General features: G+C 36.8%; 4 protein-coding genes, 3 long non-coding RNA genes and 1 pseudogene across 17 annotated transcripts; 5 read left to right on the top strand and 3 right to left on the bottom strand.

Moving 5' to 3' along the window:
• The first annotated feature begins 17,514 nt into the window (after positions 1–17,514).
• LOC118480492 lies at positions 17,515–18,964 on the top strand. The gene is made up of 3 exons (XR_004862988.1): positions 17,515–17,899; positions 18,133–18,180; positions 18,840–18,964. It is a non-coding gene; the product is annotated as an uncharacterized LOC118480492 (long non-coding RNA).
• Positions 18,965–26,519: 7,555 nt separating this feature from the next.
• LOC110869010 lies at positions 26,520–37,396 on the bottom strand (annotated as a pseudogene).
• An 8,791-nt stretch (positions 37,397–46,187) lies between these two features.
• LOC110867106 lies at positions 46,188–46,900 on the bottom strand. Its single transcript, XM_035975075.1, has 2 exons — positions 46,879–46,900; positions 46,188–46,795 (listed from the first exon to the last, which is right to left on the bottom strand). Exons 1-2 carry the CDS (start codon positions 46,898–46,900, stop codon positions 46,188–46,190), a joined length of 630 nt encoding a protein of 209 aa, XP_035830968.1.
• Positions 46,901–49,046: 2,146 nt separating this feature from the next.
• Positions 49,047–51,753, top strand: LOC110867443. Its single transcript, XR_002551601.2, has 3 exons — positions 49,047–49,169; positions 50,305–50,377; positions 51,637–51,753. It is a non-coding gene; the product is annotated as an uncharacterized LOC110867443 (long non-coding RNA).
• Positions 51,754–54,614: 2,861 nt separating this feature from the next.
• On the top strand, positions 54,615–65,978 carry LOC110867444. Its single transcript, XR_002551602.2, has 3 exons — positions 54,615–54,737; positions 55,873–55,945; positions 65,862–65,978. It is a non-coding gene; the product is annotated as an uncharacterized LOC110867444 (long non-coding RNA).
• A 14,680-nt stretch (positions 65,979–80,658) lies between these two features.
• Positions 80,659–81,491, bottom strand: LOC110867107. Its single transcript, XM_035975395.1, has 2 exons — positions 81,045–81,491; positions 80,659–80,936 (listed from the first exon to the last, which is right to left on the bottom strand). The coding sequence occupies exons 1-2, from the start codon at positions 81,234–81,236 to the stop codon at positions 80,763–80,765; spliced, it is 366 nt and encodes a 121-aa protein (XP_035831288.1). The 5' UTR covers positions 81,237–81,491; the 3' UTR covers positions 80,659–80,762.
• Positions 81,492–82,014: 523 nt separating this feature from the next.
• LOC110869011 lies at positions 82,015–87,821 on the top strand. 11 transcript variants are annotated; one of them, XR_002552905.2, is made up of 10 exons: positions 82,015–83,298; positions 83,378–83,520; positions 83,945–84,187; positions 84,338–84,410; positions 85,088–85,174; positions 86,509–86,622; positions 86,860–86,979; positions 87,049–87,178; positions 87,309–87,489; positions 87,560–87,821. XR_002552905.2 is itself a non-coding variant. In XM_035975393.1 (10 exons), the coding sequence occupies exons 4-9, from the start codon at positions 84,101–84,103 to the stop codon at positions 87,453–87,455; spliced, it is 633 nt and encodes a 210-aa protein (XP_035831286.1). In that variant the 5' UTR covers positions 82,015–82,528; positions 83,104–83,298; positions 83,394–83,520; positions 83,945–84,100; the 3' UTR covers positions 87,456–87,489; positions 87,560–87,821. The 11 variants fall into 11 exon arrangements, 7 of the variants coding, with proteins under 7 accessions (XP_035831286.1, XP_021973990.1, XP_021973993.1 ...); XR_004862983.1 differs by having other exon boundaries at positions 84,338–84,415; XM_035975393.1 differs by lacking the exon at positions 87,049–87,178 and having other exon boundaries at positions 82,015–82,528; positions 83,104–83,298; positions 83,394–83,520; positions 84,338–84,415.
• A 2,870-nt stretch (positions 87,822–90,691) lies between these two features.
• Positions 90,692–91,688, top strand: LOC110869013 (abscisic acid receptor PYL4). Its single transcript, XM_022118303.2, has one exon. The coding sequence runs from the start codon at positions 90,853–90,855 to the stop codon at positions 91,480–91,482; it is 630 nt and encodes a 209-aa protein (XP_021973995.1). The 5' UTR covers positions 90,692–90,852; the 3' UTR covers positions 91,483–91,688.
• The last annotated feature ends 52,491 nt before the right edge of the window (positions 91,689–144,179 follow it).

Here is a 144,179-nt window from a genome sequence, read left to right as displayed (position 1 = left end):
GGAACACGCATTTGTAATAGTAATAACAAACAATAATGTATAAAATTGCTTATTTATTTATTTGCAAATAGCCTGCGGCCCGATAGGTTACATAGAGAAATGTAAGAACGTGGCTTACATGTAACAGCGTCGAAGCTGTTGTGCATTCCATGTTCGTGCGATAGGTTCGCCTTCTAGCGTTTGTAATTTGTACGCGCCTTTTCCTAAGACCTCTTTGATGAGGTAGGGTCCTTCCCACTTGGGGGCAAGTTTGCCTGGGCGCTCGGCATTAGATGCCTCATTGTTGCGTAGGACGTAGTCTCCTGGGTTGAAAGTACAAACGCGGACGCGCGTGTTGTAGTACTTTTCAAGTTTGGATTTATATTTGGCCTCATTGATGGCAGCGTTTTCGCGCCTTTCTTCCAAGAGGTCCAAATCGATTCTGCGTTCCATGTTGTTGTCTAGTTTTTCAATAGCCAACATTCTAGGAGAGGGGAGACCTACTTCCGCGGGGATCACCGCTTCTGAACCGTAGACTAGGCTGAAGGGTGTTTCCCCATTGCTTGTTTTTGGGCTTGTACGGTGAGCCCATAAGATACTTGGGAGTTCATCGACCCAGCCACGCCTGGCCGTTCCCAACCGCGCCTTGATCCCTTCGACTAGGCTTTTATTGATACTCTCAACTTGGCCGTTCCCTTGCGGGTGTGCGACTGATGAGAATATGTGCTCAATATGTAGTTCTTTTAGCCATTTCTGAAATTCGTCGGCAGCGAAGTTGGTGCCGTTATCGGTGACAATGCACATTGGTAAACCGAAACGACAGATGATGTGTTCCCAAATGAACTTTCTTGTTATCATAGCGGTGGTTGAGGCGAGTGGTTTCGCTTCTACCCATTTTGTGAAGTAATCAACCGCTACTATGATAAATTTGACCGCACCCGGAGCGTCAGGGAATGGTCCCACAACGTCAATTGCCCATTTCTGAAAGGGCCATGCGGTTGTCACGGGGACTAAGTTGTTCTTTGGCCGCAAGGTTTTTGGAGCATGAAGTTGACAGTCGAGGCACTTGCGTAACTCTCTGACGGCGTCCAGGTGCATGCCAGGCCAGTAATACCCGGCATTCATGATTTTGGCCACTACCATGCGTGGTCCAGCATGTATGCCACATATGCCCTCGTGTATCTCTCGGATGAGGTATGTGGCATCCTGGGGGTTGACGCATCGTAGTAGTGCCCGAGGTATGATTTGCGGTACAAAATACCGTCTCCCATTTGATAATGGCACGCTTTGTATTGTGGCTTGCGTGCTTCTGATTTGCTTTCGGGAGTCACGCCTGATTGTAGATATGCGATAATAGGTGTCATCCATGATGTTGAACCGTATTGAATGACGTTGACTTGGCGCAGGGGTACCGAAGGATTTTGCAGGATTTCGATGCGTATCTCCTTTGCCAAGTGTTGGAAGCTGGTAGATGCAAGTTTTGATAGTGCATCTGCGGACTTGTTTTCGCTTCGATTAATATGGCGAATATTGAACGAAGCGAATTTGGATATTAGTTGCAGGGCTTGCTCGAGGTAGAGGATCATGATATCCCCTTTTGCGGCATAGTCGCCGCGTATTTGGCCTGCAACTAACAAAGAGTCGACGTGTGCTTCCAGATGTTGCACGCCGATTTTGACTGCTAAACGTAGCCCTGCTAACAGGGCTTCATATTCTGCCTCATTGTTTGTGCTTTTGAAATCGAGGCGGATTGCATATGTAAGCTCTTGGCCGTCAGGGCTGACGAGTCGCAGACCTACACCCGCACCTTCCTCGTTGGAGGCACCATCTGTGAATAGTGCCCATGTCTCTGAGGAGGATGGCGTTAGTGCAGGAGTTTGTGCTTCTTCGCATTCTTGGATGCGATTCACCGGTACTTCGGCGGCGAAATCAGCTAAGATCTGGCCTTTAATCGCGGGGCGCGGTTTATAGTGTATCGTGTGCGCGCCCAGCTCGATTGCCCATTTTGCTAATCTCCCAGAAATGTCAGGTTTGGATAGGATCGGGCCGATCCTGTAATTGGTGAGCAATGTGATGACGTGGTTTACGAAGTAGCGTCGCAACCGTCTTGAAGCGTGCACTAATGCTAGCACCAATTTCTCCATTATTGAGTATCTCGTCTCTGGGTCGTTGAGCATCTTGTTGATGTAATAGATGGGTGTTTGAACCCCCTTTCGCTCCACTATCAATACCGCACCCACCGCGTTATCCGCGGCGGATAGGTATAATATGAGTGGCTCATCTTTGCGTGGTGCGGTTAGAGTTGGGAGTTGTATCAAACACTCCTTCATTTCCCGGAAGGCCTGCTCAGGCTCTGCGGTCCACTGGAATTGTTCTTTCTTTGAACAGCTCCGCAGGGTCTTGATGAACGGATAAGACTTAGCTGCATGGTTGGCTAAGAATCTGTTGAGTGCCGCTAGCCTGCCGGCTAGCCGTTGCATATCCTTCATCGATGAAGGCGATGGCATGCGCTCGATCGCCTGGACTTTCTCCGGGTTTACCTTGAATCCATCTTTAGTCACGATGAACCCAAGGAATTTGCCTTCTTCCATTCCAAACGAGCATTTCCCGGGATTGAGCTTTATGTTAACGCTGCGCAGAGTTTGGAATGTTCTTTCAATATCTGTGAGCATGGTATCCTCTTCCATGCTCATGACGACCAGGTCGTCCATGTAGATTTCGACACTTTTGCTTATTTGGCCGCGGAAAGTGTCGTTCATCAACTTTTGGTAGGTTGAGCCCGCGTTGCGCAACCCGAACGGCATCTTTGTGTAGCAGTAATTTCCGGTGGGAGTCCGGAATGCCGTTTTGTCTTCATCCTCGATTGCCATTTGTACTTGATGGTACCCTTTGTAGCAATCGAGGAAACACTTCCACCTGAATGGTGCGAGATTATCGACTTTTTCGTCGATTTCTGGAACCGCGTAACAATCCTTGGGGCAGGCTTTGTTAAGGTCTTTGTAATCGACGCACATGCGCCAGCCCCCGGACGGTTTTTCTACCATGACTGGGTTGGATAACCAAGTCTGGTATTTGACTTCCCGCAGGATGCCTGCGGAGAGCAGTTCTTCGATCTGCTCCTGCATCGCCTGATTTTTAGCTGACCCAAGGTGGCGTTGGCCTTGGATCACTGGCTTAATACCTGGCAAGGTATTCAAGTGATGTTGCGCAATATCACGTGGGACCCCAGTCATGTCCGCGGGTGTCCACGCGAAGATGTCTTGGTTCCTGAAGAGAAGTTGCTTCAGGTACGCTTTGGTGGTCGGGGATAAGGCGTGACCCAATGTGACCTTTTGTTCTGGGTATCTCGCGTTGAGAACCCATTTTTCTGGTTGGTCGTTGGGAGTGGGCCTTGCGACCTTGGTCGGACGTACTTCGTCCGACATCATGACGTCCCTGCGGGCGTAGATTATCGCGACCCCCGATTCGGTTGGGAAACCAACCGCAGAGTGGGGGACGGACGTGATCATATTGAAATCTCCTTGGGATTCTCTCCCGAGGAGTACGTCATATCTGGAGATGTGAGGTAAAACCATGAAGTTTACCTCTTCTGTCCTTGTGCGATTTCCGCTGGAAAGACGCACAGGGAAAGTAATCTGGCCCAGGGGAAAGACGGTTTCCCCTGCGAACCCGGTTAACGGGTAATCTACTGCTTGCAACCGATCTTTGTCCTCCTGGTCGAACTGGTTGAAGCATTGTTCGTAGATTATGTCAGATGTACTGCCCGGGTCGATGAATAGACGCTCGTTGCAGTAGTGTGCCAGTTGGCCTGAAATAACGACGGCGCGCCTATCGCGCGGTCCGTCTCTGACTTTTGGAAAGACGACTTGCTCGTCTTTCCAGTCACATTCCGGCCTTCTCGCCGCTTTGCGTGGTCTGCCCTTGCCACCGTGGATCATGTGGGTGGAAGCCACGTGCATGGTTCTCTTCCCGGAGGAGGTACCTTCGCCATGAGGGGTGATGCGTTTGGTGGGTTTTTGCCCACCTGGCAAAAGGTGTTGCAGTTTCCCCTCCTTTAAGGCGCGCTCAATCTCCAGTCGGAGACTGATGCAGTTGTTGGTGGTGTGGCCCGAGTCCTTGTGGTACTCACAGTAGAGTGTGAGGTCCTGATTTTTCTTGGACTTCATTGGTTGGGCCGGTCGCAAGAACTGTGGGTCCGCAAGGAGGACCTCACTTGGCGACATGGTGATCTCGGTCCAGTTGCGGTCCCGAGAATCCTTTTTTGATGCCCGACTGTCTCGGGCGGGGTTGTAGTTCCTTGAGTCGAACGTGTTGGTTCGCGGGAAATACGGTTTGGAAATGTCACGATTTCCAACGTCCCGGTTGCGTTTATTGTTACGCTTGGACCCTTGGTGGGACGTTTCAGCTTGGGGCTTTGCCTTTGCTACGTGCGGTTCGAGTGACCGCTGCGTATGGGCGTATGTCTTGACCGCGGTCATGACATCCTCCCATTTTTTGGGCAAGCCCTCCTTGCCAGAGATGGTCATGATCATCTCTCTGTCTTTGACGGCCCGGATGAAGTGGTTTCGTGCCATCTGGTCTGCCACGTCACCTATCTCCAGGCACTCTTTATTGTAACGGACGACGAATGCCTCGAGGGACTCGTCGTCTCTTCGCCAGATGTTCATGACGTCCAACGAATCACGTTCGTGGCGTCGCTGCTGGCTAAAATGAGCGAGGAACTTGGTACGCAAGTCCTCGAATGAATCCAGTGATCCCACTGGCAAAGAATCGAACCATGCACTGGCCAGGCCCGTAAGGGTCTGGGGGAAAAAATTACACCAGGTGGGTTCATCCCACTGGCCGTTGATGCCCGCGCCCATGAAGATGTTCATGTGGTCGTCCGGGTCGGTCGAACCACTGTATTTCCCAACGTTGAATGGGAACTTTGTCATGGTGACATGGGCGATGGCAATCCGCGTGCCGAACTTGGAATTTTCGGCCGCTGCCTTTGGCCTGTATGGCTCGTTCGCAGGGCGCTTTGCCGCCCTGAGGTATGTGTTGCGGGGGTGACTGGGAGGAACATAGTTGCGTCCTCCCGGTCTGCTGCTGGTAACATGTGAATCCCCGCGGTAGGTACAGTCGTCAGGGTCGGTATGACCGTACCCTTCGGTGTATGGTTGTGGGCCCAATCGGCTCTGAATGCCTGGGCCGCGTCGGGAGGTTGACCGCCTCCTGTCCTCGCCATGGGGGCCAAGGCGCGTATGTACTGGTCCTCTGGTATGGGACCCGTATGAGGAATCGTCCTCGTTGAGGGTGTGGACCGAACAGTAAGACGATCCGCGGTCATCACGTCGGCTTCTTGAAGCCAGGCGTGAATGTATCCTGTCGTCGTATTGTAAAATACGCTCAGCAGGGGTGTGCGGTGCTGGGGTAGGCCCAACTTGTATATTCGCTTTCGTACAAGCGCGGTTGTATGCTGCGGTCAGCAGGGCTGCCTGCTGCTCGTACCAGGTATGAACGGTCATGCCTGGTGGGATCACAGATGCGAACTGTGATAAGTCATGTCCAAACATAAAGGAGGGACTCCTTTGTGTGGACGTGCCGATGTGTCCGGGTTGGGAGGTCGAGGCATTGACCCCTACCGGAGGTGGGAATGGAGGATTTTGGTTATCCGCAGTGTTGTTTTGGTGATCAGTCATGATCGTGAGAGAGGGAAAAGGATGGTTTAGAAAATGCTAAGAGTAGCGGTGGGCGCCAATGATGAAACAATGGTTAACCGGGCAGGGTTAACACACTGGTCTCGTCAAGAAGGGTTAATCCCTTCCTCTCGAGGATCGCTGGCTGGATCACCGGTGGTTGATCTCCTGCACAAGGAAACAAGCCGTGACTCGTAACAAGGAGGATGGGGTGGGGGGTGCTCCTTGTTACCACTCTCCGGCGTGAGAATCAGTAGTTTGCTTGGGAAGCAAAGTAAGATAGTAGTAGTAGTGAGAGAGTTGTGAAGAGATACCTCAAACCTGGTTTGGGGTTGGTATTTATAGCCGAGGAGTGAAGGAGGATGATGATGGATGGACTGACGACGTGCTGCACCGTTGCAGGTGTGTCAGGCTTGTCGGTTGTGGAGGTTACGCCACGTCAGTCCATTGCTTACGTAGCTCTGACAGGTAACTGCCATTGGTGCCACTTGCACTGTGGTGTCAGTCCCACTTGTTGAATGCATAGGATGCGGTGCAAGCCGCATCGCTACGTGCGGTAACATCTGAAGTTACCGCGTCTCCTACTTGTGATCAAGGAATACGCGAGATGCGGTGCTAGCCGCATCGTCGTCCGCGGAGACTATTTGCCTGCATCCCTTGTCGTGACGAAAATGCCCATATGGTGCGGTGTCAGCCGCACCGTTACGTTCATCTTCTTCTATGCCTAAGGTAAGGCTTTCTTGTATTGATAGAAGTGTTCACTGGATGCGGTGCGATGCCGCATCGCTGTGAATACTTCCGTTTTCATACACCAGATGTGATGCTATGTCGCATCACTCTACCGTTCTCATGTTCCATGTAAGTCCTCCTTCGTTACTAGATAGATTGGATTCAACCCTTGTGCCGACGCGTTCTCGCATGGGCACAAGTAGGTTGTTAGCTAGTGGGGGTTTTGATAAGGGTAATGGTCACTCGCGGTCGATGCTGACGCGAGATCTGGGACCATACCCCTTCAGTACCTAAGCAGGGAGAGTTAAGAAATAAGATTTTAGAAGAATCTCATAAATCTAGGTATACCGTACATCCAGGAAACAATAAGATGTATCAAGATTTAAGAAACAATTTCTGATGGATAGGTATGAAAAAGGATATAGCCGAATACGTATCTAAGTGTTTAACCTGTTCACAAGTAAAAGTTGAACATCAGAAACCTTCAGGACTACTACAACAATTAGAAATGCCTGTATGGAAATGGGAACTCATAACAATGGATTTTGTTACAAAGTTACCCAAAACCCAAAAAGGTAATGATGCGATTTGGGTAATTGTGGACCGATTAACCAAATCAGCTCATTTCTTACCCATGAAAGAAACCTTTAGCATGGAAAGGTTGGCCAAGTTGTACATAGACGAAGTGGTATCCTTACATGGAGTTCCACTCTCCATTGTATCAGCTAGAGATAGTCGTTTCACTTCCCATTTTTAGACTAGTTTCCAGAAAGCAATGGGAACCCGACTAAATCTGAGTACTGCATATCATCCACAAATAGACGGACAAAGTGAAAGGACGATACAAACTTTGGAAGACATGCTCCGAGCATGTGCAATAGATTTTGGTGGAAATTGGGATAACCACCTACCTTTAATTGAATTCTCCTATAACAATAGTTATCATTCAAGCATTGAAACTGCTCCATTTGAGGCTCTGTATGGACGTAAGTGCAGAACCCCAGTTTGTTGGGCAGAGATAGGAGAAAATCAATTATCAGGTCCAGAAATCGTACAAGAAACTACTGACAAGATAACTCAGATCAAGGAAAGACTGAAAACGGCTCGAGATCGTCAGAAGAGCTATGCAGACAATCGTCGCAGACCATTAGAATTTCAAGTCTGAGACAAAGTACTATTGAAAGTTTCTCCTTGGAAAGGAGTAGTACGATTTGGTAAATAAGGAAAACTGAGTCCAAGATATGTAGGACCATTTCCAGTAATCCAACGAATAGGACCAGTTGCTTATCGTCTACAACTACCAGAAGAACTAGCTGGAGTACATGATGTATTTCATATATCCAATCTCAAGAAATGTTTATCCGACGAATCCCTAGTAGTACCTCTTCAAGATGTAGAGGTAAACGAAAAGCTGAAATTCGTAGAAAAACCACTACAGATCGAAGATAGAAAAGTCAAGTTTCTCAAACATAAACGACTAGTGCTGGTTAAAGTCAAATGGAATTCAAAGAGAGGACCAGAATACACTTGGGAGCTGGAATCAGAAATGAAGCGAAAATACCCTCATCTATTCCAGTAAATCTCGAGGACGAGATTTTTTTCTTAAGGTGGGGAAGATGTAACAACTCTCACTAAAATCAATAATTAGGATAATAATTTTCTATTAAGGAAACCCTAAATGAGACACTCAAGTAATCCTGCATAAACCCTAAAATTTTCAGAACAATCGAAATCAGGATCAGGGCCCCTAAAACTCAAGGGGGTAAACCCTAGCTAACGATTATCAACATAAAACATTGTTTAATTCTTATTTGTCAAAATCATCAAGTCAGCAAGGCTGGTCCCGAACCCAGCTAGCCTATAAATAGACTGCTTCCCTTACGGACCGTAAGGGATATGGCTTACGGTCCGTAAGCATGTCCAAATTCGTGTATAAATATGAGACATTGGCACTTGATTTCTGTCTTTGAAACGACGTAAAATCTCACTGTGTACGTCGAGTTATAGCAAGAACAGCACAATTAACACACACGATTTACGAAACGCTGCCGTAATCAGGGTAATAACTCGATCACTATTACGATTCAACGTCCGATCGATTATAACTATCCAACGATTGTCCGAGTGGTGCTCAAATTGAGCTTGTACTTTGTTATTCATCGTGATTTCGACTTGAATATTTGAGTGCTGTTCGAATTCGGACTATGCTCTGTTATTCGTTGTGAATCCGTTGAATTGTTAAGTATTGCACCGTACTAATCGTTGTGAGGGTTTAATCTCGTGAATTGTCGTAACTGTTGTATTAGTTACTAACCCGTTTGTGTGTGCATTATTGTTTAAATTAGGTTAAACCAAAGGCTAATCAGTAGGCTTATACTCTGCTCGTTAAATCTGCAATGTGAGTCATTCTCCTTTTATCGACTGTTTTACAATACTCCAAATTATTTTCAGAATTATAATTACAAGGATTAAGTTTATGTAATCACCAAATTACAGCCGGTATGTGGGGTATTGTGCACATTACTACTGTTGTTATCACTTTAGGTGGGCGAACCTAAATTAAGTGATATTCGTCATTCATTGGGGCAGCCAATGGTGATATGACCACAGTCACCGAAATGAGTCGAGTGACAAATACTGTGGGTAGTTGGTTTGATATCAGAAACATTGTAATCTCTCTTAATACTGTAAATTATAACAAACGAGTCGTTTTAGTAAACTGAATGATTCACTCGGTATTTCCCCGCTGACAAAATCTTTTTCAAACATGTTTCAGGTAATCTGTTGTGAGCTAAGCACTACCAGCTTAGAGAAGTGACTCAATGTAAATAAATAAAGAAACATGTTTTGAAAAATAAAGATTTCCCAGTGAAATCACCAGATTGTAAATAACAGGGTTTATACCTAATTTTATATAAACGAGCAGTTTTAATATAAAAGATCCTGTTTTAAAAAGACTTCCGCTGTCGCCTAAATTAGATACCACGGGATTCCTGCCTCGCGGCTCTTGAACCGGGTCAAACCGGGGCCGAGGGCCGTGACACCTACGTAAACCTTGTACGTACTACTGTTCTCAGGTTAAGAAGAACACTTATGGTTACAAATAGTCTAGTGTATATACAAATATGGGAAGCCCCCACTAATTGAACATACTATCGGCCTAGTAGAGCCACATGTGACGAAAGGAACTTACTATTACAAACTTACTTACTGTGAACTCGCTTAACTAGTTGTTGACTCTCTGTTACATGCCTTGCAGGTCGTTAGGTATACATGGAGCTTGCACAGGGAGGCGCGGTCGTTGTGGACAAGGATCGTGAATGCTTTGATTAAACCTTAAGACATTACATACTTTATTTATGTTGGGCTTTTACTCATATGCTTCCGCTAAACGTTGAATTTATACTTATGTTTTGAACACCTTTCATATGGATTGGTTTGGTTGAATTACACGTACTTTTACTATTTACATTGTTCTATATGATTGGTGGCTTGATCCTGGTCAGTCACGCTCCCAAGCGGTGATACTCCGCAGGTGGATTTTGGGGGTGTGACAGCACCTGTATCACCGGTCCAGTCTGGGTAGTCATCAGTGACATGACCCTGAGCATGGAAAGCTTCGACCAAGTTGGCATCAAGAGGAGCGACTTGTTTAGCAAAAGAAGCCAAATTGGGACACGTATTTGCATAGTGACCATCTTTCCTGCATAATTGACAATGAGGGGGTCGCTTGCCACGACCGCGACCAGAATTTCGACCACGGCCACGACCCCGATTAGTATAAGAGGATCCTGAAGAGGAACGAGATGTGTTACCAGAACGGGACTGCTGAGCAACAAAGGCAACCTGAGGAGTATTCTGTCCGTGAAGGGATGTCATGAAGGTTTTTTGATTTTCTGCTTTCCCAAGCAATTCACGAAAGGATGACGTGCCTAAGGCCTGGTGGGTTGTGGAAAAGTGTTCAAAAGTGGTTCCAAGACCACATAGAAACCAATGACATTTATCAGTTTCATCGACTGGGTGACCTATAGCAGCAAGTTGATTACATATGGTTTTAAATTTTCGGCCAAACTCAGCCACAGAGGAAGAACCTTTTTGCAACATGCGCAAATTATCACGTAAGATATGCATACGGTCAGTGGAACGGTGACTATACGCTGTTTCCAAAGCCAGCCAGATCTGACGAGCATTAGAGATGCCGATAATTTCGGACATGGCTTCCTCGGAGATAGAGGACTGAAGAAGGAGACATACCGATTGATCCTTGGTTAACCATTCAGTACGAGCTGGGTTTGGGAGAGGTTTATCGGCCTCAAGAACGGTTTCGGGTGGTTTGGAAGAGGTGCCATCAACATGTCCAATCAAGTTCTGAAGAGTGAGAACGAGAGAGACTTGCTGGGACCATGCTAGGTAGTTTGTGGAGTTTAGTTTGAGAGGTATGAAGTGAAGAAGGGAATGGAGAGGAGTTTCGATGGTAGTGGGTGTCGATGTGGCCATGGAATCTGTAACTCAATCTCTCAATTATAAAAACATAATACGTTTACAATATATAGAGATACAAATCTATATATATTAATAAAGGAGATGATTTGGGCTATTTGTCCTTGAATGGTGAAGCCAAATTGATGATGTGGCAACCATTGCTTGAGTAGAATGTGATTTTGGGAGGGAAACAACTCTAAATACTCCCTTTTTCTTTTGCACGCGGGATCCGTTTCTTTTTTCGGGTCAGAATCTGGATTTGAGTCACCCGAATATATAGTCTCTTTTCCTTTGCCATTCCTAACCCTAATTTCCTCCTCCAACAATTGATGCCACTGCTCTGCCGACATCATCTCCTATTTCATATTCTTCATCAAGAAATTTGAGGATTCTTCTTCGTGACACCATCTCTATTGAAACCCTAACTTCACCTTCTTCATCAAGAAATTTTTGGTTCATTGTTTTGCATGTTGCTTGCTATGTTATAGAATTGATGAGTATATCAATCGCTATTTGTAATTGAAACCCTAACTATCAAAAAGCGATTCTGATTCCATCAATCTTGCCTAAAATCTGGTGTGTTCTTCGATCTAAACAGGTATCTACTTAATCATTCTCTCTTGGTTTCTTAAACGTTGGTTGTTCTTTCAAACGAAAGCTTGAATTGCCAGAAAGAGCTGGATTGTTTCCTGATATTGAATGAAATGTCAGCAGTACGTTATAAGGAACAAGCACAGTTAGGTTTAGTTAAATTTGTAGTTATATATTTCTTTTAGAAAATTGTAAATTTGTTCAAAGGAAAATGAGAAAACCACCACATGTTGACATGATTGCCTATTTGTCAAACTTAAACTTGAATTGCCAGAAAGAGCATAGTTATGTTTTGTTAAATTAGTAATAAAAAAACTTAGGACATTGTGGATTTGTTCATGAATCAAGTAGAAGGGAAAAGGAAAATAGGGAAATCTACCAGATGTGTTGAGATGATTGCTTATTTGTGAAATTAGAAGTTAAATGGTAAGAAAGAGGTGGATTGTCAGGTCTGAATTTTCGTTTTCTGTTTTGTTTTCATGAAAAATTGTGTACACAAAGTGGCGAAGCACAACATGTTGAATGGAGTAAGATCCAAACACCTACTGACAAGATTGTTGTGCCCTATGATACCCTATCAAATGTGCCAGAAGGTAATAGTTTGATCTTTTAATTGGTGCTATTGATACTTTGTCACCTGTATTTAAACTAATGGCTTAATCTATGATTGGTTCTAAATGTACATTACGATTTGGCATAACTTAGTATCATTATGTAACAAGATAAGAGCGTATGCTTGATCTATTTTTTGTGAATTTGTTGTGATTATTGCAGATGCTGGTGAAACCAAGAGTCTGTTGGATAAGCTTGTGGTGCTAAAGCTTAACGGTGGTCTGGGGACAACAATGGGATGCACCGGTCCAAAGTAAGTTGCTATCGAGTTTACACAGTTGTGAATTAACACATTATTGCATAACTAATTTCGTGATTCCGTTAACAGCTTCAAATTTATGTCTTTGGTTGCCTAATGATCTTAATTGCTCAATTAAAGATTAAGATGCAGCTGATAGAGCTGAAAATGGTACATTACCACCACTGACTGTTGTTGAAGATTGTTCATCTGAAAAGTTGAAAATAAAGCAAGTTTCTGATAATCAAGAACCCTGCCGTAGCTCAAATCATCAGTTAGTAGTAAAGTCGAGCAAATCAACAGTTATTGGTAAAGTTGAGCAATTGACCTTTTATGCCTTTTTTTCCATACTAATGGAAAATGGATAATCCTTTCTTGACACATGATGGTATTCTTTACTCGAATAAATTTATATATGGTATTTCGTTTTTTTTTTTTTTTGTATTGCAATAATCATTTAGTAGTCTTTACGAGAACTAATTTTGATTAGGAACTTCATGATAGTTAGGGGTAAATTAACAGTTTTGGATAGCCAAATTTGAATCGTTCACTTTGAATTGGAACCCTTATTTATATTTTTGGGTGATAGTATTTTTTGTTTGATTTTATAGTTCATTTTTAGTTTGTAAATCATGAAGAATAAGAGCCTTTTAACAGCTGATTAATAACCCATTTTCTCAGGCGTTGCTGGTGCTGGTATATTTGCTTTAGGAAGTGTTGGTTGGAAATTAGAAGGATATTTTCTCGGTTTTGAAAGACACTGTCAAAGCTGGAGTAGGTAGGGCAGAAAAGTTGGGGGTCAATGCGCGGATGGAGAGGGAAAAAATTTCTCAGTCACTCAGTTTAGAGATGAGGTGACAAATCAGATCTGGAACAAAGTGGCGGCTGAAGGTTTTAGATGCAACATATGGGTTCCAAAAAAGGTCATTTTCTTTATCTGGAAGCTCGTGCAGGGCTGCATCGCTGAAAAAATTGCGCTTCTGCAGCCTGGGATTTATATTATGTAAGTTACATTGATCTAAAAGTATTAAATCCCTTCTATTTTTTTGAGATGCCATAATCATGTATTAGTTTTTCAGGTTAATGAGAGTTTTGCCTATTGAGGAGAGACTTGGAACTTTGGAAATGATGGGTTCAAAAGCATCTCAACTCATATTACAGATATTACATCCAGTTAGGAAGCAGGTAAGTTATCCAATGTTTTTTCAAAACCCTACACACAGCCTTCATCTGTATTTTCCCTCATCTCCATCCTCCATTCTGGTTTAAGCCATTCGAACGATTCAACATCAGGTATGATCAATCTTCCTAATTCCGGATCTTCTTTCAATTCAATTCATTCTTTCTAATAGTTCTCTACTTTGTTGTTGTGGTGCGTTTCTTGGTTCCGATTTGGTGGCCACGGTGATTGGAACTGATGGTGGTAGTGGTCGCCTAAAAATCGGATACGATGCCATGGAGGTTGCACACCACCGTATCATCGCCACTTCTTCGATGTGAACTATCGGATATGATGTTATCTTAGAAGCCGTAGCGACTTCAAGTTTGTTAAAGCTTGGTGTTCTGTTACAAAAGAAACCCCCTAATTTCTTCCTACAAAACCCTATTCGCACTCCTCTCCTCTGGATATTTTTATTAACGTCTCTTTTGATTTTTTTTATTGCCAACCAAAGGAATGTTGTTTTATGTTTCTTTAATTGTACATGATGCATATAAATATTTAATACCTGAAAAGTAGAAGTGCCTACATATATTATTTGCTATTTTCTTGAAAAATTGAGAAGTTTTACATCAATTTTCCTTGATTGTAGGCAAGATGTTGCTGGTAATGCTACCATCCAGTCATTTTACCATGATGTTGTCCATCTTTAGGTTTGTCATTTTATTAAATAAGATGATATAAGTTCTCGCATTAATGTCGGTAATTATAAGTTATCAATAGGTATATCAATGCCTATCAGACAATTTGAAATTTTGTGCTAATTAAGTGGTATTATATTAAATATTAAGTTGATTCTTATTATTTTTTAATATGTAGGTTTTTTTGAGCAAACATTTGTTTGCATCTGTGGATGCTAAAGTGCCACCATCACCAATGGCTGATGTTAGGGCACCAAAAAGTGACAATGAAATCAGACGAAAATTTGTGGGTCAAGTTCCTACTGATGCCCAATTTGATTCTTCGGTGATATGGACAATCTATTCATGGGTTGCAAGTATCTCTTCTGTTTTTTGTTTTCATTACTATAACATTGATATATTATTTGTTAACTCATAACACTCACTCATTTATTTCATATCAGTATTATAAGAGGTTACTCGGTGTCAGGAAAATCATGCAGCTCTTCAACCATGGCTGGACAGGTTAGTGTACCCGAACTTTTATGCCTTTTTTCCATACTAATGGATCATATTTTTTTGACACATGATGGTATTCTTTACTGGAATCTATATATCTATATATATTAATAAATGAGATGATTTGGGCCATGTAAAGAAACTATGCACCAAATGACACAAATTGTTTAATAAGAGTGGTAAACATCTAATATTCTAATAACAGGTGGGCCAGTTAAGGTTTTTCGTGTGCCACCTTAAACGCTATTTCATTTGAAGTTGACCCATTTCATATTTATTTTGTTTGTTTGGTAGAACGATATCTATATATGGCTCTTATCAACATTTATTTTGTGGGTTGCTCTGCCAATGTGCTTTAATAATATAATAATTTCCCAACTCAATGGGTGTAAGAAAACCAACTTTTTATTTTCTGAACCCTACCTGGATACTGGTTAGGGAAAGGTGGAATATAAGATTAGCAATGGTTAAGATGTTGGCATGAAATTTGATGTCCAGTTCTAATATAATTTGGTGTTATTAGTTTACATTTGATTAAGACTTGAGTTATATTAGAGCTTGCCCTATGATGTTGGCTTGAAATTTGATGTCCGGTTTCTAATATAATTTGATTTTATTAGTTTACATCTGATTAATACTTGAGTTTGATTAGAGCTTGCACTATTATCGTATATAGTTTATGTAATTTGGTTATATTAGTTTACATTTGATTAAAACTTGAGCTTGATTAGTTTTGACCCGTTTCGGCCCAAACTAAGTTGTTATTTAGTTTAGAATTTTTTAATACTTTGTTTCATCTTAGGCTTTAATGCAATATTGATTACAATTATGTTTAAGAGAAACAAGAAGATGGCTTATGCAACACTAAAAGTATTGATTCACTTTCATTGTTAGGGCATCCAATCTTTTGTTTCGCGTTTTTAGCGTAATTTAACAAAGTATTTGTTTTACCATACGTGAAGCTCTCACATTTGCGCTTCGGCAATTGGAACGAAAACGCTTAGGAGCACCCTCAAGCTTTTTTAAACCACGAATCCAACGCAAGGGATGAAATTGACAAACATACATCACAAAAGGTATTAGTCATCATATTCATGTTTGAAAAAGTAGTTTAAATTTATATTTTTTGTTTGACTAATTCTTTTTCTACTCTTTGATCCTCAATGATTTGGTTACATCTTACTTTAATCACTATCAATAAAGCCTGACTACTACTACAATTAGAAGTTTCTGCAAAGAAAATTGTAGCCTTGGGGCTGAGTAGGTGCCTGTACCATGTAGGTAAAAGCTAGGCTTGACGTTATTGATTTTCCTTAAAATTTAAGTGATTATAAGTATACAAATATTTTATTTTTTGCTGAAGTTAACTAATGGTGGCTAGAAGCAATCCAGGTGCATGGGTGCATGATACAATTTTATTTTTGTGGAAGAATTGCCTATTAAACTATACGTAAAATCATAACTCCTACGATCTTTGGATTACAAAACTTTTAGACAACATACGTAGTGAAAATATTTAAGGAGAATGTGGGAGTCTACAGTGACTTAAAAAGAAGCAGGAATAAAACATAAACTGAAGTTGCATTTTGATCACTAATTTCTATTTAGGGACTAAATTAGTGACTCATATTCAATGTAATCATTAACTTTTTTTAAACTAAATTTCTTAGGTAGGCATTAACTATTTAGGGACTGAATTGATGTTGTTAAAACTCATTTTTGGTGAAGAATATTGTGATCTGCACACTACTGTTGAACCAAGACCGAGGGTAGCATAAGGAGGATTTTTGTACAACAGTTAAGAGGTTGGAATAGTGGATGTTTTTCCAAGGTAAACAGTGTTTGTATAATATATGGGCATGTAACTTTTATGGTGATCTGCACACCACATGGGCACGTAACTTTTAAGGAAACTATTTGGACCAACTAGCAAACTGAGCGGGTGGGGCAAGTGCGGGTCACCGATTAAAATGACTTTGGGTCAGAATGGGTTCGGGTCAATATGGATTATGATTAAAATGACTTCAGTTTAAGACGGGTTTAGAGCAAAATGAGTTTGGCTCATTTAAGAAATTCTTAATTAAGTTCTGGTCAATATGGGTTTGGAGCAAAATTAGTTTGGTCAAATGAATAGTTTAAAAGAAAACTTTTAATTTTTGGAATCTCTTGAAAAAAGTAACTACAGGAAAATCGGGTTGGGTACTGGTGAAACGGGTAGTTTTAGATACAGGCTAAAAAGGTTCATATCTAATCAACTAATTTTGTAGAGGTGATTTTGTAAACCTATATCTAATCAACTAATTGATGAGGTTACTTTTTAAGTAACGGAACGCTTCTTTCATTTCAAAGTTTATTTAAACACTGTTAAATAATATAATTTACTTTGGGTAATCCGTGTAACACACGGATACTTAAACTATTAGTAAAACCTAAAAGACGAAAACAAAAGATCCCATTGTGAAAACTATACTTTTCATTTCTTTTATTTAATATACTTCCACAGTTGACGTCACCTAAACGACCACATAACCAAGTAAGCCTACATGTCAAACATAAATACATGCTATGATTCTTTCCAAAATAATGTGTTATAGTTTAGTGTATCATCTTAACTATCATCATGTAGCTCCGTACACAAACGTTATATGAGTTAACTTGAGTATCGTAGATGTGGGAAACCAAAACAAAAACAAAATGCCTTTGATTCAGCCCTACAACCTTTTCTAGAATTCCAGGTATGATGACATATTTACACCTATAGTTGTGAAATAATTGAATTACAATGCTTTTTGAAAGACATGGTGCAGATCTCTATAGCTTCACTCATTCACTCGATATTTCAATTTGTTGCATCCTACTATAAGCCTGAATTGTTATGACATAGACACCATCTTTTTATGTGTAATCTGTTATGTATTGTATACTTTAACTGATGTATATTACAATTTTTCAAGGCTCTAATCTTTTTTCTTCTAATTTGATTATATAAGCAGCCAACCAACAATGACTTTTGCAATTACTATTGGTTTATGCTCACTCCCTTACTTTTATAGATGATTATGAATGGATCTAATAATTATTTATGAAATCGTTTTAATCTCAGCTCACTTTCATCTTATTTTAGGTTTAAGCACTTTAGTTGTTTACTGACTCGGAAGGAGGGAGGGAGGGTTGATTCAAGAAAAAGGCTGAGGTTTAAAAATTGGAAGTTTTCTGCAACAGGGTTGTTTAGGTATGCAGTAACTTATTTATTTGTTAATTATTTCAGACATTCTCTCTTTCAATTTGTAAGGTATGGATTTGACATTATTCCTCCCTAAAATCATTGTTTTAGTTGATCAGGACCACATGATTAGTCTTATTCATGTAAAAAGAAAAATTATAAGAACAATGCTTAATATGTTGGAACAAAAAGAAAGTTGGTGATACAATCTTGGCTAAACTCACTCCTTTTTTTTTTTTAAGTTGTAGGTGGTAGGCTGAGCAATTGGAGTGCACTAAAGAGGAATTCTGGTAATGGTTCAATTTGCGCATTTAGATACTAATCTAAATTTACCTACTTAATCTTCATGTAAAAATTAAAAATATAAATTATATTTTTAATTTACAAGAGTTAAAAAGAAATTAGCTGAGAACACATGCAATGCTATTTTTAGTAAGGTACATCATCGATTAATATCATATTCATGTTCCAGATTTTATTAAAGATTGTCCTTTAAACCTCCTAAGAACACCTTTTTGGTGCCGCCGGTGATCCAAATGTTTCTTGCTATCTCTTATATTCATGCCTATTTATTATGAATGTAAATGTAAATTTGATATGAAGTTTTTAATAAAAATTTGATAAATATGATATATATTTATTTTATATGACTTTCATTTAAATTTTTTTATTAACCCAAAGAAGTGTATCACACGGGTTCGGTTTGCTGACAAAAGATTGAGATGTATTAGCTTTTGGAAGGCATGTGAATATGGATCAATGAACTTTTGTCGTCAAAAGACCATCTTGACTTTTTCACCCTATTGTGCATAATACAAAATTTTTATGAACATTATTTTTAGGAACTTTCTTAAGATAGAGGTTCTTAAATGGAGCATGATTTAGCAAAGAGCACAATTGTTTTTTATAACCTATTAAAGCTTTTAGTTGACTTCAAACTTGGTTTTAGAATTTGATGCCCTATTAGTGAGGCGAGCGAAGCTCTTGTGAAAACGCATTAAGTAGGTGGTGATGCTTCATGTGAGATGCAACTTCTAGAATCAAGGACCGAGATGGATGGAGATGATGGAAAAGGTTGGGAGACTGTTGATTTTGTTAGAACGAAACTTTTAAAACTACTTTGTTCATGTAATCTTTATTTTAAAAGTTATTCCATTAGTAATTCTTTTTAAACTGTTGCGTTGTAAGTTGGTACCTTATAGATGAATTATTATGCTTTCATAATATTTAGAGTTAGGCTTAACTAGAGCTTTGTTTGTATTTATTTTGATATATTATTACCTATAGTGTTCAGAAATTAATATATTAAACGTATTTTTGATATATTATTACGTATAATTATAATAATATAATATTAAACTTTCAATAATTAATATTTCTTTAATCAATTAATATACTTATTCCCCAACACATCGTACATTAATAAAATTTCACATTTGTTTATTCAAAAATTTAAATATCAGAATCCGTAAGTATTCACACATTTTTTAACGTTTAGTTAATATACCTTATTCTTCACACAATTTTCATTTGTTAGTATATATGTACTTTTAAGTTTAAAAAAATTTAAATTTTCCAACCCGTGAGTATTCACGGGTGATAACCTAGTGACCTATACTAGGAAACCGAATAATACACATTTAATACAATTAATACACATAATCGTAGAGACGATTTCGTAAATCATGCTAATGATTTACGTTATGCTTTTAACGCTCGTTCGGATATTGCTCGGAAAATGCTTGTTCGATTTGACGCTCGGTTGTAAATAAGCCGCTCTGCTCGGTTCGGTTTGTAAACGAGCCAAGCATGAGCAAAGGTCCGCTCGGCTCAGCTCGGCTCGAATTATTATTTTAATTAGTATATATATACATATACATATACATATACATATACATATACATATACACATACACATACATCTACAAACATGTATATACACAAATATAAATTATACATATATATACACACATACACCTATATATATACACACACTTACACATACATATATACTTAAATATAAATTAAATTTATAGTTTTATATGTACCGATCTATTAGATTTTAGTCAACTATATATAAATTTACAACTATATCTATACGTACTAGCCCAATCACGCCAATAAAAAATTAAAATCAAAACTAAGAGTTAAACCCTAAAGCAATAAACCACAATCTGTTCATCGCCTCAATGTTTCATGTCGTTACCCTAAATCGATCATCTCCTGCTCTCAACGTAATTGTTCGTGCAATATGATTATCGCCTCGTTAGCCACAACATTGTTAAGAAAAATATTATGCCATGAAATGTGCATGTTTTTAAAGATATAAAAACTTGAGACCCAACATTGTCACTATCTCTCTAAGCAAATTTAAATTGGGCAACACAGTTGTCCAAATCGCTCGAACTTCGCTCGACGCTCGCTCGGAATTTTTACTGCTCGAAAAATGTTCGCTTGATTTGATGCAGGGCCGGCTCTGGGCTCGGCAAACCCGTGCCGACGCCCGAGGCCCAAAATTTCAAAGGGCCCGAAAAGTTTTTATAAGCTTGTATATATTTATTAAATTATATATTTAGTATATTTATCCCTTTATCATGCAAAAAAAAAAAATATATTGGTGGTGTAGTGACAGAAACCATCTCAAAATAATTCAAAAGTCTTAAGTTGAGTATTTGCTCCATCACTAAGTTATATTTTGTAATTAATTTACCCTTAACCATAATTTTGGGCCCAATTATTTTCGTCGCTCGAGACCTAAATTTTTTCAAGAGTTTTCGGGGACGGCTCTGATTTGATGCTCGGTTTTAAATGAGCCGCTTCGCTCGATTCGGTTTGAAAACGAGCCAAGCACGAGCAAGGGCATTATTCCTTGTGAAATTTCACGAATTAAGATTACTCAAACTGGTTGCAAGCTCACATCTTTGTCTTCTCAATGGTTCGCAAAAGTTATAGAGCTGTGGAAACAGGTAATATTAAGCCCCTACGACTATTTGTTTATCAACAAATTCATTGTTCTCGACGGTTAAAACGGAAGTTTATTCGTCGATTTCTTGATACGAGTTTTGTGAATTTGTGGGTCTTGTTGTTAGTGATTGATATAAACGAATTTCTGAACCTGGGTCTTGAATTTTGACGCATGACACTTGTTTCTTTATACGTGTTAACATATGCCCACCAACTGTTTGATAAAAATGCTGAACCAAAATGTAGCATTTTTATGTTCTTCGTGTGGATTACAAGATTCTTGAGGTGATTAGCGTTTGTGAAAGGATCTCAAGTAGATATCACAATGAACATATATAGGCCTTTACATACAACGTTCGCCATAAAAGTAGTAACAGACTCCTAAGACTCGTTCAAAAGCAAAACAACCACTTGAACTGTTGTCACATAATACCTCCAAAGGCCCTTCTGTTTTCTCTCCTAGTTCTTCTAGTAAACCCTTTAACCATACACAATGGCAAGAGCACACAGTAGCTGCCACATACTCGGCTTCCGTTGAGGATAATGTAACTATATCTTGCTTGCGAGAGCTCCAGCAGATTGCAGCATTGCTGAATACACTCACGTAACCGGAAGTACAACGTCTTTCTTCAACATCTCTCGCGTAATCTCTATCCGTGTATACCACCAACTTCTGTTTAGGATCACTTTCATAAATGAGCCCATCTTGGTTTTAAAATGCGCGCATAATGCGTGATGCGCCCGATGCGCTAATGAGAGCGCATCGCAACAGCTGATGCGATGCGTTTACGTGATGCGAGAATATTGCGCGCATTTCGCATAATGCGCTCATCGCATAATGCGCTCTGATGCACGCAACATTGTTTCTTATGCTTTTTTCCAGATTTTATGAACTGTGTTCGGTTTTTTCCATAATTAACATCTTAGTATGCTTGATTTGAACCAAAAAACACAACTCTTACCTTCTAATTACGTCAGTTGTTTTACTTTAAGTATGTTTTTATAAGTTTTTATGTATAAATAATTTTTAACTATTTTTTTTATAAAGAACGCATCACATACGTGATGCGCTCGTATCGCGCATCACGCATCATATTTTTGGACTAAACGCATCGGAGCGCATCACGCAATTTAAAACCAAGGAGCCCATAATTATACGTACCCTTGAGGTATCTCAGAACACGCTTTGCAGCCATCAAATGCTCCTTTCTTGGGTTGCCATAAACTTTGATAATAGACTGATAACGTACATCATGTCGGGTTGGGTCACGTTTAAGTACATTAGGCTCCCAATCAACTTCTTATATTCAGCTGAGTCTGATTCCCCCCCTACACCAGCCTTGGTGAGAACTGTTCCTGGAAGAATTGGATTAGAGTAAATTGCCATTTTAGTCCTTGTGGTTTGGGCCATTTTGCCAGTTTAGTCCAAAGGTTTCATTTTTAACATCTGGATCCAAAAAGGTTTCATCGTTGCCATTTTGGTCCAACTGACTTAACTCTATCCATATCTGTTAAAGCTGTCAAGGGCATTTTTGTCATTTTATTTTGGTCCAACTGACTTAACTCCATCCATATCTAACAAAAATGCCCTTGGCAGCTTTAACAGATATGGATGGAGTTAAGTCAGTTGGACCAAAATGGCAACGATGAAACCTTTTTGGATCCAAATGTTAAAAATGAAACCTTTGGACTAAACTGGCAAAATGGATCAAACCATAGGGACTAAAATGGCAATTAACTCATTGGATTATTTACTGAATTGACATCCCGCATCTGAAATCATTTCAGTATTTCCTTTGCTGGCATAGAGTGATTCCAGTGGACCTTTGCTGAACTTCTATACCTAGGAAGTACTTCATTTCCCCTAGGTCAGTCATTTTAAACTCCCGTTGCGATCATAAAGGTTGTAAAGAATGTGTTAGTCGTGTGTTTGCATCCATTTAAAGTTTTTAAAAAATGTGTTAGTTGTGTGTTTGCATCATAATCTTGGTTTTAAAAAGTGATCTGCGCACAAAAGCGACGAGGTCTAAAACTGAGGCGTGAAACACAAAAGCGGTGGGCTTTTCGTACCCGAGGCACAAGGTGTTTATATAATTTTTTTATATATCATTATCCCATAGGTTTTTAGCTTCCTTCACCCAAAGTATAGCTATAATTAAGGTTTTTATACCATTTTACTTACATGTACAAGCCAAAAAACCTAAAGTACAACATTTTTCTGCATAAAAATGCCTCACATACATGAGGCGCGCGCCTCAAGCTAAAAGCCCCTAAAACCCTAAAATCTGCGCCTTTTGGGCGCTTCTTGTAATTACTTATTACTCTAGGCGCTGAGTGAAAAAGACCCGGCGCCTGCGCCTCAGTGAGCCTCGCGCCTGACGCGCGCTTTTTAAAACCAAGATCATAATGGCTACGGTTTCTAGATTTATCTGGATTATTGGTTATGGTATGTTACTATGTTCTGAACTTTTAGTTATAATTATTAGCTAAGCAGTTAATGCGGTAAAATATTGGATATCGGTCAAGGACCGATATTTGATATATAGGTTATCTCGGTGAGATATCGGTGGGATATCAGTACTTTTAATATCATGCAGAGTTTATATATATAGCAATTTAACACTAATAATTGAGTGATATATCGGTTATATAGGTCAATATCGCTGATAATATCGGTACCGATATTTGACATTGATATTTTACTAGGGGAGTCTAGGGCTGTAAACGAACCGAACGTTCAGCGAACAGTTCATGAACCGTTCGGCGGGAAGTTCGTTTATGTTCGTTTAATAAACGAACGAACATGAACAAGAAATTTCGTTCGATTAGTTAAATGAACGAAATGAACAGAGGTCTCGTTCGTTCGATTGTGTTCGGGAACGTTCGGTAAGGTGTTCGTGAACGTATTTGTGAACATTCGTTGATTTGCGCTCGTTTATTTTCGTATATTTGTGCTTTAATTAAAGATCTTTGTACTTTCTTATATTTTATTTGTACTTTTTATATTATTAAACTTTTATTTATTTTATTTCCCTAACAATTAAACTAGGAAACCCACTTTCACCTGGTTTATGCATCATTTCCCTTTCATTTCTCATTATTTACATCCACGAATACGATCGACCTCCGTTCCACAATAAGGGATTCAAGTTCGAGTGCTACTCTCTAGGCCATCTATCTTTATCCTTCGTCGCGTTCGCCAAATTTATTTGTGTTTGTTTGTGTTCGTGAACCGTTCGCGAACACGCTCATTTCCTTAATGAACGAACACGAACATAAAACCTCGTTCGGTAAGTGTTCATGAACCGTTCGTGAACACATTTATTTCCTTAACGAACGAACACGAACAAGGCCTTGTTCGTGTTCGTTCAGTTCGTTTACAGCCCTATAGGGGACCGATATATCACTGACATTAACTGCATAGATTATTAGCTCTCGGCATTTTTATTTTATTTTACTGTTTTAGTGTTTCTTACCGACATTAACTGCATAGATTATTAGCTCTCGTCATTTTTATTTTATCTTACTGTTTCAGTGTTTCTCTATTGATGTTTCATCTCAGTTTATATACAACTAGGCAAGTAAAGGCTGTTAAAAGTTTTCTCAAGGCCTGCTGCTGGAAGACTCCGTCCTGCGTTCATGGGCAAGCCTTTGTAAGGCTTCTAAACGGTTCGACCCATTCACTCTTTAGCTAATTTTAATAGGTTTGACCCATTTGACTGTCTTATAACCCAAATTGACCCCATTTTTTTAATAGGTTTGACCCATTTGACTGTCTAAACGGTTCGACCCATTCATTCCGGGTAGGTTATACAAATGGGCTTAGGTATAATTGCTTGTTTAGATTAGCCCATTGTTTTTCTTTTGGAGCTAAAATAGATCTTGGGCCTATATCCCGGGTCTAGTTTAGTTCTTTGTTGTATTCTTTTATTCTTGAGTAAACTGTCATTTTGGTCCCTGAGGTTTGGTCACTTTTGCCACTTTAGTCCAAAACTCAAACTTTTTGCATCTGGGTCCCTGTGGTTTCAGTTTTATTGCCATTTTGGTCCAAAAATGAAATCAGGTCATATTTGTCTCATAAAATCTTGCAATTTTGTCATTTTCCTCATGGGCAAATCAGGTCATATTTGTCTTATAAAATATGGTACTTATTTATAAAAAATAAATGATCATTTTGCCCTTGCGGAAAAGGACAAAATAGCAGGATTTTAAAAGACAAATATGACCTGATTTCATTTTTGGACCAAAATGGCAATAAAACTGAAACCACAGGGACCTAGATGCAAAAAGTTTTGGACTAAAGTGGCAAAAGTGAGCAAACCACAGGGACCAAAATGACAGTTTACTCTTTATTCTTTTCTAAGAAATGTTTGACCGGGGATTCCCCGTTTCCCAAAAAAAGGTTGAGCAGGGCACGTGTGTTTTGCAAAGGCGAATCACTTACTAATTCTTTGTGTCTCGTCAATTAGTTAACTTTTTTTTGAACGGCCAACGAATCCTCCAAACGGGCTACTGGCGAAATTCACCACATCGGGATACATTCGCCTCCGAACCGGGGAAAACCCTCACCTAGGGCCGAAGCCCGTGAACACTCGCCCAAAGGCACGACAGTGCGGTGAGGTAAAACCCGCTCAGTTCAAGGATCGAACTAGCGATCTCCACCTATTCGCCTAGTCTCCCATCATCACCAGGTGCCGCAGAAAATAATGGGAAGGGCAGGAATCGAACTTGGGTCCCTTAGAACACCAAGACTCTCCCCTACCACTCCACCACCACCTCATTGGCCGTCAATTAGTTAACTAACCCTACCGTCTTAATCAGCTTAATGGATGTATCAAAAATATGTATGCTTAATGAACTTACTGCTAATGCGAATAATTCGACTATCAAAGTTCGTATTGTTACAAATTGCCTGTGTTTATTTATACAACTTAATAATATGATTAAAAGTTAATTTATTTATTAAAAGGCTCATGACGCGATTATAAACTTGTATAGCCAATTTTATTATTGTGAGTTTTCGTACACATTATCATAGTAAATTTTTTTATGCTATCAATAATAGAACAAATGCTCAAAATTTAGCGATAGATTTCCAACCCTAAGAAATTTTTTTACCCCATGAAAAAAATCCATGGCCCGTCATTATTTACAGCAATAATGTAATCTAAGTGTTGGTATCAGAATCGTCGGACACCCAGGACCATTCGGAACGGACCGGGTTGTTATTATATTCACAATCACAATCAATCATATAACAACGATCGCAGAACTTCATTGTAACAATAATGAACGAACAGTAATACGAATGATTTGAATGGAAAAAACTTACTGATCGAAAAACAAACAGAAATACTTGCAGCACTCGATAATAACATAAACTGACTTCGAATACCTTCAACAAATGTCTGTTACAACGCTACGAAATAGAACAATGATGCAGGGTTCTTATAGGTGTGAAACGGTGCCTCTATACGGTCGCGTCTTTTCCTTAAACGGTGTATCCTGAATAACCGTTGCAGCAGTTACAACAAAGAGACACACCGTTTCACCTTTGGGCTTTATAAACCCTTGACCCGTATCATATTTCTATCGGACTGGACTATAAACAAACTGACACGGACATTGTTCTTTGACCCATACTGGACTAAAAATAACCTGGACAAACATGGCCTACGGCCCAACCGAAATAAACTAAACATAATAATAAAGTCTGACCCATTAACTAAAATAAACATAACGTAAACGCGGCCCATCAAGAAATACGTGCTTAACTTTCGATCTTCACTAAGTTAACATAGCTTCGTATATCTACAATGATTCAAGCTGCCAGTTTTTTCAACAGAGCCACCACATCCGCAGAAGAATTCAAGAGATACTTTGCGGTTGACTGCTGTCTTCCAACTGCACACAAGTAGTTGTCACCCTGGAGATCTAGCATAGACGTCATGTTGGATGCATTTATGGTCATGTTTCTATTCACGGGGCAGCAGCTATTGTCACTATCTGAAGCTATACCTGAATGGTCGTCGGCTTTGGTTTCTTCTTCTGAACGATTTGGAAACTGCTTGTCGATGGGACTCCCTAAACTTGAGTGGGTCGGGGCTGCTGTTGTAGCAGGAAGCTCCAAATCAAAAAGCGTGTATATATCTTCGTCCTAAAACATTTATAAGCACATAGTCAAGTAGAGATTGCAAATTGTATGCATTAATACTTGTAGTTGCAACAGCGGCGGACCTAAAGAAGGTCCAGGCGTAGCACGGGCTACGGCTCAACTTTTTTCCGGTAGTGTAAATTTTTATTTTCTTACTAAGGACAACTCGAAACAACTACGAGGACACCCCTCAAAAAAAATTTACAAACCAATAATAAGCCCAGTTTGGTGATGATGATACAAACCCAAATAATAAGCCCAAATAACTAAATAATAGCATATTAGATTAGCCCAAATAACCAAATAATAGCCAAAATAATTAAAAAAAAATTCGAAATTGAAGCTTGTCAAGACGGATTTACGCAATCGAATCGGGCCGGAATTTTTGAACAATGCTACGGTTTGTGAGGTCGAAAAGAATTTTTTACTTTATTTATTTATTGTTTTTTTTTAATATTGTATCATTGCACGGTAAAAAAAAAAAATTCTGGATACCCCTGAGTTAATGTTCTAGTTCCGCCACTGAGTTGCAAAATACGCAGGCGTGATAATGAGTCAAAAAGGTTATCTTTCGATACATATCAAAATGGGTTGGGTCAGGTTAAAAAACCTATGGGATATATACAAAAAACTATATAATCATCTTTGAGATGATGGTGTTTACATTTTGTTAAAATCTCTGAGGCAAAAAGACCAAAGTGTCCCTAATTCAAACTTAAAGTTCTCAAGACATTACCTTTGGAAGGAAATGACCGACACATAGCACATAGTCGATTGGAAGCTTCATGTCTTTGTCGCGTATAACTTGACCTAAAATGCCATGTATGCCTACACCCTAAATAGAATTCACAAAAAAAAAAAAGTGGTCAAATATCAATGCAGGTTTCATGCTATAAAGCATCATCTAAAAAGGGTGAGAAAAAGGTCAAACCTTTGAGACACCATTGACTCGAACCTCAACGGACCGCTCGCCTTGAACAATGTCTACTGAAGCATTTGATATGGGTCCATTCCTCAAGTGATTCAACAAGTCATTTGCTTGACGTCTTCCAAATTCGAAATCTTAACCAAAAGGACAGGAAAAGTTAATAACCTGAGGTTACAAAATATTACAAATTAATGAAATGCAGTTGGGTACAAACCTGAATACTTATAACTCCAAACGATTGACGTCTCGCGAAGCTCACAGTAAGACCGTGGAGTTCGCGTAGTGAAATACTCGAAAACATGCTGCAACCAGCATCAAGTTTCAAGAACAAGTTGGAAAATTTCAAGAAAAAATAATGGGTCATCTGACCCGTTTGACCAGTGGGGGGGGGGGGATATTCCACGGTCCTCCCAACCGCCGAGGTGATCCCACCTCGCAGACTGCCACCCAGCAAGCCTGAGTCTGGGGGTAAATCCGCTACCGTAGGGGCATTGGGAACGAGCAAGACTCGAACCCGCCACCTCCGGGTTAGAATGCGGGCTGGTGGCCATTGGGCTGACACCAATGGTTGACCCGTTTGACCAGTTACTAACCCGCGTACTCAGAATAGAAAAAAAACATAAATACGCATGCACGCACCTTCAGGCTCGCGATCCAATCTGTATGTATATTATTCGTCAAGTTTTGTGACCAATTCTTGTCGGTTGTTCTTATAAACACACCATGTTCGGCTGCAAGCCATACATTATAATCTTCAAAGTTCTGCAGAATCATTGAGTCAACAAAATTCAGGTTGCAACTAAAAAGCAAGAAATTTAAATGCAGTTGCAAATAAAAAGCCTGTTACCTTTTCGAGTACGCAACGCTGGCTCCCACTTATAATAACAACCGTTGACGTTGGATCATCACAAAGCCTCTTTAAAGGCTGTTCTAGCTCAGGGTGTAGATTAAGTTCCGTTTGTTTAACTTGATCAGCCATTCCATCAGCATTCACCGGTTTGGTTAACGTTTCATTGAACCCCTATAAAGTAAAATTACCCATTTACCCCTTCTTTAAAGCTAGCCGAATATGATAAAAAAAAATAGGATACAATACCAATATGATCATACGGTTACTCGAACACCGATAGCGGTCAACTGCAAGTTCAGTTTGAAGCTGCGGTGGAATCTGTTTAGTTCTCAGCTGCGCTTCCGCAACCGTATCATCAAGTTCACTATATGAGGAAAAAAAAAAACTAGTTACAGAAAAATATAAAGAAGTAAACACAAATTAAAGAACACAAACCTAAGAAAAGTTTCAGCCCATTTTTGACATGTATGAGTAATGACATGCATGAAGTTATGGTTGTGTCGTTTTTCCCTCTCTTCAGAAGGCATATCGAGAGCATACAGAATCGAAGAAGCTACGTCTGTGATATTCCATGGATTTACCAAAATCGCCCCTGCACCAAGAGACTGTGCTGCTCCTACAAACTATGTAAATGTAACATGGAAATTGGTTATATTACGATAAAACAATGGTGTGAGCGCTAAAATATGTATGCGTAACTAAAACGCCTTTCTTTGAAGCTTGGCAGGCCACAAATTCGTAGCTTACAAGATTCATTCCGTCCATTACAGATGTAATGAGTGCCACATCTAATCACATTGTACTTTAGTGAGCATTATATTAATTATTAAATAAAATAATAGTGGAATTATCAAAATAAGAGTGAATTTCAAGGATTGTCCTTTATCTTTATACCCATTTTCAGGCGCTGTCCTTTATGTTCAAAATTGACGAGTTTTGTCCTTTATGTTTTCATATTATACACGTTTTGTCCTTTAGGCCTAACCCAGTTAGTTTTTTCAGTTAAATTTGGTCATGTGCTTTGCACATGAGGGCATTTTTGTCAATTCAAAGGTTGCAGAAGCTTTGAGCAGTAAATCTGTGGTTGAACTTACCTTTGAATTGACAAAAATGCCCTCAATGTGCAAAGCACATGACCAAATTTAACTGAAAAAACTAACTGGGCTAGGCCTAAAGGACAAAACGTGTATAATATGAAAACATAAAGGACAAAACTCGTCAATTTTCAACACAAAGGACAACGCCTGAAAATGTGTATAAAGATAAAGGGCAGTCCTTGAAATTCACTCTCAAAATAATATACCAGCCACGGCGTATAGTGCACATAACGTATTAAAGTCAAGCGATTGATCCTGCAAAAATGCACAAGAAAGCGAGCCATTTCACAAAGAAAACATGAAAAAAAGAAGACGGATCAAAGAGACACACCAAAAAATGAACCGGCACCGATGTAAGCTTCCCAAATCTTCCATTGATCTGCCCAACAATTTCATGAACATGACGTGCAAGCTTTTTATCTGTCAAGAATTCAAAATGTTCATTAGGAAGAGAGAAAACATAAACGGTAGAATGAGGAAAGAAAGAAAGAAAATGGCCAAACATACACATAGGGACTTCGGTTCTTGTTGGCACAGCAATCTGCACTAGAACAACTTTATCACACCAATTTGGATTGTCTTTAAGAAACTTTTCAAATGCTAGCAACTTTTCGGGTATTCCCTTAATCACGTCAAGTCGGTCAACTCCTAGAATTACCTGCAAGATTAAAAGCTTCAGTTTCTGCAACCTTTTTTTATTAAATCACATGCAGAAGAGGGTTCTATTAACTCACCTTTTTACCGCCAAATCCCCCCTCAAGTTCTTTTATACGATCCTGGACTTCTAGGAGTTGAACGGTTTGTACAAATCTATGAGAATCTATCCCAATAGGATACTGAGGTTTGAAGAAATATAAATGACGATAACCACAAGTAATTAAGTAAGTTTAATAATAAAAAATATGATATTTATAAGCAAATATACCGCAGCTATACGAGTAACTCTCCCTTGATCTTGCACTCCTACAAGAGTCCCCTCAAGCCCGAGAATATGTGTGCACGCGCTCATAAAATTCCTCGCGTAATCGTAAGTATGAAAACTAAGGAAATAACACCTCTTGAGTTATAATAGCCACAATATAATATATCATATATTGGTATATAAAACAGGGGGTAATAAGCAATGTTGTAGAAGGCGCTAGGCGCTAGTCGGGCGGTGAGGTACAGCCTAGGGATTAATCGGAATGGGATTTTTGTATGTATTTTTTCAAAATTATATATATATATATACCCAATAATATAAAAATAATACTTCAAAATTCACATAAATACTTCAAGTTTCAGATAGTATGGTTCGATTTTGACCAATTTTGACCGCCTAGGACCGATTTTGACCGACTAATATTGTCCGATTAATCCGATTTTTGACCGCCTAGGACCGATTTTGACCGCCTAGGACCGATTTTGACCGATTTTTGACCATGACCGATTAATTGACCGCCTAGCTCAAAATTAGGCAGTAAGTGACCGCCTAGCGCCTAGGCGCCGATTAATCGGCCGCCTAGGCCGATTTCTGCAACAGTGGTAATAAGTAATTACCCGACTAAATCAGCTGCAAGAACGGCTGTTATCAGCTGTGATCGAGATGGCATTGTCCTATACGTCTCAGAGGACGGAAACGGTGTGTGTAGAAACCAACCAACTCTCGTATTCGGTCTCTTTTCTTTTAATAAACTTGGAAGAAACATCAGATGGTAGTCGTGGCACCAAACAACATCGCCTTGTTGATAATTTTCTTCAATAACATCTGCAAACATCTGATTCGCCTTTATTTATGTATGCATCAAACTGTGATTGGAAATTAACATAAGCGTCAAGCCCATCGTCTTGAGCAAGTCCCCGACTATGAAAAAGTGGCCACATTATGTTGTTGCAGTAGCCGTTGTAATATAAACGGACAAGGTCTTCATCAAGAAAGACCGGCACACATCTCTGCAAATCAAGTGATCAACATATGACTATAAAAGATGGAACTTTTTTTAATTGTAAGCTATATAAACTAAAGATAGGGGTGCTAAACGGGTCGTGTTCGCAGGTTGGCGGGTTCAACCCGACCCGAACCCGAAAATGTGTCATACATATGAACCCGAACCCGACCCGGATATTCTCAGGCTGACCCGAACCCGACCCATTCAACCCGAATTTTTTTATTTTTTTATTTTTTTCAACAAATTAATATATGAAAATTAACATGTACTACAAAAAACACAAATTTATATAATAAAATTACATTAAAATCATAAAATATTATGTCAATTTCCCTTTTTAAGTTATATTTATGACATAAAATTATACACCTAATCAAATTATGACATAAAACATATTGTAAAAATATAATTTTAATATAAATGGGTTAAATGGGTCAACCCGTCAACCTGACCAGGTTGACCCGAACCTGACCCGTTTAGCTAAACGGGTTCGCGGTTTCAACCTGAAACTGACCCGAATCCGTTTAGACTAAACCCAAATCCGCGAATTCCGTGTTAGGTTCGTGTCGTGTTTTCGGGTCGTGTCAGAAATTCACACCCCTAACTAAAGATGATGGATGTATTGAACAAACCATCTGGGCCAAAGATTCTGTAAGAGATTTGCGTTCTGTATCACCGGGAACATTCACACCAGCCCATCCGATCCATCTTGTTTCAATCTCCGTTATCCCTTCAAAATATTTCAGCCCATTAGTTTAAACTCTTTCCTTCGAAAACGAGAGAACGTACCTGGAAGGGCGCTGACTAAGCCGCCGTCACTCTTTTTAAGCTGCCATGCATCACCCTTCTGTACCGCTGATACAGGAAGGCGATTGGCTACGACAAGCACTCGATGTTTGCAAGGCTGTTCATCTTGTATCTCACATTTTTTCAATTCATCCTGCAATTAAAACACAACTTTCATTTCACATTTCTTGTATCTGAATCACAAAAATAAGTTATAGAGTTAATTACACAAATGGGTCCTGTGGTTTATACATAATTTCGCCTTTGGGTACTAACTTCTTTTTTTAACAGGTTTAGGTTCTATGGTTTCAATTTTGTAACACCTTTGGGTACTAACACCAAAATTACTTAATTAATGACTAAAATACCCTTGCATTTTTTTAAGTTTATCAATGTAACACATTTGGGTACTAACACCTAATTTTATTTAAGTTTAAATCAATTTTACAAAATCTATTTATTTTTTTATTTTCATTATTTTATTATATCTCTTAATTAACATAAACTCTATTTATTTTTTTTATTTTCATATTTTTATTAAATTTCTTATTTAACATAAAATCTACTTGTTACACCAGTATTTGTTTAAATATATTTTTTAAATAAAATCTACTAGCTATATAGTTTTATGTAAATTAAATTTTTGTTTTCAATTTTGGATTGAATGATTGATAATAATAAATATCTTTCATGTAAAAAAATTTAAGCCTTTTTTAACTAGTTTTTTTGTTCATTTACATTTTACTATTTTAGAAAGATATTTAATTTACATAAAACTATATAGCTAGGTATTTTAGATAAAACTATATAGCTAGGTATTTTAGATAAAACTAAAAAAATTTAAGCCTTTTTTTAACTCCTTTTTTTGTAAAATAGATATTTAATTTACATAAAACTATATAGCTAGTAGATTTTACTGGTGCAACTAGTAGATTTTATGTATATTAAATATCTTTCTAAAATAGTAAAATGTAAATGAACAAAAAACGAGTTAAAAATGGCTTAATTTTTTTTACATGAAAGATATTTATTATTATTATTATCAATCATATATATCCAAAATTCAAAACGAGTAAGGTTTACATTATTTAAAACTAGTAAGAAATTTAATTTACATAAAACTATATAGCTAGTAGATTTTATTTAAAAAATCTATTTAAAAAAATACTGGTGTAACAAGTAGATTTTATGTTAAATAAGAAATTTAATAAAAATATGAAAATAAAAAAAATAAATAGACTTTATGTTAATTAAGAGATATAATAAAAAGATGAAAATAAAAAAAATAAATAGATTTTGTAAAATTGATTTAAACTTAAATAAAATTAGGTGTTAGTACCCAAATGTGTTACATTGATAAACTTAAAAAAATGTAAGGGTATTTTAGTCATTAATTAACTAATTTTGGTGTTAGTACCCAAAGGTGTTACAAAATTGAAACCATAGAACCTAAATCTCTTAAAATAAAAAGTTAGTACCCAAAGGCGAAATTAGGTATAAACCACAGGACCCATTTGTGTAATTAACTCTAAGTTATATGTATGCTTCTCAGTTTCATAATAATAAAGTTTGCTCAGTTTCATAAATAATAAAGTTTGCTGGCCTTTAAAAAAACAAGTGAAATACCAATGGGGCATGCAAATCGAAACCTGTTGATTATTAAGATAGGAAAATCAAATGGTCAACAATAGTCAACACCAATAAAGTCAACAGGGTGATAAAGTCAATGTGTATTGATGTTTATAAAGTTTGGGTTGAAAGTGTAAAGTGACAGAAAGTTAGAGGCTTTAACTAAAACAGAATTTCAGGGGCCTGTTATGTCAAGATGAAAGTTAGGTTGTTCAAATGGTCAACGACAGTCAACAGCAATAAAATCAACAGAGTGAGTCAATCAATGTGTGTTAATGTTTGGGTTGAAAGTGTAAAGTGACAGAAAGTTAGAGGATTTAACTAAAATAGAAGTTCAGGGGCCTGTTATGTCAAGATGAAAGTTGGGTTGTTAGAAGCCGTTAATAGCTGCAATTACATACATTGATGAAAGAATTACTTACCATGTTAAATGCAATCTAGTCACAGCAAAAGCAAAAGAATGAAGAATCTAGCACTTTGAACAATGAAGAAGAGGTGTGTGTTGAAGTGGTGATGAAGTGAGGTTGAAGAAGATGTATGAATTTAATACATATTTATAATCCATGCATATTAACAAGAATTTGTCACCTTTACTTCATTAAACATTTCCTTCCATCTTTGTTATAATTATAGAGTGTCATTATACTCAATTAAACATTTCCTTCTATATTTTGAATAATAACATTTTCTTAATTGTTAGTTTAAATTATACTTTTATTAATACTTTTTTTTTAATAAAGTTGCTATTAATATCACTGTGTATTGATGTTTATAAAGTTTGGGTTGAAAGTGTAAAGTCACAGAAAGATAGAGGCTTTAACTAAAACAGAAGTTCAGGGGCCTGTTATGTCAAGATGAAAGTTAGGTTGTTCAAATGGTCAACGATAGTCAACATCAATGTGTGTTGAGCCTTATAACTGAAATTTGAAGATGTCACACTAATAATTGTTATTGTTATTAACGGATTTTAAAAATTAGAGAATATTGTCCCACAAACTTGTCCAATTTGACAATAGAATGGGTTCTTTCTTCATATCCATGCATAAAAATATGAATCTTGCTAGTATATTTCACCATATATATAATAACTACTCTAAACAAAACTAAACATGTGCCGTTGAAATCCTGTACTGAAGTCTTTTCTGTCTGATCCTACGGAAACCAAAAACGGATGATCGAGCATAAGACCATCCACGACTCTCATCTCTTGCATCTAATTACCGTTGAACACACACACACACACATTGCTACTATGCAATATATTTATAACAGACCAACCCCAAAGGTAAAGAAAAATATATTTATAACAGACCAACCCCAAAGGTAAAGAAAAGAAGAACCAAAGAATCATTATATCACTAATAAGGTTCTACTCACATCAAATTATACATCTTTTTGTTAAAACTTACAAAAATGTATTCAACTGCCAAATAAGTAGATAATAACAATAATTCTCTAATTGTGTCTTTGTTTTTGTGTACAGCTTAACTTCTAATGACGACTGGTTCGAGGTGATTTCGACTTAGGTTTCATGCTGGCTCGTCGAATCACATCCCAAGGTTTCTGTGGAGCACTAACGCCCTGCTGTGTCGCACTCGTACCCGGGTGAGTCGAAGGCAAAACCCGTGTGCTTTGACTTTTCCCTTGGAAGTAGGGCAAAGGCATACCTCCTTTCCTCTTCTGGTAATCCCGCACCGATAGACTCTGGCTCGTGTCTGTGGATTTCCTGAACAATTTGGTAATCATATGGGTAGAACCATCTCTGAGCCCTGAAATCATGCACAATCATTTTTAAAGAACAACATATGAATCAGTATGGGAACAAAACTAAGGTCACACATTTGAGGACTTTTTAACCAACATACCCCAACTAGTTCTATACTTGTCCGGTGGATGGGTATATTAATGGTATAATGATATATAAAGGAATGAGAATCAAGATACAATAACCTTAGACACGATGACGTTATACAATAACTTTTTCCTATAGGTTTAAATGTATACATAAGGGACACAAAGGTTATTAAACTGTAAAAAAAATGTACATGAAGACCATCCCCTAAACACAATTAGTTAGTTAGACCATGTGTAGTGGTTAAGAAATATAATGCCCCCACCATGGGGCATTATCCGACACGTGGCAACCCAGTCAGCATGGGGCGTTATTGCAAAATTGGCGTAGTGGGAATAATGCCCAAATAATGTCCCTTTCAATCCTTAAACAAAAAATAAAAAAAATAAAAAATAAAAAAAAAAAACAAAGTGATTTCTCATTGGTGGGTCAACACAAGTCAAAGCTCCAACAATTGCAAAATGGCGTTTTAATAATCACGCCACATTCATTTTTTTTTGAAAAATAACGCCCGGTAACGCCCTGTGTAATGGCGGCGAGGGCGTTATAAGGCGTTTTTTTTGAAAAATTTTTAAAAATCACGCCCCACTACGGGTGGTCTTATAAGTCTCAAATTGACCCATTTACCCCTTAACATCCATTCTTATATATGGTGTCTACATGTCAACACTCGAAATAATTACTGGAAAATCTCTATAAACCATGCTTCTTCTAATGGAATCCTCTGCAATTAATGTACATCATTCAACTGTATGTTCTGTCACTAATTCTCTCTTAGCTGAATGACTGTGAATCAGCATCTCCTTTACAAACAATAAATATCCGAGTTTTGCCTTTACGAATTACGTACTCTGCAGTATGGCAACAACTTCACATGATCAGAAAGCAAAATGGAAACGAAAAAGACAGAAACACACAAGATAAGAGCTCGCATTATAACACACCATGATCTAGTGCGCTCATCCATCACCCTACTTCTTTCTACTTCCGTTAGTTAGATCTTCTAACCTCCTCTCCGATTCTTCTTTGTGAACTAAAATCCAAAACTAAACCTAAATTCAAAATTAGGAAGATTTACCTTCAAATCTATGCAAGAAATAAGAGTGAAAATGAAGAGGAAGACATTTTTGGGTAAAAGGTTTGAACAGGGAGTGGTTATTCCGATGAATAGAACCTTGGTTTTAACACGGTGAAGACTAGACTAGACTAGACTGAGGCACTGGTGGTCTGGGTTGGATCCTTGAGCCAAACGGGTTTTACTGGTAATTTCACTGTCGTGCCTACAGACGGGTGGGTTACCGGGTTTTTCCCAGAATTGGTGGTGGACTCGGGTTACTCTCAGAGTACTCCGTTTGTCCAGTGGGTGCCCCAAGAGTGCTCGAGATTGAGTTTATTGACCGTTAAAAAAAAAAACTTCTATCAAAATGAAACTAAAAAAAACCTCCTCTTCTAGAAGGTTTCTTTGAATTACAAGAGTCAGGATTTAACCATATCTTTAGGGCTGTAAACGAACTGAACGTTCAACAAACAGTTCGTGAACCGTTCGGCAGGAAGTTTGTTTGTGTTCGTTCGTTTAATAAACGAACGAACATGAACAAGAAATATTGTTCGATTAGTTAAATGAACGAACATGAACAGATGTCTCGTTCGTTCAGTTGTGTTCGTGAACGTTCGATAAGGTGTTCGTGAACATTCATTCATCTACATTCGTTTATGTTCGTTTGTTTGTGTTTCAATTAAAGATTTTTGTACTTTCAGGTATTTTATATGTACGTTTTATATTATTAAATTTTTATTTAATTTATTACCCTAACAATTAAACTAGAAAACCCTATTTCACCTTGTTTATGCATCTTTCCCCTTTCCTTTCTCATTATTTACATTGACGAACACGATCGACCCCCGTTCCACAATAAGGGATTCAAGTTCCAGTGCTGCTCTTTGGGCCATCCACCTTTATCCATCGTTGCGTTCACCAAATTTATTTGTTGTCACGACCCCCGACCCCACCCTGGCCGGAATCGGTGCCGTGAGCAGTCCAGTGGTACCGGTGATTATTTTGAAAAACATTGCAGCGGAAATTTCATCAGGACCGTGAGTTAGGAAAAATATCAGAGTTTAGAAACACCGGATTTTATTTAAAAAGATGGGATAAATTCCATGTTTTACAAAGGTAGCTTTTAAATAAAAACAGTATTTCTTAATTTGAAAATAAGCCACTTCTTGAAGTCCTTCAGTGTCGGATCCAATCCTTACTCCAATCTATTGTAATTACCTGAAACGCGTTTTAAAAAGATTTTGTCAGCGGGAAATACTGAGTGAATTATTCTAGTTACTGGAAAATGACGCATTTATTATAATTCACAGTGGTAAGATCTTTTACAATGTCTCTGATATCAACCAACTACCCACAGTACTTTACCACTCGATCCATTGGCCCATACGTCCAATGGTATCTGTGATTATGGTCATATCACCCAATGGCTGCCCCAATGGTGAAGATTATCAACTAATGTGCACAATACCCCACATACCGGCTGTAATTTGGTGATTCACATAAACTTAATCACTGTAAGTTATAATTCTGAAAATAATTTGGAGTATTGTAAATAGTCACAAACTGTGATAAAAGAATTTATAAAAAGAGAATAACTCACAAATCAGCATGCAGGATTGAGTTAATAAACTTCCTGATTCTACTTCTTCCGATAATTAGACATTCCTTTATTATTCTGGATCTTCTGATGATTTTATAGTTTGTTTGATTGTAAGGGTGTAGTTGGGAGTATTTTTTTTTGGTGGTTTAACAGAATGGAATACGTATTGGTGTAAAACCTAAATCAAATCTTAACGAATTTTACAAGAACCAGGTTAATGATCAATACAGCAGTTACGATAATTCCCCGAGATTAATTTTTACAATGAATGTCCAAGTGCAATACTTCAGCTCATTTATCAAAATGACAAACGACAAAGTATAGTACTTCAACTCGTATATCGAATTATCGACAACGACAAAGTACAATGCTTCGGCTCATTATCGAATTATCGACAACGATAAAGCATAGCCCAATGTGGGCGGCACTTAGGCATTCCTTGGATATATTGATCCCGGAATGAATCGTAATAGCGATTGAGTAATTACCCTGTTCTGCGGCAGCGATTCGATAATTGTGTGTGTGTGTTGGACTGTTTTGCTTATAACTCGACCTACGTAACTCCGATTTTCTTCGTTCAAGTGTCAAAATTCAAGTCCCAACCCCTGCTATTTATACTGAAAATTTGACACCGTCGCGTAGCGCGAGGGGGTACCCCCTTAGGCGTCGCGCTACGCGAGTGACCACCCTATTTTCATAGGGTAGCCCTTCATGCATGTAGGCTTGCTGTGTCGACAGATTTTAAATTTTCGAATTTTATAATCAGTTATGAAGATAATCGTAACTAGGGTTTTGCCCCCCCGGAATTTTAGGGGCCCTGATCCTGATTCTGATTGCTACGAAAATTTAAGGAGTTGTGCAGGATTACTTAAGTGTCTCAATTATGGTTCCCTATTGGGTAAAATAATAATAGGCATGACTTTTTATAAAAGTTTGGTAATAAAATAGAAATAATAAATAATAGTTTTGGGTAGCTCACAAAAAGAGAATAAAATGGTGAGAAAAAGGAATGGACCCACTGTGTAACTTTAGGGTTCAACTAGAAGGACTCCTGGTATAAATTTTGGGTATAATTTTTAAGATATAAAAAAATATATAATGCACTCGTGTTAAGTATAGTACCCTAATTCGAAGTTCCGAGATAGAATCCAAACGAACTTAGTCGGGCAGAGCCTTGACATGCGTTATGGGACTCAGATCGATCGAAAAGGGTAGCGGTGATCGGGAGTTACAATGCTTAAAACAGGACAGGGCTTTAGTATAGTTACTAAATAAGACAGGGAAAAAAAACAAATATATGTATATGAATAGAAAGAAATGTAAATGATAGAAAGCAAGGATGTCAGCCGCAAGTGAACAAATATGTGGCCTATTTATATTGAATTTACAAGTTTCTTGGAGAAGAAGTTTGGCCTCCTTTTGACAGCAATCATACACGTCCATCTTTCAATTAATGCTAATACTTGATACATGTCAACTTTCTAAGAGTGTATACTTCTTTTGAGGACACGTACCTATTAATATATGCATACTACAATTTAATATATGCATACTACAAATATCCTATATGATGTAAAAGTTAGCTAAAATTCTTTTTATTTATTTTCTTTCTTTAAAGTAAACGTATACAAACTTACATGTAAGTTTATTTTTATATTTTATTATATATATAATTAATTTAACTGCTTTACTTATTTGGTGCTTATAACTTTTAAAGTATGGTTTTCTAGAAAATAATAAATATGTATTTAGAACGAGAATATTTTTGTCTACATTTGGGTCTCAGTCTTATTAAAATAGAGTAGGTTCAAAATACAATGTATTTCTATAATTTTATTATTATAGGGTTCCTAGGCCCGTCTAGGAACTTCATATTTCTAGCATTTAACCTACCCGTAATATACCTGTCTTAATAATATAACTTTTTATATACTTTTATTTTTATTAGACAGGTTACCCATACATAGGCCAATTAATTGGTATAATATTTCAACCAATTATATAAAATAGTGTTTAAAACTATTTGAGTTGACTATTTATATTAATAATAAACTAGTTACTAGTTACTAGTGGTCAATAAATTTAACCAAACCAGTAATTCTTATATGATAAAAATGGGAACGTTACATTTGTGTTCGTGAACACGCTCATTTTCTTAATGAACAAACACGAACATAAAATCTCGTTCGGTAAGTGTTCATGAACCGTTCGTGAACACATTTATTTCCTTAACAAACGAACACGAACAAAGCCTTGTTCGTGTTCGTTCGGTTCGTTTACAACCCTACATATCTTCATCCAATCGTTCATATTACATCTTGTTCCCTTTGACTTTAAGGGGAACATAAGAATATATAATACGTACGGGTGCAAACGAGCCGAGCCTGAGCCTAAAATAAAGCACATTTATTTATCGATCCCGAGCTCTAGCCTGACATGTGAAGCTCGTCAGGCTCGTTGAGCCTTATTGTAATATTAGTTTTCATTAAGAGGAGCACTAGTAGTTATTTTATCTTTTAATCTATCTCGTCCTTTAGTGTAAACTTTTATTTAAACCCATTAATGTTTAATTATTCTATTTTTTCTTTAACCAATTTATGTTTCTACTCCTAAACTTCAATAAAGTTGTCATACAACCCCTAAACTTCAATAAAGTTGTTGGCATAAATTCGACTTCGTCTACATTTTACGTCATGTGAGTTGCCTGGCGTAAGAAATACGTGTCTTTATTTTACGTTTTTTCCCGGTTTTGATCTCATAAGTTAACCGAGATCGAGCCTGGTCGAGCCCGGGCTCGGCTCAGCTCGTTTGCACCCCTACTAATACGTTAAAGTTAAATTAACCAACTCCCCGTTAAATACAACAGAAAGAAAAGCTCACCCTTGATACAGAAAGTCACCCAAAAGGGCAACAATGGGAACAAGAATGGCTAGCAGATACAAGTAGGCAGTGCTCTTTAGTACATAGATGGTGAAATAGGTCCCCTGAAGTTAAACATCAAATATATCAACTATTAATATATAAGACATTATTATATTACTAGTCTTTAGCCCCCGCGTTGCAGGAAGATGATGTAAAACCGTGCTACCAGCCGAGTAGTAACCGAACAACGATCAAAATGATATTAAAACACGAATTTCTAACAAAAAGCGGCTTACGTGACGTGAAACGTAGATAAAGTCGAATTTATACCGACACATATTAAAAAGTCGAGGACTAAAAAAAACTTGAGGGATCAAATGTGACCACTAAACACCGTACTAAGTAGCGACCAAACAACGATCATATCCATGAAAAAAACGTAAAACAAAAACTAATAAAAAAAATTAAACTCAATTAACTACGAAGAAAATGAAAAACATTAAAGTTCACCAAAACAAAAAGAAAAAAAACATAAACACAAAGGACAAACCCTCAAAAGACAAAATATGCACTATTTCTCAATACAATATCGATACATGTTAAAAAGTGAAGGACCAAACAACGTGCTAAGTAGCAACCGAACGACGATCATATATAAGGAAAAAGTCCAAACAAAAACTGATAAAAATCTAAACTCATTTAACTATGAGTTAAATGCCCGGATAGTCCCTGTGGTTTGGCCTTTTTCACCTTTAGTCTCTAAGTTTCTAAAATTAAAGCTATAGTCCCCAACTTTTTCAATTTCGTTCCCGGATAGTCTCTAACGCGGATGTAGGTTAGTCTTTTCAGTTAAGTGGGTGTGAAATGACCTAAATACCCTTACTATTAAAAAATAAACTTTAAATCAATAACCACCTTCAATCCAAACACACCTCTTCTTTCTCATATTTAGATTCATCTTCAATCCAAACACACCTCTTCTTCCTAATTCTTCACCACCACCACCATCTCCACCTTTCACCACTACCACCATTAGACCTGGCAAACGGATCGGGTCGGGTTGGGTCGGGTCGGGTCATGGGTCAAGACGGGTTCGGGTCGAAACGGGTCAATTAAAATAAGGGTTGTTTTGGTTCGGGTCAAAACGGGTTCGGGTCAGAACGGGTTCGGGTCAGAATGAGTTTCAGGTTGGGTCGGGTCGGTTTGGTTAAAAAATGTTTTTTTTTTTTTAAAAAAGAGAGATTGTACATCAAGTGAATCCATCTTCAGCTCTTCATAATATCATCTTTGCATCACTGATGAAATTTCCAGTATAAATTCACTGCGAAGTTCACATCTTGCAATGATTAGAACAAAGCTCATGAAACTTTATTATATCCATCATCTGCAGAGAATATGTTGATTAAATCCAACAAATATTCTCACGATGTTGATTCTACTTCCGAGATAGTGTCTATTATGATGACATTCTGGTCGAGGATTCAAAATGTTGTCTAAGAATCGTGAGAGGGTTAATTGGTAACTTTTATGTTTATAGAAACTCTTTGCTTGTTAAGAATATAATTCTTGTAAGAAATTGTAGGTTGAAACAGTATGTCAAAAGTTTATAGAAGAAGAGTGTTATCCTAATGATACAGATTGAAACGGTACGCGTCGAAACGGTACAGGTCGAAACGGTATGCGTCGAAACGGTACAGGTCGAAACGACTCGCGTCGAAACGGTACAGGTCGAAACGGTTCGCGTCGAAACGGCTCGGGTCGAAACGGCTCAGATCGAAACGGCTCGCGTCGAAACGGCTAGCGTCAAAACCCGTCTCGGCCCGTAACTCAATTCAAACTAAACCCGTTCCGATCCAAAATCCGTTCCGTGCCGTAACCCGTCTCGTGCGGATACTTGTGCCGGCTCGAAACCCATTCCGATCCGAAACCTGCCCCGTTTCTTTAAGACACTAACCCACATCGACCCATTTCTTTAATGTTGTCAACCCGCTTTGACCCGAAAATAACAAGATGGAATTTCAAGTGACCTATTGTGACCCATTTAGTTAAAACATCTTATCCAAACCAACCCATATAATTTTAAAAGCAACCTAAACTGACCCACTTGGAAGACTTTGGGTCAAGATTACCCCCTCTAACCACCATCCAACTTTCACCACCGTACCCAACCCTTCACTCTGAATTGTCGCTACCCCATTATTCTGGCGACCACTTCAACTTCCCCATTCTTCTTCTTTATTGGGTCTACATTCTACAAATCAAAAAACAAAAAACCCACCTGCACCTTTTTGCAGTAGCTCCATGAATCAAAGTAAGACCCACATAAAGTGGATTGTTACAAATTCATACCCATTTGCCCAACACATTGAATCTAATCGGTTAATTAGCAACAAACGTAGTCCATTTGTTGATCAATCCACCCAAGAAACTAGAACTAATCGGACATCTGATCAGATGCCAGGTCATCGTTGAGATCAAATCGGAAAACAAAAGTCATTATGTAGTACATTTGAAAATTGTCACAGGTCAACGCGATGGGGATGCTGAATCATTACAAATATGAAAATCATTACACATCAATGACGATGGGGATGCTGAATCGGACCATTTTGATTTGAACATGGGGAGGCCGGTGGCGCTACTTTGAACATGGTAGTGATGGTGGTTCTTTGATAACTTGATAACGATGGGGATGGCGATTCTGTAAAAAGATAGGGGGTGTAGTGTGAAGTAACAGGTGAGTTGTAGGAGAAACTAAAAGGTGATAGTGGAGGGTGGTTGCCGGAGGTAGTAGACGGCGATTGTGGTGGTGATAGGGGAAGAAGACGAAGACGACTTGGGGTGTGGGTAGTTTTTTTTTTTATTATTTTAAAGTTTTAACTTAATTTTCATTATTGATTGGTTTAATTTATTTTAATTTTATTTTTTTTATTTTTAATAGTAGGGGTATTTAAGTCATTTCACACCCACTTAATTGAAAAGACTAACCTCCATCTGCGCTAGGGACTATCCGGGAACGAAATTGAAAAAGTTGGGGACTATCCGGGAACGAAATTGAAAAAGTTGGGGACTATTGCTGTAATTTTAGAAAGTTAAAGACTAAAGGTGAAAAAAGGCCAAACCACAGGGACTATCCGGGCATTTAACTCTTTAACTATGGGGAAAGTTATAAGTCTAGGGATGGCAATCAAACCCGAACCCGATGGGTAAACCCGAAACCCGACACATTTGGGACGGGTTTGGGGTCGGTTAATCGGGTTTGGGACGGGTTTGGGAATAGTTTTTATTTTTTTCGCGGGTTTGGGACGGGTTTGGGATTTAGTGATATACCCGTTTACCCGACCCAATTACCCGATAAAGTGTACCCGTTTACCCGATTGTATACCCGATATAATTTCTTTTATATTATTAATATGTATATATATGATACATCCATTTTTTACACATGTAGGTATTCTATTCCGTATACATTGTAGTTATTTGATATATATTTTTATAATAACAATACAAAATGTAACCGGTTAGTAGTTACCCGATAGATACCCAATGAGTTTTAAGATGAGTATACCAAATGAGTAATCTTTTTAAATTAATGGGTTTACCCGAAACCCGCGGGTATACCCGATACCCAATGGGTATTTACCCGCTAAAAACCCGACGGGTTTGGGACAAGCTTATCTAATCGGGTTTGGGTTTGGGATTACTTAAACCCGTCCCAAACCCGACCCATTACCATTAAGATCCGAAGTTTTATAATAAAAATAAATAATATTATAGTTCACCAAAAGAAAAAATAGAAAAAAAACCATTAGCAAAGGACAACAAAAAAAAATAGACACTATTTCTCAAATGTTATAAATTAATAAATAATAAATAAATATAAATACAAATATAAATATAACTTATTAATATATATAGATAATAGATAATAGGGTAATGCTAGACAAAAAACCCTAAAATTCTTAGAAAACTCTGAAAACCCAAATCTCCCCCCATTTTTACCCAACCTCCCGACATTTTTTTTTTTTTGAAAAAAATTACACATGTAATATACATGTTTTAGAGTGTTTTGGGCCAAAACAAAAAACAAAAAAGCGCCGAAGGGATTTTTTTTTAAAAAATAAACAAAATTCAGTGCCTAACATGTGTTAGACAAAAATGCTGAAAGTTGCTGAAATTTTTTTTTTTTTAAATTATCCCTTCGGCGCTTTTTTGATTTTTTTGGCCCAAAACTCTTAAAAACATGTATATTACATGTGTTATTTTTTTCAAAAAAAAAAATGTCGGGAGGTTGGGTTTTCTAGGGTTTTTTATATAGATAGGGTTTTCTATCTAGCCCTACCCATGTATAATATCATATAATAATAGATACTAAATAATTGATACTATGTTGATTTTTCATTCATATATTTTATTATAATCACAGTGTTTTATATTATTTATAGTTTAAAATATCATTAATTTTTAAGAATTTATGTGTTGATTTATATTGCCATAATGGAGGAATCTTAAATTTTTTTTTTAACAGTGAACTTTATTAAGAAAACAAACAAGGCAAGCCCTCGAAGCAAGGGCCGCCAACCAACCAACTTACATCATATACAAAGGATTATGCACCCGGTCTTTCCATAATAAGTCGGAAAATTTAGACCTACTTTTTAACCACAAAAAAGACCCAGATTTGACTAAAGCAACCGCATCAACAACCTTCGGAGAAGAGCCGTGGAAAACTTTATCATTCCGCTTTATCCATAACACCCAACAAGAAATCATAACGATACCTCTAATCACTTTTTTCGCCCACTTGCACCCGGAAACCTGCTCGTGAATGCCCAACAAATCTTTAAAATCAAAAGCCATAATAGGCATAATATTACACCAACGGCCAACTGAATCCCAGACTCCAAAAGCAAAACTACACCCCGTGAAAAGATGCATCACGTCTTCCTCTCCGAAACCGCACAAGGCACACGCACCATCTTGAATGTTTATCCTTCGTCTAATCAAAGCCGCTTTAGTTGGAATACGATCCATTTCAGCTCTCCAAACAAAGATATTCACCGTCGACGGCACCCAAGACTCCCATCGCATTTTATGGTCACGGCCCACCTCATTATCCTCTCTATATAATTGTTTAACCATCGCCACTGTGAAGGAATCTTTAACATCCGCTCCCCATAACCATTTATCCTTTGAACCTGTTAAAGCAACATTAGATAAAAGAAACTGAGTATCTTGCAATTCTGAAAACTCCGCGATCGAAACCAAACCCCGTTTCCACCTCGGACAAAATCGCGTCCCATCATTATCCTGTATAAACCGCTCCGCTACCGTACAATCTTTATCTCGATCTATTTTTTAAAGATTAGGCCACCGATGTTTTAAAATTGTCGATCCAACCCAAAGGTCGGACCAAAAATTAACCGACAAGCCGTTACCCACCTTAGCCGTTATAAAAGAGGCGAACGCCTTCCTTTTTAACGACCGTCTTTCCATCTCCTTGACCATGGAAATCCAACAACCTTTGAATCCACGATTATTAGGCAAGAACACCCACCGACCTCTCCCACCATGAACCAACTCCACCACTTTACGCCAAATGCTACCCTTTTGAGTCTTAAATCTCCACGCCCATTTAGCCAGAAGGGCAAAATTTACATCCCTTAACTTAGAAATCCCAAGTCCCCCGTTTTTCTTAGTCTTCGTCACAGAAATCTTAAATAATTAAGAAGGAATGGATGTTATGTTTATTGGATAATTAAGTAAATAGTAATAATAATAATAAGGATAATGATAAGGGGTATTGGATTTTAATAATCTCAAGTTTTACTAATTGGCCGGTAATAATCCCAACTTCAAAAATTGCCTACAACAGTCCCAACTTGTAAGATTTTGGCCACCAGTGATCCTTGTCTAACTGGGTTATAATCTTGTTGGGCTGGTGACCTGCAACTTATTCCGGCGACCCGTTTTACCCCTGAAACCACCAAACGAGACCACCACCAATCATCTCCGACCTCCTGTAATCTTCTCCACTTCTCAAAAGTTTAAAATTTCCACCATCTACGCAACTCCGGTGACCTGCAACTTATTCCGACGACCTTCTTTACCCCTGAAACCACCAAAGGAGACCACCACTTGTCATCTCCAACCTCTAGTGACCTTCTCCGCCGCTCAAAACTTCAAAAAGCTAACTGGGTTATAACCCAGTTAGACAAGGATCATTGGTGGCCAAAATCTTACAAGTTGGGACTGTTGTAGGCAATTTTTGAAGTTGGGATTATTACTGGCCAATCAGTGAAACTTGGGATTATTAAAATCCAATACCCCTAATGATAATGATAACAAAATTATTTTTAAATATATTAAAAGTAAAATTGTGAGGTTAAAGGAGAGATTGACATGTGCCACTAATTGGAGTCTTTTATTAGTATTTAGATTAGATTAGATGTTAATAACAATCGTACATTAACAAAGTAAAGAAGAGGCGGTGCGTACCTTATTAACAAAAACAAGAGAGTATATAAAGATGAATATGAACCATGCTAAAATGCTGCCACCAACACTTATACTGTGTCACCTTGTAACTGTGTTGCACATCATAAAAAGACGCAAATATACAGTTATGACAAGACATGTAAACGCAGCCGTGCTTCCCACACCTCCAATATCTTTCCAGCAGATGTTAAACCAGTCGTACTAGAAGCAATCGCAAAGTTATACGCGATTACCAATATGAAACCATGTTCAACCACAAATGTAGTCTTCTAAGCATGTAGCATAAACTTCTTTATAACTTTTGAAGCGACTATACGCTACTTTTTTTGGGAAAGCGGACGATACCCTAGGCAAACTTTATTAATAAGGCTACGAAATAGAAACAAACCAAAGACATCATACAAACAAAACCATCATAATAAGTATCCACATAATCATCATTGTCATTTGCATCATTTAGAACCTAAGGCATTGGAAACAACTATTTTTTAGACTTCAACTTAACTTGACCAGAAGTAGGCTTAGCAACCGGGCCTTGGTTGATCATTGATGGGCCTTGTCTTATTGGCCCGAGAACCCTCACCTGAAGCAACCTCCAAGGTTCAGATTTGTAACGCCCCAAAAACTCGAATGTTTATATTCGCTATATGTCCTTATATGATATATCGTGAAATAAATAACTAGGCTATTTAACCTAGTTAATTGTATGTGTAACGCCCCAAAACTTGAATGTTTACATTTGCCATATGTTTTAAATGATAAAACTTAAAATAAGATGACTAGGCTACCTAACCTAGTTACATAGTTAGTCAAAACAAATAAGGAATGAAATTGGGACAATTATGAGCAAATAACAAACAAGAGGGGCTGAAATTAAAGATTTGAGATGAAGTTTTGGTTAAGTGCAAAAGTCAGTAGTTGTATGTGTTTGGTGTGTGTGTGTGTCGACACCAACAAGAGAGAAGAAGGGGAGAATGCTCAAAAGATGCAATTTCATCAAATTGAAAAGGGAATTCAGCCCAAATCTAATGCATGTACATGAATTCTTGATCATCTAGCCCTATAAATCACTTGGTAAGTTGTAGATTCTTATTTGATAATCTTTTTGGAAATGGGTTATGATCAAATCCATGAATTCGTATGAAACTAAGCATGATTAGGTATTAGAAGCATCAACTAGAACTTATTTTGTATGTAATTTCAAGTAAGTTGATGTTTAAGATGAAAACCCACTAGTTGGGTGATGAAGATGACATGGGTGTTTCACCCATGTCCAAGTCTTGTTCAAATCATGATGTAGTGTGAGGCATTAGATAAATTCTTGTTAGATGAATTGTGTATATTATAGAGTATGTATGATATTTGGTTGAATTTGATGAATGAAGATAAGAACTTGGAAGATTATGCATGAGTTAGTTGTACATTGTGCATTGAATGGTGTACGCACACCAAGTGTTTGATGAAATGACTAGGTGAAGATAGGAAGGGAAATTGTATGCAAGAATTGAGTAACTTGGCATAGGATGTGATAATGTAGTATTGATAGTTAAGATTAGCATGAGATACGTGTTTTGAATGAGATACATATGGGTAGTAGTTAATGATGTGATTTAGTAAAAGTATGCTTTAGGAACTAGTACTCAAAGCTTGAAAGGTGGTGCACACCTTGAGGCGGATTAGTGGCATAATGGTAATGTAGAATGAACGTGTACTAAATGTGGAAGTTGTGGACTACTAGTTAAATATGATGTTACGATTACATGAAAATGATTTTGTGAACATAGGGTATGAAATTAAGTGATCATGTAGTTGTATGTACCACATGGCGTGAAGTGAAATGTGTATGTTGTGATTACAATAATCTATCATATCAAGATAAATGTGTGTGTATGTTCATAAGTTGGAAATAAGTAAGCATGACCATTGACTTTTCGGAAAGGTCAACGAATATGCGAGTCACACGATTAAACGTATGAATGTGTTTATGAGATTTTAAAGAATTATGTATATGTGTTAGGACAATTATGCATGGGTATGCATGATGATAAATTTGATTAAGAGAATGTAAACAATGTGGTTGTCGGTTTATGTCGTATGCATGTTAATGTTTGACTAATGAAAGTCTATATAATTAAGAGTTAGAAATGGATGTGATATGAACAAACGTGCATACTAACTATGATGTGGACATAATGACTTGAAAGTATAGGGATCATGTGGAAATGGACTCAAGCAAGAAAGGCAAACGGGTCAAAAGGAGGCAAGGGAACGGACGCAAAAAGGTAAGTGATTTCCGTAATCGCTTCTTAGTTGTTTATGTAAAGTTATGTGCTAGTTAGTTAAGTAAGTTAATTGAGGACCAATACGGATGTGTGGTATGAAACCAATGATTTCTGTTAAGTAGATGTAACGGGTCAAAATGCAGTCTTGATGTTAAAACGAAAGTGTTGATTGATGAAAACATGAACGGGTCGAATAAACCGTGAATGAATAATAAGCCGATAGCGCATAAGTTAAGAATTTCCTTAACCCGGATGTGGGATTTTGAGTCCATAGGGTAGGGAACCAATTTACAAGCATGTAGGAAGAAACGGGAGGTTAAATGGATAAACGGGTTGAAAGTTATGCAAGTTTTAGTGCGCGCGAACGACGAAACAACACAGCAGGAAAAACCAACTTTTGAGAGGCCGTCGCCGACGCCCACATGGGCCGTCGCCGACGCCCTCTGGAAATGTCAGTTTTGCTGACGGGTTATCTTGCTGTCTACGGAGGTTTGGGCTACGGGCAAATGCAAGGGCCGTCGCCGACGCCCCCTAGGGCCGTCGCCGACGCCCTTCCCATGTCCAAAAAGCTGAAAATTAGTTATTTATGTTATATATGCATCGTAGGCTTCGGTATATTATCCGTGGTTTATGGCAAGCCTTTTAAACATGATTTCGAGTGTTCCCTCGACACTTATAAGTTGCAAACTCAAGTCTAAGCACCATGTAATTCATGTATGGATATATATGAGGTATGTAAGATCTTGGACATGTACATATTAGTGTATGTACATATGTAGATGTGTATTTAAGTATATATGAAGGTACGTATGAGTGTATGCAAGTAAGTAGAGGTATAGTAAAGCATGTATGTACGTAGATGTGTATTTTATGTATATATGAAGATACGTATGTGTATATGAACGTATGTAGAGACGTAGTAATGTATGTGTGTATGCAGATATGTAATTGGTATATATGAAGGTATGTATGAGTATATGCATGTATGTAGAGATGTAGGAAGGTAAGTGCGTATGTAGATGTGTATGTATACATGTAAAAATGTATGTGTGCATGATTTAGATACGTTGGGTAATATGTTATTAATAGTGTGCCTTGTGAATGATAAGTAATGCAGGTACATTATTGAAGCCTCACCAGAATATGGATACGCAGTTGAAATGCTTAAAAATAGAATGATAACGCAATAGGAAGTGTACGAGATGGAATCTTGTTTATGTATTGTGTACTAATGTGATGAATGTATGTGGTGAGTGTAGGTTGTACGGGTCACGGAGGATCATCAAGGAATAAAGATCGAGGACCGAGTCACATGAAGGATTGTACGGGGTTGTCTAAGGATGTAATTTGTTATACATAAGTTATGATTTATTCTATAATTCAGTCAACTTTTGATGTATTCAATATAAAAGAGTTATTTTAAAAGTGAACTTTCAAGTAAGACATAAGGTTTATAATGAAAGAAATTTTATGGCATGAACTTCCGCTGCGACTTTTGTTAATTACGTGTTAGGGTCTTACAAGTTGGTATCAGAGCCCGGTTTGAGGGAAATCAAGTATGAGGAGACAAATACTTGAACTCAAACCTGTGTGCTCTTATGATAAGGAACCCGTACAATCCAAGACTCGATCAAGATCTAAGGGTAGAAGCCAAGGTAAGTATGTGCTTAAGTATGTATTGGAAGATAACTAACAATATGTTATGTGTAAGGTAAGCATGGATGCTTGGAAAGAATGATCTGCGAATGCGGTCTAGCACCGGCACCAAGGTATGTAATACGACATATCGACCCAGGTACATATATTTAATATATGTAAGTACATGTAATGGCAAAACCTATCAATAAAAGGAGAATTTTGAATGAAAAATAATGATAAGAACGGTAATGAAGTTTTGGAAATGTTACACATGCCGAAACCTAATTCTTCGGACATAAGGTGACAATTACACGAAGACACGAAACTAGTATGTGGATTGTGTACCTGGCCAGTACACAAGAAACATATGACGATCGTGAGCCCGTGATAATCGTTACAGGTGTGTCCGTTAGAATTAGGTAGTAGGTGGGCGTGAGGATAAAAGGGGAAAGTAAGACTTTCAGGATTTCGAAAGTACCAAATATACAAGAGAAGCATGAATGATATGTTAGAATCCGCGAGACGGATTCGAAACATGAAAGGAAGGAAAGTATGAATGATATGTTAGAATCCGCGAGACGGATTCGAAGCATGGAAGTAATGAAGTATGAATGACCTGTTTGAATCCGTGAGACGGATTCAAGGAATGAAGGGCATGAAAGGAATGTTTGAATCCGTGAAACGGATTCAAGAAAATAAAATATAGAAATAATATGTCTGAATCCGTGAGACGGATTCAACATATGTAAGGAATGAAAGGTGTGAATGCTATGTTTGAATCCATTAGATGGATTCAAATCATAGGATGAAAAAGTTTGAACTCGTAAGTAAGTATGAATCAAATAAGTAAGAATTAACGGCTTGACTTCGAAAAGTCAAACTGCAAAAGTTGACGAATGAGTCATGCGGGTTAAATGGTAACTGCCATTTAAACTCAATATATTTAATGTTTTGATTTGTAAGTTTTATACTTGTAGGCGAGCATAATGTTTGGCACGCAAACTTAAATTTTGACGAAGGAAATAAGTTTTGAACATATTATGTGTTAGATGCGTTAGTAATCAATCCTTAGGAATCGTAATGGATGACGGGCTACGACCCGGACAATGATTTAAGTATGAACGAGAAGGATAAGTTTTGTTAAGAATGCCTAAATAACGTAATGAATGTTTTTGCAAGTAAGCATGAATGGAAAGCAGTACGAACGTGTACCCCAATACATATACGATAATTAAGAAATGTCGGTTAGCCTTGAAAAGTCAAACTATGAAGGTTGATGAAATAAGTAACTAGAATGAAAGAGTTTCGTGTGAGAAATGAAATGTACTAACCATTAAATTGTTGATGAAAATGTTAGAACCCTTGATGTGATGAAACCAATCAAAGTGGTGGAATGAAGCGTACGAGTGGAGGCACATCACATGGATGAATGAAATCTAGCCTTGTACGGCTAGCACTCGCGAAGAATGTGGACAGATCTAAATTACGGATCGCTGTAGTACGGAATGAAATCGAGGTAAGTAAAGGGTTTTAATTTATGACAGGTAAGTATGAATTAGTAAATTGAAAACGCCCTGCAAATTGAATGGTGGAAGGAGTATGGTTTAGTATGGAATGTTTGATCCCTTATAGTTGACATATGAAGAGAACTATGTCAGTAAGAATTAGATTTTATAAGTTTTGAACGAAAATTTCGGGTATTGGTTAAACTCTCTTAAGAAGAACCTGCATGATGCGCTTGCTTAGGCAACTTAAGTGATGCCTGAATTGAGAAGAATAGTAATGTAGGATAACAGAGGTGAGTTGAAGGTAACGTAAGGGTACGTATAGTACAAATAACTATAGGAAAACGTAGAATGACGCTAACTTTGGAGTTAAGCGTATATATGTGACTATGAAATAGTAGTTTTGTTGTGGTAACAAAACAATAGTTAAATATTATACAGTGCATGTAGAGAATGTAATTTTAAGAAATGAGATGAAGGTATTAGATCCGACATGAACGGATCATATGAATGTATGTATGACTACAGGTTGAAGAAGCATGTATATTGACCCATTATCAACAGGTCAAGGAAATGAGGATGTTATGTAAAGGTATGGTATGGAAAGTATAGACTGTTAGAAAGGAGTCACAAGCGTTTTTGTGTTGTAGAAAACTTCTCGGATGGATTGATTTAAAAGTAAGACTAGAATGGGTCTAGTAAGAATAAGAAAGGTTTCGGGGACGAAACCTCCTTTAAGGGGGGTAGACTTGTAACGCCCCAAAAACTCGAATGTTTATATTCGCTATATGTCCTTATATGATATATCGTGAAATAAATAACTAGGCTATTTAACCTAGTTAATTGTATGTGTAACGCCCCAAAACTTGAATGTTTACATTTGCCATATGTTTTAAATGATAAAACTTAAAATAAGATGACTAGGCTACCTAACCTAGTTACATAGTTAGTCAAAACAAATAAGGAATGAAATTGGGACAATTATGAGCAAATAACAAACAAGAGGGGCTGAAATTAAAGATTTGAGATGAAGTTTTGGTTAAGTGCAAAAGTCAGTAGTTGTATGTGTTTGGTGTGTGTGTGTGTGTCGACACCAACAAGAGAGAAGAAGGGGAGAATGCTCAAAAGATGCAATTTCATCAAATTGAAAAGGGAATTCAGCCCAAATCTAATGCATGTACATGAATTCTTGATCATCTAGCCCTATAAATCACTTGGTAAGTTGTAGATTCTTATTTGATAATCTTTTTGGAAATGGGTTATGATCAAATCCATGAATTCGTATGAAACTAAGCATGATTAGGTATTAGAAGCATCAACTAGAACTTATTTTGTATGTAATTTCAAGTAAGTTGATGTTTAAGATGAAAACCCACTTGTTGGGTGATGAAGATGACATGGGTGTTTCACCCATGTCCAAGTCTTGTTCAAATCATGATGTAGTGTGAGGCATTAGATAAATTCTTGTTAGATGAATTGTGTATATTATAGAGTATGTATGATATTTGGTTGAATTTGATGAATGAAGATAAGAACTTGGAAGATTATGCATGAGTTAGTTGTACATTGTGCATTGAATGGTGTACGCACACCAAGTGTTTGATGAAATGACTAGGTGAAGATAGGAAGGGAAATTGTATGCAAGAATTGAGTAACTTGGCATAGGATGTGATAATGTAGTATTGATAGTTAAGATTAGCATGAGATACGTGTTTTGAATGAGATACATATGGGTAGTAGTTAATGATGTGATTTAGTAAAAGTATGCTTTAGGAACTAGTACTCAAAGCTTGAAAGGTGGTGCACACCTTGAGGCGGATTAGTGGCATAATGGTAATGTAGAATGAACGTGTACTAAATGTGGAAGTTGTGGACTACTAGTTAAATATGATGTTACGATTACATGAAAATGATTTTGTGAACATAGGGTATGAAATTAAGTGATCATGTAGTTGTATGTACCACATGGCGTGAAGTGAAATGTGTATGTTGTGATTACAATAATCTATCATATCAAGATAAATGTGTGTGTATGTTCATAAGTTGGAAATAAGTAAGCATGACCATTGACTTTTCGGAAAGGTCAACGAATATGCGAGTCACACGATTAAACGTATGAATGTGTTTATGAGATTTTAAAGAATTATGTATATGTGTTAGGACAATTATGCATGGGTATGCATGATGATAAATTTGATTAAGAGAATGTAAACAATGTGGTTGTCGGTTTATGTCGTATGCATGTTAATGTTTGACTAATGAAAGTCTATATAATTAAGAGTTAGAAATGGATGTGATATGAACAAACGTGCATACTAACTATGATGTGGACATAATGACTTGAAAGTATAGGGATCATGTGGAAATGGACTCAAGCAAGAAAGGCAAACGGGTCAAAAGGAGGCAAGGGAACGGACGCAAAAAGGTAAGTGATTTCCGTAATCGCTTCTTAGTTGTTTATGTAAAGTTATGTGCTAGTTAGTTAAGTAAGTTAATTGAGGACCAATACGGATGTGTGGTATGAAACCAATGATTTCTGTTAAGTAGATGTAACGGGTCAAAATGCAGTCTTGATGTTAAAACGAAAGTGTTGATTGATGAAAACATGAACGGGTCGAATAAACCGTGAATGAATAATAAGCCGATAGCGCATAAGTTAAGAATTTCCTTAACCCGGATGTGGGATTTTGAGTCCATAGGGTAGGGAACCAATTTACAAGCATGTAGGAAGAAACGGGAGGTTAAATGGATAAACGGGTTGAAAGTTATGCAAGTTTTAGTGCGCGCGAACGACGAAACAACACAGCAGGAAAAACCAACTTTTGAGAGGCCGTCGCCGACGCCCACATGGGCCGTCGCCGACGCCCTCTGGAAATGTCAGTTTTGCTGACGGGTTATCTTGCTGTCTACGGAGGTTTGGGCTACGGGCAAATGCAAGGGCCGTCGCCGACGCCCCCTAGGGCCGTCGCCGACGCCCTTCCCATGTCCAAAAAGCTGAAAATTAGTTATTTATGTTATATATGCATCGTAGGCTTCGGTATATTATCCGTGGTTTATGGCAAGCCTTTTAAACATGATTTCGAGTGTTCCCTCGACACTTATAAGTTGCAAACTCAAGTCTAAGCACCATGTAATTCATGTATGGATATATATGAGGTATGTAAGATCTTGGACATGTACATATTAGTGTATGTACATATGTAGATGTGTATTTAAGTATATATGAAGGTACGTATGAGTGTATGCAAGTAAGTAGAGGTATAGTAAAGCATGTATGTACGTAGATGTGTATTTTATGTATATATGAAGATATGTATGTGTATATGAACGTATGTAGAGACGTAGTAATGTATGTGTGTATGCAGATATGTAATTGGTATATATGAAGGTATGTATGAGTATATGCATGTATGTAGAGATGTAGGAAGGTAAGTGCGTATGTAGATGTGTATGTATACATGTAAAAATGTATGTGTGCATGATTTAGATACGTTGGGTAATATGTTATTAATAGTGTGCCTTGTGAATGATAAGTAATGCAGGTACATTATTGAAGCCTCACCAGAATATGGATACGCAGTTGAAATGCTTAAAAATAGAATGATAACTATAACAACCCTCGGTAAAACCGACATCCTCATAATATTTCTGATACCCTAATATATATTGTAAATATATCAACTTGTCTTTATATGCACCCCGTATGTGAAAACCGAGCCCCAAGATAGATTATACTATATAAAATAAATAAAAAACAATAAATTATTAAGTTGAGGCGGGCCGCGTAGGGCCTCACCTCAAGTCTATGCGGGCCGCGCGAGTAGGTAACCAGAATTCACCAAAACCCTAAGCCCAAGCGGGCCGCGTACATGGTGGATTAAGTCCATGCGGGCCGCGAGTGTTCGAAATTGTGGCATGACCCGGTGATGACACGTGTCCAACTCGTGTCGAAGCTATACGCTGACCGGACCAAGCTACGCGTTGACCGCCTGTTGACGCGGGCCGCGTAGAACCAGGCCCAAACTCCACGCGGGCCGCGTGGGGACGCGATTTCACAACTATAAATAGAGGGCATCGGGCCTTCAGTCTGCTCGCTCAAATCTTTTCTTTCTTTCTTAAATTCTGAGTAGTGTACACTATACCCGGGCATTATACCCCCTAAAATAGCGAGGTTCTGCTACGATGTAAGTATTATAACCCCTGGAGACGTATTAGATACGCTGCCCGATTGATCTAGGGTTCCGTAACGGCTGTCGTGGTTCTGCCCGACGTAGTCGTTGGAATGCCGTCTCGGGAAGGGTATTACTAATGTTAAAATGGGTTATTATACTAACACACGTGCATTTGTGTAATTTATAGATTATCTCCAGGAAACCCTTACGAAAAACCTAAAACAGCAATGTGAGTTGATCCTTCTTTTTATGAACTCATTTTTGTGAGTTGATCCTTCTTTTTATATGCTCATTTTTGTGAGTAAACCTTTTGTTGAATGTTTTTACAAAACCTCACTTAATTAAATATATACAAAGCAGTTATTGAGTATTTGTAAAGAATACAATTATAGTGGTTATGTTGGGGTTTTGTATACAAAATTGGTTACTGGCGTGGTAACATCCCATATGTTGAGTATGACCGTACCACTGATGTTAATTGTGATGTCTTGGATACAAATGTAATTGCGGATGTGCCCTCAATACTGCAAATTGGTTTTTACTCAAACTTGATTAAACTGGGATTCACTCACCAGTATTTCCCACTGACAAAATGTTTTTAAAACGCGTTTCAGGTAACAAAATGTGAAAGCCAAATAGAAGCCAGCTGGACAGCACTGAAGGCTTGGAAAAGTGGCAATAAAGTTACCTAAGAATAAAATGGATGTTTTTATTCAAATAAATAGGATGTATTCCTATGAAACGTGTGTATTGAAAACTTGGGTTTTTACCCATATGTTTAAAGTTATAAACATGGTGGTTTACTCTGATTAAAATATTTCCTAACTACGATCCTGATGAAAATTTCCGCTGCCAAATTGAATAAATAAATGTGATACCACCGAAACTGGCTCACGGCCGCCCGTTCCCGGGAGATAGGGATCGGGGGCTGTGACAGAAGGTGGTATCAGAGCTATGCCACTGATTCAGCCACAGAAGTGTTCTGCTGACATCAAAATTCAAAGTGTTAGGAAATAAATTATGGAAATACGTGTATAATTGTATTTCTTGCTATGTGTTATCTGACTATTTGTTAGTTTACAGTATGAGTGACCAAGGACCTTCTGACGCCTATCGTCAACTGTCTGGTTCGCCTAGGAGCGAAGGCACCTCCTCTTCTCAGCCTGCCCTCTCAGGGTATTCTGCTGACACAGAAGAAGGGATCTTTGTGTTTAAGGCTCAGTCTGAAGAGCCATTTCCTCAGAAAAAGAGGGGATGGTTCAGTAGGGGAGCGCACGAGCGTAGGAAAAGAATGAAAAAGTTGCAGGAACAGCGAGTGTTAGCCGCAACAAAAAGAGAAACTGATGCTTATAATCAGGACATGCTCAATAGGGGTATCGCTAATATCCACATTTTAGCAACCACTGCTGCTGATCCAAACCTGGAACAAATGCTAGCACCCCAACCACAAAATCCTGATCAACCCATGGAAATAGAAAACCAGATAGAAATGCCTGATTTCAACCCGGAGGAGATACCTAGGGTACCTGCACCTGATCCTTTAGACCCAAACAACTACGACCCCTGGTGGGACGATGTTAGGGACTACGTGCAACAAAACCCAATTCAGGAAAATGTGCCAATGCCCAACTTAGGAGCTTACCCAGGATTAGATCCTCAAGATCCCTACAACATTAGTGATGCATATGTTAGGGAAATTTTAGAAAATCCATACCCGTACCAAGCCCCTATGCCTCCGTATCAGGAACCCGTACCTCAGTTTCCAAACCCAGTCCTAGAACCTGCACCCCCAATGAGTGCAGAAAATGTCCAGGAACTTAGGACTTTTGGGGAAGAAATTTTAGAAAGCAGTGATCGTATGCGACAGGTGGGAGAACGCCTCGTATGGAAATACGATGAGCGTAATATGGATTTTTGGATGAATCCATATCAGTGAAGGTGATGGTAGAAACAGTAATAATAATAATAAAATAATATATGTGTGTATGTGTTAGAAAAAAAAAAACTACGGATGCATATTATTAGTATTGTAACTTTATATTTCAGTCGGTACTGTAATTTTTATTTCTGTATTGGTATGTACTGATGCATACTATATAAAAAGAGTAAAAGTCGCAATGCTCGACGCTTTTGGTTAAAAAGAGCGTGTCATGTGATTAGCTATATATATAAATATTAATTGTGATATTAATATTTGGTAAATGTTTAAAAATTCAGATGGCCGACGCAGGGAATCAAGAAAATCTGAATAACGATAACCAGAGTAACATTAACGTGGTTAATGAGAATTCGGACAATAATAACAACGGAAACCAAATGGATAATAGTGCCGTTCAGCATATTGTGGCACAAGGAATTATAGATGCGATGCCATTTATTATTCAAACAGTTCAGGAAGCGAATAATAAAAGTAAGCATAGCAGTAAGCGACCAACTGAACCAGAAAACAGCGTGAACAATGGACCCATACTTCAAGCGCCCGTTCCCAAAAGAAGAAGAACCATGCCACATGGTTGTTCTTATAAGGAATTCTGGTCCTGTAAACCAATAGAATTCTCGGGCAATGAAGGACCCATTGCAGCTTTACGCTGGATAGAGAAAACTGAGGCAGTTCTGAAAATAAGCAAGTGTGCTGAAGAAGATAAAATAATGTTTGCTTCAAATCTGTTTAAAAATGCAGCCTTAGAATGGTGGAACACTATCCTCCAATCCAGAGGAAGTGATAGGATTTATAATATGGAATGGGAAGAATTCAAAAACATGGTCGAAAGGAAATTCTGCCCTCCCAATGAAAAAGAACAGATAGCAAATAAGTTTCTGAATCTAAGAATGACCGGGGTAGATAGTAAGGGTTATACTACCACATTCTTTGAATATGCTAGGATAGTACCTACCCTTGCATCACCTGAACCAGTGTTAATCTCCCGTTACATCTGGGGATTAATTGGAGAAATTAGACATGTAGTCAAGGCAGCTAGACCCCAAACTATAGAAGAAGCTGTAGAACTAGCTAATACCTTGACAGATGAGTTAATCCGTACTAGAGAAGAAGACCAGAGGAGAAACCTAACCCAAAGGCTTACTCAAGAATTCCGTTCTGGGAATTCCAATCGTAGGAATGTAGGTTCTACCTCTGCACCCTACTGCAAAGCCTGCAGAAAGAAGCATTCTGGAAGATGCTCTACTTACTGTAATTTTTGCAAGGCCCCAGGACACAAGGAAGAGAATTGTAAGAAGAAATCCAGTAATGGAATGTGTTTCAATTGTGGGGAAAAAGGTCACATTAGAACAAACTGTCCGAAATTGGCTCCAGCTGCAACCAACAAAAATCCTAAAAATGCCAGAGCATTCGTGCAAACTACAGAGGAAGCCAGGATGATTCCAGACGTCATTGCTGATACGTTTTTAGTTAATGATATTTTTGCTAAAGTATTATTTGACTCTGGTGCAAACCAAAGTTTTATTAATACTTCGTTTTGCAAACTCCTAAATCAATCATTAACTAAACTACCACAAGAATGTCTAGTGGAAACCGCAAATGGAGAAACTGTTAAGATTTCTGAAATCTTGCAGGAAGCAAGAATAGAAATTTTTAATCAAAAATTTATGGCAAACCTTTACCCAATGAATCTGGTAGGATTTGATGTGGTGTTAGGAATGGATTGGTTAATAGCCAATAAAGCCAGTATATTATGTGATCAAAAGACAATTCAATTAAAATCACCAAGAGGTGAAAAGATCTCAATTAAAGGAGATAAACCTTTTAGATCCACTAAATTCATCTCTGTGATGAAAACTGCAAGTTGTATAAGAAAAGGATCCATAGTGTATTTGATTTCTATAATCACTAACACTAAAGGAAAAGAAGTAAAAGATATCCCAGTGGTATCCCAATTTTCAGATGTCTTTCCAGAAGAATTGCCAGGACTACCGCCAGACAGGGAAGTTGAATTCAGAATTCAGCTGTTACCCGGAACCGCACCGATTGCCAAAGCACCTTACCGTTTAGCACCCGCTGAAATGCAAGAACTGAAGAAACAACTAGACGAGTTGTTGGAAAAGGGATTCATACAGCCAAGCTCATCGCCATGGGGAGCGCCGATTTTATTTGTTAAAAAGAAGGACGGATCAATGCGTATGTGCATTGACTACCGGGAATTGAACAAAGTCACGATTAAGAATCGGTACCCATTACCAAGGATCGATGATTTGTTTGATCAACTTCAAGGAGCTCGATTTTTCTCTAAAATCGATTTAAGATCAGGATATCATCAATTAAAGGTACAGGAAGAGGATATTCCTAAAACCGCATTCAGAACAAGGTATGGTCATTATGAATTTACTGTCATGCCATTTGGTTTAACCAATGCCCCAGCCGCATTTATGGACATGATGAACCGAATATGTAAGCCATATTTGGATAAATTCATAATTGTCTTCATAGATGATATTCTAATTTACTCTAAAAGTAAAGATGAGCATGCAAAGCACTTGCACTTACTTTTAAGTTTATTGAGAAAAGATAAGCTTTATGCTAAATTTTCAAAGTGTGAATTTTGGTTAGAACAAGTGCAATTTCTCGGACATTTGGTGAATCATGAAGGAATTCATGTAGATCCAACGAAAATCGAGGCAATTACCAAATGGAAAACCCCAGAGTCACCAACTGAAGTTAGAAGTTTCTTAGGATTGGCCGGTTATTATAGAAGATTTATTCGAGATTTTTCTAGAATAGCCATTCCTTTAACTAAACTAACCTGTAAATCTGTTAAGTTTGAATGGGGACCAAAACAAGAAGAAGCCTTTAGAATTCTTAAGCAAAAATTAACCCATGCACCTATATTAGCATTACCAGAAGGAAATGAAGACTTTGTAATTTATTGTGATGCTTCTAAATTAGGTTATGGATGCGTATTGATGCAACGTCAAAAGGTTATAGCTTATGCCTCTAGACAACTTAAGAATCATGAAGAAAATTATTCAACCCATGATTTGGAATTAGGAGCTATAATTTTTGCCCTTAAGATTTGGAGACATTATCTTTATGGTAGTAAGTTTACCATATTCACAGATCATAAGAGTTTAAGATATGTCTTCGGGCAAAAAGAGTTGAATATGAGACAGAGACGCTGGATGGAATTGCTTAGTGATTATGATTGTGATATCCAGTATCATGCAGGAAAAGCAAATGTGGTGGCTGATGCTTTAAGTCGAAAATATCACGAAAAACCAAAAAGGGTACGTTCTCTTAAATTAAATCTACAAGTAGATTTAAACAATCAAATTAGAAAAGCACAAGAATCAGTAATCAAGGAAGATACTGAGAAGTTAAAGGGAATGATTAAGGAATTAGAACAAGGAACAGATGGAATTTGGAGATTCCATAAAAAGAGAATGTGGATACCTAAATTAGGAAACTTACGTCACCGTATATTAGAAGAAGCCCATAAGTCTAAATATACGATGCATCCAGGAAGTGATAAAATGTACCAGGATTTAAGGAAAAATTTCTGGTGGATAGGGATGAAAAAGGATGTAGCAGCTTATGTTTCTAAATGTTTAACTTGCTTACAAGTTAAAGCTGAACATCAGAAACCCTCAGGTTTATTACAACAATTAGAAATACCAGTTTGGAAATGGGAATTAATAACAATGGATTTTGTTACCAAATTGCCTAAAACAAGGAAAGGTAATGATACAATCTGGGTGATTGTAGATAGGTTAACCAAGTCAGCTCATTTCTTACCAATGAAGGAAACCTTTAGTATGGAACAATTAGCCAAATTATATGTAAATAAAATTGTTTCATTACATGGCATTCCTTTATCAATTGTTTCTGATAGAGATAGCCGTTTTACTTCTCATTTTTGGTCAAGTTTCCAAAGAGCAATGGGAACCAGGCTAAATCTAAGCACCGCGTATCATCCTCAAACAGACGGACAAAGCGAAAGGACAATTCAGACAATGGAGGATATGCTTAGAGCTTGTGTAATTGATTTTGGAGGTAATTGGGACGAACACTTACCTTTAATAGAATTTTCTTATAATAACAGTTATCACACAAGTATCAATGCTGCACCATTCGAAGCACTTTATGGACGAAAGTGCAGAACCCCAGTCTGTTGGGCAGAAATTGGAGAAAAACAATTATCTGGACCTGAAATAGTACAAGAAACAACTGATAAAATCATTCAAGTCAAGGAACGACTGAAAACAGCACGTGATCGCCAAAAGAGCTATGCTGATAACAGACGCAAACCATTAGAATTTCAAGTGGGAGATAAAGTGTTATTGAAAGTCTCTCCCTGGAAAGGAGTGGTAAGATTCATCAAAAGAGGAAAGCTTAGTCCCAGGTATATTGGACCTTTTGAAATTATCCGAAGAATAGGACCTGTAGCTTATCAGCTACGACTGCCAGAGGAAATGGCAGGAATACATGATGTGTTTCATGTATCCAATCTTAAAAAGTGTCTAGCTGACGAATCACTCATAGTACCTCTTAAGGATATAGAGGTTAATGAGCAACTCAAGTTTGTGGAGAAGCCTCTACAAATTGAAGATAGGAAAGTTAAAAATCTCAAGCATAAGAGATTGGTTCTGGTCAAAGTGAAGTGGGACTCCAAAAGAGGACCCGAGTATACGTGGGAGCTTGAGTCAGAAATGAAAAAGAAATATCCACACTTGTTCCAGTAGATCTCGAGGACGAGCTCTAAAACAAGGTGGGGAGGATATAACAACCCTCGGTAAAACCGACATCCTCATAATATTTCTGATACCCTAATATATATTGTAAATATATCAACTTGTCTTTATATGCACCCCGTATGTGAAAACCGAGCCCCAAGATAGATTATACTATATAAAATAAATAAAAAACAATAAATTATTAAGTTGAGGCGGGCCGCGTAGGGCCTCACCTCAAGTCTATGCGGGCCGCGCGAGTAGGTAACCAGAATTCACCAAAACCCTAAGCCCAAGCGGGCCGCGTAGAACCAGGCCCAAACTCCACGCGGGCCGCGTGGGGACGCGATTTCACAACTATAAATAGAGGGCATCGGGCCTTCAGTCTGCTCGCTCAAATCTTTTCTTTCTTTCTTAAATTCTGAGTAGTGTACACTATACCCGGGCATTATACCCCCTAAAATAGCGAGGTTCTGCTACGATGTAAGTATTATAACCCCTGGAGACGTATTAGATACGCTGCCCGATTGATCTAGGGTTCCGTAACGGCTGTCGTGGTTCTGCCCGACGTAGTCGTTGGAATGCCGTCTCGGGAAGGGTATTACTAATGTTAAAATGGGTTATTATACTAACACACGTGCATTTGTGTAATTTATAGATTATCTCCAGGAAACCCTTACGAAAAACCTAAAACAGCAATGTGAGTTGATCCTTCTTTTTATGAACTCATTTTTGTGAGTTGATCCTTCTTTTTATATGCTCATTTTTGTGAGTAAACCTTTTGTTGAATGTTTTTACAAAACCTCACTTAATTAAATATATACAAAGCAGTTATTGAGTATTTGTAAAGAATACAATTATAGTGGTTATGTTGGGGTTTTGTATACAAAATTGGTTACTGGCGTGGTAACATCCCATATGTTGAGTATGACCGTACCACTGATGTTAATTGTGATGTCTTGGATACAAATGTAATTGCGGATGTGCCCTCAATACTGCAAATTGGTTTTTACTCAAACTTGATTAAACTGGGATTCACTCACCAGTATTTCCCACTGACAAAATGTTTTTAAAACGCGTTTCAGGTAACAAAATGTGAAAGCCAAATAGAAGCCAGCTGGACAGCACTGAAGGCTTGGAAAAGTGGCAATAAAGTTACCTAAGAATAAAATGGATGTTTTTATTCAAATAAATAGGATGTATTCCTATGAAACGTGTGTATTGAAAACTTGGGTTTTTACCCATATGTTTAAAGTTATAAACATGGTGGTTTACTCTGATTAAAATATTTCCTAACTACGATCCTGATGAAAATTTCCGCTGCCAAATTGAATAAATAAATGTGATACCACCGAAACTGGCTCACGGCCGCCCGTTCCCGGGAGATAGGGATCGGGGGCTGTGACAATAACGCAATAGGAAGTGTACGAGATGGAATCTTGTTTATGTATTGTGTACTAATGTGATGAATGTATGTGGTGAGTGTAGGTTGTACGGGTCACGGAGGATCATCAAGGAATAAAGATCGAGGACCGAGTCACATGAAGGATTGTACGGGGTTGTCTAAGGATGTAATTTGTTATACATAAGTTATGATTTATTCTATAATTCAGTCAACTTTTGATGTATTCAATATAAAAGAGTTATTTTAAAAGTGAACTTTCAAGTAAGACATAAGGTTTATAATGAAAGAAATTTTATGGCATGAACTTCCGCTGCGACTTTTGTTAATTACGTGTTAGGGTCTTACAAGATTGGGCTTTTTGAAGGCCCACAAACACAAGCTTAGGCTTAGGCTTATGGTTTCTATTCTTCTTTTTCTTAATCTCTAAACTCATCATCAATTCCTTCAACTACTTTAGCCTTACCATTGTCAACTTGGGTTGGGTTAATTAGGTTTTGGATCAATAGACGGCCCACTACCTTCGTGATACTGTTGGGCCGAAGAGGCCACGTGTTATTGAGGCCATAACATGAACATCATCCGAGTGACCAAATACACCACATTGGAGGGTATCACCGACCTTATTAGTTTTCTGTTAAAATTGTCAATTATGTTATAACTAACATTTTGAAATGTTTTTTTCCCATATTATTATCTAAACTTTTATTTGTACTTGAGTATTATTTGATTCTTATTCTATATTATCTTATGCACACATGTAATATAAGTTATAATGGCATATGTGTCTCCATGTAGTGTTGTGGCAACTCTTATGGATTCCCAAAGTTTCTACTTCTTTTCTACGACAATAAAGATGGCTAAGGACTTAAGGACTTATGTTTACCTCTTAATGAGACTCTTAATGGTTCAGGCCTCTTACTGGTTCAGTACTTAATGGTTTGGACTGTTTGTTTCGCGAGCAAATGTCTGAATGATTCAAACATTTGCCTCTGAATGGTTAAGCATTTTACTGAGTTTGAATGGTTAATACATCTAATCTGGATTCGTCAGACATTTGCCTCTGAACGGTTTAGCATTATACTGGCTCTTAATGGTTCAGACCTCCTCTTACTGGTTCAACACTTAATCATTCAAAAGTTGCCAAACATCCCCTAAGACTAAATTTTAATGGTTGGGTTGATCCTAGACATCGCATCTCAATAGTTACGTATAAAACGTTCCTTGCTTTATCACTAAACATACCCTAAATTAAGTAGGCGATGAGTGGTATAATGGAATATCATTTACATTTGTCTCATGTTTCTTTCTTTTAACTTAAAACAATTGTTGAGACTAACAAGTCTAGATGTTATGCTTATTTATTAGGAATAAGGGAATTTAATAATCCCAACTTTCATCAGTTGGCCGGCAACGGACTCAACTTCAAAAATAGCCACTGGCGGTCCCAACTTTTGACATTTTGTAAAACATTAGACCCTTGCTAACACCGTTATAACGGTGATGACATGGCATGATGACGTGTCATAATTTTTAAACTGAGCTGGTTATGTGGCTTTGAACTTGAATATGTGGCTTTCTATTAAAAAAATTGAAAAACAATCTAATTAATCATTTAAAGCATTTGCACTTGTTTAACAGAGCAATAGCGAGAGTAAGGAATCACCATTTCTGTTCTTCAAACCTTCAATTTTAACGATTATTAAGAAGATAAACAGTGATAAAGTGAAGAAGATTGAGAAACGAGTGAAGGTAGCTGCTATCGACGGTGCACCGGCGGTGACGCCGGAGAAATTGTTTGAACAGTGCTTCTAGCCCAATCCAGAAAGCGATGGTGGAGAACAAGTCAGGGGAGATAACAGATGATGGAGAACAAGTTGGGGGAGAGAACAGATGGTAGGTAAGGTTGTGTTGTGTTGTGGGTGGGTGGGGTTAATTGGGGTGAGCTGGTGAAGGGGCGTCGACGCAGAGGAGAGAGAATAAGGTGGTTGGTGGAGGAGGGGAAGAGAGGAGAGAGTGGTGTCGTGGTGGTTGGTGGAAGCTATAGAGGTTGGTGGCAGCGATGGAGATCCGTCCACCTCCTCGTCGGATCTTATGGTGGTTGGTGGCAGCTATAGAGGTTGGTGGCAGCGATGGAGATCCGTCCACCTCCTCGTCGGATCTTATGGTGGTTTGTGGCAGCGCTGGGAGAGGAGGCGAGGGTGGTGCCTGGTGGTGAGAGGGTGGTGTCGGGTGGAGTTGTGCTGGTGAAGAAGAAGATAAAATGTCTTTTGGGGTTTAAAAATTCAAGTTCAAAGCCACATAATCAGCCTAATTGCCACATAACCAGCCCAGTTTAAAAATTATGACACATCATCATGCCATGTCATCACCGTTATAACGGTGTTAGCAAGGGTCCAATGTTTTACAAAATGTCAAAAGTTGGGACCGTCAGTGGCTATTTTTGAAGTTGGGTCCGTTGCCGGCTAACCGGTGAAAGTTAGGATTATTGAATTCCATTATTCCTATTTATTATTGGATTATTCTCGTCATTCGGTAATTAAAACCTATATAAACTAGCAAACTTTTTGTGTATAAGGACTTGTAAGTTGTGCTTTGGGTGTTTTCCAAAAAAAAAACTTGATTTTTTTGTTTTAACCCAAAGGTTTGTACATTTTTCAATTTTAACCCTACATAATTTGTTTTTTTTAACTTTAACCTAAAACTTTTCATTATTTGCAATTTAACTTCACAACTTTTATCACTTATACTTTTCATCTTTCGTAAATTTTCGTTTTACGTATAGTTCTAAAATTTTCGAGTTAATATGACACAACATGCATGTGTGGTTCAACGTTTTTACCTCTATTTTTCCATGTTTGACAAGTTCGTCGCAATACGCATATTATAGGTCGAGTCAGTGTTGGTTGTCGATGACGGTTGTGTGACATTAGTACTATTTGACACTGTTTTACGCCCCGCCGCAACGCGGGGTGTCCTTTGGGGATTTTTCAAAGAAAAAATTGTTATGCATATGGTTGTCGTAACATTGGGTTTGAGGGTTTTCCAAAAAAATATTTGATTTTTTTTACTTTTCACCAAAAAGTATTTCATAAATTACTTTTAACCCAAAACTATTTGTTTTTTACTTTTAACCCAAAACTTTTGATTTTTTACAATCTATCCTCATAACTTTTTTTACTTTCAACTTTGGTACTTTATAGTTTTCATTTTCCGCAAATTTTGCGCTCTATGCTTGGTTCTAAATTTTGTGACTTAACACATCACAGCGTGCGTCTTTGGCTTAACGTTTTTACGTTTCGTTCTAAATTTTGCGAGTTAACACGACGCAACGTGCGTGTGTGGGTGAACGTTTTTACATCGTCTATTTTTACCCCGTTTGACAGGTTTAACATAACATGTGGGTCGTAGATCAACTTAGTTATAAATAAAGAATCCCCGCCGCATTGCGGCGGGTCGTAATCCTAGTTTAGATTAAATTGCAAATAAAAGAAAATACAAAAAAAAAACATCAAAATAGAATTTGAACGTCTTTGGTTACTACAGTCATTGTTAATATATGTTTTCTTAAAGATAACTCGTTTAAAGTGTTTAATTATTATAGGGTGTTGCTAAATGTACCCCCTTTTTCAAATTTTTACTGGCTACACCTCCCCCCTTTAGTTTGTAAATAAAAACAATGAACCCTTGTGTTTTCTACTTTTTTTAAAATTACATAAGGAACTATCCCTATTTTTTATAGGGGTTTATCCACTTCCAATAATTTGAATACTTACCTAAACGTGTTTTGCTTTTACATTAGAACGGTTTATAACAAAATTCCTGCTGATTGAAAGAAGGAGATTAAGAGAGACCTTGAAAAACGATTTAGTGCAACTTTGATTTTCATCAAAAATCTAATTGATTGAGCGTTCTTGGTATGTATTCATCTTTCTCATTAATATACTTCTTCTTCTTCTTCTTCTTCTTTTTTTTTTTTTTTTTTTGTTCAAACTTTACCACAAATCGATTTGCGGATGTTTGTAATGGATTTACAAATAAACAATTACCTTTATAATATTTGTCGATTTGAGGATGTTTGTAGTGGATTTACCATACGTCTATAGCGATATCCAAACGAGAGGCAAGACTATTAATTTATTCTCAAATTAGTTCATTACACAGAAGTGTTTGAAAAGAAAATAAATTAACTTATGCATAAACAGGTATAGGGAGCTGATGAACCTTAATCCAGACCGAAGTGTACAATATGTTGGTTAAACTTTAATTGCAATTTTTTTTGTTAAACTTCATTTGTTACTTATGGATAAGAACCTTCTAGATGCATGTTCGGATTGACACAATAAAATGAATAACTGAACATTCTTGAGTTTTCAATATATTTTTTCTTTGCTTTGGATTGGACACAATAATATAATTAAAATCGAACATCTTGTTTTTTAAAGAATTTTTCGATTGATCATACTGTTTATGTAAATCAATTTTTGTAATTAATTTCTAGCGAAAAATGATTTCGATTGATCATACAGTTTATGTAAATCAATTTTTGTAATTAAAAATGTTGATTCAGTTCAAGCTTCAAATGTATTCAGCCCTAAACCTCCATCAGATATTGTCACGGTATAAAAAATGTGAGTCATGGATTTTTAAAGGGTGAAATTTGAAAAGTTTTAAAAATGTTTTTTTATGGAAAGGGGGTGCATTTAGTAAAAAGAGGGGTGCATTTAGCCAACCCCTTATTATATTGGCGTCAAATAGAGCCCATTTTATGATAAGAGGCCGAACTCTATTTCATTAAAATTAATTTGTTTCTTAAAACGTAGTAATACCTTGATTTTACCAAGCAATGAGGTTCTGTTACATTTAAAAAAATAAGAAATAAAATAAAACTCAGTTTTACTAAAAATATATGTAGATACTTTTATGTGACGTGATCATAGGTTATACTTTTTGTTGAACGACAAGGAATGACGTGTTAACCACCGTGACATCGGACGCTGTGGCCAAGGTCGACTACTCGACCGCCGCCAGCCACTTGGCTCTCCCAGATTCGCGGAAACCCGACCTCCATCCGTCCGAATGCACGACAGTGAAATAATCGGTAAAATCTCGCCTCCTATCCAAAAAGAACTGGCGCCATCCGTATTCGCCCTTCAGCGGAATACCGCAGAAAATAATGGAGAGAGTGGAAGTCGAACCTGAGTCACAAGGAAAATCAAATCTTTCCCCAACCACTCCACTACTACCTTATTTATGATCTTAGTTTATATAGATTCAATATTTAAGATTTATTACTTTAAAAGGGACACTTGTATGTCATCTAAATCTATAGTTACTATTGGAGAGAAAAATCAAAAGTTGAACATCTTGCAATGTGCTTTCCTATGTGTTAAATATCTCCAACTGAACCCAATAAGAAACGTTTAAGCAAGACCCAGGCCCATCCAGCCCAAACTATAGATCTTGGCTAACCAGACTAAAAGGTTATATCTGAATCAGTTAGAGCCAGTGTGTTTGGTTTACTTAAAAGACACTCTTAATGGTTAATGGAGCCTATTAATGAGCAAGTTTTAGAAATTTGTTGACCCATTAAAAAGTTATCTGTTAGTTGGTCAGGCCTTTTTAATAGCTTAACACAAGGTTGCCAAACATCAGCTAAATATATTTTAGAGTAAACTGCCATTTTGGTCCCTGTGGTTTGGGCACTTTTGCCATTTTAGTCTAAATCTCAATTTTTTTAAATCTGGGTCCATGTAGTTTCACTTTTATTGCCATTTTTTAGTCCAAAATTCAAAACCCCCCTTTTTTGACTGTTTCAACCTGCCTATTTTGTCTTTTTATGCAGGGGCAATTTTGTCCATCTGATTTTAATTTAATATATTAATAATTAATAAACTAAATTAAATATATATAATTCCTTTATACCTTTATTTAACCATCATCTCCCCCCATTTAACCATCATCTTCCCAAAAAAAAAACCCTAACCCACAAAATCGAAGCACCGCCGTGAGAGAAGCCATCAAGACAAGTCTCCTGGTTGGTGATGGTGGAGCTCATAAGCGTCTTGAGATAGTTAGCGTGATGCTGTAGGGATTTCTTGGTGTGGTACTCCTCCAGGTCTTTCTCAACTTCCGTAAGCTCTTCCAACGTTTCGGCTACCCTCTCTAGACAGTCGTGAAACACCCCAATCTCGTGTGGCATCAGACCTTTTCGAGTGCTCAGCTTCTTTATCTGGAAGTAGTTTTCTCCACTGCGGTTTTTGTGATATTCACAGCCAGCTCGATCACGTCCTTTTGGCTTTTCACCTTTTTGGTGACTTCGGGGTGGCTAGTGATGGTGGAGTAGCATAATTCTGGGTAAAATGTGCTGTCGCATGATGATTTTACAAGGGAGTGAGCTGTGGAAGCTGTCATACTTTGTGGGTGAGACTCAACGAGGCCGTTTTGTTGCAAGGGATTCGTTGTGGGATTAGGGTTTTTTTTTAGGAAGATGATCTGCTTCGATTTTGTGGGTTAGGGTTTTTTTGGGAAGATGATGGTTAAATGGGGGAAGATGATGGTTAAATAAGGGTATAAAGGAATTATATATATTTAATTTAGTTTATTAATTATTAATATGTTAAATTAAAATCAGATGGACAAAATTGTCCCTGCACAAAAAGACAAAATAGGCAGGTTGCAACAGTCAAAAAAGGGGGTTCTTGAATTTTGGACTAAAATGGCAATAAAAGTGAAACCACAGGGACCCAGATTTAAAAAGTTTGAGATTTGGACCAAAATGGCAAAAGTGCCCAAACCACAGGGACCAAAATGGCAGTTTACTCTATATTTTATTTTGGAAAAATTACAAGTTTTGTCCTTTTTCCATGTACCCATTTTCAGGCGGTGTCATTTCAACGAATTTTGACAGGTTTCGCCCTTTATAGGGAATTTTGTTGCAAGTTACGTCATTTGAGCCTAGCAATGGGTTTGTCATATATTACAAGTAAAAAAAGTTATTTTTTTAATAATTAATTAAAGAAATTTACCCTTTTTAATAATTAACTAATTCACTTCCAAATAATGTTAACCCAAGTAATACACATATAATAATTAATTAAAAAACTTTATAAATCGTATTTTTTTTTTTTTTGATATTCAACGTTTGTGACATACGGGCTTCCAAAGAATGTTATGTACCACTCACCTTGATATTACTAACAACATAATAATCTACTTATTTATTTATCAATTTCATAATAATTATAACCAACAAATTAATGATATTATATTTTTTAAAACTATTTGTTTATGATTATATTTATTTATTTAATTTGTGTAATACACGGGGTTTTAACCTGATACTAAATAAACCAAACTTTATCTTCAAACTCTTTTGAATTATCTTGAACCCGTTTTAACCCGTTTAGAATCAACCCTCTATGTGTAAATGTAACTATGCAAATTAGTAACTTACATTCAATTCTCTTAAACAATAAGTCAAAACTTTTCACGTTTAAATGCGGGCCGGAAATGGTCCTGCATGGGCTGCTTAATCGCAGAAGATCAGAAATTGTAGGGCCACATTTTAATATAGTTCACACATCACTATATCACAAATAAATGCCAAACCTTCTTGTAGGCCCAAATGCCCAATACAAGTCATTTTAGGAAGTTTTTCTAATCGTGTTACCGAGTACTTGATCGATGAGATGCCGACGGAAACAAATTCGCTAGTACGGTGATACGTGAATTTTTAGTTGTATATCTGCTTACTGGCATTTTGAGGGTGGGATAAATCTTATGGACATTAGGTCCTGACCTCCTGGGTTTGATTCACATATGGGTTTTTTTCCCAGATTTATTGGGTTTTCTTCTAAATTTGTGTATATACATTATTGCCTAGTAGAGATAGATATGATCGGGTGGTTCTGCTGGTGGCACGATGATATTCCAGTAGTTTGTCAATGATCCAAACTTGCCATTGAAAAAAAATTATGCTTTACTCGTCTAAACCATTAATATCTACATACACGTCAATAATAAAACATACGTGAATCCAAACGCTATATGATGTGGTGTATCACTTTAGTTTATTTTATTATCAATGGGAACCAGGCGTAAACAAGTAATGAGCTAGACATTAAGTAGTCCAATCCGTACCCAACTTTTGTGTCCATTTCTCGTATTAATTAAAACAACAACTCACTTTTTGATGTTATTAAATAATATTGCAAACAAATGAATATAAATCTATTAGAATACAATTCAAACTTTGCATTTTGACAAAATAATAAGTTATTGTTCAAATATATAATATCCAACATGTCAGTTTAGGTTATACTTTGTTAACTGTAGGAATGAGTCGCCAGTTTATTAGTCAATAAAATAAATAAAAAACAATTTGTTATGTAGACTATAGGGTAAAGTTATTCTATAAAGACTAGTGTACAAAAAACACAACGAATCGCAAAAGATAACATAATGTTGAACAAAATATAACACAATGCCAAAAATATAACACAATGTCAAAGAAAAAAGACAGTGAGTCACACAAAAGACTTGCTGCAAATTCACAGTTCGTGTGGCCTTAGAGCTGGGGTTAAGAAAGTCATTCAAGGCATCATGTTCACAGCTTGCTGGTGCCTTTGGTTGGCTCGGAACAGGGCGTCTTTCTCTGATGTCGAGGTAAAGGTGGAGAACATATTTAGCGAGGTTAGATCGAAGGGATTCCTGTGGTATAAATATAGATCCGATTGTAAATCTCTAGCATGGGATGATTGGTGTAGATTTGTAATTATGTAAGGATTTTGGTTGTATGGGTTCTCGGTCCGGTTTTCGGGCGCGAGTGTGTTTTATAGAAGTTTATCTTTAAAAAAAAAAACACAAAAGACACAATGACGCAAATATAGAAAAAAAAACACAATTATAAATAAAAAACACAATGATTTGAACTTTTAAACTAGAAACTATTTATATTACTAAACACTATATAAAATAGTTTCTCAACTCCTGTATAAACAAAATACATGAGGTTTTCGTGTATATTATATAACAAAAGTAAAAGCATAGATATATTAATAAATTGACCTTAAAAACAAGTTGATAGTTTATTAAAAACATATGATGGGCATGTTTACAAAAGCCAAGTAATGGGGATAATAAGTATCTCATTTAATACTACAACTATGTACACTGTTGGATTGTGACTTGTCCTTGTGAATGAGATGCTGAGCCGTATGAAGCTTCCTATGGGCTATAACCACTCTTATTTTCCTTTTAATAACTCAAGTTGATTTTAAAAATATAAATATAGATTATCTTATTTTAAGTAGTTAAAATTAAGAATATTTTATTACAAGGATGTTAAAAAGAATTTGTATAAGTACCCTTTTAACAATCATCAAATGTAGCATTGGATATATCATATCACTCAATATTGATTGTTGTATCTATTAGGTTATGTGTAGTGGGGCGTCATGTGTGCCTATAATTTACTTCGTATGCGTACGTTAAAGTCTAGAGTTATGATACTACTCAATAGTTAATGGAAACGTGTTGATGGTTTCCATTGTTTATGAATATTTTCTGTTCATACACGATGTGCAATTTGTCTAAGTGTAAAAATAAAACATATTTGCACGGGTTATTTTGATTAAGTTTGTATGTAATATCTTAGTAATCGATATTGATATTGATATTTGATAATATTAATATAATGATAATAAAACGATGCATTTCATCGAGTCAAAAAAGAGTATTATAACATCATTGATCTTTTTTAGTCACATATTCTAGATATATTGTGACAATATGCATATAAAATATGATATTTTATTTATTTTCAATATTGGCACCATTTGGCAAAAAAATAGTCTAAAATTTGTAATTTAGTTCAAGTGGTTCTATATTTTCATTTCGTAATACGTTTGACACACATCAGTTTATTTTTTCCTTTAGGAATGTATATATTTATGGATCCATGAATCCCTTAACTTATGTTTTCAAAACTGGCTAAGTCGTTTCGATACGTATCGAAGGAGTTCAATGTAACAATATTAGTGACAACTTATTCTTTAAATTCGATAAAACTTGATGTGTAGATTTGAAGTGTCAATATTCACTTTGTTCTGACCTTTTTTTTCGAACGGCAAATTTGAACCACTGACGGACTACTGGAGTATCATCGTGCCTATACACCAATTCAGTAGGAAACCTAGTAAATCTGGAAAACCCTGCGTGTGGGAATCAAACCTAAGACCTAATGGTCCTGAATTTCTGAGTCGGTTGGTCCTTTTTATTAAAATCATCTCTAAACAAGTGTGGTTCTAATCTTAAATGAAACCATCAAAATGATGATGGGGTTGTTGAAACTTGAATCTAATGAAAGGACGATCACAAGAAAAATGCAAGGGGCATGCAATTTCCAAGTAGGTGCGGATCGTACACACAAGTGATATTAACGTGACACCAATTATTTAAATACGTATCATACACCCAAGTGATACTAATTTACTGAATATTTTTCAAAAAGTAACACCTGTAAAAAAATCATATGACCGCTGTTATCTCCAACATATCATATAAGATACTCTCTTGCCCATCTCTTCTTTCCTTTACAAATTCTTTATCGCTGTGTTATATGTTATAAAAAACTCATAAAAGTTTAGTTTACCCATGAAGCACCGAATATAAAAGCAAAATTTTACATAATAATATTCATCGTACGCAACATGTTAATCATACGATCAAGGAATAACCTCATACATATAATTATAAATAGATATTGAATATGTAGATCTATCTATAAGTACAAATATATAGACATTGCTTTTTTTTATAAAATTAACAACTAGAATTAAATCTATGTTATATAAAATTTAAAAGAAAGTATGAAAGCCAAGTTGATTAATTGTATATTTCAATTCTAATCCTTTTTTAACCAAGTGAATGAACCTGGTCATCATGAATATGTTGGCATAATTTATAATGTACCAATTGTTTTAGTCAAGATTTTAAAGTAATACCAAATCTCGTGTGATGAGTTCATTCACATAATTGTTTATTTCCTATGGATTAAATAGTTATTATTATCTTAACATGCACATTGTAACTCATAAAAGGTTTATATTTCCCCTTGTGTGACTATAATTTAGATGAATTTCATTTACGATAGGATTTGTCGTCAATGCGCCATAAGTAACAATTATAGCTAATCCATTGATTAAGAAATGCTACTAGGAAAAATTAAACGTCATAAAAGTATAAATAAGGGTATATTTTCTGGTAGAAATCAAACGTAATAAAAGTTTACATAGATAACAATTGTCGCAAAATCCCGGTCAAAGTCATATACATGCTCACAAATATCATGTGAGGTATGACCACAAACTTCAAATAGTTATATTCAACGAATATTAATTTTCCATTTCCTTTATTTTTTGTGAAAAGACGCATGTATCTAATATAATGTGAAACCGCTCAAAAAAAAAATCTAATACAATCTGAAAGTGTAAAATACAATATCTTAATATCTTTAACGTACGATACGAAATTACGCACATTATAAAACTCAAAACCTTAGAGAATGAGGGGTGGTTCACTAGTGATAGTTTCTATCACTCCCACTATCCAATCAAATCATGCCATGTCATCACCCAATATTCTATCACTAGTGATAGAAATGTAGGCGGGGTGGTATCACTAGTGATGAAATTCTATCACTCCCAATTTTTTTTTTTAATTTTCATTTTAAAATTAGAAATTTTTAATTTTATTTTAAAACAAAATTATAAATTTCACTAATTATTTTAATTTTTTATTTTAAATTAGAAATTAACAATAACACACTAAAATTAAAAATTTCATTAAATTTAAAACATACTACTTCAATTTAACATACTAGAAACATACAATTTAAAAATAAAAAAAAAAACCTACTCCTCGTCCGAATCATCAAACTCCAAACCTAGAGAACCTACTAGTTCAATTAAATTGAATCTTAACCGAAAGTGAGTTTCTTCGTTACGCAATTGTAGATGGATATCTTGTGGAACTTGAACTTGTGTAGGAGGATCCGGCACCCAATCCGGGGATATTGCACGTCCGTCTTCTTTGATCAGCATATTGTGCAATATGATACATGCATACACTATCCTATGTATTGATTTCTTGCTCGTCGCACGAACCGGTCGGTGTAGTATACCCCATCTACCCTTTAAAACACCAAATGCCCTCTCAACATATTTTCTTGCCGATTCTTGCAATTTTTTGAACGTCTTTTCTTTAGCCTCGACAGGAAATGAGGGAGCTTTCACAAAAACAGACCAAGACGGGTAGATACCATCCACAAGATAAAAGCCTCGTCTGTAATGTCGACCGTTAACATAGAAAGGAGAGGAAGGTGCGGTACCATCCGTTATGCTTTGGAACAACGGCGACGTGTGCAACACATTGATGTCGTTGTTTGAACCTGAAACACCAAAATACGAATGCCAAATCCATAAATCATTCGACGCCACCGCTTCTAGTATGATGGTTGGTCTTTTGATGTCTCCCCTAACATACGCCCCTCGCAACTCTCTTGGACAATTTTTCCACTCGATATGTGTACAATCGATGCTACCGAGCATCCCTGGAAAATGCCATCTAGCCTCGTGTGCGGCGTAAATACGTGAGATGTCGTGGCTTGTCGGTTTACGTAAAAATTCTTTAGCATACAACTTAATGACCGCGTCGCAAAAAAATTGCAAACATTCACGTGAAGTTCTTTCCGACATAGCTAGGTATTCATCATATTGATCGGGAGGGTTATCTGTCGCTAGTTGGCGAATGACGGACGTGCATTTTTGTATCGGTGTGAAACTTGGTTTGCCCCTCGCATCGTAACCTTCTTGAAACCATTCCTCGTTTGCTTCGATGTCTCCAACAATCTTTAAAAATAATTCTTTGGGTAAACGAAACCGATCTCTAAACATTTCGACATTGTAGAGCGGATTTTCCACAAAATAATCGTTCATCAAAACTTCGTTGGCATATATACGATCACGGTCGACCATCTTCTTCTTTGGGCGGGACGACTCGGCATAAAGCTCGTTATACACCAACACAAAATACTTTAGCGTCTCGTTGTCGGAAGACGACTCGGTATCGCTGCCGCTAGACATCGGAAACGTCGAATCCGTAGGGAATTCCATTTGAGAAAGATATAAAAATTGTGTGAAATGGGTTTAAAAGATGTAGATTGGTGTGTGTAAAATTGTTTAAAATGGAGATATATAACTAGATAAATGGTTTAAAGGTTTTTTTTTTTAAAGAATGTTACCGTTTTAAAACGGTCAAAAAAATCAAACGGTCCAAATTATCAAAAGTTCAACGCGTTAAACATTCCACGCGTTACAAACTTCACGCGTTAAACATCAACCGGCGGCGGCGTAGCGTGATTGTTTCACGCGTGATGGGTCGAGTATAACGTACCGCCCCGTGCTCTCTTAATCACGCATGTGAAAAATCATAATCACGCATGTTGAAAAATCATAAACATGCGTGATTATGTTTTTTCAACATACATGATTAAGGTTTTGAGTTTTATAACATACGTAATTTCATATCGTATCATCGCAGGTCAATGAATATTGTACGTTAACCTTCCCTCTAATACAATTGTGGTTTGTTATTTATTTATATATTAATTAATTTTATTAGTACCTAGATTGTAACATCTTATCATTTAATATCAATCACTTATCTTTCGAATACCAATCAATATTGTATGTCTTACATACTAAAACTTACGGTTTGTTTTTTCTCTACTTGAGATGAGACTTACCATGAGGTCACCAGTCTTTGGATTACCTTAATTGAGCATGCTTAATCACAAAGTTAATTCTTCTATCATCCATAGTCAATTTAGTCAATTTTGCTAAAACACGTTGATGGTACTTGATATTATACATTACTTATGAACTTCAACATCACTAATCACGTCGTCGACTAGTATGAGATTTACCTATAATCACTACTAGAAAACTGCTACTATTCCCACGTCAATTTCCGTGGGAAATCTGTGGGTAACTGCGTTTACCCACGGATTTCCCACGAAAATGGGCCGTGGGAATTCTGCTCGTGGGTAATTTTTTCCTGACGCATTTCCTACGGATTTTCCTACTCCTTTCAAACACAAATATTTCGTTAGATTTCTCCTACTTATTTCCCACGGAATAAATTTTCTTAACTTTCCGACGCATTTCCCACAGAATATTTATTTTTTAAAATTCTATGCTTAAAACAATTATATTTATATTTATTATATAATATTTATTAAATTTTAATTTTCTTACACAATTCCTACGAATTTGTTTTTTCTTCCTACACAATTCTAACGGAATCTATTCGTTTTCCCTACACAGTTGCTATAGGAAATATTTTTTTTCCTACACAGTTCCTACGGAAATATTTTTTTTCCTACACAGTTCCTACGGAAATATTTTTTTTCCTACACAATTCCAACTGAATGTATTCATTTTTCCTACGCATTTCATACAAAACTAGTTTTGTTTTCTACACAATTCTAACGGAATGTATTCCTTTTTCCTACGTAATTCAGACAAAATTGTTTTTTTTTCCTACACACTTCTAACATAATGTATTCTTTTTTCTTACGCATTTCCTACGAAACTATCTTTTTTTCCTACAGAATTCCAACGGAATTTGACAAAACCTGTTGAGTCTTTTTCCTACACATTTCTTACGGATACATTTAAAAAATAACAGGAAAAACAAAAAAAAATACCTACTTTTTTCCTGCTAAAAGATGCATACTGATAAATATGATTCGGAATATAAATTTAACAAAAATAAATAACATAAATTCGGAGCACGTTTAAATTACAAAACCATCCATTGTTAAACATAAAGATTCGGAATAAGTAACAAAAATTCCGAGCCCGTTTCAATCACAAAATCACCGTTGTTAAACATAAAGATCCGGGATAATTAAAAAACTACTGCTACTGACTAACGGGAGGCTGGAATTTTTTCATAAACTCTTCAAATTGTTTTTGCCTCTTTTCTTCATTTTCTTTCATTTCTTTTTCCATCTGTTGCACTTTTTGCTCCAACTCCTGTCTCGCATCCCTTTCATTTGCAAGTTCCTTTTCCATTTCAACTCGGACTTTTTCAACCTAAATTGTTAAAACGGGTCAATAATCTAAGTTATTGTTTTCTACTAATAATTGTTAAAAACTATATAATTTATAGAATTGTGATACTTTGTAAGAAGTAAACAATACCTCCTCTTGTGACCTTATAGCATCAACATATAATTTAGATTCGGTAGATGTAGACAATTTCCCAGTTATCACGAAATTAGGATCTGAAGATCCTACCCCGAACATCCGGCCCTTTTTATCTCCTGCCACTCTCGCCCACACATCAAGATCATCCGGATGTTGGTTGAGATCCGACCCATGCAACTTGATCATATCACTTCGGTATCGTAACTACAATTATGGAAACAAATTGTTAGTTGTTGTACTAAAACTTAATACGCTAATGTTCTAATTATTCAAAAATGATAAAGATAACTTACATAGATTTCTCTTGATTTTTCAAAAATAAACTCAAATCCCGCAAGACTATTAATGTCCAGCTCTCCGGCCCAATACTTCTTTTTGCTTTCCTTTTTGAGATGGGTATCAAAATAAACTTCAATCCACTTTACTTTTCGGCCGTATTTTCTTTCCTAAAAAGCATTTTCGTAATACATTTGAGTACAAACAATTATATTTTTCGACGCAACTTTTTTACTAATTTATATAAAGATGATTAGCTTAGCAAACGAATGCGATGCTCATCAAACCCTATGGATCCACCGGTATGTCGGGATATACCTTTACCACTACCCTTGCTATTGCGGTTTGTTCTCCCGCTCTCTGACTTTTTTAGCCATTTTTTGGTGTTCCAACCCTGAAACGAAATATATATATGTATATATGTGTGTAAGGCTAGACTATGTGCCAAGTACAATATAAACCACACATATATAGAGCAATAGAATCTATACAACCTAATAAAAGCCTTAATTAGGGGACACATGTCCACCTACTAGGGCCTCCATAGCTCATTTTCCCGCCAAAATGGACATCTCCTCATATTCCTTGATATGACCCGACACGGGATCCATATTAGCAATTCGGGTCCTTTTTTTTCGTTCCATATATAAACAAAGAACCCGTCCTTTTGTTTCCCATTTTCATCTTCTCCAATACGGCAACTCCGATTAGGTTTCATCTTCTTCTATACGCTTCCAACTCACAACCGTCTACTTTCTCCCCAAATCTTCTAGGTAAGATTCCAAATCTGTAATCGTCGACTGGAAATCTTCAACAACAAGGTTAGATTACGATTTCTTTCTGTTAATCATGTTTATTTCTCTATTCTTCATCTTCTCACATACGGTTAGTTCGATTAGGGTTTTTTTTTGTTCTTTCTCTTCCTCATCGCAATCGATCCTAAATCTCTTTAGAAACAACTGGAAGCAGCCAAGCAACTAGGTTAATTTTTCTCGATCTATGATGTTTTAAACATTGTTTCATGATTCAATCTTTTAATTATTTTACAAGATTCATTTTCCATATATGAAATGGCCTTTACATTACAAACCCTAAATAATTGAATCATAATACAATCCATAAATAATTGAATCAAAGACAATCGTTCTTCAAATATCGAAGATCTGTTGCATATTGTGGTGTCGCAAAGGACTTTTGATTCGGTATGTTTCTTTAAACAATCCATGTTTTTCTTACATTGATTTTAGATTTGTAGATGTTGATTGAACGTTTTAGATTGTAGATTTATTATATGTCTTGAATCGATTGTATAGTTATGATATATCTTGAATCGATTTTTAGGTTTTTTGGTTTTCCATCATATCAGATCTCTGGTAACATATTTTTTGACATATGATTGTTATTTGAAATCTCCAATCTGATGGTGTTTTTTGTAGGCATAATTGCATAAACACACATTAACTGCGTATATTCTTTAAATCGTTAAGTAAAATTTTTACGTTTTAATTCATTCTTAAACCCTAAAGTTAGATTTGGGGGTTTTTCTAAATCTGTAACCTAATCTTTTGAAACAATTTGTTATATGTCGTTCGTTGAATCGTTCTTTCTGTTTCAGATTGTGATTCCGAGATAAACGTTTTTCGCTTGAAACGATACAGAATATATGTTGTTATATATGTTTTTTGTTTGTCATTTATGTCAATGTATGTAGATCTTGGTTTTGAGTTGTGTGGTATGAGCAAACTTGGTTTTGATGACTATATCTTCACCGCTACAGGGAGTTTAATGCGAGTGAATGTGGGTCAAAATGAGTGTGTCAGAACGGTTAGTTTTTTGAGGTAGTGTTGGGAGCTGCTAAAGGGACTAAGTGAAAGTTTGGAGATCAGTCAAAGCTGAGTCAAACTTAGTCAATTAAGTCAACAAAAGTCGAAGTTGGTGTATTTAATTAGCTACAGAATTGGAGTTCCGGGAGGTATACATGTGCACTCGAGTTAATAAGTATTTAATTTCACATATTGATATTGATATTGATATTGTGAGGTAATAAGCAGGTTCACAACAATTTAGGTACTTTCAGGAGGCGCTGATGGATGGACGGTGAGTAGGGGTGTTCACGGGTCCCAGAACCACCGATATCGTTTCAGAGAATGACAAACCCAACTGTACTGGCTGATCTAACAACTTGGTTGTGGCGGTTTGAATCGTTTTCCTTTTATCTCATTTTAAATCATAAGTTTGTATTAAAAAAACTTAACGATAGAAGTTAAAGATGGCTTAGGATTATACTTCATATTTTAAAAATGAAAACTAAGTTGCATAACTCTACCAAGAGGTCTCTCAGGATTTAGATATTTTAATGTGATAGGGTTAATTTAAAAAAAAGGAATGGTATCTAGACACATCCTCATTTTCTTCAGCAGGTCATATTCTTATTATGTTTTTTTAATCATACAAGATAATCATTTTTATCACAAGAGATTACAAGATTCAGACATATTAAGCATTATTCTTCTAAATCTTTTATATTTCAAATGTTTAATTATCTTTCATAGTTTGCAACTGTATTTTTTAATCATATTTAAAATATAACTATTGAAGTAGCACCTTTTATTCTTCAGGTGAAATGAAGAGTTGCTTCTGCACTATCAACAGGAAGTGGGGATGCCCAATATGTTATAAAATTTTGTCACCCAACCAACCCATTTGAACCTCTATTCTGGGATATTTGAGTGGTCTTATCTAGCTTATGATTATGCTCCTAAACTAATTCATCCATGGACCTTTTTTCGTATTTGGTTATACTACTAAACAAATTTTGGTCTTATCAACTTTTTACGGGCTACTTCTCTTTGATCACTCAGGTTTGCACTTTGTACATTTATTGTGTTTGGCCATTATGATTGTTATTACTACTTTCATAGATATCCTTTAGTTGGTAATGCATAGAAGTTGGAACTTTTTTTTATATTTTCAAACATTTTAACAAGTCACTTTCATGTTACATGAGCAAGCTAAGCAAACTGGCATGCAAGAGTGGTGATATGGCCTTTCTTTTGTTTAATCAGATTGAGGTGGAAAGTGGTGGTATGGTAGTTTCTTTTCTCATAATTCTTTGTTCATGTTTTTCAATATTTATGGATGTTTGACAGCTCAATTGTTGTTTGAAGTTAATAATCATGTTCATCAATAGAGAGTATGATTTAAGAGTTTTTTCCTTTTGAGAAAAAGAAATTAGGATTTAAGTTTTCATTTAACATTTTTTCTTTACAATGTTGGTTGCCACCTAGGGGTGGGAATTTTTGACACGATGCGAAAACACGACACGAACATAACACGAAATTCGCAGGTTTGGGTTTAGTCTAAATGGGTTCGGGTCAATCCGCTCGGGTTGACCCGTTCAACCCATTTATATTATATTATATTATATTTTTTTACAATATGTTTTATGTCATAAATTAAATTATTAACATAATATTTTATAATTTAAACGTAATTGTGTTATATACATTTGTGTTTTTATTAGCTAATTTTAATTCTAAAATATTAATTTTCCAAATATATAAATAAATAAATTCGGGTTGAATGGGTCGGGTTTGGGTCAACCGGCGAATATTCGGGTCGTGTTTGGGTTCATATGTATGACATGATTTTCGGGTTCGGGTCGTGTTCGTCTAAAATTTTCGGGTTTGGGTTGGGTTAGGTTGAACTCTCCAACCCGTGATTATCATTTTCTATTGTCAAAAGCTTGTGATTTATCGTAGGAACTTGATGTTGTGCTTGAAACTGTTCCCGAGATTAACGAAGTGGTTGGCAATGCAAGTCACTGCAGTAACTCCAAATCATATCCAGTAAGTTTTATGTTTGACCATTGATGAGTTCACTTTTCATAAACTAGCCTTGAGGTGTGTATGAAGGATTTACAAGTAACACAATCCCACTTTTTTATGATTCATCCTTTTTAATTCTATTATTTATTTATTTAGGCCCTTCATTATTAAGTTATTAACTGTAAGAAATTAAATTGATATTCAAGCGTTTTTATTAATTCTCCGGTAGTTGAGGTTGCCACAGAGGATTTTGTTAATAAGCTTTTGCAAGATTTTTTGGTTGATTCGTGGTATTCAGATTTAACACTAAAGGGCTCAATTAAAAATCAATGGCTCATATTCTACCGACTATCTATTTCAATGTTGTTCCGGAGACGGTGGTCGGTCAGGGTTTGACTTTCCGATCACCATCAAATTCCTCACTATTGCCGCCTATAACCCGTAAATCATGATATGCCAGTGAGGATATTCGGTGCTTTGGAAAGACCTATGTATGCTAAAGCATATTGTAACATGGGTGTGAAATTTACATAAACCCGGAAGATCTTGAGTCAGCTATGGCCTGTTATGAGAGATAAGGACTGTTTTATTTTTATTTTTTTCATCTTCCGGTCTGGTAACCAATATTATGTTTTGCTAATTAACTCTATGTTTTTTTTGTTGTGTTTTTTTTTTTAAATCTCGAAGAGAGGTTATTAATCAGTGGCGGATCCAGCCCTGTTTTATGGGTTCACATGAACCCACTCGGGTTGGAAAAAAATAGTAAGAACTTTGTATGATCCGGAAAAAATAGTGAGAATCTACCAAAACGAACCCACTGAAAGAAGTTCCTGGATCCGGCACTGTTATTAATTGGTTAAACTCCGCTGTTTTTTTAGGTATAAAATAGGAATCTTGATTTGAAATCGTTTACAGTTTCTTTCACCATGTCTTTGCGAAGAACTTTGCTCAAGGTTATTGTTCTCGGAGACAGCGGGTTCGTACGTTGAGTGTGTGAAATTAGGGTTTGGATTTGAGTTTATTTTTGTTTTTTTTTTGTGATTTTGACTTTAGTTTTCTTTGGTTTTCAGGGTTGGTAAGGTGTCACTGATGAACCAGTATCCTGTTCGTACTGGATATTGTGATTGTTTGGAGTTAATTTGTGTGATTTTTGTTTGTTAATTTGAGTTGATTTAGGGTAACTATTATAAAAACAATACATAGCAGGTGTTTGTTATTACTTTCTACAGATTATTAGTTAACCAGTATATTGCTTTTATATACATCTTATGCAGGTGTTTGTTATTACTTTCTGCAGATTATTAGTTAACCACTGGCTAATGTTGGTATATCATATATGTCATCATTTGGTTTAGGTTGGAGGTGTAGCAAGAAGAAATGCTCCGGTTCCCCCCATAGAGGCAAGTGAAGTTGGTGAGCCGTATGATGGGCAACTATCTCCTGCGGTTGTACAAAAAATTCGTGAAGAAGTAAGCCTCTTGACTTCCATCAACATATTTTTAAAACTTAAAACCAAATTATATATGAGAAGGATTTTGCATGAGTTTAGCAAGATTCTGAACATGTAATACCAGCATTTTGACATGTAAATAATGTTTTAGAGGGTTATGTATATGTATATAGATTTAGATAATTTTAACTCACTTGACGCGTTTCTATATTCATTAAATAACGTCGTTTTGATATAATATATTTGGCCTCACTAGGTTTTATGCAATGGGAAATGGAATGAAGAGGATGCATACCTCGAGACATCATCAGTATTAAGCTATAAGCTAGGTGACGTTATTCCTGTCGATGCACGTCTGCTTCAAGGAGTTGATCAAGTACGAACTTCAACTTAATTATTTAATCATATAGTTGAATCAGTTATTCACTTTTGATACGTTTTGCAGTCAGCTCTTATACGGGATTGAATTCTGGAGGAGAAATGTTAAATTAGGGTTTCTAAGTTGTTATTGCCTGGCTAATAATATTGTAATTTATGAGGACTTATGAACAAATCTCCATAACCTTAGATAACAGGTGAAAATAATTATATATGGTATCATATTTCAAACGGGACATGAACTGAATGCCTTTAAATTTATTTTTAAATTTGCTTTATTTTGATTCTGAATTATTTGTGAATTGTATGTTATCACATTTCAAACAGGACATGGAATGGCGGGAGGCAAAGCAGACGACAACTATGGTTGATTTTTGGAAGGACGGCAGACATCACTCCAGCGTCATCAAGCGCCACTCCACCGGCACTCCATCGACTTCAAGCGGGTTTCCTGGAGAGGTAATGATGAAATAGGGATGAGAAGAGGTTCTGAAAATAGGTTTACAAGGTAAAAATAGAGGTTTACTTCCAATGATCGGATTAAATAGAATTAATAATTGGATTGTGTTCCAATACAGAACACTTATGGTTAAGAAGATTCTGAACGACGGTGGCAGACTTTCAAACAACCAAATGAAGGATTCAACCGACGTTTTCTTTATTGTTGAACTTTTCACAGCCTACGGTTTGCATATATTTCTATTTCTTTTTTTTCTTATCCTCAAAATTGTATGTAAATTATAAAGTTCACTCTTATATATATATTTATTTTTTCTTTGTATTGAAAGGTATGACATTGGCGGATAGACCATAATAAATTCACGCGTACAGTTTCTTTTATGATCAGTAACGTTTTTTTTTTCTAAAAGTAAAAAAATATCATTTTTCAACACCGCGAAATTCGCGGGTATTATCACTAGTATATAAAAAAGTAGTAATAAGAATGTAACTCCCATACCTTACACAATTGCTTCCATACTACCTTAGAGACCGAAGCTGGTGGATATTTATAAATTATGTCGAATATGTGCTTGTCTCCTATAACATATCCAGCGTCTCTGGCTTTCTCTTTAGATTTTTCTCTCAAGTCCCTCATGGTGTCTCTATACTGATTCTCAACAACGTTACGAAATGCGTCATATATGTTTTTTTCACTCTCCAGGTCCCAACAGTATTTGGTCTGTTCAAAAATAAAGTAAAGCGCTTAATTAGTATATTTTTATGACAAGATCCGTTTACTAAACGGGTCATGTCCACAGAAAAATAACTGATATAACCTTGTATTTTTATAAAAGAAAAATATGTTTGATGACAAGATCCGTTTATTGACCGGATAATAATTAAAAACTATGCATATTAATAAAAACTATGCATATTAAGAAAAATAGGAATTGTGTCGGTACGTTGCTACACATTTTCTACGGATATTAATTAAAAACTATGCATATTAATAAATTTATTTTAAAAATAACATATATTTTTTATAAATAATAAAACTTTATATTTTAATATCAGTAATTTCATTTTATTATGATGATAAATTGGATTCCTACGCATTTCCTACCGATGATTAAAATGAAAACGGATTCCGTAGGAATCCCGTCGGGAATTGCCGACACTTTTCCTACGCATAACGATTCCTACGAATTTCCGACTAATGGTTAAAATGAAAACGGATTTCGTCAGTGATGTCGGAAATTTCCTACATTTTTCCTACGCAAACCAATTTGTCGTTTTTTTTGTCACTTTTTTTGTCACAAAACTAAGACCCTTTCTAATACGTCGGAATTTCGTAGGAAATGTGTCGCCATTTTCAATCGTAGGAAATTCGTAGGAAATTTTGGTAGGAATAATAGCATTTTTCTAGTAGTGAATATACATTTACAAGCAGAGGTGTTCAAAACTATCCGTATCCGAAAATCCGATCCAAAATATCCGATATCCGAATCCGAAATACCCGAATTTTCGATTTCGGATAGTGATTTTAAAATTTTTCAGATATCCGAAAACTTCATTTTTGTTTTTTTTTTCGGTTATCCGAATATCCAAAATATACGAAGTATCCGAAAATACCCGAATAATCCGAAAAATTATATTCGGATATCTGAAATATCCGGTTCCGAATATCAAAAAAGTAAAAAAAAAAATAAGATAAAAATTTGATATTTGGATATCCGATTTATTATCTGAAATTTCGGATACGAATTCGAATAATGAAATCTGGTATCCGAAAGTTTTGAATATCCGTATTTTCGAATATCCGGTTTTGAACACCCCTATTTACAAGTTTATCGGTCCATTTTACATTTAGTTTGTTTGTTATAATTTTGTTAGATGGATATACGTACACTCTTATCCAATGTCTATATATAGATATGATATTCATAATCGTATGTACCAGATTCTGATTTTCTTAGTCTAAAATAAGAAAACATGACACATGGTTAAGTGCTCGCAGGAATGATTGTTGGTCGATCGAAAGGTTATTACATGTAACGATGATTGTTGGTCGATCGAAAGGTTTTTACATGTAACAATGGACAGGGACAATAATTTATATATATTTAGTCAAAAAAGAGCCCACTAACATCATAGTCGGTGGTGCCAAAGATTCATGCATGGCTAGCTCATAGATCTACTTTCTCCTGATTCCCGTACCACCATCAAAAACCATAAAACTGCCTCCTTTGATAATATTTTGTGTATTATCCAATAATAATGTATTTCACACACACACACAAAAAAAAAAAGAAGATAAAAACCATTAAATCTAACACTCTTATTTAGCATGAAAAAACTGTTAAGATCAAATTTTTACATGTTCGAAACTTGTTACAATACACAAAAATCTCATAAGCGAACTTTGGTACGCAAAAATTACATAAACCGAACTTTGTTTTGCACTAGGCTTTTATTAAATGATCTTCACATATATTATATAAATGACTTATATTTTTTTCGTTTCTGATTTGTAGTTTTTGTTATACTATATAATTTATTACATTCTTCGTGTAAATTGAACTTATTTTTATATATAGTTCGTTCTTTTAATTTTGTATTTATATATTTATTAAATTTCGTAATTTAATCCGGTTATAAAGCGGTACAGTGAACCAATAAGGAGACTGGTTTGATTACCAATCCAACTTTAAAAACATTATTATGTGGGTTGTGTTCTTATTTTTTTAGGCTTTGTCTTTCGCTGTTTAAATTAGGTGAGTTAACACCCTGTATTGTGCATGATTCAACGTTTTTACTTTTATTTTTGTCCGGTTTAAGAGTCCCGCCGCAACGTGCAAGTCCTAATAACTTGTTTAAACAAGTTTAGTGATTTTAATATTTCAAAACTGAATAAGTTATTTTGTGCATATAGTATAGAGACCTTCTTACGTTAAGTTAGGTTAAACATTAAACTACCTTTTTTCCTCTAAAGTCTAAAGTATGCTAGTTTATTTAACTAAAAATTTAATTTAAATAGTTGTACTATGAAATATCAATTATTAATATACGTTTTTTCATGTATATCATATACTTTTTATATGAGTTCTGACCGGCACCTACTCCTGTCAAAGCAAAACTTAATGTTCCACAGAAAAAATAAAATAATTCCATAAACCATTATTCCGAAAAAGAAAATACATATAAAAAGAAAAAAATATTATGCAACTTGCTTGCTCCCACTTGCATGACCGGCGTAATCCCTGTGTTTCTTCCTCTTTAAACTTTTCCACCATCACAACTTGCAAGTTGCAACATTGCCTCCCATTCCTGACGTTATCTCCATCTATATATACACATATATATCTATTATTCACCATCTACACGCTACAAAAAAAGGTTTAAACTCAAGACTGAATAATTATTATCAAATATGCCTTCTCCCATTCAGATTCAACGAATCCACCCTACAACCACCACACCCACCACCACCACCACCGTCAACCACCACAAACAACCACTCCCCACAACCACAATATGGAGAGTACCATCATCTATATGCATCCCAGAAGACCTTATGCACCACCACACTCATGTCGTTGGTCCAAACAGATGCTCATCCGTAGTTGTCCAGACAATATCCGCACCAGTGGATATTGTCTGGTCTGTCGTCCGTAGGTTTGACAACCCGCAGGCGTACAAACACTTTCTCAAAAGTTGTCACGTGATTCTTGGTGATGGTGATGTCGGCAGTTTAAGAAAGGTACATGTTGTGTCTGGATTGCCAGCTGGATCCAGTACGGAGCGGTTGGAAATACTTGATGATGAGCGGCATGTTATGAGTTTTAGCGTTGTCGGTGGTGACCATCGGTTGAATAATTACCGATCTGTCACCACGCTGCACCCGTCGCAGTGCGACGGATGCACTGTTGTGGTGGAGTCGTATGTGGTGGATGTGCCTGCTGAGAATACTAAGGAGGAGACGTGTGTGTTTGTTGATACTATTGTTAGATGTAACATGATTTCGTTGAAGCAGATTGCGGAAAATCTGGTGAAGAAGTAGTGGTACATAATTTACATATGTTGTATTGACCTTTTGTTTATTGATCTGATGGTTAATCTTTGGTTCAGGGTTTAATTTGATTGATCTAGTATGTATGTAGAGATTGAGAAAACAAAATTTGGAAATTATTCTTTTGGTTTTGTTTTTGTTTTTGTTTTTGGTTTTGGTTTGTAGTTTGTGGTTGTTCATGTGAATTTCTTTGACTACTTTTGGTTGTTAATAATGTAGTTTAGAGGTTACATTTTATAACACCGAGTTGATATACGATGTAACATGATTTGGATTAAGCGAACTGCGGAAAATCTGGGGAAGAGGTACTCGTAAGTATATTATATAGACGTTTTGCACTAATCTGGTGGTTAATCTTCTTTTTTCGTCAGTTTAGAGGTTGTTTAGCAACTTCTGAACGAGAGTGCTCAATCAGTAAGTAATCTGAACCATTAAGAGTCGATATAAATGTCTGACCATTTCAGATCAGAGGTCAACCATTCAGACTCAATATAATGTTTAACCATTTAGAGGCAAATGTCTGAACCATTTGAACGTCTACTCGCGAAACCAAAAGATCTGAACTATTAAAAGCTTAAATAACAGCCCCTTAATAACTTTAGTTTCTTTACTCCTCCTATGTATGTAGAGATTAAAGAACAATGTTTCCAATTTTTTCTTTAGGTATTGATTGTTGATCATGTGAATTTATTTTACTTTATTTTATTGTTCAAATAATAATTTATAGTTACATTGTATAACACGAAATTGATATTCAGCAAGTATATATTGAAAAATGTCATCTATAAATTTTGACAAATAATAACAATTCAAATGATAATATGTATAAAACATGAATTTTAAATGATTATAGTTAGATGTTATTATGTTAATAATAATAGGGTTTATTCAATTCTTGGTACACAATCACATCAATAGTGTTGGCAAACAAAAAGTTGATAAGCAAATTGAATTTCATGGTGGCTATGGGTTTGACTCAGCCAACACTTGAAGGCCATAAATTTGAAGTCTTCTAGAAATTTAAGTACGTATTCATGAACAATAGTTGGAAATCTTGAAGCAGCGCCGACAACAAAAAAAAAACCAGTGAACCACACAATAAACATTAAACAAACGCAATCTTAGAAACAAAACTCTTATTAAGAGACAAACAATCGAACACGTGGTCTAGGCTGGAGCCAACAAAAAAATGAAGCCTTTCAAAAACAGGTGATTGGGAAGCAGGGGCGGAACCAGAGGGGGTCAAGAGGGTCCGTTGACCCTCCGGTCACCGGAACTTTTTGAACTTTTATTTATAAATTTTGAGTTTTTGAAGAACGGACTCAGAGATGGACCCCCTAATTTGAACCAGTATAGAATATAAGCTTATGATGACTCCCTAACTAAATCGTTCTGGTTCCGCCACTGCTGGGAAGCATCGAAATCTAGGGAAACCCGAGTTAGATTAGACCGGATAGGTTATTAAGTACACTGCCTTACCGATCTACTAGTTGACATGTTTAAAAAACACGGGTGATTAAAACAACCTTGGATGGGAGACGAGATTTTACTGATTATTCCACTGTCGTGCATTCGGACGGGTGGAGGTCGGGTTTCCGCGCATCTGTGAAGAGTCAAGGGGCTGACGGCGGTCGGGTAGTCGACCTTGACCACAACGTCCGGTGTCACGGTGGTTGACACGTCATTACTTGCCGTTTAAAAAAATAAATAAATTAAAACAACCTTTTTACCAATCTGCTAGTTCATTGGTTTAAAAAAAGGGAATTACAAAACTAGCTATTGACCAAAACTACTTTCAAAGGTAGTCACTTCCCCCGTTCTTGAAGCGACACATCATATGCATCTTTGGAGCTATGTCACTAGAACCCAATAAAAAATGACACGTGGCCGGAGACACATGAGATATTGTCAGAGACGTCTCCCAGACGCATCATAGAACTTCTCCCCCAGACGTATGAGACAAGACGTCTGTGGCCGGATATTTCAGACGTCTCCCAGACGCATGAGATATTGAAAGTGCGACCTCAACTTGCTGGAAAAGTTCATCTCAATCGTCTGGGAAGTTTTCTAAAGTTTCAAGTGGGAGACGACCTCAACTCGTCGCATGGGCGTAGCAAAGTTGGGGCTGGGGGTGGGGGGCGCTCGACCCCCCGAACTTTTCGCTCAGTAGTGTCTGGTATGCAGTTTTTGTATAGAATTTTTTAGATGTATACGTTTTCGACCCCCGGTTTTATAATTTTTTAGGTATAATTTTAGGTCCGGTGACTTCCGACCCTCCGGTCAGAAATCTCAAGCTTCGCCACTGACTCGTCAGAAACCTACAACTCACCTGAAACTTGCAACGCGTCGGAAGTTTGCAACTGAAGCTACTAAAGAAGTCTGCAACCCTTTCCAGAGGCATCTGCAACTCGCCGGAGACGACTACAAATTGTCGGAGATGTCTGAAATCTCACCGGGCGCTTCAGCTTCAGAAATCTCTCCAAAGACGCATCATGTGCATGATGCGTCACTCCAAGGACGCGAGAGGTTGCTAGTTTTGAAAGTGGTTTTGGTCAGTGACTAATTTTGTAATTTTCCCTTTTAAAAACCAGATTACGTAATAAATAATTTTGTACGTGTATATAAATGATTTTAAATAATTTTGAACGTGTATATAAATGACTTCTTCTGTGACTTCTACTTTATCTTCATCAATAGATTAGGTGAAAGAAATCGATTTTTTTCTATCTCGTGTCTATCTTCATCAATAGATTTGGTGAAATCGTTGTAGAAATCGATTTCTAGTTCTTAAAACATATCTTGGAGGGTTCAACTAGGTGTAAGAAATCAATTTTTGGTTTATTGGTTTATGATGAGAAATCAAGGTTCTTGATAGAACTGATGAAATCTTTTGTCAAAATATAACCTTGAAGCATTCCGTTAATTATCATGGTGTTCTTGGATTTAATTTTTTAGGTTCATCGTAGAACCAAAAAATTGATTAAACCTTACAAAAATATTGAAGAAATCGTGAAAAGGAGGTATAAATAGTAAATATGGAGGTGCATTTAGCCACGTCCGTGAAGAAATCGTGAAAGTGTCCTATTCGTTTTGTTTGCTCAACCAATACCTTCTCTTTATGGAGGTGATTTAAACTTTAAATAACCTCAATCAAATCAATTAATTAAAAAGGTATATATCATTAAGTGATAAGATATAAGATTGAAGTTCATGGGCCCAAGTGTTTCGGATAACAAAAGTTCTTTATATAAATGGCAAACAAGGTATGTACAAAAGGCGTGCTCTTAACACATGGTACGCAACTACGCATATGGTAAAATGTATTTGTGTTAAAATTATATGCAAATGTTTGTGAATTGACCATATAGGTTTTTTTTTTAAAGATGTGCTTTAACGTTCTTTTAAGCAATTATTTTCACAATCAAATTATTTGATATCTCATGCTTATGTAATCATATAATTTAGAAATTTGATAATTAGTGATCATATTATTTTCTAATTTAGATCTAGCTTGACAACATCTTTTAAATTAAAATTGAATTGGCAATTAATTTGTTTATTGGAACACATGATTCTCGATGAATGTATAAATTATTATTGGAACACCTTTTTTAGTTTATTGCACAAATCGATTGCAACGGTTTATACTCTATAAATACAACCCAAATTTATTTATTTATTTTTGAACGGTAAATTTGGATCACTAGGAAACCCAATAAATATGAGAAAAACCTCCTTTGTGGGAGTCGAACCTAGGAACTATTGGTCCCAAAGCCTTATCCCACCCCTAAAATGTCACTAGGCTATAAAGTCATGGACAACCCAAATTTATTAAATTCCAAGTAGTGAGGTTTATTAGAAAGCAATTAATGTAACTAAAACAAACTAAAATATATGTTTTTTTAACGACAAATTTCTTTCAATTCATATTGTTTGTAAGGCTTGAACTTAAGATCTCCACTTTCAAACTTAGGTGTGTATAAAGGGTTTTTATTTTTCAATCGATCACCATCCTATTTATTCAACAAAATTATATGTAGTTGCAAAACTTGCTAAAGAATCTCATTGGTTGACACGTGTGAGATGTAGGGTACACAATGAGATTTGGATAAATGATAAGACTTGATTACTTTTGCAGTTATCCTAAATATATTTTATTCCAATGTTGTTTGCTAGACATATATTGCCCTTAATGACATGTACAAACTATTGTTTTGTTGAGATACATGCATCAAATTGTATAGTTCATCCATTTATCATCAACCTTATTGTTGTTATTTTAATTATTATTTGTCTAAAGGATATCATTTTAGGCTATATGTATATTTTATTCTCATTTATACATCGTAACAATTTGCTTGCCATTCACACTCATTCATGCCATGCTAAGTCATGCCATCAACTATATACACACTCAATGATTCTAGAGAATTAAGGTAACATCAAACCAAAGAAATAGGACTATTTGACACTAATAGCATCTTCAACGGGTGTCATAAAGGGCCTTTGTAAACCTTCATGAGAGGCATAGCAACTCATTGTTGTCGATGTGGTGGAGAGAAGGATAACCGTCATTTGTGGGAGACCATGAAAGAGGGAGAAAGGAGGAGAGAAAGAGGATGTTCATCCTCACATCGCCAACGTGCATGCATCCGTGAAGATCCCCATTGGTATAAGGTCATGAAGAAAGTTATATAACAAGTTACTTTGTCGATAAATTGTTTATGGTGTCCAAGCTAACATAAAGTCCCAAAAGGAAGAACGAACCATGAATCGTGAATAAGACTGGAGATTAGTCTTATAACAATAACATGTAATTTCATTGTTATGTTTTTAATAGAAAACACCATCATAAAATAGATGCTTGATCATAAAATAAATTAAACCATAGTAACTAGACCATTCATCCTAAAACTATATAATTTTATAACGTTTTAAGGCCTTTAATTTATAATCAGTTTAGTTTCCGGTTTCAAATATGAAAATGGCCACCTATTGTAAAAGAGACCTTACTAGAAACTGACTTTTAATTAAACTACAAACCGAGAACCAAACCAACACCCTGTTTAGGTCGATCTTGATTTGGGACATCTTTCCCTGTTAACGATTTTTATGAATTCATTCGAATATTACGAGAGCCAACAGCCAGTTTTTTATTATTAGTTGCAAAGATGCTTAAAATTTAAAATGTTAACTAATAAAATTCGGAGACAATCATATTTCAAAATCTCGGGTTGGAGTTCGAGTGGAACAGTTGGACGCCAATTAATGTGAATTTCTTAGTTTGGGGAACTATTCAAGATAAATCCCCACGGAAACGATACTGATTAGAAGAAACATTTCCCTTCCTTGTGTTTGTTGTGTTTTGTGTAACGATGAGGAGGAATCTGCAATGCACTTGTTCGGGTCGTGTGGTTTTACAAGTCAAATTTGGGACTTTGTCTCTCACTGGGTGTAGGATAAATCCGATTTACATTCTGAAATTAGAAGATTTGGCCAAGATTCACAAGCAAAATAGAGGTTCGAACGGGTGGAAGAAGTCGGTTTATGTCATCACCCAGGTAATCCTTTGGGTAATCTGGAAATTTCGTAACGAAGCGGTCTTTCAAGGAAAGCATATTAGTATGGCGAAAATGAAGGACGAGATCAGATTATATAATTTTTTGTGGGTCAAGAATAGGGCAAAAGTCACAAATCTTAACTGGGAAAATTGGTGTATGTTTGATTTAAATTGTATGAGACTGTGACTATCTGTACTATGGTGTAAGCTCAACTGGTGAGATCTTCTGTTTAACGGATGGTTAACCAGAAGTGTTTTGGAATAAATTTTTAGGGACTAGGGGAATTAAATAGGGGCTTTCTAAATAAAAAGTAAATTAAACAGTAAATTAAAACATCAAAATAGAAAAAAAAAATATAAAATACATGCATTTGCCTATATGGTGACCTTTTTCATGATCACGTGACACATATTTTTTTTTCCAGATGTTGCTGTGTCTTTGGTTTTGGCTTCAACTTGGTCAAGGAGATCTTTAAAAAATTGTATGCTACTATTGTTTCAGAAAATATTATTATCTTGGTGATATGAACAATCCGAGCTCAACGTTGAAGAAATTATCTATGTTGTAGTATAAATAAAAATGGGGTATAAAATTGTGTAGAAGGGTTTATATGTATGAAAAATGGTACAGAACATATGGTTTGTATTTTGGGTGAATTAAAATGGTAAAAGGGTTGGGTAATTATACGTAAGTATTCAAAAGTTTTCTTTTTCTTTTCCTCTCTTTTCTATTTAAAAACTCCCTAATGGTCTTATGGGGCATTTAACCGGTCAAAAAAGGGGTTTCAGCATGCGGTTAATAACAACTATTTTTGGGCACTGGCTTGGCCTACCCTAAAGAGTGGTGACGGTCTTATCGATTTCAGGTCCTAATCTGTAAATGTCCCCTCTATCGGCAGTGTTGTAAAAATAGCGACTAGTCGGCGATTAATTGTTAGTCGGCCAACAAGTGAGTAATTTTTCGTTAATCTGTCCATTAATCGCTAGTCGGGCCTAGTTGGTCAGCCAAAAATCGGCGATTCCGGCCAAATTCCGTCAAAAAACCTGTATATTCCGGCCAAAACATTTAAATTCCGACCAATTTTCAACCAAACCATGTGAATTCCAACAATTAATCTTGTATACTTTAAAAAAATGAGTTGAGAAGAGTTAAAAACTAGCTACTTAAAATATTTACATATAAAAATGTGTATATGTATACATAAAACTGAAAATTACATATAAAAACCCGATCCGATTAATCCTGAGTAGTCGCTAGTCCCCACCTTAACAACCGACTAGCAAGTTCTCCAATCTTGGCCTTTAAGTAAGATGGCTCGTCTACCCTAATAAAAACAAACTAAAAAATGTGCCTATTATTGAAATTGAAACTAATAAAAACAAAGTAAAAGGGGTCCACTATCCCTCAACTTGACTTCGAATCCTCCCACCTCGTATTTATATCAACAACTTGATACATATACAATTGTTTTATAGCTTCATCCTTACTTTACTTTAATTCTTATAATTATTCTTTTGTAGGCTATTTCCAAGTGGACGAATCACGATTTCTTAATCAAAACTCCTATCTGATTTTCCTTTTTAATAAAAGTAGTAATAGTAAAAACGTCTATGTATGTTATGGTGCGGATACATTACAAATATCGAATAAATTAGGTCAAACGTTATGTGATAATTAACCATATGAAAACACGTGTTTCAACGTATACGGTTGAATTCAATGTAACCTATGTAAATATTGCAATGGATCAAAACGTAAAATAAATGGAATTTATACCGTACAATCATAACGTATTATATTTAACACGACTCACTACATAGAAAACATAAGAAAAATTGATATGTATAATCATAAGATATTAATTAGAGATTTTAAAAATGAAAGAAAAAAAGAAACTACAATTTGACTACACTCGATTCGAAACTAAATTTACGATACGTACATAAAAACATTAAAACGTATTATATTTTACCTGACTTGTTTCTCAAAAAAGTTTATGTCGAAACGTAGACAAACTCCAATTTATACCGACACGTATATAAAACTATGCACGTAAGAATCAGTTTTTTAGACGAAAACGTATTATATTTAATCTGACTCGTTTCTAGAAAAAAAGTTTACATCAAAACGTAGACCAACTCGAATTTATACCGACACGTATATAAAATGTGCACGTAAAAAATGTTTTTCTTAAAGGAAAGAAACGATATATGTAAACTCAAATTTTTAAAACTCGAGAGGGTCAAAATGATATTTTACAAGGTTTTTAAAGGCAACGACAATTTAGCTTTTTAAAAAAGAATTTAGCGAACGAAAGTTATCTATGAAAAAATAGTTAGTAAAACACTCAATATGTTAAAAACGTATATTATAGACTGAAGGGGTATGGTCCTAAAAAGCCGCGCAGACCCTCTTCCAGGTCGCGCGTAGGACCATACTCCTTAATCACTAAGATGTCCAATCCAAACCTCGCGCAGGTTGCCTCAGTAAAGATGGACCTCGCGCAAGGTTTAAACACGAAGGAATAGTGATATCGACACTTAGCATTCTGAACAAGAGCCTCCAATTACCTGCAACATGCGCAAGCTAGTTCCGTGTTCAGCAAGGGCCGCGCATAGATCCGGCGCAGATCTACTGCAGAAGGCTCACAAGGTACAAGTGGCAGAGAAAGAGGGCCAATCCGCGTCCTTCAGGCTCTGCTCAATCGTGCTCCACGATCGCCTGATGTGCAGAAGACAGAAAGTACTAAAGGACGTTTACGTGGCACCAATCAAGGGGCAAAGACACCTGCCCCATGATCTCCACTTACCTGCTGATGGCAGAGGGACAACAAGGCCGACAACAGTGACACGTGGCTCCATCCACAGTGCGCCAGCATCGGAGAACTTCTAGAAGCCACTAACGGTCGACACCAGGGAGACAAGGAGCATATCCGCTATGTTGTCGCCTTCCGGCCCAAGGCCCATCAGCCCACATCCTCTTACACCTCTCCGGCTATAAATAGAGACCTCAGTTCACAGGTTAAACATTCCATTCCCTCTACTCTCACTCTTAATACTTGATTATCTCCTCAAAGCAGTCGCTTATTCTCACGCCGGAGTCTGGTTAAGAGGGAAACCCCCATACTCCCCTCTTAACGAGCTAACGGTGTTCTGTTTTGCAGGATTAACGAATCGCCAAGGAGCTCAGAAACTGATAAGAAGATTAACCCTTATGGTAGAAACATAAACCAAACTAATTAACCACCAAATTAGTTACGTGTTTCTTCATAGACCTAGTTGTCATGATAGTGTTTAAAGGGTTCCAATAACTTTCAAAATATGATGTTTTATAGAATTCACAATGTATCGTTGCTATGTGTCTATTATTATCTATGTTTCGATAAAACTCTATGTAAGATTAAATATGTTACGTATTAATATTTAATCTATAGCCTTCATAATCATTTACATTATAGAGATCAAAATATATTAGAACCTATTAAATAATTAGTTGGTAATTGTTGATGGACCATATTACCCTTATTAACTAATTAGGTTTCCTCCTGGGTGCTTATATAAGGAGAGTTATGTGGAGGTTAAGGGATTACTCAGTTACACAATTACACACACCCCATTAGCCATAACATCATCACGAACGACCTCCTCTCCTAACCGATACCCTTTTCGGTTTCCTAAGTCCCCATCATCAGTCAGCACCCTAAGGAGGAACCAGATCACGATGACAAGCATGTCGAATTCCATTGCTGGATTCTCCAACGCACTGTCTGCCATAACAGGTATGTTTTACAGTTTTCCTTCATGCACAAACAGAACTGAACCAACATGTGGTATCAGAGCATTTGTTGATTAGTCAGTTCTGTTTTCGTATCCATAATTCTGGGATTGAAACTTGGAAAACGGAATTTTGAAACCTTATGAATCTAACAGCCGGTTTCGAGTCGGTCATGTCCACTCGAGATCATTGTTTTCGGAAAAGATTAATCATATGTTCATTCGAAATTAACTGGATCATGTTTTAACCGAAATCTGTTTAGAAAAATTATTAAAATTCAGATTTCGGGTTCCAGAATTTTATGTTTTATTTTTTAGGGTTCATCATGTTCTTATGAAAATTCAAAAATTCTATTATGTTTTGGAATATGATCCGGATTATTAAGTGTTTTTCCTGTTTTTGATCTGTTTTCTCCTCTAAAGATTTTAGAAAACTGTTATTAGATAAACAGTTACAATCTTTTCGAAATATGTTGATAAAATTAGGTCATCTTAAAACAGGAAATAATATCTCATAATCCCTTAGATTTCGAATTTTCGGTTACGTTATCACAATTAACAGCTGTTGACAGGAAGCTTCGAGATCATCAGATTACGACTCGAGACCATCAGTCTCGACTCGAGACCATAGGGTCTCGACTCGAGACCATAGGGTCTCGACTCGAGACCATAGGGTCTCGACTCGAGACCATAGGGTCTCGACTCGAAATCATCAGGTCCTTAAAACCTTCACAACTCGAGACCAACAGATCTCGACTCGAGACCATAAGATTTTGACTCGAAATAATAAGAGTTTAAAGGTCTCGACTCGAGACCGTAACGTCATCACTCGAGACAAAGGTTGCGACTCGAGACCATAACGTCATAACTCGAGACAAAGGTTGCGACTCGAGACCATAATGTCATAACTCGAGACCATAAGGTTGTGACTCGAGACCGTGGTTGCGACTCGAGACCTCATCATGACTCGAGACCTCATAACTCAGTTCGATCCGCGCTAACGGGTGGTTTGCTATTAAATAATTGGTTTTGTAATTATTTAGTTAAATAATCAGAATCAGATAATGTAATGTTTTGCAAAACCAAAATAGCTTAACTTGAATGAGCTTCTGATGTATCATTTCTGGCCAAAGCTGACTTGATACATCTACTTATCATTCAAGTATTACGAAAGCTATGTTAAGTGTGCATCATAAGCATGAATGTTTTAATATCTGGCCAAAGCTGATTTAATTCTTTCATAGATGGCATACTTAACAAGTGCATAACTAAAGTGATTGTTTCAATTTCTGGCCAAAGCTGATTTGTTACAACCACTTTGCACATATGCTTAAATGATTACACTTCTGGCCAAAGCTGTTTTGTTTTCGTTTAAGTAGAATTTTAACTAAGTCTATTATTTTGATGTTAGTAATAGACATTATCACAGTTTCATAATGTAAAATGGTCATTATTTATGCCTGCCTTAGTTTAACGTGCCCTTAGATCACATTAAGACTTCTTCCTTAGTATCATAACTTGCTCATCTTATTTCCACTATCAGCGCCCAATCAGGGAATTCCATCTTTGACTGGTGATAACTTTGCTGCATGGAAGGATGCTCTCATGCTTACGCTTGGGCTGTTGGATTTCGATTACGCTCTTAGGGAGAATAAGCCTGCGGACCTTACCACTCAGAGTACTGCTGCTGAGCAGATACTTCATGAAAAGTGGACTAGGTGTAACCGCATGTGTCTCATGTTTATGAAGCAGTCCATAAGCAATGCTATCAGGGGAGCTATTCCTGATTCTGAAGATGCTAAAACCTACTTGGCTTCTGTGGAGGCGCAGTTCAAGGGGACGTCTAAAGCACACGCTAGTACCCTTATTCTCAAGCCGGTGACAACTAAGTATGATGGGAGGAGCGGCATTCGCGAGCACATCATGATGATGAACGACATGGCCAATAAGCTGAAGGGGCTGGAAATGGAAATCAGTGATGGTTTCCTTGTTCATTTCATCATTACTTCGCTTCCTTCGTCCTTTGAAGCATTCAAGATCAATTACAACACTCAGAAGGACAAATGGACAATGAGTGAACTGGTCGTTATGTGCGTACAGGAGGAAGAGCGTATGAGGATGGATCGCCATTCTGATGTTGCAAACTTCACTACCTCCAATTCTAAGAAAAGGAAGAACAATTATCAGAGGAAGGATGCTTCAAAAGTCCAAAGGCCTAACCCTAATCATAATACAAGTGCACCTTCCAGCTCTAAGAAGTCCTTAGGCAGTATCCGCTGCAAGTTCTGTAAAAAGACAGAACATATGCAGAAGGAATGCCCTGACTTTAAGGAGTGGCTGGCTAAGAAAGGTAACGATTATTTTATGATACTTGAGTCCTATAATTTAAGTGTTCCTGCTAATTCTTGGTGGTTTGATTCTGGTTCTATGGTTCATGTTACCAATTCTACTCAGGGATTCCTTTCAATCTGGAAGCTGGAAAGAAACCAAAGAACGCTTAAGGTTGGGGATGATCGAGAATTAGAAGTGAAGGCCATTGGAACATTACAATTAGTTATGAAAACTGGTTTATGTATTAAACTTTATGATACCTTATATGTTCCTGAGGTAACTCGGAACCTTGTATCAGGACCAAAGTTAGACATGGACGGTTTTATTGTTTCCCATGGTCATCGCAAACTCTCTATCCTCTATGATTCTGTTCTTTATGGTACTGGTGTTCTGGATGGTGATCTCTATAGATTAGAACTAGAAGATAACTTTTCCAAATCTTTGTTGTCATATAACATTAATGAATCACTCACAAAGATGGAAGAGAAACGAGACTTAGAGACTTCATCCATGTTGTGGCATCAGCGTTTAGGCCACATTTCAAAAGAACGATTAAATCGTCTCGTAAAGGATGAAGTCTTACCTCCTCTCGATTTCTCTGATTTTGGAACATGTGTCAAATGTCTTAAAGGTAAAATGACATTAGCGAATAAGAAAGGTGCCACTAGGAGTTCTAATTTATTAGAACTCATTCACACTGACATTAGTGGTCCCTACCAAATCGCTGGCATAACAGGACATACTTCATTTATCACTTTTATTGATGATTATTCTCGTTACATGTACTTGTATCTAATTAAGGAAAAGTCTGAATCTCTTACAACTTTTAAAGATTATAAGGCTGAAGTTGAAAAGCACTTAGATCGTCAGATTAAAGTTGTGAGATCAGATAGAGGCGGTGAATATTATGGAAGACATACTGATGTGGGTCAAGCTCCTGGTCCATTTTATGAGTTTTGTAAGGGCCAGGGGATTGTGAACCAATACACCATGCCTGGTACACCTCAGCAGAACGGTGTCGCTGAAAGAAGAAACCGTACCCTTATGAACATGGTACGCAGTATGTTAGCCAACACTTATTTACCATTATTCCTCTGGACTGAAGCGTTAAAAGCAGCTGTTCATATACTCAATAGAGTTCCTTCTAAGTCTGTCCCTAAAACTCCTTATGAACTTTGGACAGGAAGGAAACCGAGTCTTAAATATATGAAAGTATGGGGCTGCATTGCTGAAGCAAAACTTTACAATCCTTTCCTAAGGAAACTTGACCCTAAAACAGTTACCTGTTTCTTTATCGGGTATCCTGAGAACTCTAAGGGTTATCGTTTCTATTGTCCTTCCCATGTCACCCGTATTGTTGAGACCAAGCGTGCCGCGTTCCTGGAGGATTTCAAGGTCAGTGGGAGCAGTACCAACCCTTATGAAGAATTGCAAGAAGTACAAGACGCGGGGGGGAGAGACTCGTCGCTTACCATTACTCCGATTACTCCTCTTGTACCCAATGCAACTACTGCACCTGAAGCTACTGCACCAACTCCAAATTCACATCTACAATCAGAACCCATTATACCTCATGACGAAGGCACATCAGACGCTCAAAACCAAGAAAACGCTGTACCCGATAATCCACTCAGGAGGTCATCTAGGCAAAGAAGGCTTACTAATTGGGATGATTATGTTACCTACCTGACTGAAATGGATCCCGGAAAGCTCAATGATCCTATCTCTTACAATGAAGCCATTAGCAGTGATCAGTCTTCTGAATGGAATAAAGCGATGATTGATGAGCTTGAATCCATGAAGAAAAATGACGTTTGGGATTTGGTAGAATTACCCAACGGAGTCAAACCCGTAGGATGCAAATGGGTGTTCAAAACAAAACTGGATCCGAATGGGAACGTTGAACGCTACAAAGCGAGATTGGTTGCAAAGGGCTACACTCAGAAAGAGGGAATTGATTATCAAGAGACGTTTTCACCTGTCTCTCGTAAAGATTCATTAAGGATCGTCATGGCCCTAGTAGCTCATTTCGATTTAGAGCTACATCAGATGGACGTCAAAACTGCTTTCCTTAACGGAGATTTGGACGAAGATGTTTACATGAAACAACCTGAAGGCTTTAAACCTGAAGGTCAGGAGCATCTAGTCTGTAAGTTGAAGAAATCCATTTACGGGTTAAAACAAGCATCACGTCAATGGTACCTCAAGTTTGATGAAGTCATGAAGAGGCAAGGTTTTATGAAGAATCAAGTGGATCAATGCACCTACCTCAAGATGAGTGGGAGTAACTTTACTATACTTGTCCTTTACGTAGATGATATTCTATTGGCAAGTAATAGTTTAGACATGTTGCATGAGTCGAAGCGGTTACTTTCGCATAACTTCGACATGAAGGATCTCGGAGATGCTTCTTACGTCATTGGCATCGAAATTCACCGAGATAGAAATAAAGGGATCTTAGGATTGTCCCAAAGGGCTTACATAGATCGTGTCCTTACACGATATAACATGCAACAGTGCAAATGCAAAGAAGGTACTTCGATATCTGCAAGGGACGAAAGACTATAAACTGACTTATAGAAGAAGTGATCATTTAGAAGTGGTGGGCTATTCTGATTCTGACTTTGCCAAATGCAAAGATGACAAGAAATCCACTTCGGGCTATATCTTTATGTTAGCAGGCGGCCCTATCTCATGGAAGAGTCATAAACAACAGTTGACCACAACTTCCACAATGATGGCAGAGTACATTGCTGTTTACAACGCAACCTGTCATGGAATGTTACTTAGAAACCTGGTCACTGGACTCAAAATCGTTAATTCCATTTCTAGACCATTGAAGCTTTACTTTGATAATTCAGCTGCCGTTAGTTTCTCGAACAGTAACAGTTCGACTGGAGCTGGTTTATATCTCGATACGAAATATCTATTTGTACGTGAACGAGTTGAGGAAAATAATCTTTGTATCGAGTATATTAGTACTAAGGATATGCTTGCGGATCCGATGACTAAAGGTCTCCCTCCTAAGGTTTACGAAGAACATGTTCGGAATATGGGATTTAGTAAAGACCTTCTTTGAGCATATTGTAATTTCCTCAGTTTGATTTTGTATGTCTGTTAGAATATGTTCAACCGGTATAATGGCATATAGACAAATAAAGTTACAAGTCAAACAAAGGGCTTACGCGTTTTTGATCATGACGATTAGGTTTTAAATTAAGGCTATAGTATGATTAATGGGGGTCCTGAGTCGCATAATGATTCAACGGCTATATTTTTCTGCTATAGTACTTGTTTAAGGCTAAAATGAGTGTTAACTCCTGATCAGGCTTATCTAATACTCATAGTAAATGATTACTCGGCTAAGTGGGAGAATGTAAGATTAAATATGTTACGTATTAATATTTAATCTATAGCCATCATAATCATTTACATTATAGAGATCAAAATATATTAGAACATATTAAATAATTAGTTGGTAATTGTTGATGGACCATATTACCCTTATTAACTAATTAGGTGTCACACCCCAACCAATGGCGGAAACATCGGGATGAGACGAAGTGTGAAGATTGCTCGAGACATCATAACGCTAATAATTGTGACAAGTATTTAAATAATCATTTCATTTCATTTCTAAAGAATCATGTACAAGGTTTTGAAACAAAGTACAACAACATGAATAATAAAATGATACAATACAAATACAATTCTTTCTAAGTGTGTATCTAAGCATCCTACTAGATTCCATGCATCGTCAACATCCACCTGTAACATGTTAAAATAAAGTTCAATGCAAAAGCAAAGGCGAGTATACAAGTTTGATACGTACATAGCAAAAGATAAGTTTTGAACAATTCCTGATAGCAAGCATGTGATTCAAGATAAACATTTAAACATGGCATGTGTCTAACATATCAAACCAAGAAAACGCAATATGCTCATGACATAACCGATGATAAAGGGCGGGTCGTTAATCCTGTAGCGCTACATATGTCACGGTTTGGCTCGTACGAAGTTAATGATAAGTTCAACACATAAGAATCACCCAAGTTTAAAGTATCAAGCCATCACGTATACAAGCATGTTATAGGAATGTTCATGTGTTTAAGCAAAATGTTCATGTGTAAGTTTGTTGATAGATAAAACATGTTACACCCCAAAAGTGATAAAAGTAAAAGGGGAATACGAGTATACTCACAAAGTTTGCATATGTTTTCCGATTATCCAATGTGACAAAGTTGCCGAGGTTGGAAGGTTGAATGCGTAAGGGTTTAAGTTCAAGCATGTTTAGAGTCGAGATTTGGAATGAAAGTGACATGAAAATATTATATCAAAATATTCATCTTCACACATAACACTTGTATGACACTTGGTAACCTCATGGGTTATAATGATTTTATGAGTTGAACACCCATAAGAATCATAACAAGGTTTAGGTCCTTAGATGATAACCTACTACTTTGACAAATGAATATGATTTCAACATCAAAGATTCGAGTGTACATAGATAGTATGTAGGTCGTATATTATACACATATTATTAAGTCCAAATGTTCAAGTATTCAAGTAAGAGGTAGAAGATTACATCTTCATTTAGGTACCTCAAGTTGAGTCATGGGTGTCATGGATGGGGTAGGAAGACAAGGCTTCCATTTAGGTACCCCTTTGATGTTCACCACTACACTTGATGTAAAAACAACCAAGGAGGGTCATGAACTAAGGTCTTTACATGTATGTAAAGTAAACTAACTAATAGAAATCATCAAATCATGTGAGGATTGTATGTTTGGACAACCCAAGTTGTTCCATAATCACTCATGTATCAAAGACTATGTTTGACATGATTTGTGGGTTGAAACCCTAGACAAAACACCAAGTTTATGAGGTTTAATCCTCTGATTTCAAATGTCTCAACCTTGTTTTTAAGCTTAACCAACCATGGGATAAGTTATAAGCATTAGGACATAGGCATGAGATGTGTTAGACACAAGTTGCATAGGTTTAAACATGTTTTGAAGAACATAAAAATCAAACAGAAAGTTTATGGACTATTTCGCGGCATTTCCAGGTCTGATTTCTCCAAGGAGAAGTCTAGGAATCGAACCCCATGATTATCCAAGCAAGTAGGAAAAAGAATCAAGTGAATCAGATAAGAATTGAGTGAGTTATGCTCATTTTCGTGAAGGGGTGTCAATCTGCTCGAACCTTTGCTTTCAGCGACGGTTTGGAGGATGTTTTGAGAGTTTTTAGTGTTGCAAAAGTGGTAGGGAGGCTGGTTATAAGTGGTATTTATAGGGGGAAGGATTAGGGTTTCAATGGGTTGGGCTTTGGAAGTGTTTAGAAGGGGTTACACCTTGAAACTAGCCCACAAAACCCAACTATATGGGGCTGAATTTTGCTGAATTGGGGCTGCCATATTTCTTTATTATTTTTTTTTATTTTTAAAACATTATAATGAGTAATTTTGTTAATTAAGTTGTGTAATAATATGCAACAATGTTTCCCCTAACTTGTAACAAGGTGAAATATGAAATAAAACATGATTTAACTAGGTAAAAAGTGTAATGTACAAGTATGTAACATGTTTGTAAGTGACAAGTATATGTCACATATTAGATGATTAACCGTTGTATAAATAAGCATATTATTAACAAGCATGGACATGCATCGTGAATAAGTATAAGTATGAATTACAAATAAGGATTCGATGTACAATGAATTCGAACGTATGAACATGTATGAATATGTAGATGGTGAATTTAAAGAAATACGAATTTTATTTATGATCCAAGTCTCGGATTTTACAACGAAAAGACGACTACAATAATACAAGATTTCCAAAAATAGCATTACAAGGCGAGCTTTCTAATTATGGAAAGTATGAAAAAGCAGGGCGTTACATTAGGTTTCCTCCTGGGTGCTTATATAAGGAGAGTTATGTGGAGGTTAAGGGGTTACTCAGTTACACAATTACACACACCCCATTAGCCATAACATCATCACGAACGACCTCCTCTCCTAACCGATACCCTTTTCGGTTTCCTAAGTCCCCATCATCAGTCAGCACCCTAAGGAGGAACCAGATCACGATGACAAGCATGTCGAATTCCATTGCTGGATTCTCCAACGCACTGTCTGCCATAACAGGTATGTTTTACAGTTTTCCTTCATGCACAAACAGAACTGAACCAACATGTGGTATCAGAGCATATGTTGATTAGTCAGTTCTGTTTTCGTATCCATAATTCTGGGATTGAAACTTGGAAAACGGAATTAGTCAATTCTGTTTCGTTGCTATGTGTCTATTATTATCTATGTTTCGATAAAACTCTATTCTAGACCTAGTTGTCATGATAATGTTTAAAGGCTTAAAGCACAAATGTACATGCCTTTAAAACAGGCGAGTTGTCGTGATGATGTACAAGTAACCGAAGTAAGAATATATAATGTTCGGATGCTAAAAATACACATGCCTTTAAAGCTAGCTCATACCCTCCAGCCTTATAAAAGTTCCAAGATTTTCATTACAAAAAAGTAAAAAAAAAAAATTGTCTGGATGCTAATTAAATTATAGATTATGATATTTTAGTACTTTCAAATATGGTAATTCTTCAGTTTAAAGATTTAAATTACTTGTAGATTCTATATAAAATCAAAAAATCAACCCGACAAACATTTTACAAACTGCACCAAAAGGACCCATTGACCCACAACAAGCATCCACACCCACTTGAGTTCTCGACCCACAAGACCACGACATCACAAAAGCCATTTTGACTTCATAAATGAGTAGGCCTAAACAGTTGCACACAGCAACTCATCCACTGACGAAGCTTGAGATTCCGACCGGGGGTGGTCGAAAACGTATATATCCAAAAATTTCTATGGAACCAGGGGGTCGGAAACGTATATACCCAAAAATTTCTATACGTAAGCTACATATATAACACTACTGACCAAAAAGTTCGGGGGTCGCCCCCACGGCCCCCATCTAACCTGCGCCACTGAACTCATCGAAAATAAATGTATACAGTTGGTTATACACAATAACATATAGGGTATGTTTGGCATGGAGCTTTTAGAAGCTTCTAGCTTTAAGCTTTTAAGAAAAAGCTCATACTCAATAAAAAGGTCTTGTTTGGTTGAAGGAGCTTTAAGCTTTTAGGTTAGGAGCTTCAAGCTTTTGGTTGAACGCTACTACTGGTAACGTTTAGAAGGAGCTACAAGCTTTTAGGGAATGATGACTATTTTAACCACTAAAAATAAGGAACTTTTTAATGCACAAACTTTCTAAATTTTTAGTTATGTCCTTTTTGGTCATTTTATACATTTTATTAAATGCTTCAGCTACTCTACCAAACACCAAATATATCTAAAAAGCTACAGCTACTAGCTACCAGCCAACAGCTACTAGCTTTCAGCTACCAGCTACTTTTGCCAAACATACCCATAAAGTTGTTACACAATAACCAATAAAAAAGAAAGAGTTAATTGCCATTTTAGTCCTTGTGGTTTGGCCCATTTTGCCAGTTTAGTCCAAAGGTTTCATTTTTAACATCTGGATCCAAAAAGGTTTCATCATTGCCATTTTAGTCCAACTGACTTAACTCCATCCATATCTGTTAAAGCTGCCAAGGGCATTTTTGTCATTTCATTTTTCCTTTTATTAACCATTTTTTCTTAATTGCTTTAGCAGGAAAAATGAAATGACAAAAATGCCCTTGGCAGCTTTAACAGATATGGATGGAGTTAAGTCAATAGGACCAAAATGGCAACGATGAAACCTTTTTGGATCCAGATGTTAAAAATGAAACCTTTGGACTAAACTGGCAAAATGAGCCAAACCACAGGGACTAAAATGGCAATTTACTCAAAAAGAAAAGAAAAATGTGTACCAAGTATATGTCTTTGGTTTTTCTGTAAAACATATGATACACATATAGTTATTCTTTCGCATACGAACATTAAACAAGTTGTGTAAAACATATGATACACATGTAGTTATTCTTTTATATACGAAGGTTAAACAAGTTGTGTTTACAAGCTCACGGCTCACATGAAACGGGAAGTTTTATAACCAAAACACGAGAGTACGAAACCAAACTGATAATCAATTAATCATTTCAGATACAGGAACTCGAATTGACTCAGGTAATCTTTTGTAGTTTAGCTGGATGTTTTTTTTATATCAACACTAATTATAAACTTTACACTAAGAACACACAAGGGTTAAACTAACACCACCCGCGTCTATATCTATTTTAACTTTTGGCACAAAATACCCTTAATATTATGTAAAATTAACTACTTAACTCAACAAACCCACAAGACTGACTTTTCTAATTAAAATTAGTATCGCTCTCACGTAGGGGTATGCTAAGTAAAGAGATGTACGTTTAGCCTTAATAATACCTTTCTATAGTAAGATTCTTGGAAGTTGCACTTGCAAGTTGCAAATGTGGCAGGGACAGTTCGCCATATCTCAAAGTTGAGAAGTTCCTACAATTTCTTGGAATAATGTAGGCAACGGTAGATCTACATACATTTTTAGGTAAAAATTTTGATCACCCCCTTAAGAGTTCGGTTAATTCCTCCAAATGCTCCCAGAAAATAATCTTGAGTCCGCTACTGCATGTAGGCTAGGATGGTAATAGGCAGATAGACCAATTGTTTGACGAGTTTTGTTTTTTAGTTTAGTATCCTATCTTTCAAACTCGGTAGTATTCTTATCGGTTATATTCTATCCACTTGTTATCGTCGTAATCACAAGTATATGTGATAAGGAATTAGGGCTCTTGGTTTATCATCTTATGTGATTAAAATAAGTCGTTGGATTCCATTAATATTAATTCATTCCCAAACTTATTTTAAGAACAAAGCTGAAAAAACAATCTTAGTTATACATCTATCCATTCTATCTTCTAGTAGTTCAAAATACGAAAAATATACAAAATTAATAATTTCAACATTTCATAATAATAAGGCTATAGGGTGTGGGGGTCATGGTTGGGACATGATTTGCATGGATTAAACCATGGCAACCATGGTCCTCCTTTTCATTTTTCAACCAATCATTTCCTTTTTCTTTAAACAAGGATAAATTAAAATAAATAAGGGGCTAGTGGTTTGGGTCATGACCACACCCTTAGGGTAGTGGTTTTAAATGGTGGATTAGAGGTGAATTACATGGCACTAACATGGAGGGTCATGGTGGTGATGAGGATCATGACCACACCCTAAATAATTGATGATAGAAAAAAAAACATATTTAATATTAAATTAATTATTATACTTTTAATATATAATATCTTAATTAACGTTATTCAATTTAGGTGCAGATACTAGTTAACTTTCAAAAAAAAAAGGTGCAGATACTAGTTCCAAATACAAAAAAATAAAATTAATAATGTCATCATTTCATGATAACAATTCCATAATCACACTAACTGATGATAAAAAAACATAATTAATATTAATATTAATATTATATTAATATTAATTATTATACTTTTAAGATTAATAATATTAATATCTTAACGTTATTCAATTTAGATGCAGTCCTTTAAAAAAAAATCAATTTAATTTTTTTTTTTTTAGATAAACAATTTTCGTTTATTAATATAACCAGAAAACTTGTTAAGTTATATCAAAACAGAAGGTAGACGGGCAACAAGTTGCGCCGCCAACCCTTTCTGAATTGCAAACCCCAACCTCCCGAACACAAACCCCTGCCCCCTTGGGGTCGAAAAATTGCTGTGGATAACCCGTTGAACCCTCGTCAAGAAGTTGATGGCTTCTGGCGCTAGGGAGCCAAAAGTATCAAAGGCAAAAGGGATAAAGACATGTTGGTTCTCTGCGCAAGCTTTAGCGTGCTTATCCACTTTCTTTGATTCTGCCTTTCTTGCTGCTAGTCCAGCTACAAACCCGTTTTCCCTTAAAACAACCAAAGGGGAAACCCCCGTAAGGTCTACACAAGCATGTTTCCCCCCAGCCCAGCCAAAGACGAGCAGATCCGCTGGTCGCAGAGTAGATCTCCCTTCCATAGGGTCCGTGAGGAAATTCACAGAGGCCTCTTTCTTAGCAGAAATCTCAGCTCTTCTCAAGATGTCCCCCAAAACATCTCGCACCCAGTCATGCCGATATTTAAACCCAGGGAGCTCTTTACAGTGAACTGCGTGCTCCCCATATTTATCCATACAAGCTTTACGACATAGCGGGCAGGTTTCATCTTCTGGGTACATAGGGATCATTAGCCGGTATTTGAGAATGGTTCTATATTCTACTGCCGACATGCATTGTCCTAACCCCTCAATCGGGATAACGGTCAAAAATTCCTGAGCATGGGGACCCTTCAGACACTCAAACACCTAATAAAGAAATTTTTTTCACTTATCTTATTATCAAGACTCTATTTTCACTTGGATCTTATTAGATTCGTTTGTTTGTTCAAAAAAAATTTTCTTACTTGACTATTGAGTACTTCTATCTATAAATGCTGAAATATATAATTATCAGTTTTTCTATCTATAAATGTTTGTTTTATTCCCTCGGTAAAGAGATGTGTTTGAATGTCTACGTGCCCCACATGCTCAGGATTTTCTATCTTACCTATTGAAGGCTTGGGGCAACACATGTCGGCTGTGGAATACCGTGCTATCCTTAGATACCGACTGATGATTCCTTTGTTCCCAGTTGACGAGCCATGTCCGGTATGCCGCAAAGCGTGTTTGGATTCATTCGGCGAGCACGCGATCCACTGTAAAGAGCTACCAGGTTTTAAATATCGGCATGATTGGGTGAGAGATGTGTTATGTGATGTTCTTAAGCGGGCCAGGATCTCTGCCAAAAAGGAGGCTCCAGTAAGACTGACCCCTTAGAAGGGAGGTCCACTTTACGCCCGGCGGACATCCTTGTGTTTGGATGGGAAGGGGGGAAACACGCTTGTGTAGATCTAACTGGAGTCTCCCCCCTTGTCGGGCTCAAGGACAAGGGCTTTGTCGTAGGGCAAGCAGTGCTCAAGGCAGAGGCGAGCAAAATGGCAAAACATGAGAAAGCCTGCCTGGAGAATCAACATGTGTTTGTCCCGTTTGCGTTTGATACCTTTGGTGGTCTCGCTCCTGACGCTGTGCGACTTTTGAATCGGGTTCAAAAAGTCGTTAATAGTAATTCTTCGTCGCAAAAGGTTTCAAACTTTGTATTAGTAGAATTAGTTTTTCTATTCAAAAGGGGGTGGCGGCGCAACTTATTGCCCGACTACCTGCCATTGCTTTGTAATTGCCCTTTTTCGTGTGGAATGATATTGATAAATTTTTCTTAACAACAAAGACCCGGAACACCTGGGATCATCCTTTCGCCCAAAGAATAGAACATGATGATCCGACTCACCTGTGTTGTCTAGGAGAAAACTCATAACTGGAAAAACCTTCTAGCTTAACTCGGAGCAAATTGTTCAATGCAAGAACTCACGACCTTTCATAAGAAAAGCCATGGGGCTACCACCGAAACCATGGGCGTAGCATAGTGGGGGCCGCGGGGGGGGGGGGGTACCCGACCCCTCGAACTGTTCGCTTAGTAGTGTCCGGTATGTAGTTTTCGTATAGAATATTTTAGGTATATACGTTTTCGACCACCCCCCTAGTTTTATAATTCTTTAGGTATAATTTTAGGTTCGGTGACTTCCGACCCCCGGGTTGGAAATCTCAAGCTTCGCCACTGACCGGAACAATTTTTTTTTGGAACGACGACTTTCTTGTGTTTTGGCCACCGCAAGTCCCAAATTGGAGAGTCCCGTTGCCCTATTCCGGGCAGACTATGTTTTCTTAACCGAGCCCACGTTGGCTTCATAATTTGGCTTGGGCGTTCTCCTGGGAAACCATACCCCGGTTGCCACTTGACAGTTGTTGTGTCACCACAAAAGCCCAATTCTCTGACGTAACACACGGTGGGACGAAAAATCAGGTGGGCTCGGGATTCGAACTAACAACCTTGCACAAGGCCTAGTTCAAATTCTTTATTGCCTTAATCCCCAAAAAAATGACACAAATGAAGATCGAACTTGAGTCTCCACCGAAAAAACCAAGCCTTCTACCACTGGATACCACCGCAACAAATAGCCTTCGGATTTCACTTTTATTAAAATATAATATAATAAAGCATGAGAAAATGACTTCAAAGTTCTTCGAAAGGCCGCTTGACATAAATTCTTACGATGGTTTTGCATGGTTGGCCACCCGATGAACGCAAGGGATTCATGAATCCCACATGACAACACTTGCAATTCTATATTGTTCGTTGGATGCATAATTATAGTATCAAGTATCAACTATGCTTTTTTTTTCTATTTTATATAAACTATACAATTTAAAATCTTTCTAAAATAAAAAAAATGCAACTAGAAGACATTGTTTCGATGCATTTCTTCATTTTGTAGAGTTAAACGGGAAACTATAATTTAATATGGAGTACTTTAATAAATTATTTTAACTTTGATATATCAAAATTAGAAAAAAAAATATTTTTAAACAAGCAAGTGATTAAGAGACTTTTAGACAAGTGATTTTAAAACAAAATATGTTTGAAATAAACGATAAGATCTAGAATATGGTTATACTAAATGAAGTTACTATAATACATACTAGTGCTAATACCCGCGAATTTCGCGGTGTTGAGAAATGATATGTTTTCTATTGTTTGAAAAAAAATTACGTTTATACTTAGTCTTGAAACATAAGGAGTAGATTACAAATTGGCCCTATGATGCTGCTAAAACAGTTAGGTTAGTTGATTTTTAGCTTATTGGATGTGTGCTCCGCAAATGACTTTTTATAATGATATGCATCTTAGTTCTATCACTTATATAGCAAGAAATCCAATCGGAACCATTGATTAGTAAATCTTTAGTTCTATACAAATCACCACGCTTCATGGCCCCTTTGAGACAGGACCGGCTTTAGGGTAATTCTACTAAAGCAGTAGCTTAGGGCCACCCTTTTAAAGGGCCTCCATATTTTTTAGGGTTTCCTGTTAGTTTTTTAAGAGAAAGAAGAAGATGAAGGCATGATATGGTATGTACTGGGAAAAGAAATAAACATACTATAACCACTCCTTAATAGCTGTCATTTACCATCAGTGTTATTTGATTTATTGATATTATTGTTTATCTATCATTTTAGTTTGGATACTATAATCATTCTATAATCACTTCCTTTTTTTGTTATTAATTATTATTAGTTTTCCAATATATAGGAAAAGATTAGGGTTATAACATGACATTTGGAAAGAGGCGGGGCCTCGGATTTTCAGTTCGCTTTAGGTCACCAAAACGGTTGAGCCGGCCCTGCTTTGAGAAATGTGTCATGTATACCATAAAGGTTCGTAAATATGTGGTATGTGGTCTTCATCTTTCAAACCACCAAACTGAGTTTTCTTCAAGAGGGGGAAGTGGTAGAGGTTGTGCAGTATTAGCCTCAACACAGCAGCTCATTGTAGGGAAAAGAATCCTCTTCATGTATATGGTTATACTAAATGAAGTTACTATAATACATATAAAAGAACTTTAAATAGTGAACTATAACAACCGTATAAATATTAAATATGATATTATATGTATATGTGATGATCCAAAAGGACATGGTTGTTTAAATGTTATTAAAAAGTGGTTATGAGACTTAAAAGTTAAAAACCGTAATAATCAATACGATATAAGTTATAACTAACCAAGCCCATTACCCAACCTCTTGCTCAAAAGTCAAAAACATATAATGTTTTTTAGCCCAACTAAAACCTGGGCCCACTGTAATGGGTTACCCATTTTATTTTCTACACCTGTTAAAGCAGAATTTTGGTATTTTAACAATAAAGAGTAAATTGCCATTTTAGTCCCTGAGGTTTGACCAAAATTGTCACTTTAGTCCAAATAGTTTTTTTTTGTCATTTTAGTCCAAATAGTTTTGTTTTCTGTCGTTTTAGTCCCTGACTTTTGTCATTTTTTGCCATTTTCATCCAACCCACTAACTCCATTCAAAAATTTTAGTTAACTTAGATGAATTTTGATCAAACCACATTTTTCTTTCTTTTATTGCAGGTGCGATGGTATGAGGATGGTGTTGTGCCGGTTTACAGTAAAGATGATGAGGGTGGTTGTTGGTTTTACGATGATGGCGGTGGTGTTGGTTGATGACAAGGGTGGCGGAAAAGTGGCCGGTGGTGGTGGAAATGGTGGGTGGTGATGGTGGCGGGGTGGGTGGGTGGTGACGGTTCAGGCAGGTGGTGGTGATGATAGAAGGTTGTGATGGGGTGGGTGGTGGCGGTGGTCGATGAAAATGGCAAAAAATGACAAAAGTTAGGGACTAAAATGGCAGAAAACAAAACTATTTGGACTAAAATGGCAAGAAAAAAACTATTTGGACTAAAGTGACAATTTTAGTCAAACCTCAGGAACTAAAATGGCAATTTACTCAACAATAAAATATGAACATGTTTGTATTAACTAAACAAGTATTGGGATATAATCATTGATACACACACGATAATTTTTTTGAGACAGGAGCATTGATGTTTTCAAGTAGGTCAGATATGAGTTTGACGTGTTGGGCTTTTTTTGATGAACGAGACGATATTGGGGTGGTTTGGTTGATCGGGTAGGAGGAGATCATAAAGTTTAGGGACTAATAGTAAAATTAGTCTTATTTATGAAGTTTTTATATTACTTGGTGTTATAAACCAGATATACATAAATATACATCTCCTAACTTCTCTCCCCATGTAACTGATGAAGGATCAGACCTGCTCAAGATGTAAGGTTGAAGAGGAGACGGTGAGTCATCTACTTTTAACTTGTTTGAAGTCCCGGGCAATTTGGTGGAACGTATGGATGTGGCTAAAACTACCGGTACAAGTGAACTATGAATCAAGTGATAAAATTTTTGAAAGTATAGATGAATTAAATGGGTCGAGGGACTGGAAGAATGTAGTAAAAGCTATCGCTATGACAACCTTGTGGCAAATTTGGAAGTCGAGAAATGAGGTGGAGTTTAATAGAAAGAAGGGTTCGGTTTCAAATGTAAGTATAAATAAATAATATATTTATTTATATATGGCCATTATAATCATTTACATTATATGGATCAAAATATATAACAATCCATTAAATAATTAGTTGGTAATTGTTGATGGGCCTTATTACCATTATTAACTAATTAGGGTTTCCTCCTGGGTGCATATATAAGGAGACTTATGTTGAGGTTCTAGGGTTAGACACATAACCTAACTAATTCACATAACATCAATCGACCTCCTCTCTACAGCCGATTACCCTTTATCGGTTTCTCATGCCACCATCATTAGATTGCACCCTAAGGAGGAACCAGACCAAACTGACAACTATGTCAAACACTATTGCTACATCTCCATCTGGATTCTCTGCTGGCTTGTGCTGATGCAATCGGTATGTTTTCATGTTTTCCATTATGTCCAAACAGAACTGATCCAACATGTGGTATCAGAGCATATGTTGATTAGTCAGTTCTGTTTTCGTATCCATTAATTCTGGGATTGAAATCTGGAAAACGGAATTTTGAAAGCCTAATTAAATTCATAGCCGGTTTCGAGTCACATAACCCGAGTCCACTGTTTCGCGGAAAAAGAATGTTTTAATGACTCGGAATCATAATCGTAAATCTTAACTGTCCGAAATCTGTATAAAACTCTTAAAAATTCAGGTTTCGGGTTCCAGAATTATTATTTTATTTATTAGGGTTCTTCATGTTCTTAGTGAAATTCGAATAAATTCCCTTATTTGGAATGAATTAAGGATTAGAAGGTGTTTTTCCTGTATTTGATTAATTTTTATCCCTTAAGATTTTGAAAAATCTGTTAATGTTATTAGATATAATTTTCGAAATTATTGGATAAATATAAAATATCCTTTTAAAATAGGAAATAAAATATACCAAATCCCTTAAAATTCGAATTTCAAACTTATCACACAATCAGCTGATTAACAGGAAGTTTCGAGATCCCTTTAACGAGCCGAGACCAAGATCTCGACTCGAGACCATAAGGTCTCTACTCGAAATCATAAGTGTTCTCAAATCTTCATAACTCGAGACAACGATTTCGACTCGAGACCACAGGGTCTCGACTCGAGACCACCAAGGTTTCGACTAGGGGCTTAAATCTGTACAACTCGAGACCATAAGGTCATAACTCGAGACCATAAGGTTGCGACTCGAGACCATAAAGGTCACAACTCGACACCATGATTGCGACTCGAGACCTCATAAGGAGTCGAGATCTCATAATTCACAGCAGTCGAGACCATGATTACTACTCGAGACACTGAGGTTGCGACTCGAGACCATTAATGAGTCGAGACCTCATAATGTTATAAGCTGAGTCGAGACTTGACTCGAGATCTCACTCGAGACCTCATAACTAAGTCGAGATCTGACTCGAAACTTCATTATTTTAGGCTGTTTAATGTGAACTATGATTTAGCTCGGGGCTCCGCCCCGAACCCCGTGCGGGGGCACGCTGCCCCTCTGCAACCCCAGCGCTAATAGGTGGTTTGCTACTAAATAATTGGTTTTTTGTAAATACTTAGTTAATTAATAAGGATCAAATAATGTTTTACAAAACCAAAATGGCTTAACTTGAATGAGCTTCTGATGTATCACTTCTGGCCAAAGCTGATTTGATGCATCTATTTATTGTTCAAGTATTATAAAAGCTATGTTGAGTATGCATTACAAACGTGAAATGTCTTAATTCTGGCCAAAGCTGATTTAATTCATTTATGTTTAGCATGCTTGACAAGTGCATAACTAAAGTGATTGTCTCATTTCTGGCCAAAGCTGATTTGTCACGATTACTTTGCACACATGCTTAAATGATTACACTTCTGGCCAAAGCTGATTTGTCTTCGTTTAAGTAGAATTTTAAATAAGTCTATTATTTTGATGTTAGTAATAGACATGTCACAACCTCTTCACACAATGATCCTTATATTAATGATCCTTAATTAATTTTTATGATCATTTCGTCTGCCTTATTCTTAGTACCCATAATTTTTTACTCACTATAATTTTCTTGAATAAATCTATATCTCATCCACTCTAATTCCTAAATCTAATATGTTTTGCTTAAAGTCTCTATAAGAATTAGCTCTTAAATTAAATCCTTGATTATCTCTTAAGACACGATAATCGTATTGCTCTCTTCTGATAAGGCACTACAGAAGAAAAGTAGAGCATGATGATTAGGATAAATCGAACATGATGTCTCTTATGATAATCAAGAACTCTCTAACATAACTGCTATCACTAAAGTTATTCCAGATTAAGTCTTTTCTAAGACTAATCTATAATTGTGGAATAATCACAAGAGCTCCTAAGATGCATGCCTTCATTTAAAATTATAAATTATAAAGCTAAGTGGTATATGTGAATACATAACAATGTACAATACCATGACCCATAAAATTAAGGGCTTACGCATGGAAATAAGTACATTTTCCAGTACATTACATACTAAGATTTTCATTTGTACAATTTGATGCCTTATAAATCAACTATAACACTCAAAAATACCAAAGTATAACGAGTGTGTTGATAAGCAACATATGTACAAAGAAATAAATGTTTGAAACTGGAAAATAAGATGTTATTCACCTTACAACCACTAAAACCTTAAGAGAGGATTGTTCTAAGGTCCATAGACAAATTACAAGTGCTAATTCCAACTTTAAGGTTCTTCAAGGGAAAATCTCACTGCATAATTATGCCATTAGACTAGACATAAGCAACGAGACTATCCATTATTCTAAAGAACAGTTGGATAAATTAATTAGATAGTCACTTAATAATGATATTTAAGTCTGATAATTTTAATATTCCAATTAACACATGATTAGTTGACTCTAGTTTTAAGCGTTTCCTTACCAGAAGTCAACAAATAACTAACGTGAGAGTTAGTGACAAAATTAAATGTTAAGACTATAAGAACCATAATAAGCAGTCTTCTAACAAAGCTATTCGATACCTTACATATTCTGAAGATTAATCAGAATACAGTATCATTACTTAGGCTATGTTATGAGGATTGTAAGGTTTGCATAGTCAACATAAAGTCACACTTATCTTAAACTCTCCTCTTATTTGTTCTAAATATCTGGATAGAAACATTACTAAGATGAAACTAGATGATACCTTACTTTTTCACAACTTTTGTCATCATGCAAATGAGAATTTGACAAAAGGAAAATGAGACTTATAAATTTCATCCATTATAACCAAAATTCATGAGAAATCATGACATGGTTAATGAGGATGATTTTTTCATTTAATCTCATTCTAAGTGATTTTGAATCATGACGTTAAAGCCCTAAAATATGACTTGGCTTAAGGAATAAGCATGGGTCCATCATAAGTTATTCATTGACATTCGTGGAACTTATTCCAAATGGAATATTCAGACATAATTCATTTATCATTTAACAGGCTATCAACTTGTATCTAAATTTTGTCGCATATGGCTCATGGTCTTAGAAGAAATCTATTCATATATATACTTAATAAGATTTCTATTAAAAATGTCCCTAAAGTTTCTTATGATATCTGGACATTAAAGAAGTCAAATAAAGTCTAACGTATATGTGATAGGTTCCCACGTCACATAGCTCATTGAAACTTCTCTTGTAGCATTCTAGAGATATTAAAGATCAGTGGGAGCATTAAGTGTCTTAATAATAACTTGCAACAATTGCAAGAGGTGGGGGAGTGAAAAATTTTACATTACCTAAATTTACACCTCTTGTATAAGACACCGCTCCATCACGACACTGTTCTATCAAAACTTGTCTCATTAAAATCTAATGCTACTCTTACAAAAGTTTCATTGTTGCTTAATTGTGGGCACACTTAGATTTCTTACCTAAACTAACATAATCCTCAACAAGAGAAATCACAACGACTAACGTCATTAACTTGTTTCTCTATTAGAATTTGTTGGTCGTTAAATATTGACCCTAAGCATGCTGAGTTCCTAAAGTTTTCTAAGGTTAGCGGGAGCAGTCAAAGTCCTTATCATGATTTGTAAGGAATACAAGAGGCGGGGAGAAGAGTGTCATTAAATTTCACTCCGAATTTAACTCCGATTACACCTCTTGTACACCATACTGCACCAACTCTTACAAAACTTAGAATGAAAATGATAGCAACCTAACCAAGAGCTAATCCATAAAGCTGAAACTTTTAAAACCCAATAATCAACTCAGGAGGTCATCTAGGTTTAAAAACCTACTAACTTTGATGATTACGTAACCTCCCTATCTGAAGTTGAAATGGATTTTGGAAATGTTTACTGATCCTATCTCTTAATATATAGCCATTAGCGTAAATTAATCATCTAAATGGAATAAAACAGTTTTCTAGTAAAACTGATTTTATGTGTTCGTGTAACGTTTGGGATTTGATTAAATTACCTAAGAGTGTTCATAACTAAACCAAATCCTGATATAAGCGTTAAGACACTAAGAAGCATGATTGATTGTCAAAGGTTATACTTAGGAAGAGATAAATTATCAAAGATTTCTTTGAGGATCATCACTGTTCTAGTAGCTTATAATGGTTTAAAGCTACATTAGATGAACATTAAAAACAATTTTCCCTAACAAATGGCTGACACATTTACATGTTCATTAGATAACAACCTAAAGTTTCAAACTGAAGGTTAAAGAACACTTTATTTGTAAGCCAATAATATCCATGTATGGGTTAATGCAAACATCATAATGTGATGAAAAGCTAACGTAATTATTTTCATCAAGAATCAAGTGGATTAATGAACCTACCTCAAAATGAGTGGGAGCAACTAAGATAAACTTGTCTATATAGATGATATTCTTTTGACAAGTATATGTTACATAAGTCAAAGCATTGTTAACACAAACTTTGATATAATAGATCTTAGAGATGTCTCTTATGTAATAGATATCATAACGTACCGAGATAGACCCAATGGGACATTAGTTTCGCTCCATAAGTTTAACATTAAATGGGTCCTTACATATGTAACAAAATACTGCTCTCCTTTAGAGGATAATAGGACAAATGAAATTATTTCCTTATGCTTCATTAATTGGAAGCCTTATGTAAATTTAAGTCTATACTCGTTTAGATATTACTCACATTGCAACACACTAGATATGTCTAGATTAATGTGAAGCATCTAATGAGTATTACAATATCTTTAAAAGAAACGAGAGACTATACTTTAAAAAAGAAGTGAGAATTAAAACCGGTTTATTACTCTAACTTTGTGATATTCAAAGATTACAAAATGTAATTTTGGGTATATCTTTATGTCAGCAGACAAAATCTATCTCATGGAGGAGTCATAATACACTGATATCAACAACCTAAGTTATAACGACATAATATAGTCACTAAATGTTGTTAGAAATTTATCAGTGGACTCATAAGTTTATTAACTCCATATAATGTTTTGAAGACTTAGTGTGATAAAGTCAGCTACCATAACTCCTTGAACAGTAACAGTTCAAGAGGTGCTGCATTAAATTTAGATACGCAATTAATTATTCGTTTATGAACAAATTGAGGAAACTAAGTTTTGTATCGAATACATTCATGATATGCTTAAGGATCCTATAACTGAAGGGCTATTACCCATAAGTCTTATTAAGAGAGCTCATAGACGGGTATTAATTAATGGCCGTGCGCAATTGCATATCGTACTATGAATGACTAAGTATTAGTTAATTTTCCTCACCAGTTTGATTTTGTATGTCTCTAAGAATATGTCAAGTCGACATAATGGCATATAGACAAATAAAGTTACAAATCAAACAAAGGGCTTATGCGTATTTTGATCATAACAATTAGGTTTTAAATTAAGGCTATAGTATGATTAATGGGGGTCCGGAGTCGCATAATGATTCAACGGCTGTATTTCTCTGCTATAGTACTTGTTTAAGGCTAAAATGAGTGTTAACTCCTGATCAGGCTTATCTAATACTCATAGTAAATGATTACTCGGCCAAGTGGGAGAATGTAAGAATAAATAAATAATATATTTATTTATATATGGCCATTATAATCATTTACATTATATGGATCAAAATATATAACAATCCATTAAATAATTAGTTGGTAATTGTTGATGGGCCTTATTACCATTATTAACTAATTAGGGTTTCCTCCTGGGTGCATATAAGGAGACTTATGTTGAGGTTCTAGGGTTAGACACATAACCTAACTGATTCACATAACATCAATCGACCTCCTCTCTACAGCCGATTACCCTTTATCGGTTTCTCATACCACCATCATTAGATTGCACCCTACGGAGGAACCAGATCAAGATGACAATCATGTCAAACCTTATTGCTGCGTTTCACATCTGGATTCTCTGCTGACCTGTACTACTGCAATCAGGTATGTTTTCATGTTTTCCATTATGCCTAAAACAGAACTGACCAACACACTAGTTTTAAACTTCAAATGCTTCCAAGTTTGTTTTGAAACTATTTTAAGGATAATACTGAGTAGAGTTTGATCACTAAGTTTAAACCTCAAATCATTTATTTTTGAAACTTAAGAATAGTATGCATAGCTTAAGAATATATTAAAACATTCTCAACCTTAATCCAGATATGAATTAATTTACAGTTAGTTATAAATTTATTTTTTAGGAATCAATAACTATTATAAACATTTATGCATCATGTTTGTGTAGAGAGGAACTTTCAATTAGTGGTTTAAATGGGTGGTGTCTGTCATAATCATAAAGCCAAACACAAGTGAAACTTATGAGTTGACACGAACAGAGTTTAACTTGAATTTTTGAAATAAAAGTTACAAATTTACAGACTTATATAAAATAAGTTAATTATCAATTTGATGCTCTTTTTTTTATTTAATTTTACGTAAAAAATAACCAATTGGTTTAAGGTATAACATGATATACATTATATTTGTTTATAAAATAGTCTGCTTAAATAGATCAACCGGTGACCCCGCCAGCTTGTGTCATGACACGACCCGGCTAGCTAAACGTGTATGTGGGTTTGACCCGAAACTGACCCGAATCTGTTTAGACTAAATCAACGAAGGATACGGGTATCACCGGTATTGATTTTCCAAGTATTTGCAACACCCGGGTCGGGTTCGGGTCCGGGTACTGGCCAGAAAAACCATCCCCGATGTACCCGGGTTTGGGTTTTCTATACTCGGGTATTAAAATACCCTATATGCGGGTATACAAAATCCAGTTTCGGGTATAGGTCGGGTCGGGTCGGATATTAGGAAAAAAAACTATATGGGTATAGAAAAAACCAGGTGGATATACAAAAGTTTTGAAACGATTTACAAACACTCACTTTCAATCGAAGGGCTATCGCTCGAATGACCATCCGTTCGGATGACCATCCGTTCAAATGGGTTATCCCCATTTGTTCGGATCACGTTCGACACTCTGTTTACACGTTGTTCGATGCTTACGCTATTGTTCTATAGTCAGGCTGACCTAGCGCTCCCTTCGATCCAATTTAGCCGTGTTTGGTTCTAAGCACCCACTGTGAGTATACTCGATCCCCTTTTGTTTTAAACACTTTTGGGATGCAACATGTATTCTATATCAAGACACTTGACACTTGAAACTTACTCGAAACATACTCTATCCGTATTAAACATGAAACATGAAACTATTGATACTTGAGGCTATCTTATGCTACGTGAACGTTTAATCCCTGTGTGTAGTTCCGCCTTAACAATAGTAGCGCTATAGAGGTAATGCACCTCCCTTCTAGTCTCTTGGGAATTGTTAGGATGAGACATTGAACCTCCCGCTATTCTCTTGGGATAGGCACGTTAACGCATTGGTAAACTTGGGCTATCACTTGGACTGCGTAAACTAGCATGTTGAAACTATTCTATGTTATTCATGTTGGATATGAGTTTTAAACTTGAAACTATTATGCTATGTACTCAAACTTGTATACTCGCCAACATTATTGTTGATTTTATTTTAATACATGTTGCAGGCTGATAGGCGAAGGGAACTCAAGAAATCAAGCTAGGATGAGCTTAGAAACCCATCTTAGATAATTAGTCAATTTTGAACAGTATTTGAATTATTATGTTATTTTGATACATTATATTGGTTGTGGAACGTGTTGACATTTTAGATATATTTATGAAATTTTGATTAAACTATATCGAAACGAATAATGATATGGAAACTTTTGAGCAATCTAAACGCTTAGCGCCGCGCCCCGATGTTTCCGCCATCGGTTGGGATGTGACACATAGACTCACAAAACCCAGACAAAAAAGTCAAAAATCAAATGATGACACATAAGACGTCATATTCAAGGACGGAATAACACCCCCCGCCCAAAAAAGGGCATGCAATGACAAATACTTCAAACCAACATAAAACCCCAACATTAAACTCTAAACAGAACCACAAAATCGTAATCAGTCGTTTTTAACGATGTTCCATTGTGTAAAAAAAGTGAACGAAGACAATAGCAACTATGTACCTGCAAACAACGAGAAGACAAATGATCAGAGCAACTCTGCCCATCGCAGGCAGCGAACGTGAAAGAGGCAGTGGAATTTCTTCGGACACAGAGAGAGAGACAGAAAGAGTGTGTGTGTGGAAAATTCAAAGTGAAATCAAAACCCATAAAAAGTCACACTTAAATACCCCCTAACAAAACAACTTATAAACATAAGACACACACTAAATCAGTATTGCGTGAGTTACAATCAGTAGAAGCACGCATATATTGCAAATTGATAATATATCAATAGTAATTATATAACTTAAAAAAAACCTTTTTTTACTTTTAATAGTTTTTCTATAATTTCATGAACATAATTAGTTTTTTTATATTCTTTTTCTTTTATAACTTATAAGATATAGTGGCTTATATATTTACGAGCATATGCCATTGCGACGTGCCTAGATCTATCTACATCTCGATACAATGGCTTATATACTTCTGAGTATATGTATCTTGCGACATGCTTATATTTATCTACGTCTCGATATAAAAGAAATCGAAACCGAGTTCTGGGTAGTATTATACAAGTAATCAAAACACAAACGTACATGCTATCAAATCTATCCCACGTTTAGTTTTGTTTTAACAGTTGTCTCTTTTACCATTTTCGTTATTATAACATAATAATGTAAAGAGTAAATTGTTATTTTAGTCCTTTCGGTTTGACTAAAATTATCACTTTAGTCCAATTGGTTTTTTTTCTTGCCATTTTAGTCCAAATAGTTTTGTTTTCTGCCATTTTAGTCCCTGACTTTTGTCATTTTCATCGACCACCACCTCCCACCATCCACCCCATCACAACCTTCTATCGTCGCCACCACCTGCCTTCACCGTCACCACCCACCCCACCACCATCACTACTCACCATTTCCACCACCACTGACCACTTTTCCGCCACCCACGTCATCAACCAATACCGCCGCCATCATCGTAAAACCAACAACCACCGCCATCATCTTCACTGTAATCCGGCACAACACCATCCACATACCACTGCACCTGCAAAAAAATGTGGCTTGGCCAAAATTCACCTAAGTTAACTAAATTTTTTGAATGGAGTTAGTGGGTTGGAGGGAAATAGCAAAAAATGACAAAAGTTAGGGACTAAAATGGCAGAAAACAAAACCATTTGGACTAAAATGGCAAGAAAAAAAACTATTTGAATTAAAGTGACAATTTTGGTCAAACCTGAGGGACTAAAATGACAATTTACTGTAACGTAAAGTTTTATACAATTCTAAATTGTCGTTGAGACGTGCTTATATTTATCTATGTTTAAAAAAAAGCCCTAAATTATTGATACGGTAAAATATTTTTTATTCTTTTTTTTGTTTTTACATTGACAAAACGAGCTAATATCGTATACGGCTTCAATAGCGGCACAAATATTCATTTTTATTGTTTCCCTTACGAGTTTCGTTGAAAAAAGAGTTGTATATGCAATATATCTTTTTTTTGTTATAATCAGCTATAGCGAATATTGGCATCGTATCAGTACCGTAACGAGGCAAACTGATACCATCTCAACAATATCGGTACCACGACGATATCAACTAAAGAACATATATACCTTTATCCTAATAAACCGAACTGATACTAAACAGATTCCCGTCGCGCAACACGGGATGAATTCCACTAGTTAGAAACATAGATAATCTAGTGGATCAAGACCCAGTGACCCACCCACCCCTAGAGGTGTGCAAAAAAACTGATTTTAGAACCGAAAACGGAAAAAAAAAAACCGAAACTGGTTTTTTTTAACCGGTTTTTTTTAACCGCCGGTTTTTATACCGGTTACTATTCTTGACTTTAAAAACCGGTTATTAACCGAACCGGTTATTAAAAAACCGGTTAAAACCGGTAAAAAACCGTTTTTTTTTGGGAAAAACCGGTCCCAACCGGTTATACCGGTTATTGTTTTGGACCTCAAAAACCGGTTAGTAACCGAAAGCGGTTATAAAAAAACCGGTTTTTATTTTGGGTGAAAAAACCGAAACCGGTTAATAACCGAAACCAGTTTTTGAAAAAAACTGATTTGTACACCTCTACCCACCCCCCACAAAGGCTTTATACATCATATAACCTATATCTATACATGTATATGCATAACTGCAACTTGCACTTGCAACAACAGAGTACCCAAAATTAGGGGTGTTCAAAACCGGATACCCGAAAATTCGGATATCCGAATTTCGGATATCCGAAATTTTCGAATACTAGATTTCACTATCCGAATCCGTATCCGAAATTTCGGATATCCGAGACATGCCCTTGCATTTCATATCCTCACAATCTCATATCATCAAACACCCCTTTTTATAACCTCCAATTTTGCACACACCCACACACCAATTTAGATCTGAAACCCCCTCTTTCATCCATCTGGGTATCATCAATGGCCACATGGGTCTTATCAGAATGCTGTGTTAGACCCATTCCAAGAACATCATCATACCCAAAACCAAGATTCACAATCTTGAATTCCCCTGTTTCCAATTTAACACTATTCAAGACCAACAATAAATTATGCTCAAATTCAGGAAATTCCAGGATATCCGAATTTCGGATATCCGAAATTTCGGATACGGATTCGGATAGTGAATCGGATATCCGAAAATCCAACTTTTTATTTAATTTTTATTTTTTTATTATTTTTTTCATATTCGGAAACGGATATTCTGGATAGTTTCGGATATCCGAATATAAATTTTCGGATATTTTTCGGATATTTCGGATATTTTTCGGATACTTCGGATATTTTTCAGATATTTCAGATATATTTCGGATATTTTTCGGATATTCGGATATCCGAAAAAAATGAAAATTAAATTTTTCGGATATTTCGGATATCCGAAATATCCGAAAATTTTGAAAATCACTATCCGAATCCGAATCCGAAAAATTCGGATATCCGAATTTCGGATATCCAAAATTTCGGATATCCGATTTTTCGGATATTTCGGATTCGGATATCGGATATTTCGGATCGGATTTTCGGATACGGATACTTTTGAACACCCCTACCCAAAATCTTGATCTACGTGGAGAAAACATGCCCTTGCATTTCATATCCTCACAATCTCATATCATCAAACACCCCTTTTATAACCTCCAATTTTGCACACACCCACACACCAATTTAGATCTGAAACCCCCTCTTTCATCCATCTGGGTATCATCAATGGCCACATGGGTCTTATCAGAATGCTGTGTTAGACCCATTCCAAGAACATCATCATACCCAAAACCAAGATTCACAATCTTGAATTCCCCTGTTTCCAATTCAACACTATTCAAGACCAACAATAAATTATGCTCAAATTCAGGAAATTCCATGAATTTAAGCAATCTGAAATTTGTTGATGCATGACAGTAATTTAGTTAGATTAATGATGATATAGTGTCTAGGAGTAAAACCTAGACAACTATATTTGAAATTATGCTCAAATTCAGGAAATTCCATGAATCCATGGAAGCTAGGTTATGGGTTTTATATGTTGATGATGAACACTAGGATTTTGAATGTTAATCCTAGTATAAATTTCATTATAGGAGGTAATTCCTGTGATATTGATACTAAGATGTGTGCAAGGTTTACTAATTAAAGTGAAATTCGAGGTTTAAATTGCAAGTCATGAACTTGAAGATGATGGTAGGAAAATCTGACCCATTAGGTGTTTGTTGAAATGCCTAAGTGAGGATTTTTATGTTAAATTTGATAGAAACGCAGATTTTGATCATGTCTCATAATTGATGTGAAAATGGTCATGAAAAGGATTCTAAACAAGTTAAAAACTGAATTTTCTAGGCAAAGAGTCCGGTTCATCTAGCGGACAAGCCGGAGGGAATTCACGAGGAAAAGGCGTGCTCTAAAGGTATGAAATTTATCGTTTCATTACATATATATATTGTTAGCTTTATGCCATTATTTAAAAAAAACATGAAGATCGAGAATTACCATTATGTCATGAATTCGACTATTGCCTTAAACAAGTAATAAACATGAATTTGAACGTCCGTAAGGTGCTTAATTTCAGCACCCAAACGGGTCGAAACAAGATTGTGAATAATGTGAAGCTAGACATCACTACCTAAAGCATGGTGGTTATAATCATTGCGTAAGTTGTAAATTTGACATGCTAGGTTAGTTGCGAAGTTTAAACTCCTAGTATAGGAGTTATGATCTTGATTTGGTAAACATGACTAGTAGTATAGATGACAAACACAAAGTCTTGGAATTAATTATGTAGATTAATACGTAAGCGATCCCTTATGGGAAAGCGAGTCATGATAACGAGTAATAGTTCCAAACATGGGTAATTAGCCTTGGGTGGGTGATAAACCTGTTCAAGGTCATTTCCCTGCAAAACGGAACTAGGATGCCCAAGATCACAAAGCAAGAAAACAAGTGCAGGGTCTACCGTAAGTTACGGTGACACCGTAACTTCCGGTGGCCAATAAAATGCTACGGTGGGAATCTCCTGCTTTACGGCAGGCAATAAACTTCCAGGTGCCACCGTAATTTACGGTGATTACCGTAAATTACGGTGGCCCCCAGTTCCAAATGCTGAATTTCATAGTTTGTGATTTCTCTAATGGGTTTTAACACACCTTTTCTCTTATATTATTGGTCAAGGACCATAATACTAACATTGGATTAAAATGCTCGGTTTTCAGGTAAACTAGCAGAAGGGTGATGATCAAGCACATGCATCTGAACCGAACACACTAACAAACGCTTCCGCACATGATCTTTAGGTTTAAAAACTATGTAAACAATTGTAGTTATCCTTTTGATTACGGTTTCGTAAGAATAATACATGTTGTTGTGTCTAGTTATGGTTTAAACTACTGAAAGTTTTTGTTAAGTCGTCATTTTGGCGTTAAATGCAAGGTTCTATGTTGTTAAATCTAGTAATATAAACTGGGTCTTACAAGTTGGTAATCAGAGCTCAAGGTTGTCTATAAGTGTTCGGTTCAAGCTTGATCAAGTACCCGGTAAGAATTATTATGTAAGTAAATTTTGATAAAATAGAAATAAATCACGAACAAGTATGCATGGAAAAGAGTGTGTAAACACACTCAAACACAAGAAAAGCATGAAACAAGAACGATAGAAAAGAGTGTGTAAACACACTCAAACACAAGAAAAGCATGAAACAAGAACGATAGAATTAAGAGTGTGTAAACACACTCAAACACAAGAAAGGCGTGAAACAAGAATGATTGAGTCAAGTCATGAACTTGATTAAATCAAAACAAGTAAAACATGTGTTACAAATGAAATGTTTAACAATGTGTGTAAACATTTCAGTATTAAAGATGGCGGATGGAGATGATGATACGGTGCCAAGAGTCACCGAACAAATGAGGATAGTGATTGCCGAAGAGGTTGGAAAGGCGATCGAAAACAGTTTGTCAAACTTCATTGATAAAATTCAAAACACGGTTTTATCAGTGGTAGAAGAGAGAATCAAGAAGCTAGAGGATAATTCGAATTTAGCAAAGGAAAAATCAGGAGGACGAAAGCCTTGTTCATACAAGGAATTCATGGCTTGTAAACCACCCATATATAATGGGGAGGTTGATCCCATTGTGTGTCAACGATGGATAGGCGATATCGAGGGAGTATTCGAGAGAACTCATTGCGATGAGAATGACTACGTAGCTTATGGTACGGGTCAATTAAGAGGTCAAGCGAAAGACTGGTGGGATAATAAAAAGAAGGAGATTGGAAGCGAAGCGGCTAAGGCCATGACATGGGAGGAGTTTAAGACGCCGTTTCTTAAACACCATAGTCCCAAAGCGGTTATAAACAAGATCAAGGAAGAGTTCATGCAACTCAGACACAAAGGTGAATCCATAGACAAGATCACGGGGATGTTCATGGACAAGATGAAGTTCTGTGACGATCTGATAACGAATGAAGAGCAAAAGGTTTATTACTACCATAACATGCTAAGCGCAGAATATAGGGAGTTCATAACCCCTTCAAAGTACGAGACCCTTACCGAGATTGTCAATGCTGCTCGGGAAAGGGAGATCGAGCTGAAAAAGAGTATAGAGCGGGGTGAACGAAGGGCACAAGACGTAAATCCAAGCCCTACCAAGAAAGCAAGAACGAATGAAACAGCGAAGAAATCAGATACAAAGGGCGGTACACCCAGTTGCAAAATCTGTGGCAAGAATCATAAGGGTGAATGTCGCTTCAAAGATAAGCCCTGTCCCATATGTCGAAAAACGGGACATATGGCTATATCATGCCCGGAGAAAATGACCGTTTGTTACAACTGTTACCGAACGGGTCACAAAAGATCGGAGTGCCGGGAACTGGTGGGAAAGAAAGAAGGGCAACACTCGAAAGGTGAAGCCTCAAAAGCCAAAGCAAGATCTTTCCAATTGACCGCTGCTGAAGCAAAGGTCGAACCTGACGTGGTCTTAGGTATATTCACTGTAAATTCAATTCCCGCACGTGTGTTATTTGATACTGGTGCGAATAAATCCTTTGTTTCATATGGGTTTATTCGGCACCCTTCATTTGTTCTAACAAAATTACCTATGCCTTTAGAAGTAGAGATAGGTAATAACAAAAGCTTTATTGTTTGCGATGTATGTGAAAACTGTACGATGAACATCGATGACGAGGAATACGCAATAGATTTGATTCCGATGTCGATGGGAGAATTCCAAGTGATAGTGGGAATGGATTGGCTATCCCGTTACCACGCGAAAGTGGTTTGTTTCCGAAAGGAAATAAAACTAACGTCTCCTAGTGGAAAACAAGTTACGATATATGGTGAAAAAGGAGGTAACCCGGTGATATGCACAATGCTAGAAGCCCATAAACTCATGAAACATGGATGCAAGGCATATATGGTATATGCAAGTGAAACGGAAAAAGAACCCCTCAAAATTGAGAATGTACCGGTGGTGCGTGATTATGAAGATGTATTTCCGGAAGAACTACCGGGGATACCACCAGAACGGGAAGTAGAGTTCGGAATCGAGTTGATTCCGGGCGCGAAACCCGTGGCCAAGGCGCCATACCGACTTGCACCGTCGGAGTTACAAGAATTGATGTCTCAAATTTAGGAATTTCTTGACAAGGGGTTTATCCGACCGAGTGTGTCTCCGTGGGGCGCACCAGTCTTATTCGTGAAAAAGAAGGATGGCAGTATGCGCATGTGTATCGATTACCGAGAGTTAAACAAACTCACGGTGAAGAATCGATACCCACTTCCAAGAATTGATGATTTATTTGACCAATTACAAGGAGCAAGTTGGTTCTCAAAAATTGATCTCCGATCTGGTTATCACCAATTGAAGGTCAAGGAGGAAGACGTTCCGAAGACGGCTTTTCATACACGGTACGGGCATTATGAGTTCCTTGTAATGCCTTTTGGATTGACAAATGCACCCGCGGCTTTCATGGACCTCATGAACCGGGTTTGCAAACTCATGCTAGATAAGTCGGTAATCGTATTTATCGATGACATTTTGGTATATTCGAAGAATGAAGCTGAGCATGTGTGTCATTTGCGGGAAGTATTAGACACCCTGAGACGAGAAAAGCTATATGCAAAATTTTCTAAGTGCGCTTTTTGGCTAAGAGAGGTGCAATTTCTTGGACATATCATTAGTACCGATGGAGTACTAGTGGATCCGTCCAAGGTGGAAGCGGTGTCAAAATGGAACCCTCCAAGAAACCCCTCAGAAATCCGAAGCTTTTTAGGGCTTGCGGGGTATTATCGGAATTTCATACAGGATTTCTCCAAAATTGCCTTGCCATTGACCAAATTGACTCGCAAGGAGGAAAAGTTTGTATGGGGCGTTAAGCAAGAGGAAGCTTTCCAAACGCTCAAAGAAAGGTTGACCCACGCTCCGGTATTGACATTACCGGAAGGGACTGACGACATGGAAGTTTACTCGGATGCTTCCTATTTAGGGCTCGGGTGTGTTTTGATGCAACGAGGTAAGGTCATCGCCTACGCCTCGAGGCAATTGAAGGTTCATGAAAAGAAATACCCGGTTCACGACTTGGAATTGGCGGCAGTAGTGTTTGCCTTAAAGATATGGAGGCATTATTTGTACAGGGTAAAATTTACAATTTTTACCGACCATAAAAGCTTGAAATATTTCTTCGACCAGAAGGAATTAAACATGAGACAAAGGCGGTGGTTGGAAACAGTCAAAGATTTCGATTGTGAAATACATTACCATCCTGGGAAGGCCAATGTAGTGGCCGATGCGCTGAGTCGCAAAGCAGATTATACCCCGATACGGGTAAGATCAATGCAACTTGTTGTGACTTCAAGCTTACTAGAACGAATTCGAGAAGCGCAGGATGAAGCTGTAAAGGCGAAAACTGGAAAAAGGAAAGAATTATCGGCCAAGTTAAAGACCTTGAGATAGGCAGTCACGGTCTAAAGACTCGTTTTAATAGAATCTGGGTCCCTAACACATGTGAAGTTAAGAAGCTTCTACTTGATGAAGCTCATAAATCCCGCTATTCCATTCATCCGGGAGCGACCAAGATGTATAATGACTTGAAGCAAAACTATTGGTGGCCCGGAATGAAGCGTGACACCGTGAAATACGTAGAAAAGTGTTTGACTTGCCTACAAGTTAAGGCGGAACACCAAAAGCCATATGGTAAACTTCAACCGTTAGAAATCCCGGTTTGGAAATGGGAGCAAATTACGATGGACCTATTGACCAAACTACCTAAAACAAGTCGTGGTTTTGATGCTATATGGGTAGTCGTGGATAGGTTAACTAAAAGTGCTCACTTTATTCCGATTCGTGAGACTTATACATCTGAGAAAATGTCAGAGGTATACACCAATGAAATCATAGCAAGGCATGGAGTACCGATATCCATTGTGTCAGACATAGATACTCGGTTTACTTCGAAATTCTGGCATGAATTCCAAGAACAAATGGGAACTAAATTGTTCCTTAGCATTGCTTACCATCCACAAACGGATGGGCAGAGCGAAAGAACAATACAAACGTTGGGAGATATGCTGCGTGCTTGCATTATTGACTTTGGAGGTAGTTGGGATGTCCATTTGCCCTTGGTCGAATTTGCATATAACAATAGCTATCACGCGAGTATTAAAATGGCCCCGTATGAGCTATTATATGGCAGAAAATGTCGGACTCCGGTATGTTGGGGAGAAGTGGGTCCGCGGGGGCTAGCACCTGCTGATATAATCCGAACTACAAATGCGAAAATCGACTTAGTTTGGGCACACTTGAAAGCGGCTCAAGACCGGCAAAGGGCATATGCAGATAAAAGAAATAGGCCAATTGAATTTCAGGTTGGCGATATGGTTATGCTAAAAGTTTCCCCATGGAAGGGTATTATTAGATTCAGAAAAAGGGGAAAACTAAGCCCAAGATTTATTGGGCCATTTAGAATCACTGAACGGGTTGGTAAAGTAGCTTATCGACTTGAATTACCCGAAGAGTTGAGTGGAATTCATAGCACATTCCACGTGTCACATCTCCGAAAATGTTTGGCCGACGAAACTGCTCATATCCACTACGATGATATCGAGGTGGATAACAGCCTCAACTATGCAGTAAAACCAATTGCGATTTTAGATCGTAAGGAGAAAAGTTTGAGGAACAAGATAATAAACCAAGTCAAAGTCAAATGGGAGCACAGAAAAGGGTCAGACACTACATGGGAGTCAAAGAACTGTCGTATTTTTGGATAAAAGAAAGAGCAAGGATGAAAAACTTGGTATGGGAGAGATGGAAGGATTTCAATATTAGAGATATCATAAAATAAAGTTCTTAGTTTTTATTTTGTAGTTGTTTCGGTTTGTTTTGTTTTGTTTGTTTCTTGTACTTTGGGTTTTACAGCTTGTTTGCCCTTGTTCTATAATCATAGAATTCTCGCCGTTCAAAAAAAATGTAACTGTTTGGCAGTTATTATCTATATGTATTAAATACATTTGTATCATATGAGAGAACGGAGATTTGAAGATTCAATATACAATTGCCATTGTTTTCTATCACGTTATCAGCACCTTTGCCTCTACACTGGGATTAACAGGCCATCCTGATAGAGAGGTTATTTACAAAACTGTTTGATCTTCATCTCCAAAACAACTTTCGTTTTCTTGATCAGAATCCAACCTTTTGTTTCTCCTGTCAATTTTTCATATTTCGATTGTGGGATTCATATTTCGGTTGTGGGATTGTCATTTAGCAAAAGACAAACAATAATCATCATCATCATCGTCACCATCATCACCATCCCCATTGTTATTTTTTTCTCACCATTATCAAATCTCGAAATCAACAAATAAAGGAACGATGAGAGGCGAGAGCAGCAACTACAAGGCGGAAACTCAGTGGGTCGAAGTCCATCCATGAATCAAACGTCGTTGTACTAGGCCACCCATGATGACGGCCACTGTCCAACACCGCAGCTACGCTACTTGTTCTTCTCGTAGTATGTTTAAAACGGACCTGATGCATAGGCCTCTTACATTATTCTGGATTTGGTTCTGTCAGAAATCAGGTAACGATATCTAACAGGGCCGTATCCGAGAATGACAAAAAAAATTTGGGCCCCGGGCGAAACAAAAAAATTGGTATAATATAAACTCATCAAATATATATCAAGAAACCACAATATGACATGCTAATCATGGGGTTTGAACTCATGGCCTCAAGATTATAACCCAAAACATTAACCAATTAATCATATAATAATCTTGTTAACAAGATCGAATAGTCAATTACTTAAGTGAATTTTTTTTTTAAACGGATCAAGTCGGTTTCTGGCTGAACTCCGATCCAAGTGAATTGATAGTTCAAAACAGTTTAGGAAATAAAAAATGCATGGGATTAACTGAAAATTGTTTAGTAAATAAAAATGTTAAGGAAGGGTTTAGAACTCATGACCTTGGTTTTCAAATTTGAGTACCTTAACCATTGAACTAGCTTCATTTTTAGTTACTAGAGTCCTTTATTAAACATTTAAGATAACAGTGCTCATTTAAAAATCTCGACCTTAAATTTTTGTTGGGCCCTATAAACCTTTTGGGCCTTGGCGTCTGCCCGGGCTGCCCAGCCCACAAAGTCGGGCCTGATATCTAACCTTCCTCTCATATGCCTTATATCACATAGGGCTGTTCATGAGCCGAGTCGAACCGAGCGGACCTTTGGTCGTGCTTGGCTCGTTTACAAACCAACCGAGCGGAGCGGCTCATTTAAAACCGAGTCTCAAATCAAACGAGCATTTTCCTAGCAGTAAATATTCCGAGCGAGCGTTGAGCGAAGTTCGAGCAATTTGGACAACCGTGTCGCCCGATTTAAATTTGCTGAGAGAGATAGTGACAATGTTGGGTCTCCAGTTTTTATGTCTTTAAAAACAGGCACATGAAGGCATAATATTTTTCTTATGAATATCAATGTTATGGCCGACGTGGCGATGATCATATTATACGAACAATAACGTTGAAAGCATGAGACGATTGACTTAGGGTAACGACATGAAACCTTTAGCTACTGAGCAGACTGTCGTTTATCGGTTTTAGGGTTTAACTTTTAGATTTGTTATTAATTTTTTTATTAGTGTGACTGGGCTAGTAAGTGTAGATAAAGTTGTAAAACAGCATGAAACATTTAGGTGATGAGCAGACTGTCGTTTATCAGTTTATGGTTTAACTTTTAGATTTGATATTAATTTCTTTATTGGCGTGACTGGGCTAGTAAGTGTAGATGTAGTTGTAAATTTGTATATAGTGGATCAAAATCTAATAGAGTGGTATATATAAAACTATAAATTTAATTTATATTTAAGTATATATTAATGTGTGTAATATATATAGGTGTGTGTATATATATGTATAATTTATATTTGTGTATATACATGTTTATATATGTATGTGTACATGTATGTATATATATATACTAATTAAAAATAATAATTCGAGTCGAACCGAGCCGAGTGGACCTTTGCTCATGCTTGGCTCGTTTTCAAACCGAACCGAGCAGAGCGTCTCGTTTACAACCGAGCGTCAAATCGAACGAGCATTTTCCGAGCAATTTCCAAACGAGCGTCAAGCGAGCGACGAGCAGCGAACGGTTTGAACGGCCCTAATATCACATAACCATTAGAATATATCGGGATATTAAATTTTGTGTTTCTTTTACTCGTTTGACACCCGCAAAACACTTTCGAAATTGAAACAAATGAATCCAAAAACCGAAACAATTCTCCGGCCACCTGTGCTCGGAGAACCACAATTAATATTTTTGCTTTTTACTTGGAGTAACAGATTCCGGGTCTTACTCGAGTGGAATGGAAACCGCAAATCTTTTTTTTTTTCTTACATTTTAATCGTTTTGTTTTACTTGGTCAAAAGTTTGTAAATGATAGAACTAAAAGAAAATAATTTAATCTCTTGATGATACGTGTATTACAATAGCTCATACTATTTTTATTTACTGTTAAAAAAGAAAATTATATTTTGCCATGCTAAGTTATGAACTTCAAAACTTCTAATTAAAATATTTTCTAGAAATGCTTTAATAAATTTGATATTTATTTATTTCGAGATTCAATGGAAAATTATAAGTGGCAGTATGAAAATTTAATTTTAAATACATATGTAAAAGAAAAACTACTTTTTGTGGAAAATTAATATAATCTATGGGTCATATATTCAACAATATTCCGAAGGTGTGTAATGGAAAATAACGTGTTATTTAATACTACAGTGGCGTGTATCAATGCTTATGAAATCAAGTTAGATCATTATATTAAACATGTTGATTATATGTTTGTTGTTGCTTAGCTTTTGAGCTTGTTAGTTGATTGATACTATACTAGTCATAATATAATCCATATAGAAGCACCTTTTAGAGCATTCGATTCAACAATCCTATCAATAATTCACCTTCTAATATGCCCACTGTGTCAATGACAAGTTACTGACTTTTGTTGTAGAAAGTTAGATCATGTTAATACCTAAAAGCTGTAAAAGAACATAGATAATTGATTATGTTTTTAATACAGATGGTGTACATGATGCAATAAGTAGGCACCATTGATAAACATAAGAAATCTTGTAACTAGACTGGACAACTTCATGAATCTAATCATACAAGAAATTTTCTCAACTATACACCGACAACTTTATACTATGAGAACCAGAAGTTCCTTGAGAATATACACTTTATACGCAAGGCCTATTAGCTTAGTTGGTTAGAGTGTCCTTGAGAATATACACTTTATACGCAAGGCCTGTTATAATAAACCACAATGAATCCCATTCCTTGAAGCGAATGCGGTAAAAATCTTGTAGGGCCGATGGAGGTGAAGATAAATATTTAGCCCTAACATTTGCACCCAAAATGACTTGAAATAATCAAACATCCATATAATGATTACACGAAACTTATAAAATTCAAACTCTCAAAGCACACAAACTGCCTCTAAAAGAGGAGTGAATATTAATTATAGAACCCGTAGTTCTACTTATAGAAAACCCGAAGTTCTCCTAAAAACATACAAAAGCACTTTTCGAGTTTGTTGCCCTCAACATCTCCAAGTACAATTACCTCGCCTACAATCTGCATTCCAAAGTTCTCTTGACAAGCAAATGGGAAAAGACATAGAAAGAACTATTAAATCTAGATCCACATTGGACTTACGAGTTCATGTCCTTGTCATCCTCCCAAATGCTTGTTATGAATTCCCCATAAATAATCATATCTCATGTCATGTCTTTTAGTCGTGGGGCAAAAGAAAGAAGTACAAACTTAAAAGACAGTAGACGCGACCAACTGGCGCTAGTACATTCACGGAAGCAAATACGACTACCATACATGCAAGGATATGAAAAGAGTTTACGGCCCTAGTAGAGGTTGTGGACATGGATGAAACAATTCATGAATGAGAGAGGTTTATCGGAAAAAAAAGCTTCTAGAAAATAATAGCATATGACAGTCATTGAGTGGGAGATCTTAAAGGTGTAAACACCAATCGCTATAAATGCGGATTGGCTAACCACAATTATACTAAGATGTTCAGAAGCTTACATAAATGCATATGTTATATCTATGCATGTCTAGAAGCTCCAACAAAGAAATGAAATTTTTCTCTGAGTTGTCTACGACAGAGACACCGATTGGAACTATATTTGGTGTCAGTAACCTTATCGAAGGCTCCGGCAGAGCACACATAACATTATCTTCGGCTACCCAATTAACTATTGATAATGCATTATTTTCTAGTAAATCCAGAAGAAATTTACTTAGCATTAAAGATATTCGAAGAAACGGTTACCACCTAAAAACAATATCTGAAAATAATATTAAATATCTTCAAATTACTTCAAACAAAAATGGCCAAGAAACCATCGTTGAACAATTAGAAGCCTTATCCTCTAGATATTGTACTAATATCAATCCTATCGAATCATATATGGTGAGTAACCAAAAGCTGTTAGATAAAGACACATTCAGTATATGGCATGACCGTCTAGGTCACCATGGTAGCATAATCACGAGACGAATAATCAAAAATGCAACCGGGCACCCTCTCAAAAAAAAACTTAAAAGTTTTGCTACCACAAGACTTATCATGTGCAGCATGCTCTCTGGGCAAACTTATAACTCGGCCCTCACAAACTAAATTGATACATGAAACCCTATCATTTTTAGAAAGAATCCAAGGGGATATTTGTGGGCCTATTCATCCTCCGTGTGGACCATTCCGTTATTTCTTGGTCTTAATTGACGAATCCTCAAGGTGGTCACATGTGAGTCTTTTAGTTACTCGAAATGTAGCATTTGCCCGACTTCTAGCTCAAATCATACAGCTGAGAGCTAATTTCCCGGACAATCAAATTAGAAACATCCGGATGGATAATGCGGGAGAGTTCACATCTCAAGCGTTTAATGACTATTGTATGTCAATCGGGATCAATGTTGAACATTCAGTACCTCATGTTCACACACAAAACGGTTTAGCTGAATCCTTGATTAAACGATTACAAATAATCGCTAGACCACTTTTAATGAGATGTAAACTACCATCTTCTGCATAGGGCCATGCTATTTTGTATGACGCTGCACTGATTAGATTGAGACCAACTGCTGATCGCGAATACTCCCCATTGCAACTGGTCTCCAGATGAGAACCAAGTTTGTCCCACCTTAGAATTTTTGGTTGTGCGGTATACGTACCAATACCGCCACCACAACGTACTACAATGGGACCCCAAAGAAGACTTGGTATCTATATTGGTTTTAACTCTGCGTCCATTATTAAATATTTAGAACCAATGACGGGAGACATGTTTACAGCACGTGTCACACCCCAACCGATGGCGGAAACATCGGGGCGTGGCACTGAGCGAAACAGATTGTCCAGAAGTTTCCATAACAACTATAATTACCAATTATTTAAAGCATCACGACCCATACCATGACATAAAAAGTAATATAATTATTACAGACAAAATCTAGTCAAATTGTTCTGTTCCGACAACTCAGATTTCAAATACAGACAATTCGTTTATTTGTTTCTAGACCTTTCCTAGCCTCGATTTCACAGCAAGCCAAGCATATATACATCTTAAGCACCTACCACATACGTTAAAGTAAAAGTCAATACACTTAGTTTAAAGGTGAGCATACAAGTTTAATAGATATAATAGAGTTCGAAGTCGATTACGCATAACCAGCACGTACACAGTGTGAAATGAAGCACGTTAGTTATCGACATGAACCTATCGATACCAATGACTGCGGGTTGACTGCCCAAGGCAATTCGTAATACACACTCACCACTGTGAGCCATGTAACAAATTGTCCTTAACAACCCCTGAATGAACAGGTGCTGAGTCCAAACTATAGTACTATCGTTGTTAAGGCAGGTAGACAGCATTCCATGTGTAAACATAACAAACACGCATTCATTAAGTCACGTATAACATGCGGTAACAGTTAGCGTTAAAGTATTGCGTAGTGTGTTCGATGTGATTTAGAATAGGTAACATATGTAACACCTAAAAGTGCGTAAAGCAAAAAGGGATCGAGTATACTCACAACGATGATGGATTGAAGGGAGTGCTAGAGAGCAAGATTAGCCTGATCAGAACGATAACAATAACGATAAGTGGCGCGTAAAACGAAGCAAGGTGTCAATGGATCAGACGGTGATCCGATCGGGTGGCAATCCGATCGGGTGGTCGGTCGATCGGATGACAATCCGTTCGGGTGGTCGCCCGATCGGGTGGCCACTCGATTGGATTGTTATCTCGTTTGGGATGGATATGTTTATGTATGATGGCTTGTGCTTTGAAGTTTTTGTTGTAGCATTTTAAAAATAGAGAAGTATCTCTACCTTTCAGGCCGGTCGATCGAACGGCTGTTCGATCGGACGGTGATCCGATTGGCGAGGCTTCTCAGTTTTTTTAGAACAAGTTCACAGCCGGATGGTCACTCGATCGGATTGCAATCCGATAGGGTGGCAATCCGTATGCATTGAACATGTTGAAAATTGTTTAAGTGTTAAGGTCAAAACATCACATGATCGTGTGGCAATCCGATCGGACGATAATCCGTTCAATGTTCAAAACCTCAAATGTTAAATATGAAAAGTTAAGTGTGGGACCCAAGGTGCAAGCCGATCGGGTGGCTGTCCGGTCGGGTGGCAATCCGATCGGACAGCAATCCGATCGGACGGCAATCCGTCCCAGACGACCTGATCGTCTTCTTCACTTGGTTGTTTTGGTAGTTTGCGTTTTCTCGAGATAGTATGATAACGTGCTAAACGACGGAAATCTCGTCAAGACTTAGTGACCCGATCGGACAGGAACCACCCTAGTCCGACCAGCTAACTGTTCGAGACGGTGTTTCATGTTTAACCTGAAATCGGTATTCCCGTGGATAGAATCCAGATCTTGAACCAACACGTCAACAAGAAGGAGTAGAAGGTTAGAACAAGTTCCGATTCTATCGGTTTTGAGTGCATTGAGTGTAAAAGAGTTGAAAGAAAGTTGGAAAGCCATCTTTCAATCCTCTTCACCATGAATATGTTCAGATCTATGAAAGATCTTTGGTTATTCCTGTTGAAATCGTTCAGATCTAAGTTGTTCTTGGTGGATTGAAGCCAAAACATGAAGTTCATAAGAACACCTTGATGACATCATCCTAGAACACCTCAAATCTAGTGATTTCACGGTTAAAAGTTAAGATTCAAAGGATAGAAAGGTGTAGGAATGCGTGTAGATCAAGAAAGTACAAGATTTAGGTTGAAAACTTACAAGAATCGCGAGAAATCTGAAGAAATAGCGGATGGAACGAGTGAGTAGAGAGAGAGCTGTCAACATCAAGTGATGTTGACATATGGGGGTATTTATAGGGTTTCCATAAATGGAAAGGGGGTAAGGTGGCTGG

The sequence above is a fragment of the Helianthus annuus genome, chromosome 7 (genome assembly GCF_002127325.2).
Source record: "Helianthus annuus cultivar XRQ/B chromosome 7, HanXRQr2.0-SUNRISE, whole genome shotgun sequence".
Lineage (NCBI taxonomy): Eukaryota > Viridiplantae > Streptophyta > Magnoliopsida > Asterales > Asteraceae > Helianthus > Helianthus annuus.
Note: the sequence above shows the minus strand (reverse complement) of the source record. Positions and strands in the feature narration are given on the sequence as shown.

Excerpts from the sequence above, each read along its gene's own strand:
- LOC110867106 (XM_035975075.1), bottom strand. The coding sequence starts at position 46,900 with ATGGGACGCGATTTTGTCCGAG. Across the intron at positions 46,796-46,878 it reads GGGACGCGATTTTGTCCGAG|GTTCAAAGGATAAATGGTTA; the intron begins GTGGAAACGGGG and ends TTGCTTTAACAG.
- LOC110867107 (XM_035975395.1), bottom strand. The coding sequence starts at position 81,236 with ATGATCAAGTTGCATGGGTCGGATCTCAACCAACATCCGGATGATCTT. Across the intron at positions 80,937-81,044 it reads CTATAAGGTCACAAGAGGAG|GTTGAAAAAGTCCGAGTTGA; the intron begins GTATTGTTTACT and ends TTAACAATTTAG.
- LOC110869011 (XM_035975393.1), top strand. The coding sequence starts at position 84,101 with ATGGACCTTTTTTCGTATTTGGTTATACTACTAAACAAATTTTGGTCT. Across the intron at positions 84,416-85,087 it reads AGGTGGAAAGTGGTGGTATG|GAACTTGATGTTGTGCTTGA; the intron begins GTAGTTTCTTTT and ends GATTTATCGTAG. Across the intron at positions 86,980-87,308 it reads TGCTTCAAGGAGTTGATCAA|GACATGGAATGGCGGGAGGC; the intron begins GTACGAACTTCA and ends CATTTCAAACAG.
- LOC110869013 (XM_022118303.2), top strand. The coding sequence starts at position 90,853 with ATGCCTTCTCCCATTCAGATTCAACGAATCCACCCTACAACCACCACA.